This window comes from Leptosomus discolor, chromosome 3, assembly GCF_034619465.1.
Source record: "Leptosomus discolor isolate bLepDis1 chromosome 3, bLepDis1.hap2, whole genome shotgun sequence".
NCBI lineage: Eukaryota > Metazoa > Chordata > Aves > Leptosomiformes > Leptosomidae > Leptosomus > Leptosomus discolor.
The window spans coordinates 47,940,100-48,084,278 of record NC_141393.1 but is presented as its reverse complement, the minus strand read 5'-3'; positions in this window follow the sequence as shown (position 1 = coordinate 48,084,278).

The following is a 144,179-nucleotide window of genomic DNA, read 5'->3' as shown; positions in this document are numbered from 1 at the left end:
CTGACCTTGGTGTCTGCAGAATGTTGCTCTCACATATGCTCACTCCTCTCACTCGCTGCAATTACTGCTGCTCAACAACTTTTTCCCTTTCTTAAATATGTTATCACAGAGGTGAAAAAACACTGTCTCTGATTGGCTTGGCCTTGGCCAGCGGCGGGTCTGTCTTAAAGCCAGCTGTCATTGGCTATATCTGACATAGGGAAACTTCTAGCAGCTTCGTACAGAAGCCACCCCTGTAACCCCTCGGTTCCAAAATCTTGCCACAAAAACCTGTTACAATTGTGAGAGTCTGAAGAGAGGCTGTAAAAAGCAGAAATATATTATCATTACTTTCAAACAAGAGAGGTAGTACAAACCAATCTGTTCACAATTTCAAAACTAAGAACAGGTTTATCCTTTGAATACCAATACAAAAAGAAACACTAAAATTTAGAAATAAACTAAGTTTATGAGGTTTAAGTGTACAAATAGACTTTACCTTGGCTCTAGAATGCATCTATCATATTTTGTATTTAGAAAATCAGGCCCTTTCAGCAGGTAATTTTTTCACTACTTACTTCTCTCACAAGGTAAACTCTCACTCTTTTTGATAGGCACTCTAACTTGTTCAGAAATAATTTGGTAATAGATATTCCACTGTCTTACAGTCCAATATTTCAGTGTCTTTATTAGAAACTGATTCCTAATATTAAACATAGAAAAATTTGCTACAGTGTAAACCCACTACATATCCTGCCATATACAACTTTTCATGCTGAAAACTTTTATTTTTTCCTCATTTCCATCCCTCATTCTTCTCTTCTTTTCAATGACAGTTGTTTCAGTTCTTTCTGAAGTGCCAGTTTTCTAGACCTTCTTTCTCCTCATTGCCATCACATGCAATAGCTCATTTTTGAAGTTGAATTTAAAATTTCATTTTAAAAAATCTCAGAAAACCTGAATAAAATATAACATTGTATTTGAGATCAAACAAAATGTGCCTTTTGGTCTGAAATTACTTTTTCAAGTTTGGATTTAGTAGCAAGAAAAGAGAGAAGAATTTATTTTCATTTGACCACAGTATACTTTTCCTTTTTGATTTAGCGGTTAAAGGGATGAGTAGGAAGATCAATTATTTTGGTATCTCTGTATAAAAAAGGTGTGCATTCATGTTCGGTGTCTTTCAAAAAGAGGAATTTTTGCACAAACTCAAAAGTGAAAATGTCAACCCTTTCAATAACCCCCATATCCTAATTATTAATAGATACATAATCTCCGCTTATAACTTACTCATAAAATTTTAGTTTGCCAAGATTGCCACGTACACATTAAAAATCTACTTCTGAAAACATCAATCAGTTTATAAATGCTTTATCCACATCCTTGAGTACTTCAGGATTTTTTTCTACATCATATTCTGCAGTGCTTTGTCAGATGCAGTGTTAAGTAACTGACAAGTCATTCTAGCAACACAGCTATTATTTTATTATTCAGATGGTACTGTCTGTGCTTATCATCATGATTTCCCATCTAAACTGTTATGTGTTTGGTTTCCATTCCTTTTTCTCATTTGAAGCAACTGTATTAAACATGGTACTGGGTCTTACAAGGACAAAAGACCACATAATACCCCTTTAATCATACTTGCTTAAATTCATATCCTTGCTCATATTAATCTTCTGATCAATGCATTCCGGACACCCAGATCTCTTAATATTTGTAATTTGGATCAATAATTCAGCAAAGAGAGAAATAAAGATAATATATATTATAGCAAAAAGTGAAGATGGGAGGGAAAAATGTCATGATATATGACTCAGACTGATGATTTTCAACTCTTCATGCTATGTTTGAAAATTGACAACTTTGATGCATGACAAAGTACAAATAACCATTCCTTGCAACGATGCCTTTGTCATTCCCATGAAAATGCCTGTGTGGGTTTTATTAGGAGAAAAAAAACCCCAACAACCTGCTTGAAAATGTCTTTAAGTACACTGCTGGGTTTAATAAAAGCGTTTGTGCTGAATATCATCCTATTGTGCAAGCTTTTTCAGCACTTACAATACATGAATCTTTCAATCCTAAAGAGAATGAAGAGCACATATGCTCTAAACCTTTAGTTTCAATAACTAAAATAGCTGTGGAGAGAAAGTGGAAAATACAAATGGCCTTAACCTATTGTTACCCAACATATCGCATCATCATTGATCATGAAATAAGTAGAAATCATGAGCATATAGTGTAGGTCATACTATCTGAACGGACATACATAGAAAACTGATATATCACATTCAGTTGGCATCACATTTGCATTACGATGGTATCAGTTGAGGAAGATGCATCTCTACCTGTACAGGACTGAAGCCTAAACTGTTTCCCATTTTGCAGATTTCTTTTAAAAAATGAAGTAATGAAAAACCAAATATGTCTTTGTAAACTCAGCCATTCCAGGCTGCTCTGGGCAGTTAGGAAAAGCTTCTGATAATGGCACTTGCTGACTGCTTGACGTAAAAAGGAAGGAAGGAAGGACTATTTCCCAAAATAGCACAGAATAAAGAATTCTGAGTATCTTCTGTGCTATGTGATTCTCAAAAGCACTAATATTTAAACCTTTACTTTTAGTGCCTATAGTCCTAAACAATAAATTCACTGCAAAAACATTAAGTTCATCCCAATGACTGTTTTTGAGTAATATTTTCAAACCAGAAGTTAAAACTTTGTAAAAGCCAGCTTACAAATCAAAGGCAAATCAGGGTATTGAGAGCTGTGGTATTCAAAAAACATAACTTAGCACCCTAGGCTGGCATTTGGAAATCCTTCAGTTCCCTACTAAATCCCAGATTTGTGGAACTACTTGAATGAATCACTTTGCCTTGTCAGGGTTCAGTCCCATCTCCTGTCAATGGGAGACTTTCATCTTCAAGAGCGGTTTTGCAAATAGATGCTTTAAAGGTTTCTGTTTGTTCGGTTAATGTGCTAATGTTAACATGACAGAGGCTTTTCAACTAAGAAGGAGAAAAGCTTTTCTTCTGCTATTAGAAAAGTTATTCTAAGTTTTACATTTTCTTGGGTTTTATATACAATTAAACTAATTCACTGCAGAGTATTAATGCTCTGTGAGTCATAGCTAATTGTAAATGTACATTCACTTCTGGAAGATCTAGTCTAAATAGAACCCTTACAATGAGACACTCATTTATGTTCATAGCAGCTCTGTTTCATATTCAAAAAGATTTCTATGGAGAATATTCACATTAGATGCACTTCCCTACCAAAAAAAAAATAAATCTAAGCAGGAGAATTAATAGTCCCAGTGAAAAACACTGAGATTCTGAAGTACTAAAAACATTTGTATGAGAATTTCTAATCATCTAGCTTTAGGATCCTCTGCTTTTTCTTTATTTTGAACACCAAAGCAACAAAGACAACTGTGTGCTGTACAGTATGTATTCATAAAGTTGTTAAACTCAATCTGAACATGGGCTCCCATTATCTAAGTTCCTAATTTATCCCTTCAGTGTAATACACAATGGTGTAGAAACCCAACAGAAGGCCTAGCAACCCTTTACAAACCACTTAAGTTCTGCCTGAGGACTTAAATAGGCTGTAGTTCTTGCATGAATCTTTAGTACAAAGGACAATTTCAGCTGCTGAGATAAAGACGACTTCCCACTGATAAGTTAATAACAGGCTACATGTTGAATAACTCCTATATCCAAATGTGCATTCAAACTAATTATATTCTAATAATTAGTGACCACACCTAGAACATCTGATTAAGCAGATTTCACAATCGTCTTCCTAATGCTCCACATCAGTTTTATATTTTCAGGTTTCTGCACAACTAAAGTCAGAAAAAGTGTTATTTCAACTTTTTTCTTCCAGTCCACGTATGCATGTTTAGCAAGACTAGGTAAATGCCTCAGCAGCTAACTTGCAGGCCATTTTTCTGACTTTGCATGTACCTTGCTCCTTGTCAGAAGTCTTGTGCTTCACTGAAGCTTAGTGTGGCAAGAATAACCAGCAATAAACTGCAACTAAGTCTTGCTATGGAACCATAATCTCCACATAGCATGCAACACTTCAACAACCGAGTCAGAAAACGAAATTTACCATCTTTGGATGTAATAATTTCACCCTTCAACCCCTTGAAAACCACCCCTAAGTACATAAAATATGAACAGAAAAAGTTTTGGGGCAGAAAGATCAAATAAGATTTTACCCATAAAAATTTATTATTGTTAATTTAACCTATTAATTGTGTAACTTGAGGCATTTTCATCTTTTTCTCTAGTCATAATTAAGAAACATTATGTTCCATACCATGCAGGCATTAATATTTAAACCAGTATTACTTATGAAAATAATAGGAGAATTGAGGCTGATAATACTGCATTATTTTAAGAAGAGTTTGAGGGAATTTCACTATGAAATTGCTGAGATTCCAGAGGATCTAAATCCAGTTGCCTACATGGACAGCTGAAACATCTTATGCTCACTCAGATTTTCTTTAGTGAAATATGTTGACATGCTTTCTATTTTACTAACTAGCTAATAGATGGTAGGAAAACCTGCAAATAGCAACAAACAAGATTCAAGAAATTTCTCCATTTACAAAGGAACAAAAGCCATCAAACTCTGGCAAAAGCTGTAATCAAATGTAGCATCAAGACAAACTGAAAGTGAATGGTTTTCTTCTATTCAATATTCAAAGACAAAATGAATCAGCATTAAAATTCAATTCTTGTTTCTGCATCTGCATTCATAAGAGTGTACATTAGTCACTCATCATTAAAAGTATAGATGGACAGACCATCATTAAGTAGATGTGTTAAACTTTGCAAAATGTACCTCAGCAACCATTAATAACAGCTAGAGGAAATATTTACTTGAGATCAGTGGGTCACAAAGGGCTGGATAAATATGGTGACACATTCTTGGCATGACTGAGAAATTAGTTTTGGCCTGGTTGAGGTCTCCCATACGTGTCCTGCAAGTCCAGCTAATGAGGCAGGACAAACACTAAACTCGGCTGAATTAATGACAGGAATAGGAGAATCCGCAGATCAGTGACAGAGATGAAAGTAGGTCACATTCTCACAATTTAAATAGAAACAGTCTAGACAGCATTAACATGAGCCTTGTAAGTCTTGTTCTAAGGCCCACAACACAAATATGTAACATCCTTTATGACTGATAACAAATGCAAGAATAGAAAAATCAACATAAAAAGATCATAGATATACGAAAAATGAGAAAAAAAGAAAAATTGCTTTAGCTTTAGCTGCCATTCAGTGAATTAAAAATGTTTACAGCATACTCAGCAAATAATATGATTTTAATACGATTAAAAATAATTGATTTAACAATCGTGAAGAGGCCATATCTTTCAGTTCAAATCATGTAACAAAAAGTATACCTCTCTCTGTTAGCATATACAAAATAGTAAAAAATATTGTATCACAGTGAAAACAGTATGACAATATTTTTTACACGAGCATTCAAAAGGCTGATTTTCTCTGAAGCTTTTGGTAGAACACATAACTTAAAAAAAAAAGCCACCAACAACCCACCAAAAAGCTGTTGGTGTAAAGGAGTAAGAGGTCCTCGTCCCTCCTTTGCCCTCACCTTCACTTTTCTCTCTGCTCTTTTGAAAAAGATACTAAGGTAATATTGAATGGACATGGGAAGCAGCAGTGATAGGATGAAGACAAACTACTGAAATATGAAATGCTTAATATGAAAAATATTTGTGTTTTAGAAGAAGCCCATTTTCTAATACAGAACTGTTCTGATGTTAAATAAATGGAAAAATAATGTTTGTACAAAATAAGCAGCTCTATGTTGTGATTATTATTCAATGCCTATATACTATGTGGTCTGACCAGTTCTCAGGTGAAGTTTCTCTTCGAAATACTTTGGTACCAGAGGAACCATTTTTTCCTATGTGTCATTGTCCCCTCACCCCAAAATGGAACGATGTGACAACCAAATAATTTTCAAAGTCATGAAAATTATGCAGTGTGTTTCAATGAGAAAACATTACTGCAGCACCTAGCAGGTTGCCTTTTTAGTGCTTGTTTGATCTGTGTCCCAATAGTAGGAACGCTTACTACGAAAAGGTAGCTTCTGAAACTGCAGTACCTTTTACAAGAAAAGGTGTTAAGGATCATTATAAGGTTACATCACCATTTTGGGCAGTCATATTCCACCAAAAACCTGTACTAGTTAAAGAAAGGCTGTTTCGTCTATCTTAGCCCCCCCCCCCCCCTTCTTTATAGAACAAATCAGATTGAATGCAATGGTGAATATTTACATTCATTAGAACTTGGCTTTGTTTATTACAACTCGAAGAGACATAAGTCAGAGCTCTCCATGTACCTTATGTGCAATAGATGGGTGGAGAATTACCACAGGACCCAAATCTTTAGCATACAAGCAACAGAACGCGCTGGGACCATATCATGTTGTCTAATTTAATCTAAAGCCACACTTACTTCAAATGTCCCACTGTTTTGGTTTGCTTTATTGTTGCACCCATTGGTATTTACTCTCTACTGATAGTGTGTACAGAAGCAATGCCAAGCAATGGTTAAAAATACGTTAAGGACAGACATGGTGGTCTTGAGATCAAGGTTCACAGATGTTACAAAATTCATTGTAGGACTCCAGATTTAATTATGTTCCTGAACTTCTCTTTCCTTGTTTGGATCATACAACTACTAACGTCTAAATCATTTGTTTATTCAATAGGCATTTCTTCATTTTTGCAGGGAAGAAGTTTCCTCTATAAGGGGAAAAACAGAATTTCAAGTTTAAAAAAAAATTGATTTTTTTTTTTTTTAGAAAATGAAAATCAAATTTATGAAATAAATGTTTTAGAGAAAATTTTCCTTTACTTCAGGGAAAGGAAAACAAGGTAGAGAACAACTAAGAGGTACACATTTAAAAGGTACGTAGTTTCAGAAATGGAGATCAATGTATTTAAAAAAATTCATTTATTGACTTCAAAAAATAAATGTGAAATTAAAAACCTTAAATTAAATCAGATAATTAAAATTCAAACTTTTTAAAGTAAAACCACTTTTTTAATATAAAAAGTATTAATTTCCTCCCCAATTAAGTTCTATAGGTTTTTAAATCATAGAATAGATTAGTTTTCCTGGCTTTCCCAAACAGATAGTTATACTATTTTCAGTGAGGCAGAAGCCCCTTTGCAACACAGTTACGAAAACAATTAAGATTCTTCTAAAAACAAAATAAAATTTTAGAATCTAGAGGCAAGGTGAACGTTTCAGCTTAGATTTTTTTTTTTAAGAACCACCATTAGAAAGGTAACAATAATATTAGATATTGACTAATTTTTTCCTATGTTCATATAATTTATCAACAACTGATATTACTGATTTGTCCACTGGATTTAGCCAAATACATACATATATACTAGCTTTTTACAGTTGGTTTTAACTGTACATTCAAGGCACATGTAGAGACCAAATGGTCTCCACAACCACAAGTGTTGAAGCAGCAAGACTCTCAAATGTGAAGGAACTGATGCCATAATCTTGTGTCTTGAAGATCTCAAGATGAAACCATAGAAATCAGTAAGATCTTAAAACTCTCCTTGACGTCAAAATGACAACTAAATATTTTATATATTTAAATCACAAGCTTGTTTCCAGATAAGTTTCAGTGGGGAAAAAAAAATTAAAAATAAATCATTTACTTGGAGACTTCTGAGACGTCGACTGACTGCATTATACATCCCAATATCAAAAGCTATACAAGTTGAAAGGCATTTGTCTTGGACATATTTTTATATGATTGTTAATCATGGATTTAAATCAAGATTCTCTCAGGGAGATGAAACAGCTTAACAGCCAGATGCTGCAGAGCAGTATCTGGCATATGTAGAGTTGAAGAAGTTACCAACTTTGAAGTGAACAGGAGAGACTGCAAATGTTCCCAATCATTACAATCAAAACAGCAGAATGTATAGGTAAAAAATTTTAGTTGGGTAGTGTGTGGCTTAAAGCAAAAGTAAATACCAACTGGTACATGGACATTTAGACCCTTTTAGGAGGGGCTATTCTGATATCCAGCTATTCGACTTCCAAATATTTAAAATTATACCAGTGTAGTCAGGAAAATAGACTTCTGCAGTCCACTTAGGAAGATTTCTTATCTCTTCTTGTTCTGAAAATCTTCAGAGCTCTCTAGATGGGACAATAACAAAGCTTTCCAATTTTACCGAAAAGTATTATAAGTATAGGAAGTTGATTCTTCTATTCTCATAGCCTGGCTTGATTCAAACAGCATCAAAAAGATGGTCCAAATTGTTACTGGTGTTAATAAATTTGTCAAAATTATAACATTTAATGGAAAACATTCAATTTTTATGAATCCTAATGAGATCTGACTGATACAATGCCTGAGAGAGAAAGATCCCCCCAGATTTTAAGGGTCAGTGGCTGCAGGACACCAACAGGCAAATTACTTTTCAGACATGGTTACATTAATTTTCCAGATAACATGAAAATATTTTGGTTTCCATTGCAAAGTAGCTTTTAGGATGCATCTTTCATACAGATGACACGAACAATGTCCTGATCTCCTTCATCAAAATACCTCATTAGTGCAGCCTGTAAAAATATATCTTTCCACATTTTCAGGAGCAGGAAATGTCAGCAGAACAATGCCAGTTATATTTTCCCAATTTCCAAAGTCTGCTTTTGAAAAACCTCAACTGTAGTATCTGGTAAATACTGCTGACTATTTTGTTCAGCTGTGCTGAATTTAATTAAAAACAAATCCACAAAAAATATCCCTGCGAGAACATTCCCAATCCCTTTAACAAAATTTCAGGCAACTGAAAACTACCTGCAGGCAAAGAACTATACATTATTCTATTATTTTCTTATGAGCCACCTGTAGCAATTGAGACAGCACTCATTCTTCCCCTTACAATTACAACAACACTAGTGCTTTTCTCCCAGGCAATTCACAATATGGACTGGCAGGCCAGCAATTATGTTTTAAAAGCTGGGGGTACCTTATATTCATTGCTGCAGTGGTAACAGTATGGAAACCCCTTTACTAGCAATCTAGTGAGCTATCTCAGCAAGAAGACAGCATTCTTTATCATCTATATGAAAGAGATTAGCATGTTTAGCTTACCTCTCATGGGAAAGATGCCAGTGTCACAGGCAACATCAAGTTTGGAGCACTGACTAGCACTTTTTGCAGTGAGACAGGGACTGTGACGCCCAGAGAGAAAAAAGGTTACGGTTCAACTCCTAGAAGCAATCTCTCTGGAGACTTCTTACAGGGTTTACTGAATGTCAGAAGATTTTGCTGTTTCTGTCTGCTAGACCTGTGCTGCAGATAGACAGCAGGATTTCAGCATACAGTTTGCCTCTTCTATCAGCTCCTAAATTCAATTAAAAGTGCCTATGGCACTTCACTGCTAGGAAACATTTAGCACTGCCACTGCCACTCATTCCGAGAAGAAGTCATTTCAAGGCACCAGAGTGCTTTTTAAAACCTTTGCTGTGTATGCATGAATGTCAGAGTCCATAAGTACCTGCACATAGTCACTATCAGAAAAAAGTTACTAATGGCCTCCATACACTGACCTCCAGATGACAACAGAAATGAAACAATGTCCATGGCTGCTTTTCGTTAAGATTCTGTTAGCTTGACAGAGCACCTCTGGCTGTGTTCACATTTTACACAAGACACATTTTTCCTTCTAAGTTTTCTATAGTATATACTATATAGTTATACTACAGTAGCTCAAAAGAGAACAATGCAGCCATATATTCCACTCTGGCCAGCGAGATCTCCCATGAACACACAACTAAAACCTGTCTGATACGCCATTTCAGTTTCAAAGATCCACCTTGTCACTTCATCTACTGACATACAAGCAAATCCATGGTCAGACCAACCTATATTTTTTGCAATACAGTAAAAACCTCCAATCACTGGAGTGTAACAGGGCTGTTCTCCTTTCTCACATATCCGCTATGCCCCATTTACCCAGAAGAAAAACAGCATTTTAGGTCATCTACAGATTCCCCATACAAGTTAATCACAACTGCCTTCTGAGTTAGAGCAAGGCAATGAGAACAATGGTTTGAAACATAGTTGAAGCTCAGATCTTTACACTGAGCAAATAATTAGTATATTTTTCAAACACAAACAAGAAGATTCCAAGGAAGTGCAAACTTTCTTTTGCTGAATATTGTTGTCACTGCCCTGTACTATTCTTATGAGAAAACAGCGACTTCAATTCCTCTCCTAAGCCGAATACAAACAATATCTTTCCAGTAGGTTCAGTTTTTGTCAGAGCTCCATGTTGAGATGATAGTAGTCAAACTGCAAGTCTGATGTATAAACAGAAGCTGCACAAGATTTATCCAAATTCTACCTTCATTTGCACTCAGAGAACTTCATCGGAACTAAATTGTTTTCATCCTGAAATTATTAATTGCCAACAGAAGCTATCATTCAGTCTTTAAGTAAAAACAAAGAAATAGCAAAAACTACCATAAAAACTGCATCCCTCAAAACCTAATCAAGAAGAAAAGCCAGAGTGGGACTAGACAGTAGATGTGAAAAATATAAACATTCATCTAAGTTAACCCATTCGAAGGTGCTTTTCCAGTTACATTTATAACCATCAGGAAATTATGGAGGATAAAATACTATCTGCTGGGGGCTGTTTAGTAGCTTACATGAAAACAGGTGGTGATCTCAACGTCACAATTTCCAAACATTTTTGAGAGGTATCTGCTATTTAGCTGATTCAAGAAAGGAGGCAGTGACAGGTTGGGTCACAACTCACCCACTGAAAGTGATTCCTTCTGACTCAGTTATTTCAGTAGAGAAGGAAGCTTTCTTCTAGTTTGCTAGTCCAACAGGTTTTAAAATATCTCCTATGACTCATATAAAGAAAGAGGATAGAGAGAAGAACAACAACAAAAGATGCAGAATAGCTTGAAAACACTGAGACTAATGAAAGGGGAAATAGTATTATATACACACACCCCCCCCTTTTTTTTCATCCGTCTTTCAAGAAAAATGCATTTATGGTCAAAGTGGAATTTAACAAGGTTCTAATAGAAAATTCTGACAAACTGCCATATTCACATAGCATAATGAAAAATCTTACAGAATTTCCCTGACGATCACAAACATCTTCTACTTTTCTGTAACGGCTAACTGTACAATTCATATTTAAAAGCATATTTAAGAGGATTAAGAAGACAAATGCAATTTCAGCCTATTAGAGCATCCTAGTCAATAAATTAATTTTGCTTAGAAGACAAATTTTTCCCCAGGTGAAAAGTATTTACCTCCTGCAGTAGTTTTAAGTCAATTCCATTATATCTCGGGGAAAAAACACACTGGTAACAAAGTACGGTCATTAAGCAGAGCTGAGTCTTAAAAGATAACTGACTTTTGGCAGTCTTTCTAATTAGTTTATCCTTCTTCTTTAGAATTGTAGAAGTAGGATGTTCAAGTAAACAAAAGCTACTGTATTTACAACACCTTCAAGAGGAATCCCAGCAGTCCTTCATCATTTCATATGTAATCACGACTTGTGGAAGCAACTATTGAAGGCTATGGCTGGGCTCCTAACTGCACCCAGATGAAACACAACACAGATAAGAATTACTGAAAGTGAAACCACTACTATGTTCTTCCCCAGTGTTACTCCATTTTCTGTTATAAATCAACGCTAAAAAGCTTTTCTGTCTTTTCAGTGGCTGCCAAAAGAAACAATTAGCCACTCCTATCAAGGTGGATGGCTGAGATGTAATAGGATGCTACCAAGAATACTCTTTTTCCTAGATATATGCTGGCATCAAGAGGAGAAGAAAGAAAGAACTACTTTCTGCTCTTAACATGCATTCTAATGTAAATGTAAGACTTCATTTAAAAGAAGGGTGGGGGCAAACTTTTATACCCGGAGCCCAAGACCTCCAGGTCTTTCTGTCCCACTGCAATTACGCAGCAAGCTCACATTAGAGCTCCAGTTGTTTGCAGTGACAGCACAAGACACTGGGTCATGCATCTGGGGAACATGGGCCTAAAGAAAAGAGGAACCAGTTAACTCATTTCTATCAATCCCTTTATGCTACTCACTCATCTTCTGAACACCACCCTCTGTAGAGCTGAGAGGCAGGCTGCTGCTCAGGCTTCCACAACTGCCTGACCTTTCCTCTAAGCATATTAGCCTACAGCAGATCCAGCCTCAGCAGCCTTTTGGGGCCATGGACTTTGTTGAGCTTTATCTGACCATCAGTATTCTGAGCCCCAGGCAAATCCTTCAGTGCTGCTCCTCTTATCACAAAGTAATTACCTGGCCTTTCTTCAGGCCAGTTTGAATTCACGGGTGGAACTCATCAAAAAGGTTAAGGAGTCAAAAAAATCAAATTAGAGCTTGTTTTCAGTCAGTTTTCCTGACTTCATACCAGATGGAGTCAACAACTTGAGAAGTCTGACTGGCAACTAGATTGAGTCTATCAGATGGTCAACTGATTACTTTCATGTTTGCCAAAAAGTTTAGGGATAAAAAACCAGAAGTATATTCTATTGACATTAAAATACATAGACTAGAGACAGATTTCTGAAATGACACAGTAAAACACTCTCAAGTGGGAGGATTTTAGAGACGCTCCTCTCTAAGCAGAGTGACTGGTGACTACAAACGATAAATGGTTTCGTGGGGAGTTTTAGTCAGGGGAAGCATTTTGTAAACGAGAAGACATTTCTCTGAAGAGCTGATTTATAGTCTCTCCAAGAGACAGTATTTGACTAATTAGCTAGAGAAGTATGGACTAAGAAGTCCTGGAATATCTGTAGGCTATGCTCTGTCTTGTTCCAAGCACACTTTTGTTCAGATCGAGTTAGATAAACACTGAAATCTGTGACATATGCAGGTCAAGTCGATTAATTTCAAATAGGTTCAAATTGCTGAGCTACCTGAATTTATTCGTCTGAGATGCTGTCATACTCCATGCAGATCCAATAGGATCCTTCAGCAGCCTTTCATTGAGGGCTGCCTTGCCCCCACCTTTCTCCTTACTAGACAAGAGACTTAGAAAGAAGATATACAAAGCCAAATATTGCCAATAATCTTTCTGTTAAATACACTGCAAGTCTCAACCTTTCCAGATAACACCATAAGAAGCTATGTAGTAAAGAACAAGTATGATGAATACGACATTTGGTACTTTGGTATTTATCCCATTTCACATGAAATTGATTTAAACTCAAAAATCAATGGCAATCCCCCCCTGCCCATCTGTCGATATCTCAAATTCTGAGATGTAGAAGATGACCAAAATCTCATGTTTATGTTCTTAGAGAAAAAAAACCTGTTCAGATTGTTTGTGTAGAACCTTCTCTGAGAATATTATTTTGGTTAAATTTATAGTAATTCCTGTTATCTGATGAAGACAACGTGCAAATAATTGCAGAAATACGTAGCTAGCTATTTCAAATCCACCCATATGGGTTCTGTATCAAGAATTAGCCAAGACTATTACTTATAAGTATTTTTATTTCTATTTTTCATAATGGGCTCTATTCCAGCTTGATATTCTGACTAAGATTTAAAATTGGATAACAATATCCAAGTTATATTCAGGACTGAGGGAAGCAGATTCACTTCTGAAAGCAACAGCCCTCCAGAACAAAACATCCAAACACGTATAGTTGCCTTTTTTAATTCCTCCATTATTATGTATAGCCCATATGTTGTCATTCAGACACAGACTCTGTGTATGTATGTGTTTATATATTCACTATATATATTGTGATGCATATAGAGTTACCAGCATAACACATTAGTCACATTTATGCAAATTTCAGATACAAATACTGATGTTAGTACACTAATATTAAAGAGTTTACTATTCTCAGATTTTCCCTCTTAAGCAGATTTTTTTTAAAAATAAGCCATTTCAATGTCCTGTTTTTATAAATGAAACCATAGTTCTCTTCCCCCTTCTCTGTAGTATGTACTTTATAGGACTAATTCGTGTAGATTTAATAGCGTGTCTGTGCTATGTAAGTAAATAATTTTAATTTGGCCATCTGCCCTAGAAAATACTTCAGTATGTAATACATCTCCAAGGCCATACTCAGGCTTGCACTCCAAGACATCAGAGAAGTTATCTAATGGAAGTTTATGAGGGCAGCAGATGTTCCTTCATGCTGTTTGATGTTGGTAACATCTGAAACTTTACCAGCAAGAAATGCAAGAATAGAAGTTGTCACAAGAGCAGCATGCAAACTTCCTGCAAACGCACTACTAATCAGATCATTATTAAAAGAAGTGGGTAGGAATTTGTGTGCGGCAATTCTACGAGCTTCTTTAGTTGTGTATTTTCCTCCTCTTTGGTACATTCCCTTCTCTTCTAAACAGAATGCAGAACTGACCTACTGGTCAGGCTCATTTTAGGAAAACTAAACAGCTGGTGCTGTGCAGGGCTTTCAGGGCTGGGAGGTCTCTACACTGTCAGAGGGTTCTTGTGATGAAGTACCTTCAGCTGGAGCACAGGTATTTAATTACTCACCTGTTTACTCCTGTTGGACCTAAAATTTGCTGAGTAGAATGGTTGTCGCTTTTATTCATGTAAAGGGTTTTTTTAAAAAATATTTACAAATACATCTTTATCTCAGATTCAACAGCTGATACCAGAAAATTTTATGCCTGTTTTGTGGCAAAAACATAGCATAATAATATTCAAATACTTAAATGATTTATAAGCCTAAATTCTGTTTTCCAAAGTGACAGTGGCACTTACAGAACTAAAATTAATTGATTGGCAATGGGGCTCTGGTTTCTACTTATGTAATTAATTTATGACTATGACACTCAGGCTCCTAAGTCACATAAGAACTGTTAGCAAGTTTCTATTAAAGATTCATGAATAATTAAATTCACAAAGATTAAATGAACAATTCTGTGACAAATACAATAAAGAATGAAAAGTTATTAGCAAGGATTGCTTATAGTTGTCTGCTGATGCACCTCCATTCTGGTTCCTGGACCATCACTTCCCTACGAAACATTTCCAAGTATTAACCTTTCTAGGAATAAATATGATTTTATTATGTCAATACAATTTAAGACTATCTACTATTGATCTTATTGACAGGGCTTTTTTCGGAGAGGAGAAAGAGGAGAGAGCGATGGCAGTTATCATGATGATTTCAATGAAGTGAAAGGAAGTTCCAGGTTTTGATGAAGGAAACTAGGGATTTAACATCTGCTAAGATCAAAATATACAGCGAGAACGGCTAGTAATAGGTGAAATCTTTCAGTCACTAGATTTATACCGCATACATTAAAAAAATCTCACTAGCCTCCATTAATCAAGTGACTGGATACATAACCTGGGAGGGAAGACAAAAGGGTAATAAAGACTCCTGCAACTTTCCAGCTTTCTTTTTTTTTTGCTAACAGCCATTACTAAATTAAACTCTGCAGTGGTAGATCCTTTCACCTGACTTCACCGGGCTTTAGATTAAGTTTTCTGCATCAAATGGGTAAGAGAAAGAATACCATGCATTATGTTAAGAATTCAGGCTCCTGCAACAATTACTTGGTGTGAAAATATATTCACACAGTATTTGCAAAACTTCCTTCTTCATACTTCACTTCATAGTACATGTACCTATATACATTTTAAAGGGTTACATTAACTGGAAAAACAGAGACTGGGCAGAAAGAAAAATTTCTTGACTACACTGTTCTAAGGGAACACTGAACCCCCTCCGCAGTCCACAGCATTCCATCAGAATATTGTTCTATGCAAAGAGCAAATGAAAGGCACAGTAGAAGCAAATTATTCATGACTTTACTAGAGGTGACAATAATAATTACAGAAGTCAAAATTCTTTTCCTTTTATGTATTCCCCCCTTCTCACATTTACACCTCATTTTCAAGATAATTTGTTTTCTAGCCAAATACTTCTGTTTTGGCATTTGCAAGTTTTCATTTTTGTTGTTGTTGTTATGACTTACTGTGGGCAATGCAGCAGTAAAACAAAATGAACAACCAACCTCCAGACAAATATGTGCAAAATCAACCTCATTTCCATTGAGTCATTTCTTTTCGCCTTAGAAATTTTCCACCTTATTTGAGCTCTTATGCTTAGCATTTTGTACAGCGTGACTGAATGGGCAAATCACCGCAGCACAGAAATGTTCTTTCATGTAAAGCAGTTCCTATCTAGCCCCCTTAACCTGTATATTTTTTTTCACTATGAAATATGTGTGTAAAACCAGAATCTCTCCAGAACATTGTTCTGTCTGTTGTAGTTGTTGTCAGCTCCCTTAACCTTCATTCATCAGTAATGCATTTTTTGAAAACTGTTTTTCTGTATTCTGTAACATAATGGGGCCAAAGACACTGTTAACCAGTCACGTCTCCTCGTTTTTCTTGAGGAATTATATTCTGAATCCCTGCCCTGACTTTATTAGACTCCAAATGCACACAAATATCCTTAATGGCATAATAAAGTATTATTTGCTGTATAAATGCAACACTGATAGCGAACAACCTAACCAGGCCCAAGAAACCCATTCTTTTAATTCACACATTTGAGCCCTAGTCTTTTAATCTCCCAGGTAAACCCTCACAGCTGGTTGGTACGATCTCCAAATCAACAGTTTTGAAATTTTATCTGAAAAATGCCATAATGTAACACAACTGCCTTTTGGCTAAACTGCTACTAAACTACAGCATAAGAGGAACCTACCTGAAAATACCATTTTCCAAGATACATTGTGTGTCTGTGCACTGGCAGTTAGTGACTAAGAATGTAAGTCAAATGGATTAGATAAAACAATATTAAGGATAAATTAAGTATTGATAAATTCGATAAATTATGATATTACTTCGGTGTGCCACAACACAGAATGGCATATGGCAGAACCAAATGTCATTTAGAATGCTGTAATGTGCTACAGACTTGAATCAGCTTAGTGATATGACAGGAATCCTAAATACTAAAATAAAAATTGCTTCTCAGCCTTTTGGCTAAGATCAAGTGTAGTACCATTCTGTGAAGAGTGGTCTCTAGTAGCGAAAACTTTCAACTTTTAGTTCTAGTTTAGCCAAATACAAGACTACAGAAAAAAAAAAACCCAAACAAACCCAAAACCAAACCCCCAACCCCGTAAATGCTATTACTACCTTTCTTCTTTATCCCTATCTCAATAAAACATACCTTTTAATTTATATAATTGAACTCTTGCTAGGAATGGGGCTCAGGGCACATTTCAAAGGAATGCTAGTAACTGACATTCAAATTGCTAATTTCTGCAATTAAGATCAATGTCATTGACGAAGGTGGGAAGAGCAGTCATCATGCAATCTCATGTACGAACATACATATAAACAATAAGAGAAGTTTTCTACTTTGGATATTATATAGTAATAAGAAGTGAGATTTTAAAATCCTGTACCCATAAGTACTGTCTTAGTCCCTTTACAAACCCTGTTTTCTAAAACACTGGATGATTGTCTATGAACGATTATAAGAATAGTCCTCCAGTCTTTTCAAGAGATTTTCTTCTATAAACAAGTCATAAACTTTTATTAAATATTTTTTTACCTCAAATGAGATATTTAGTCAATACTGACTTCATACTTTTGAGTTATGTGTATAATTTCTCTGCTTCCAGCAGAAAAATAAGTATCGGCACAAACATGGTAGAAGCAGATATGATGTAATGGTTAACTTAATAGAGTAACACAATCATTTAATAAATCATATGCTGTAGCTGTCATACACATTTTCACTTTCATGAGATCAGGGCTATATCTGATTCTGTCCCAAAATCTACAATCTTCACAAGTTGTCAGGATTCGACAAGGGGCTCATCTAGGAAAGCATCAGAAAAGATCCTTGAATTATTTGTTCCATGTAAGCACTTGATATCTGGATCTCAACTGAAACATGAACCAGAGAAATTAAGGAATCTGCATTACAGAGATAATATCAGTTTCCATTTCACGTAGAGCAAAGAGTGAGCAGGAGAAAACGCATGTTTAAAAAGAAATAAAAATAAAATATTTCATAAGCTTTTCTTCTAAAGCAAAACAGTGGTGGTTAATGTATTTAATGGTATCTAAACTGGCGGCACTGGAGACTGATACAATTTTCTTTAGCTGGAATGGAAGCAGAGTATCTCACAAGCTTTATGACGAACTAAGCATGTGAGAACTATTTACAGAGATGATGGGACATTAGTGAATTCAAAAGGCCCTGAAAAGACTGTTAGAAAGAACACAGAATGTTTCATATATAAGCTGTAACAGATCTTTTACATTAATTCTCCTGTTTACACAGTTCTCCCAACAATCACTTGCAATCGCTTGCAAGCATTTCACTGCATGACCTCAGAAAGCGGTCCAGGCTCTATACTACAGAATGTGACACAAAACTAACCAACCAACCAACGAGGTTCTTACCACTCCAACAGTGGGTAAGAATTCCTTTGTAACCTTCATCACTTACTAGTGACTGCTATAGCTCTGATACAATTGATTTCAGATTTATATCAGAAGCACTACTTCTTCCATACATTTTAGTCCAGACTCAGCCATTTTTTTAGATTTCAAAGGAAGGAGAACACACCAACTGCTGTGTTCCTCCCACCCAAGGCATCAGGTTAAAAAGCATGTCTGCAGGGATATAATATACATAATTTACGCTTAGAACCATATAAATATCATGAAAACACTGTGAATAGACAATGATGAAGTCTTTTCAAGGACATCAGCAGGTCAAAATTTCTTCAACTTAGTATGTCATTACAATGCAGGAACAAATGAAAAGAGTACAATTGGAAAAAGGCCCAAACATGTTTGAAAAAGAGGTTCTGTGTGGTTTCACGTGACATATCTGTTGGCCAAGGGATCCTATGAAGTCTAGGAGGAGGTTTTAAGAATGGATTAGACAAACACATTTCAGGAATTAGTTATATTTCATCTTACTTTTGAAGACAGAGGTAGCCTAGTTGATCTCTTTAGGTCTGTTTCAATAGAGCTCCACTCATCCTGGATGATTGTTACACTGTATAACACAGCAAAAACCTATTTAGTGAATGTTGTTGTCTTTTAAAATATTAATTTAAGAAAAATAATGAAGAAGCTAATGGAAGATGTTATTCTAAATCAATGAAATAAAAATCTTGAATAATCACCACTGAGTTCCAGATTCTAGACAAGATTCACATTATATTCAGTCAGTATTTGGCTGCTACGCACGAAACGTAACAGAAGGATTGGCCACTTCCTCGCATACCACTTGTAGTGCTGCACAGTGATGCCACAGCGGAACATAAAAAGGTTCACAGCGTATTTAGCTAACAAAATAATATGCAGCCCCACGCCATAGCCTCAATGTTAATTTACACTATTGGTTTTAAGGTAAATTGAATAAAGTTCTGGGCAACAGGAGTATAATTTCTTCTTCATTTTTTCTGTGGCAGTCAACCAAAGCTTGAGATCCAATTGCCATATGTTAATGTGAATATTAAATTAGCATTGATATAGTCACAAAATACCTAATCCTCTTAAAAATATTTCCACAAATCATTGATATTGTATTAAAAATAATTGACCTAGACAAGAAGCAGCGGGAGAGCATTATTATTTCTAGCTGAACAACAGACAAAGCTAATGACAAGCAAATGTAGACAACCTACTCTCTTATTTAAAATGGCAGTGCAAAAGAATAGATCGGTTCAAAATAGGTATTGGGCAACTAGAATACAGAAAAACATGGAGACCTGCTACCAGTCAGCTGGAATCAGTTTCTTCTTACTTGCCTGAGTAACGTGTTTTTAGGGATTCAAGCTGCAAACACACTGAAGTAACCTGAAGATCATTTAACAATTTGACATATACAAAGAGCTGAGACAAGAGTGATGTATGTGGCTCCCAGGAGGATAATCCACCTGAGTTATATCATTTTCAAATGTGCTGCATAGTGTAAGTATTAAAAGGACACAGGTGCTTTTGCTGTTGCATAGAAACAAGTGCACTGAGGCGAACCGAGTTATTTTTAATAAAGTAATTTCCATTTTAGACAACATAAGGTGGAGATTCTAGAAACAGCTTCCAAATTCTGAAGTGCCTAATACTGCCCACTAAAACACATAAATCTCCATGCTTTGTAAAAATACACTACCATCTTGGATTAAACATTAAAACTGGAGATAGGAGAAAAAGTTGGTGCCAAAAATTAATCCAAGAAACACTACTATTCAAACATATCTACCAGGCTACAGGTCTAGAATTATGCCACTGAAACCATAACTGGCATACAGATTAACCAATTTAAATCAATGTCATAAACTGGGAGAGTAAAAAAATCATTAGATATGTTGTAATAGTAGCTTTAGTTTGCACTATGACTTCAAATCTAATTTTGCAAAAAAAAATATGCTATCTTAACTGCAGACTGTTGCCATCACATTGCAATGCTAAAACAATGCTAGAGGAGGCTTGGCTGTGTTGGGACAGAAACTTCACAAAAAACACTGGGTATGTCTGAATGCAGTGTCAGCAACACACTAGCCAGGTTGGAATCTCTTTTCAAAGAAACAGTCTAAGTCAGCATCTAAGTTTAGCACTTAAGACCTCTAATGTACACAACCCTTTCATCTCAGGTTCATCACTAGCCACACATAGTCACTGAAATGGCATGCCCTTTGAGAAAATATGACTATTAGCTCTAGCGCCTTCAGAACACTATAGTCTGAGGAAACTAACTGCATTTTCAGCAGGGTCTTTTCTATCTCCTCACTTAAACTATTTTGAAATATTTTTTCAGTGTTAAGAAACAGCTGTAGTATTCCAACACAGAAATAGTTCATTTAACTGCTAAGTAAATGATAAATAGCTACAATTCGTTGCAGCCTGAGGGAGCAACATTTTATGCTGATTACAGATTTGGTACCTTAAATTCAAAAGTATTGGCCCTAATAGCATTTTAGCTGCAGAACAACTAATTTCTTCTACTAGATTTGATCCATGAAATCCAGTTCTTGGGATATGCTTCCATATTTCTCTATGATTCAGAGGGATCCCCATTTTAACTCCAGTATATCTCCAGTCCATATGCGTGCAAAGCTTTGTAAGAGCCTCTGAAGGCTCCATCAAAAATCATATCCACAGTCTATCAAACAGTAGACCTAAAGGTAAAGGAGAAATGGAGATGACAATGAGGATACAGATGGGTTATTAAAATTGTAATTTTCCATCTGTTATTACAAATTAAGACCTGCATTAACCCTGACTGGGGTAGGGGGGTGGGGAGGCGAGCAGGAATATAACAATGCTGAAAAGCACAGGAACCTTCCAGTAATAGCAAAATACCAGATGCAACCTATGAAGTGTTTAAATACCAACTATGGCTAGAACCAGTTAAGAGATAAAGGACTTAGAGAATGGCAAATTTCAGAGTCTTTTCTCCATGACTGAAAAAGATATCTGTATTTGTGAATAAACAATTCAGCTAACAAAGTTCTTCTTAGTTAATAGAGTACTTATTAAAAGAATTTGAAGAGGTAGCTTGAGGTATCTTCAAGACAGCTACAATGACCAAATCCTCAAGTAAGGAACCCTGATAATTGTATGAGACCACACTTCATTTTTGCATGTATCAATAGCTCATTATGATTTCCGAAAACATTATGCAGATGCTCCTTACTTCAGATAGTACATCTTTCTTACAATGAATGGACAATTTTATATTAAACAAACTGGGAGACTCATTTAACTTTCTAAGTCTGCTGTAGACTTCCTGTGTAATTTTGAATTTAATTTCACCGTACTTCACCTCCCCATCTGTTTTGATAATGCTAAGTTACTACAAAAATGAAGACCACATAAGAAACTAGGCATGTGTATTGCAACCCTTCTTAGCCACAGAAAACTCAAGGCTTTTTTTCTCCTTAGGAAGGTTGATAATAATGGATGTGCAATCTTAACATCCTGAGAAGAAATGTTTTTATCAGGTACTTACAGTGTATCTTGATCAACTGCATATCTATAGTACAAAAAATAAATGTCAGGGCCATTAGGTGAGAATTTGTAGCTTTTTTTACTTCAAAACTCATACTCCAAAATTGTTAGAGTATTATATACAAAAAAAATTATTCAAATATGTGTTTGTATAGAGAGAGTCTACACGAATAATTCTCATACATGGAAAAGACTTTTGTAAGAAAGACTCTCAAGTTACACCCATCACACTCTTGTGTGCCATCTTCAACTAGCAACTTGTTTTGAAGATGTACGTCCTGATGGGATGAATAATTTGTTGATATTCTTTAAAAATACTCTTTAATGTAAAATGTTTTAACAAAGGTCAATTTATGTAACTTCTTAATACAGTCAGGTTTTATATTCTTTGTCCATCACTAGTCTTTTTTTAAATTTTATTCTACGCTTATGAGCAAGACAATGCAGTAAAAGCACTGGAAACTGCCCAGAAAAGAGGATTGAAGAACAGTGGAGGAGAATGAAGTGAAGGGACCAAGCTATAAAAGCAAATATGATTGCTTCTATCACTGGTGTAAGTTCTGCAAGCTCTGATAATGCAATGTGCTCATCATCATGTATTGGTTTAGGTACTGTACAGATGAATGTAATTTATGCCTACAATAATACCTAAGGTATTCCAACAGGTGATACTTACTCCACACACAGCAATAGATATGTGGAGTATGGTCCATAATGCTGGCTGCTTATTTTGCAAAAAGAGAATTGCTCCCCTTTTGAGAACTTTCAATAATTGGCAACATTTAGAGAAGCAGCCAACATTTTACATTAGAAGTTCCAGTGGGTACATTATGTGCTGATTGCTTTCTCTGTCAATTCATTTTGTTTGCACAGTAATAGTATAGAAATGAAACTACCACAAATATTCAGCTCACAAAATCAGAAGGAAGATGCACAGCCCATTCCAACCACGGGACTGATGGTATTCAGCCACAATGGATCCAGTTCAAAGCCTCCCAACGTGACAAAATAAAGACTGGTACTTTCATAACCATCCTGCTTTTCAGAAATATAATTATTAACACCACCAAAAATCCTAGGATGTGTTAATTGTTGATGGGTATGGTTGCATTTTTGCAACAACCATTGGTACAAAATTAGCAGTAGAGAGAAAGCTGTTCATCCTCCCCATGTAGTACAAGTTCCCCTAAGTAATCATAGAATCGTAGATTGGCTTGGGTTGGAAGCGACACCAAAGATCATCTAGTTCCAACCCCCCTGCCATGGGCAGGGACACCTCCCACTAGACCAGGTTGCTCCAAGCCCCATCCAGCCTGGCCTTGAACACTGCCAGGGAGGGGACAGCCACAGCTTCTCTGGGCAACCTGTGCCAGTGTCTCACCACTCTCACAGTGAAGAACTTCTTCCTAATATCTCATCCAAATCTACCCTCCTTTCAGTTTGAAACTGTTACCCTTCATCCTATCACTACTCTCCCTGATAAAGAGTCCCTCCCCACCTTTCCTGTAGCCCCCTTTAAGGACTGGAAGGACACTAGAAGGTCTCCCAAGAGACTTCTCCAGACAGAACAACCCCAACTTTCTGAGCCTGTCCTCATAGGAGAGGTGCTCCAGCCCCCCGAGCATCTTCGTGGCCCTTCTCTGTACTTGCTTGAGCAGCTCCATGTCTTTCTTACACTGGGGGCCCTAGAGATGTAGCACTGCAGGTGGGGTCCCACCAGAGCGGAGCATAGGGATAGAATCACCTCCCTCGACCTGCTGGCCACACTTCTGATGCAGCCCAGTATGCAATTGGCTTTCTGGGCTGCGAGCGGACGTTGCTGGCTCATAGTCAGTTTTTCATCCACCAGCAGCCCTAAGTCCTTCTCTGCAGGGCTGCTCTCCATCCACTCATCGCCCAGCCTGTAACTGTGCTTGGGATTGCCCCGACTCAGGTGCAGGACCTTGCACTTGGCCTTGTTGAGCTCCATGAGGTTTGCACGGGCCCACCTCTCCAGCCTGTCCAGGTCCCTCTGGATGGCCTCCCATCCCTCCAGCGTGTCGACCGCACCACACAACTTGGTGTTGTCAGCAAACCTGCTGAGGGTGCACTTGATCCCGCTCTCCATGTTGCTAACAAAGGTGTTAAACAGCTCCGGTCCCAGTACTGACTCCTGAGGAACACCACTCATCATTGGTCTCCACTTGGACATTGAGCCATTGACCGTGACTCTTTGAGTGTGACCCTCCAGCCAATTCGTCTTCCACCGAGTGATCCACCCGTCAAATCTATGTGTCTCCAATTTAGAGGCAGGGATGTCATGTGGAACAGTGTCAAATGCTTTGCACAAGTCCAGGTAGATGATGTTGGTTGCTCTTCCCTTATCCACCAACACTGTTACCCTGTTGTAGAAGGCCACCAAATTTGTCAGGCATGATTTGCCCTTAGTGAAGCCATGTTGGCTGTCACCAGTCACCTCCTTATTCTCCATGTGCCCTAGCATAGTTTCCAGGAGGATCTGCTCCATCATCTTGCTGGGCACAGAGCTGAGACCAACTAGCCTGTAATTCCCCGGGTCTTATTTTTTACCATTTTCAAATATGGGGGTTATGTTTCTTCTTTTCCAGTTGTCAGAAACTTCGCTGGACTGCCATGACTTCTCAAATACAATGGATAGTGGCTTAGCCACCTCATCCATCAGTTCCCTCAGGACCCACAAATTCATCTCATCAGGTCCCGTGGACTCGTGCACCTTCAGATTCTGTAGATGGTCTCAAACCTGATCTTCTCCTATGGTGAGTGGTTCTTCATTCTCCCAGTCCCTGCCTTTGCCTTCTGCAACTCCGGCACTGTGGCTGGAGGACCTGCCAGTGAAGACTGAGGCAAAAGAGTCATTGAGTACCTCAGCCTTCTCTAAATCCCGAGTAACCAGGTCTCCTATTTCCTTCCAGAAAGGGCCCACATTATCTCTAGTTTTCCTTTTGTCACTGACATACCTATGTTCCTATAGAAGTTTTTCTTGTTGCCCTTGATGTCCCTGGCCAGATTCAGTTCTATCAGGGCCTTGGCTTTCCTAACGAGATCCCTGGCTAGCCAGGCACTTTCTCTGTATTCCTCCCAGGCTACCTGTCCTTGTTTCTACCCTCTGTGGGCTTCCTTTTTGTGTTTGAGTTTGTTTAGGAGCCCCTTGTTTATCCAAGTTCATAAACAAAGCATTCCTTTTATGAAGACCAATGAGGTTCTAGTTCAGGGATGGAAAGAAAGATTATGCTACCTTAAACTGAAATTCATTTGGAAAACACAGCGACACCAGAATAATGGCACTGATCACATTAGAATAATTCTGGACAAAAGTGAAAAAATAAAAAAATCAGTATACTGAAACTGCAAAGCAAATGTAAATGGGCAGAATATAATTACCAGAGTTGGAATTTGGACAGTACACTGAGGTTCAGGTTTATGCTTGATGTGAAAGATGGCACAAGAAGCATGGCATCCTCTCTACTACAAAGGCCTTGGTTTCATAATGACTTGGAGAGCTGAGCATTGTCTATTGAAATATAAATGCCAGTTGCTACACCTTCCTAATTACTTTTATCTCTGGGAGAAAACCATGGCCCTGCTCCTTGATTTTAGTTATTGAAGGCAACAGTAACAATTGCAGATTTTGACATTTCCTTTGTAAACCGCTACACAGCCACAGATCTTGCAATAATTACTAGCTGACGGATACAAGTCAAAAGATGTACAGCCCTGACAAAAATAAAAATTAATTTCAACTCTGAAACATCAGTTGGAACTCCCTATCTCTAAAACTATTTCCCCAAAATGCCTTTAAACAATTATTTTATTTCCTGTAAATGCATTCTACATGAAGAAAGTTATTTATACGCTGTCATGGGAAGAAATACAAAATTAAATTAACAGTATCATAAGACATAACTGACCACACATCGGAAAGTCTGAACCGAGCCAAAAGACAACTTAAATACTACCAGAGTTACTTACTTTTCCTTCCACTTCAGGAAGTTGCAACAGTCAGCTGCTTTACTCCCCTTTCTAATAAATTGAATAATAGGCTCTATAAAAGCAGGACAATCAATTAATCCAATTATCTGTACAAAATATTGTCCATCCAACAAAAAGACCAAGATGAACATGCCTTCTCAGTGTTTTGTGTATTTTTTCCACTCGCTTAATTCAGTCTGAACTGAATGAAATCTTTCAGCATGTTGCTCCAATGGATGTTACTTAAAGCGCTAAGAGTGCCTACATCCTCAGAGATCTTGGTCTTAGAAAAAGCAGTTTTAAAGCAGGGCAAAGGCCATTCATCTTGGTCATTATCATTCTCAGATGCAAGCCTGTGGCTCAGTAGGATAGTATCCAAGGAAACTATGCTCAGCAAAGCCAGCGCTTTGACAGATGACTCCCTCCCTTCAAGAAGGGCAGGCTCTTTGAGAAACACTTTTCTCCTTATTTCTTCTGCATAAGACAGGAACAGATGAAGGTAGCTCTCCATGATCTAACACAAGGGAGGACTTGAACTTCGGTCTTTGAAGTAGTTTTATCTACTGTATAGGAGAGTGTGAACATTTTTTTTTTGCACAGTGAGCAAGATAAACTGTGTAGATTCATACTGTGCTTTAGTACAGATGAAGGTGTTCCAGGGGAAAATATTATATCTGTGTATTTACTTGGCAGACATTACAGCATGTTAGTAATGTTAGTAAAATATTAATGCCTTAGGAACTATCAGTGTTCACCCCCAAATTTATTTTTTTTTTTTTTTCCACCTCTAGGCTCACTTCCGTTTTGCCTCTCTGGAAATAGTTCGGCAAATTGGTTCACAAGGAGAGATCTTTCTCAAAAATAACTGGTAGATTGTAAATATTTGCCCTAGGAAATTTTCAATTCATCCTATGTACTTATTCAGAGCAGAAGTCAAAGTCAAAGACTAAGGTAGGAGCAGATCATCTCTCCACTCTTAATCAGAAACAACCAACCTCTTTTCTTTTTTTAAAATTCAAAAACTCACAGTAAATTGCTGCTTATTGAACTATAGAAGAATTATTACTGTAATTTAAACATCAAATAATTGCAAAGAACCAACATACTGAAGACAATAGCAATCTGATTTCAGACCACAAGTGAAAACGTGTTGAAAACAAACTATTATTTACCCACTCAGTGTAACCACATTCTGTCTGTCTATTGTTAAGTGTGCAGAGAAAAATCACTGAGGCAAAACATATATAAGTTCATTATGAAGAGGTTTAATGCTGGGGCTTGAGAAAAAATTATCAATGTTTATTTCAGCAGATTACTCTGAGTCTTGCAATAATGAACTAATTTGGAGGAGTTATACAGTAATACATAACCGGAATAATTCTTAACCTTCGCAAATGTAAAAGTCAACCATTTTCTTCCAAAAATTTGGTAAATATTTAAGATGAAACTCAGTCCAGTTTTATACAGTACTAAAAGAAATCATATTTTTTTAACTAGATGAATCCTGCTAATTTTTTTAACTTTTATTTTCCTATGTGGGTCTAGAATCTTGTCACTAACTACATCTTAAAGAGAACAAAAATACATAGAAGGAAGATTTTTTTCAAGTCTTATGTGTCAAATGTATTGAGGAAAATTTAAATGAAGTCAATGTATATTCCTTGGGATTAACAGTAATGGCATTTAAACTGATTTTCATTTTACTCTGCTATAACACCAGTCCCAATCTGGAAAGGCATTTAAGCAGATGTGCCGTATTTTTACATGCAAAAACACTGCTCGTATTCTTAAAGTTAGGCAAGGGCCCAAACGATTTGTTGGATTGAAGCCAACATCATAAATATCCTGATTAATACTTGAGACTAGAGCTGCTGAAGGACTGAAACTTAAGGGGTTTTATGAGTCACATGTATGAGGTATAACCTGGAATACACAACCAGTTCATATAATCCCACTTAAAGTATTCAGTAACTATAAAAATATTAATCTGTATTATTGTTACAGACAAATTAAGCAGACTAATAAATTATTATTTTTTTAAAATCTTGACTAAAGAAAAATAGGGGAAAAGAAGCCTTTTACTGTAGAAGTTACGCAGTCTACTTTGTAAATACACAGGAACTACTCCTGTTCTTGGAGTACATGCTCTTGTGGGAACTGCGTATGCACAGTGAATGTAGAATGATGCAAGTTTTCTGTCATCAGCATCCCTAGAGTTCAGACATTTGGGAAAAACATCTCTACTTTTCCAGTGATAACAGGAAAGGAAATTATGAGACACAGTCTTCAAACAGATGTCTTAAAGCAGCTTCCTATAACACCTATAATACTGAAAAACACTGAGACATAAAATATTGCAAATGACAAATTTTAGACTCCTGTACCTAGATAGGTGAAGGGATCAATATTATTTGTTTCTTCTTTACTCCTGGCAAAGTGCACACGTGGAAGAGGAGTCACACTGAGTCGCTGCTTGTTTGCAGAGTTATTTATCCCACCAGCCATCTGAGTTAGTATATGACTTAATGATTTGTGCATGATACAGCTACTTTCAAACAAACACATCTACTATAGATAACAGAATTTGTCACAGATTTATCTGAGGTTATGAAGAAGCCAAGACCAACCACACACTTCAATCAAGAGCAAACAACAACAAAAACAAACCATAGTCACCTCATAATCCACACAACCAGATAATTAGAGTGATTGCTAAAGACATTGCAACCCAAAATAAACTTGGGGATTTTAATGGAAGCAAACCCCAAGTCTGTCATATTGATTTTCCTGTTTGTCAGCATTTGGAAACAGCCTATCTATTTTCATTTCATATTGCCCTTGAGGTATTTAAATTCCTTTGACTGACTGATGTGTGCAGCATTCATTTCTGGATTTCTTACAGCTAAATTCATTCTTCAGGACTGAACCATTTCAATGTGCTGGATCAAAGCAAGCCTCTACAACTCATCAAGTTAAGGAAAACTGGTCACTCATTTTTATTAGATTTCTTCTCTTTCTACCAAAATAAGTATCAGCAGTAGAGATTCACTGCAAAAGGTATTTCTGCAGACTTGCACTAGTCTGAAGGCAGAAAGGAGAAGAAAATGGGTGGAGAGCTAGGAGTGGCAGAAATTAATTCAATCTCTTGTTACCAGCTACAAGTACATGCATTATTTACGTTAAGAATACAATTAAAACAGAGCTATTAGCAAGCACTACTTTTATAATTAGACTTAAGAAAAAAATTCCAATGTGCAAACTCAACTAATATAGAGAATCCAGTAATAAAACAGATCAGTTAATTAACCAGACAAAATAAGAATGATAGTTGTGCTATGGTTCAACAGGGTATTAAAAGATAGGACTGTTCAATTAATGTTTAAAGTAGACATGCTGAAGTTAACCAGCCCTCATAATTAATAAACTAAAATTTTTTTTAAAAAGTACTTTAAGCAAAGGTTGCAATAGATTCATTGTGTACAGTGTTCTTCATGGAAAAAAAATTATATTGCAAAACATGACATAAGTTTCTAATCATTATTCAGTTAGGGAATTCAAAGTCCAAACAATCACAAAATACTTGAAGATGAAGGGGACCTCTGGAGATCATCTCATCTAATTTCCCTGCTCAAAGCAGGGTCAACCAGAGCAGGTTGCCCAGGATAGACACTCCACAACCTCTCTAGGCAACCTATTCCACTGTTTGACCACTGTAACAGTACTTTTTTTTTTTTTTTAAATTATAATTAAATGGCATTTTGCAGAGCTAGAAAGATACTGTAGGGCAGAAAGAGGAAAAGTGGCCTTGATGGCTTCAAAATTCTTCAGAAAATGTGCAGAAGGAAGCTTAATAGTTGAGCTCAAATAGCAATCAAACTCAAGACTGAAAACTGACATTTTGGGGGGGCGACATCCAGAAGAATCATGTTCAAATAGTCTTATGGCAGGTATGGGAAAAGTCTGAACCTGAAAGTTGACATAAAGCTTCTACACAAAAAGTCTGGAGTATTGAATCCAGATTTGGGCCTTAACTTATGTCCATAGTTCCAAAGGATTCAATAAATCACTTCATCACTGTCATGCTCCAGTGTCAGGCTTTTGGGCAGTGCTACTTACCTATGAGCTTCACTGTTAAATGGTTTTGGTATTTGGGCCTGATTGTGCCTGCCTCATAATACAGAATAGCAGCGTAGTTGTCTGTATTCAAGTTAGCCAGTGTGAAAGGTCTGACATAAAGCAAAAATTTATTTGCTATTTTCCATATCACCTTTTGATGCCAAGATGAACAGACCTTGTATGCCTGTATTTGCTAAAAGACAGTAACTTTTCTTTCTGTGCCCTCAGCTCTGAAAATTATTCTCCTCACTGTCCACATCGAGTTTGTGATTAACTAGTAAATTTCAGGTATTGCATTTCATACCCTTTAGACATATTAAGATGGTTCTATGCCTCTCCCTTTGATCGTTTTTCCCCAACTCAATTCATTCCGCTAAGCTACACATTGTATATTTAGCTCATTTAATCTTTACTTGTAAATTAATCCTGTGGCCACTAATCATTCTTATTGCTCTTATCCACATCTTAAAATTTTTTATTGTCTGCTCCTACCACCTCTGAGATCTTAAGGTCAGACACTGACCAAGTTCAACATACGAGGAAGTATGTCACCAGTGTGAAGCAGGACACTAAAATCACTTGCATAAATGTAGGCAGAGATTTTCCCTCACCACTATTGCCATCTGCTTTGAAAATGACACCTAATAATAAAAACACAGAAAACGTAACAGAACAATAAGAAGGCAGAAAAGAAAATGAACAAATTAACCATTATGAAGTCTTTAATTTGCTGTAGAAAATGCGGATTGTCATTTGATTTTTATGGTTGCTATGGAAAGGCCACCTGACACATATATTAAAAAAATGAGATTCCTTTCCTCTGTGATCTGGCTCCTACTTGTATGCCATTTGCAATCTAGCTTGTGTTTGTATCTCCTACTGAGTAGAAGCTGCAGAATATCATGAGGACTGACTTAATAACAATACACGACCTTTTGTGACGCTTTAAAAACCTTAGCAAATTAACATCTATTAGATCGTGAACTTCTCACAAGAAGTGATATATTTAAATACTGATCTAGTACAATTATTCTTAGTAATTGAAATAATGTTCACACTAGAAGCAAAAAATTATGATTAGCATCCCTTGTCATCAGTTACTTTTTAAAAATAGATAAGCTGAGTCACAAAGAGCCAAGTGTATTTTTACATGACCAAAATGAGACAGATCTGTTTCAATGTACCACGCTGGTTCTTTACACCCAAATCCTACACAAGTGAGACTTATCACATAGATGAACACGGTGCATGAAGATATGAGAGTCCCTATAAAAACTGTCCTCAGTGTCAGCTGCCTGTGTGCAGGCTGGGACTTCTTGTAAAGTCAAGCAACATGTAAAGACAAAATAACTAATTTTTTAAAATATGTGAGCTATTAAGAAGGAACTTAAGCTTACCTAATGACATCTTTGAAGTAGGCCAAATTCCAGTAAATAGGCCATGCCACGTAGTTATCACAAACATGGTTAATTTAGCATAATACAGACAGAAAGTGAATATTTCAAGGAAATTCATCATTTCCTGGAATAGCTCCTCCCTTCAAAATATGCTGGAAGTCATTTAAAAGACTTTGTTAGCTCTTTTAAGAAAGGTTAATCATTATAAAAGACTTTGCAGGAATTTGAAATACTACCTGCTCTAGAAAATGAGAGTCTCTAGCCACAAGAAAGAATAGATAAATTTGTTCACTTTGACCTGACATTCCCTGGACAATTTCTGAATAAAGTAAACTCAGCTTGAAGCAAAGATATTGAAAAACCCGCTCAGCTGCCAGTCATAACACTAGCTGAAAATTGTTTTCCCTGCCCATGAAAAATATTCAGTATGAAGATGCTGGGTTGCAAGGGACAGTCACACAAAGGAACAGAACAATTCCAAAAACAGACAAACTGTTAAGGACATAAAGAAACTCTTAACAAATCAAGGATGAGAATAACATGGACTCGATTGTCTATCACTCTTATTTGTACAAAACTTAACATAAATGAGCACGCTTTTATTTGGTAGTAGTTATTTCCCTGTAACAGATATGATGAACAAGGTAATTTTGATGTGGCTTCCAGAAAATGAGAACCTTGAATTCTTATTGTATTTGAACAAACAAATTCAAAGGAAGAGGATGCTTCATGATACAGCATTTTGATAGTATATTTTAATTATATTTGAGTAATTTTACTTTTGTATCTTTTCCAACATTCTTGCTGAAATCTTAAATTGCTATTTAAGGTACGTGACTTTTACAAAATAAATTTATACATTTCAATAAATTCTTAAGAAAGAAGCTACAGAATATTTCATGGTTAATTTCAAACAGGAAAAAAACCCCAGTTTTTATAATTAAAAATTCTGTTAAAATAACTTTTAATCTATTTGCTGCTCTAATTTCAGGATAACATTCCTTTAAATGCATAAAATACTTATCCATCATCTGTACTTTCTCCATCAAACACAGTCCTTCCTCATAAAAGAATGTAATATTAGAAACTCTTTATTCCAATTGGTTAACTTTTATTTGTTCAGTCTTATATATATCTACCCGTCCCAATGAAAGGGTTGAAACCCAGCAAAGGCAGTGAATCTATTTTCATAGTGTGCAGAGATAATAATAAATCATCTTAAAGTCCAAGTTTATTAGAAATGACTGAAATACATTACAGGGCAACAATAACTTCAATGGTTGGTTTGCCAACCAGTGGGGTAGAATTAAAAATGCATTAAAATTTATAGAAAGGAAAGTAAATAGCAGAGAGTTTAGATTGGTTTTGACATAGTTAAATGAAGCATTATTTCTCTTTGTGTGGCTAATAAAATAAAACTCTACAGAATGGGAGAAACATTCTCTTTTGGAAGCTGAAAGGTGAAAAAAAAAATCCATTATTAATTAAATTTACTGCTTAATCTTTCCACTGCATGTCAGTGATGCATTTCAGAAGAAAAGTGCAATGGGAGGTTCTTTGCTCTGCTTTCCCAGAGCACGAACTACTCCTTTAGATTTTAACAAATGGGTTCTGTTCAACCTTTGCAGATACCAGTGTAAAAAAAATGCACACATTTGCACAGGAAGATGAGCTGACCTACTGTAACAATAACGACATCTCACAATTATATAGCTACCTGACTCCCACAAGTTTCCCAAAGCTTGTCAGACCACTGGCCAAATTCTTCTTCATAGCCGCAGGTGCATGAAACAATAAAAATGGAGATGTGGGAAGTACCTGCTTGAGACACACTTTCAGTATAAGAAGAAATTTCAGGCAGCTCTGGGGATGGTAGTGCTCAGTTGTCCCAGTGAGGCAGGGGCTGGAAGTGAGGCTGCACAGCCTTGTGGCTGTGGATTTGAGCACAGGATTATTAGAGCTCATAGAACCACGCATCGTTCAGTTCCTACTGAAAAAGGTGAAAATGCAGCTGGAAAGATGCTTTCTCCCCTGCTAATGCTTTAGGAAGGCACAAAACTTTCTTTCTATACAGTAAGGTGTGGCCTATGTCCTAGACATGGCACGAGACAACACACCATGTGCCTCATTTGTGGTAATGGGCATTGATGTGGACAAGCTATCAAGAAGTAACCTTTTTCCAACTAAGGCTCTAGATATGGGAGAGGCACACAAATCCCTTTAATTTTCAGGACTGCTTCAGCTATTTCTAGCTACCGCAGTACGTCATTAGCTTCTAAACTATGTAGACGCTTCTACCAGAGTAAAATGAGGGAAAAACTCTCCTGCTTTTATCTGGGAGTCTTTTACACTCACTTTGCACTGACCAAGAAGACTGCATAAGGAAGAAAGAGGCCACTCATTGTAACTGATGGAAAGAGCAAAATAAAATTACAGAGGCAAAATATAATTAACCAAGTTGTATTTGATCATGACATAAAGATTACCAGGTTATCTACAGTGTCAGAGTCTTATTTTAGAGATTTAACTTTGAGCATGGTCAAGACCTTCTCTAACAGTATCTCTAGAAGCACAAAATAAAACTTCCTAGAAATATTCCAGAAATAACCTTAGAGATATTCCTAGAAATATCCTTACTACTTCCAGAAGTCTGGGTTCCAACCCACCCACCCCCACCCCCCATATCTATTTCAACTACTGTACAGGTTTTCCCTGCTCAGCTTCACATTCTCATTAGGCCCGTCTGGCTGGCAGAGAAACTATTGCAGGTGACATAATAAAAGTTTTATCAAAGATTACCAGTTTTTCTATTTTATATCCCAAGTTATGTAGGCTTATGTCATCTTTTGTTTGCCCAACATAAAACTGAGATTCTAGGCAACATCTCCAATTTCAAGCAAGAGAACTCCCGAGCTCCCAATGAGAACATTTGTCCAGATCATACCAAATGGTAACTCATTAATTTCCATACCCATTTCCAGTGTTTTCTTTTGGCAAATAAGTAATTCAGAAAACTCCCACATGTAACAAGTTCCTAACTCTACTCCCACTGAAATAAAGGAGATAACATTTGCGGGTACAATCAGTATTTGAATACTGGACTGAAAGACCAGTGCTGTCACACAAATAAAAGAAAATGAAAGCTTGTCCTCAATTAAACATTCATGTATCTATGTACAGACACCAGACAAATCAGCATTAATATATAATGAGAACTGGCTCTATGTATCATTAGAATAAATCCATATTCAATTTATGAAAATATAAACAAAGTATGAAATTATTCACCATAACAGCACCAGAATGCTAAGCATCTGTTTAAGATTTGATGTTGCAAGTTTGATTAATTTTCCTTCCTAACTTGTACTACAGATACTACAAGAAAGGAGAAAATACTTAAATGTGCAGCATGTAGTCAACCTATAGAATACAGCTACTGATTTTCAAAGCAGGGATGCTGTAGCCATGCAAGTTACAGTGGTGCTCTCTCGTGCTTCAGAATTACACACTGTTAATCTGTGCTGGTCATAAAGAAGCCTCTTGAGAGCAGCAGTAGGGACTAGAAGCACACAGCTCACAGTGAGTTACTTAGATGCTGGAATATTTGAATCTTCATCTGAAAAGTACCCCAAAAAACCCAAACCAAACCCCCCCTGCCAAAAAAAAAAAAAAAAAAAAAAAAAAGCCAAAATGCTCTGAGAATCTGAAACGTTAAGTTTTTAAGATGTGACGTTGGTCATTTGATTGGCCAGAAATCTAATGATGGAATATTGCAGGTTTAATAGTTACACCATCAATTTCCATTCAGGAAAATTTCACAATCTTCTCTTATTTTGTCTTTATTTTTGCTACAGTATTTTATAGGGTTAAAAGAATTATGGATATGCATCCGTAACACAACGCTACGGATAATCACCATAAACAAAGCAGGATTTATCCATCCTTTGCTTTTTAAAAGGCAAGGTAAAATGCAAGACATGCTTACTTCCTGTAATAGTATTAGAATACCTCGAAGAAAGATCCCATTCCTACCTATCTTTGCATTCTCTCAATTTCTTCAAGGTTTCCAATAAAAATGAACATTTACCCTTTGACATTAACTGTAAGGTCAGACAAAATAAGTGATTGCAAACGGCCATTAATTTCCTGTCATCAGCCCAATTAAGGTTTCCAGTTGTCGGTATCTAACTTTGCTGCACCACTAAAAATAAAGGGACATTCAGATGCTTTGATCTGTAGCAAAAGTGCTTTATCAGGGAGAAAAAGGACAGAAATGATAATTGTGTTAAAGTGTCAAACTACTAGATGACAATGTTAGAAGGAAGAAAGGGAGAGAGTATGCCTGCAGAATGGCCGAGATGTCAGTTGATGTAAATGAGCTAATTGTTGCTGCACCTACCATTACCCTTCACCTTTGACCAGGCACCCTGCCTTTGATCTGAAAGGTAAGATTTTCCAGAATATCCAAAGAGCTTATATGGTCCACCAAACCTATGGACTATAGGGACATTTCGAAGCTATCTAGCAGGGGTATATATATTTTTCCAGACAACTATGTTTTCATTTTATTTGATACTTTTAAAAAAGCATGACAGGTGTAAATTGAGGAATAAAAATGTGTAAAAATACTGGAAGCATGGAGCACATCACAGAATCAAGCACTGGCATATAATGACTTGATGAACTTTTTATTTTCTTTTATTTTCGAAGTTTTTCAATCAATTGTAACACTTTTTTTTAAAAAAAAAAATCACATCTGGAAAATCTTTTGTTTAGCAAGTAGTAATATAAACAGTCTTAAATAAAAACGTAGTTACCACTTTACTATCAACATATTCTTGTCCTTTCTCCTTTATCAGTTTTGCTATGCTTTTTAATTTTGTTTCTTTTTTTTTTTGAGCCTTCTAGAATTTTTTTTTTACAATTTAACAAAGGGAATAAATTAATTTTTTCTACATTAAGAAAATGTTCAACAAAAAATCCAATTCAAAAAATTAATAAATTTAGTTTGAAATGTAGTAACCACTATTAAAAAATTAAACAATACCTTCTTGCACCTGAAAAATAAGTATAAAAAGATAGAATAATGAACAATGTTCCAGGATCATATATCAGACACTCCTGTAACAGCTAAAACAATATACATTACATATTCCGTATATTTTCAGCTGTCCAATATAGTCTTTGTAATCGGAATGTAACAATAATAAAAGCTGCTTGTTTCATTAAGGCAAATCATTTCCTTAAGCTCATTCTAGTTCAAGTTCATGTCAGGAGATCAGTAAAAAATTCAGATCTTCAGCACGTAAAGATCATACTATCAAATGTATTTTGTCAGCCGAAACCAGACAGGAAGCCAGTGACGGTTAGAAAAGATCCAAAACAACTAACACCTCCAAGGCCTTGATGAAATCAACAGGATTAGTCGTTCACTAATTTTGTTTTTCTGGATGCCTAAGTATATCTGCCCTGATGCTTTTGAAAATTGGAAATCTTTGAAAACTGAAATATTAGTTAATTCGTGACCTCCAAAGCAGCAGCTACGCAAGAGTGAGACTGCTTGCGTTTACATAGTGAAGATACTTCGTTCAAGTTCCGAATAGAGGGATAATGCCTGCATTAACTCATGCAAAGTTACAGAACAGCGGCCCTTTTCACCTTCTCTGGGTTTCTCAACTACTAGATCAGATATTCAGCCTGATGACAAATAGTGAATATTTGACTTTCTTCTTAAACGACAGATACAAAGGAGAGAGGTATCTGCTTTTATACCGTCACTGAAAGTTTACATTAGGCTTCTTTTAAGGTCAGATAAGAGCAGTTGGGATAAAATCACTTTTAGATAACAGTTTAGATGGTTTAAAATCAAGTTGATGGTGTGTATATACATATATTTATAGAATTCTTTTATTGAGATACTTCAAGCAATACTGAATTCACTGTGATAAACCGTACCTCCTGCGTTAGCAGATTTCTTTCATCGTGGCTGTTTTTTAAAGTGAACATAGTGCTTTCAAAAATACAAGGCAGATGATTTTGAGTTAAAAAAAAAAAAAAAACAACACGTTGTAAGTAGAACATACTTTTTATAATTTCATTTATGCACCTAGACTAATGCTGAACAATTCACATCTTCTTGCCAGATCATTAAAACCTTTCTGATGCAACTGTAACTCGTTATTAGTGATAGTTCAGTAAAACCTATGAAGACACTAAAATACTACCAATCAAACTAAGAGTTGTAAAATATTAAAGGAACCTACAGAGCTAACATAAAATTAAATTAAGTTTTCCTTAGTCTCAGCTTTACTTTAGATGCATGCCACCTAAAGAATAAATGACCTCTTAGATACCTAAACTTCACTTTCTGGTTTCTGTTTTTGTGACACAATGTGATAACATCCCTTTTGGTATGGGGGGCAGCCCTGCTAAAAGGAATATGAAAATAAGACTGATATTAGTTCATGTCCTGCACTGGATACTTGAATCCAGTCAACATCTATTATACAGAATGATAGTTTAAATCAGTTTTTTTTACAAGAGACACACACAAAACTAGTCAATATTTCACTTTGCAGAAGGTTTCTGAAATACAACTGTCAATCATTAGTTTTTAAGAATTTCACGATGCCAGACAGACCTTGTTCTTGAAGTTCTGACAAACTTCTGAGATCTCTAGTTGAGTTCAGATAACCTAGATTTCTCTTCCATTTTCAACTGGAGAACATATTCATTTTTTTACATCCCAGTCCTCGTTGCCCAGTAAAATATGATGGCTGTTTAACTGTGTAGTAAGGATGACCACCAACCTTCATCTGAATACAGCTTGGCAAAACCAGATTACACCTGAACCAAATTATCCAGATAGAGTGATCACACCTAATCAGGTACAGCCAGGGTTTTCCAGTAGCTAGGAAGTCCCCAATACCACAGGCAGCAGGCATTTCAGAGGCTGCAATACCTGGATGGCTTCCCTATGATATCCACAGCTCAGAAAAACCCCCTTGCACGTCTCCATCTCTTACGGTCTGGTCTCTTCTCCCAAGTAACAAGCGATATGACAAGAGGAAATGGCCTCAGGTTGCACCAGGGAAGGTTTAGTTTGGACAGCAGGAAAAGTTTCTTCACCAAAAGAGTTGTCAAGCACTGGAACAGGCTGCCCAGAGAAGTGGTTGAGATGTGGGGATGTGGTGCTTAGGGACATGGTTTAGTGGTAGACTTGACAGTGTTGGGTATACAGTTAGACTTGATGATCTTAGAAGTCTTTTCCAACCTAAATTATTCTATTATTCTGCTATTGTGACAATATATTCTAGCCTCTGATTGTATTTTGGGTATCCATTTGAAGTAGACAAAATGGCTGCCTGCCTGCCATACACACCACCACCACCCCACCACCACCACCCCCCGTCCCCGAAAAGATCCAAATAAGCCAAAATTACCTGTCTCAAACAAAGAGAACTTGTTGCAGAGACAGGAACTGAACTCAAGCCATCGAAGCCTCACACAGCTGCTGGTTCTTACTTCCACACTGTCCTATGGTTCTCGACTTCAGCCAGCATCCTTGGCCACAGGATGGACATTCACACTGATCACCTTAGATCAATGGTGCTGTGTGAATGTAAATTACCATGCACATACAGCAATAGTAAGCACTCTGCTGTGTAATGAGTAAAGCTGGTAGTGTTGCTGTTTATCTTCTGTACTATATCCACTCAGAAACAAACTTGGCTCATTTTTCTCTGGCCTCACCTATTGCCCAACAGACTCTACTTTCCATTTCAGTTCTTTTGTTTTCCAAGGTGCTACAGAAACAACAGGCAACTGTATTGAAATAAACTGTATCATTTTTTTCCCTTTTATTAAAGACAAATTTATATTTAAAACAGCTTAAATGACACTGGCTTTCTCAGCAGTAGTCTCTCCCCACAAATTCACTCTGAAATAAATGCAAAGAATCAATTGCACAAGGCAGACATCACGCTTTTAACCAACATACTGAGTATAACAAAAGCTTTGTCATTACCAAATGGAGGTGTATTGTCCTGTAGGTAACAGGAGTAGTGATACCTTTTCATTGGAGGGCAAAATTACTCTCATTTAAACTGTGAGCAAGTTTTTCCTCATTTAAACACAGCTTTAAAGAAGGCAACAAAAGGATGTTTCTAAGGTTATCTTCATAGCTCATTTCAAAATAGTAATTTGGTGGCATAACAACATTTCAATTTGATATACCTTGCACCAAGTACAAAATACATGCTGTCTTTACTATCTGCAGCGAAATCTGTGGATACTCAGCAATTCTGAAAATAAAGCCAGAATTAGTTCAGTACAGACACATACAGCCTGTAAATACTTCTGAAACTTTAAACTTTGGTCTCCCTTGGAAGAAATCCACTCCTATTTGAGAGTGCGCAGAGAACTACTACCCACTTAAATCCTGACTGATTTCTTGGTGCACTGACTTCGTACTAACGCTTGGTTAAAGAAAGATTGTCCATTTTTGTACCTCATTTTATCCACAAAGTAGGTATAATAATTGCTCTCAGGACTACTGCGAGATGTACTTCGTTAAATCGGAATGACTGAGATTCCTAAAGGGAAGTAACTGTCTAAATGCCAAGTATAATCTTTTAAAATGAAGGCTTAGCTATGGGTATCCTACAAGCCCTGACTCTGGGTACGCTGTTCCACCGGGAAAGGATATGTGATCTGGGGTCACAAAAAATACTCTTCGCTTTCCTCCTGGATTGGGAGCAAACTTCACTCCACCTGAGCAGCAGAGCCTACATTTCCGAAGCCCTGTCCTAAAACATGTATCTGTGTGCTGAGGTAGCAAGGGGTGTCCATAATGACCAATGATGACCATGCTCGCAATTACATGGTTACTGACGGTGTCAGTGGGCAAAGCAGAGGAACAGAGTAGGTATATGTAGGGGGATGGCTGGGTGGAGAACACAGTAAGCAGAGTTGAGCCACAAACTGTTGCTGATTTCTTCATTGGTTTATTATTTTCAGCGAACACCCTCCTTCTATCATTGTGCAGTAATTGCATGTTTTCTGTTTTGCAAAAGAAATCCCTACATGCTGAAAATAACCACTTTGAATCCCTTAAGCTTTGAAGGTAGAAGGAGAGTCCATTCTTTTCATGACAGGCTGCCACGAGGTTATTATTTCACATTGTCATTGCTCAAGTAAGTGTCACGGAATTTTAACATCACTGTGGCCTTCTACAGCCTTTTAAAAAATTACAGTGAGATGAGCCTGAGAGCTCAGTATAGCATTATCAGAGTCTGATTCTGTTTCTCTTATAAAAGGCAAAGGTAGACACTTGAAGCAGGAAACCCTGGTTGTTGTCATGATGAGAGAAGTTGACTAACGTAGTTGCTTATTTATCATGGCTAAGATTTTCTATCAGCCCTTTCTTTTTCCCCCTGCGTCTCTCCCTGCCTCTCCCAGCATGGGCACAAGTACTAAACCATAGAGCTCTGTAGAATTTTGGACACATTAAGATTTCAGAAGCAGAATAAAAGGCTGCTCTGATATAGTCCCCACAACCAGTAAGATAAGAAGCAGACAGATCACCCAGGCAAAAAAAGAGCTAAAGTAATGGAATCTAGCTTCTAGCTACGCCTTATAGATACTAGTTTGAAACTGCAGCATCCATAAAAATAATCCGTATTCTATTAAAAGGGTTAAGCATTGCTGGCCAGGCAAAATTTTGTCCCTATCAGAGACTGAATCACCAGCCTTCCAAATGATCACTAATTTAAAAGAAATGACTATTAAGAGTTTCTAATCAACATAAACTCTAGGCAGCAGGACCAACTTTAGTTACAGCCAAGACATGAATTTCTACCCACTCAGATAACTAACGGGTTTTGTCACAGCTGACTGCATACTTGACCCTTATGCTCCTCCTGTCCCACATTTTTCCTGCTTATTGTGCACTGGCCCACCATGATTTGTATGGTTCTGTAGGCTGGTGAAGAAGAGCAGCTGAAAACCCATTTGCACTGTCACAGCCACAACCTGTCAAGGTGCATATAGTGTCCTCCTTTCTCTGGGACCCCCACAATTTAAATCTGTGCTCAGAACTAACTAGAAAACAGAGCACTCCAAAATGAGACAGTGCTGTCATTCAACAATTTTTCATGACAAAATGAAACTTAAATGAATCAAAGTATATATAAAATACTAAAAAATTCTATTATATTACTATAGATGACCGAGATTTTTTTAAAAAATAATGTTTTCATTTCAACTTGTTGCGAAGGACTTCACAAAGTGCAGAGCAAGACATCAAAATCTGTTGGACTGACCCTGAACTGAAGACAAAAGTTTAGTAAAGTACTCACAGTAATATTGCAGAACTATTACAAGTTAAAAAATAAGAAAAATCTCTCACATTCGGAAAAATGTAGGGAGAAGCACTTAGGAAATAAGAATACAGTTAATAGCCAAATTGGATTTTGCACAGAATTCATACCATAATTTACAAGAACCAAAACACTACAAAAATTGTGTGGAAGCATTAATGAACATAAGTGACTCCTACTCCTTACAAAGCCCTGGCTTTAAATCTCATTTAGAATTCGTATTATATTTCCTATTACTTTTAAAAACAATTTCCAAAAACCACCAGATAGGCATTTTCTTAGTCATATGGTATCTCAGATATGAATTTGGTTTAACCCTGAGGAAAGTTAAGAATCTTTCACAGCTTCTCCTATGGTAACAGCGTAAGGGTCGGTCCGAAAACAGCATTGTCTCAACCTTGTCATCAGGGATATGGACAGTAAAGTACCCTGAAAGTTAAGCTAACATCTTGACATAAGTCTGCAGCGGCCTGCCTGAGAAGTAGTTGCTGGTCCTGGGAATGGAATGCCAGGCTTGTAAGGTCATTATGCCCTGGACAGAGCAAGGACAAGAGCTGAGCAACTTGTTCATCTGGCAGGAAACAGCAAAAGGATAGAGATGCTGCTATCTGCTTCTCCTTTCTAGAAACCTTGTGAGGGGAGATAACAGCCGAAGGAGGGAGCCTTGCGGAGGCAAGACGGCTCTGTTTTGGCTAGAGTGCTGTGCCATTCTCCAATGCCAGGGATGAGCCTGAGAACCGTTATCAAGAAAAACTGATTAGCATCGATGGAGTCAAGAAGAGGCAGAGATACAAAGGAGGAGCAAGGTGTGCTACTTGGCATAAAAAAGGGCTCCTCAGCACCTGAACTTTGGAAGCTTTCCCCATCAAGAATCACAACGATCATTAGGACCGGCAGGATGCTGTCTGGACCTGGGACCATAGGGACGCCTTGGACCCACGGTGGTAGCTATCAATCTCTTTCCTCTTTTCACTTTTACTTTCCCTTTTCCTTTCACCCTCTTTACCTACTGCACACCGCTTTACAGGCAAACAATAAAGTTTCACTTTTGATTGTAGCAAACCCCTTTGGCGTGGTCAACTTAATTTTAACTTCGAGATCACAGCAAATGAACCATCACAAGACCACTGAGTGGACTGTGACAAACAGGATGAATTGAATCAAAATTAGATTAATTTTCTCAACTGTCCAAAAAAAAAAAATCATTAAAACACTTGGAAATCCATAGCCATACGCTGTACAAAAAAGTCCAGCCCCATCAATCACCATGGAGCTTTATGCATGGCTTTAACGGGCAAATTCACTGTAACTGTGTGGCAGATTAGCAGCATATGCTACCCAACTGCTACCACCTTCATGACACTATAGAAAGCAGCATGCATATAGGCATGCAAGCTGTGTCTGATCTAATGATCAATGAGGGCATCAAGTGATCCTCTGATTAAAGCCACAGGTTATCCCTAAAGAACCAGTTCATCACTTTTCCAGACACTGAACCTAAACATTTGTTGCTACCTTTCTTCATCTTTTACAGGGAAGAGGAGGAGAAAGGGCTGAAAATCATCATTATTAATTTACTCTCTAACCCTCAGTATATAAAGGAGTGTGTAAGATGCATTGCCTTTATGAAAAGAAAGTTCTCTTCCTTAAATAGATTCAATCTTGTGATAAGACAAAACATAGTACTTGGATACTTGGCTTTACAGTCCACTTACACCGTTATTAACTAACCTCTAATTTTCTGACCACTGTTATTTCTACAGAAGTGTATTTTCCTGGCCAAATAACTCAGTTTCTGCTACTTTGTCACTGTGAAAACATCTGATTCAAGGACAACACAGAATCAATAACAAGCTCAGCAGTAGCTTTGTCTTACACGTCACCAGATTAAAATGGAAAGACATTATGGGAAGTTTGCATTTTCAGATTTTGAGGTCTAGATTTTTCAGTGGAGATGTAAGCAAACAGAAACCTCCTGGCTAATCACCCATGCAAAAGGAACAAAACAGCAAGAGTGCCATACTTGCAGACCAGCTGCTTCATGGTATCTCTCCACATCCACCCCACATCCATTACAGTGGATTAATCCAATTTTCACTTGACAGAATGTCTCCAGATATGGAACAAGGATATCCAGTTGGGAATTTGATGCCAAATAGGCAGTTCAATTTTGCACCCACATGCTAGTTGTACCAGGTGCATTTCCCTATGCTCCTCCAGCAAGAAATGCCTTCAAAGGTCATTATTTTCTTGAAAATGGCAGTACTGGCAGAATGAGCTGTTGACATACTGTGTCCCTCAAGCAGGGGGCCAGCTAAGTTAAAACTGAAGCACTGTCTACAAAAACAATATCCCACAAACTAAATTCCAATTCTAAAAACAATCAATTTAAATTAATTTTGGATATAATCCATTCTCAGGTGTAGGAATGGAACAGGAAGGGCAAGAGTGGAGTACCTTCTTAAAGAGCCACAGAATCTGGAGGCTCTAGGTTTGGGCTCACTAGACTTCAGAAAAGCCAAAGTTGATAGGTGTCTTCCTGTGAGCATCTCACCTCTTAGAGGGTATTCACAGTCTGATGATGACTCCAAAGATTTACGAAATAGCTGGGGAGCTTTAGGAGTAGTTGATAAGCAGGATAGAACAATGGTCCTCCTGCTCTGTTACAAAATGTCGTTGGGCTGAAAATGTATTGGGATAACAAGATGACGAGGTAATGTTAATCATCAGCACCCTCTAGCTGTTTTGTTGGGGGTTTTTCCCTGTAGCTGAAATTGCTCAAAAGTTGCATCTCAATCATGAACCTCATAAGTTGATTATCCTCGTGTAATAAGTGTCTTCAGTCTTAAAAAGTTTCACAGGAAATCTTTTGGTCCTAGTCTGATGTCACTAGTAAATGAGAAAGTGAACTGCTGTCTAATCACTATTTCCCCACCCTTCGCTCCTCAAGCAGTAAATGCTGTGTTTAAAAATTAATCAAAAAATTTCCATTAGTTACATGTTGAACTTGCTTTCTTCTCTATGTGATGCCAGTGCTTTTTTCAGATGTGTAATTGAAATATGAAGTGCACAACTGTACTTGGGGGTGGTGGTTTTGGTCTCTGCTGGCCAATTCATTTGATCTGCAAATTTAAAGTAATGTGGTGATGAATATTAATAGCACTGTAACTGTGTAAAGACAGCACTGATATTGATGGATGGCTAAAAGCAGGGAATAAAAAGGAGGGATATTCCCTCTCTTCAGTTAATGTCATTTTCCCACTCCCTCATCCTCTTCCCCCACACAGCCTTTCATAATATGTGACTATTTTCATAAATTTCACAAGAGGTAGGTACTTACTAAGTCTTTATAGATTTTTCCAGTAGTAGATCAGACATTTATGCCCATATTCTGTCTTCTTTCACACTGCATGTAGAACTTCAGGAGGAAAACGAGCAATTAGGATCATGTGTTGTTTTCTGTAGCAGATTTCATACATTTCGTGAGAGTCTTTTATGAAGTAATGATTGCAGATACATTACACACTATTATTTAATGAACTTCCTAACAGGACAGGTGAGATGCATTTTGGTAAGAAGCATTTTTATTTTAAAAGAAGCCACGATCTATATCTATCCTGATGACTGTGGTTTTATATAATCAAAACTCCTAGGAGCAATAAATTGAAATAAAAATGCATGATCACTTACTATCCCCCATCTATTTGTTTTGCATTTGTATTTGTTTTGTAGTATGGTGCATCACAAGTTTTTCCTTCAGAAGCAGAGAAAAAGATAAACACATCAAGTTCTTATGGTTCCAGACATTCCAGGATCTTCTTTAACCCCTATAACCCCTGAGGATATGCTCTGGAGTAATTTCAAGCAGATGCAGCTGATATCTTCATATTTCAATGTCTCCAAAGAATCACTAACTGAATCTGGTTTGTTATTAATCATAGGGTAAATGATCAAAATGAATGTGAGAAATGAACAGCAAGCACAGATGGACATCATCCTACACTGTCATAGGTATTACAGCTCTTTCAGCTGCCATGTAACCTCTCTCCTGGGAAATGTGCAAATGGATCTAAAATCCAACAGGCACAGACACTAGTGTCTCTTATCTGAGTTGAGTATCTCAGCTACCCCTCTGTACTTTAAAAGGTAATGGCTACATTACCTTCTTCCATGGCTGCATGTTGAAATGAAGGCAGCTATAGTTGATTGACTGTGCATCCCCATCCTATAGATTCATATAGTCAGAAAGTTTGATTAACCTGGCTTTAGCTTGACCATACTAGTTACAAAGCTTCTTTTTACTGCAGGCAAAGTAAAAGTGTGACTCTTCTGCAATATATGGAATAGATATAAAAGGACCCAAAGACAGCAGTGAACTTTTACGGCCATCAATGTCCACCCTCTACAACTGGAGATCAAATCCATACCAATCTTGAAAGATGCTTATAACTTCTAATAACCAAGTCTTCCAATGCACACACAACAGAGAATGCGAAATTTCAGTTCTCATGTGTCCAAGTAAGTTCAAAGTGATATCCAGGATCTGAATACTAGAAACACTTAGTATGTTAAGCCAGAAATGGCTACTCTATATTTATCTGTAAAAGAAAAAAAATAATTTGGCCAAATTAATTAGCCTGCAATTTAACATATATTTTTATTGCAAGCTAATCTTCATGCAAAAATGAGGTCTTTCTCAGACTAAAGAACGGGTTATGTCCCTTGATTTTAAATATATGTTGTTTCCATTGACATACATTTGCAGCATAATCACCTTCATTTACACAACTCCCCACTGTCATTTCTTAGGGATCTGCCAGTCTTGTTCAATTTCCCATACTCTGTCAGCATGTGTCAGAAAGAAAGCATTATGCCTTATTAAATGACATTACAAATAGAATCTTCATCCCAAACTGAAACGGAAAATAATTTTAAAATAACACTGCCTAATAACCTCCTGCGGCTTTTCAAAATCCTTTCTATTTTACAGAATCTAAAGTTAATTTTTTTACAGCCACTCAAGGAAAGAGTAACTACATTTCTTAATTCTCAGGCACAGGAGAATGGTCTAAAAGGCTGTTGGTGTAAAAGTGACTCCATGTAGGATGACATCTCTGCTTATGTGTATCCTAATTAAATTAGCCTGTTTCCTGCCAGATACAACGGTGGATTGAGTGTTTGTTTTGTAGTTGAGCCTTAAGTCAGCAAATATTTCAAGCAATAGCATACTGAGACAGAAATTCATCCAAATATCTCAGAAAGCATGTCTAGATTCCCATTACAAAACACACTATAATAATTGTCTCCCTGACAGCAATGACCTTGCTAGAAAATTCTGACACATTAATATGACAACTAAAGGAAAACATCCAAGTTTTGATACCCAGTTTTCTTGACAGCTCCATAGGACAATTGGCTGCAGATACAGTTAACCACTCCACTCGCACATCGACTCTTCATAAGTCTGCCCTTCCCCACATGCACAATATTTATGAAACGAATTATATCATTTGCCTGCTTACAATTGCAGGTGCTGGATTTTATGACCCATGCACTCCAATGGGGAGTTGTGCTTTTAAGTGCATAATTTAAGTGCAAAAACTTTTGAGCAAGCTTTAAATAGCTGGCAAAATAGGATTTACTAGTAAATCCTATGGACCCTCCCTGCCTTAGGTCTCGAAAGTATATAGACACTACTTACTGTTGTGCCAATCAAGTGAGCAAAATCTCAGCTAGGAAGGTAAATTTAGATGCAGAAACATGCCCACGCAGCTACACATACTTAGGTTCTCAAACTCAGTCAGCATTAACTCAGGTGTTTCTGGGGCATTTTCACACTCATTGAAGCTATGTCCTAAGGTACCAATAAGTTTTAGCAAAAGGAACTTCCCTTCCATTTTGTTCTTGTCCATTTTGTATATATTGCCCTATACATTCAAAAGCAAAGAAACAAATCATATTAATATCCTTTCAGAAGTATAGGGACATCACAAGTTGAAAGCAATAAATACAGCATTACTTTTCTCTACCAGATTGTCATCTGACCCTTGTCTTCAAAAGGTAAGTTTCTGGATTTATGCTTGCAGAGTTGGTTGCTGGTTTTTGGCTTTTTGTTAAGCATAGTAACATTTTAAACTGATTTCAGAAAACAAATCTTACAGACAAGACAAGATTTGCAATATAATTGGAGAAGCTGGAAAAATTCTTTAATATATGATTATTTTGAAAAAGAAGAAGTTGATTTGCCCCTTCTCCAAGCTTTTTAATTTCTCCTCTTAGGCAAGGACTGTGGGTTGTTTTCTTTTAATTGCATCACAGAGACAAATCCCTCGAGTATGGGAAATTGTTACTGCATTTACATTTTTGCTAAAAGTGCTTTGGCCAACACTTCCCTGGTAATGGGTGCTTTTTGTGTGACAGTTCAGAAAACAAACCGTAGACCTGAAACCATACTAAAAGTTTTTCTAAACCAAAGTTTGGAGTACTCTTCATGCTTATTCTCCAGTTAGGTAGAACATAATTTTAGAACTATTTTTATGTCTGAAGACGCAGACAGGCTTCTAATGGAATTTTGGAAGTCACCTACCTTTGATGCCATATGACAGGGTTACTTTATTTCTGCGTAGGGCTTTTGTTGTTCTCCTCCCACTAACTTTCTTTGTATCTATCTCACTCGCATTATGGCACTTTCAAGTCACAGCCCTGAAGGTGTCATGTTTAATTGACCTGATGAATAGATGATAATTTACATCTGTCCTGTTGCTTGATGATGCATAAATGTTCATCTAGATTGATCTTCTTCAATTTGCTTTCAAGGAAAAGAAAGCCTAAATTTGCAAATGTTGAGGTAAATGACAGCACTTTGAAGAGCAAAGGCTGACCAAAGGATGGAGACATGACTTCTGCTTTGTGACCTAACTCTTTAGTTTACGTTAATAAATAGTTTCATAATAACAAAATATTCTCTCTTGTAACTACTAAATAATTTGTATCATTTTAATATTTTTGAAGGGGGGGTTGTTTGTAGTATTTCACAAGACAATGAGGAAAAAAAGTAACACATTTAACACAAGATTGTTTTTTCTTAATTTTTTTTGTGCATGGCATCTTTCAATTTCTGAATTTCTGAAAATAGTAACTATCTTAAATTTCTGCACTTGGTGATAAGGCATATCCAGCATGATCTGTCTTAGTTACAGTCATAAACGTAATAATTTCGATTAACCATAGATAGTTATTCCAGGTAAGGTCAAAAAAGTGCAGACATTTAGCTAAAGAGCTTGAGTCAAGTCGTATGAACCTGAAGTTGCACAAAAATTCTTACCCACAGAAACGTTAAGGTACTTCTTGTGCACATTCCAAAAACCCGATGAAAACACCCTATCCTGATGATTTCTCGCTTCAAGTCTCCTCCTCCAGTAATGAAAAACCACAGAACAGTATAATAAAAAATACTGAAGAGAAACACGTGAGACCTTTCAGAGTAAGTTTGAAAAAAAAAATTTCTGTAGAAACAGGCAAATTTCTTATCAAAAACCCAAATCTTCACAATAAGTGCATGTGCCTCCATTTAGGACCGTGCTTGTTTTCTCCTGTTTCTCTGCCTACTCCTTAAGCTGTTTGCTTTTGCTGCTGTTTTCTCTTCATTCCTTTGCCTTACCCTCAAATATTATACATATTATTACAACTTCTGTCAGTTCATGTGCTCTCTGCACGATTCTGAGTAAGCAAATGGACTGGAGCTCACTCAGGAGCTCAAAGTGTGAAAATAAATTATTTCTGATTCTAAAGTGTTTGGGGTTGTTTGGGTTGGGTTTTGTGTGTGTGTTTGATTTTTAAAAGGGAAATCCTACCTTCAGCTACACTGATAACCTTCATATTTGGAACAAGCCTTTCTGTCTCCTTGGTGCTAAATATCATCTCCCTCACTCTCTACCTTTAACTAAGGACTAAAAGTAAGATTTTCAGAATCTCTCATAAAAGGTGTATTCCAGCAACAAAGTCAGTAGACTTTTTCTGAAGTATTCTTCCTAAAGCAGAAAGCCACTACAAGACAAGGCATCATGTAGAGGACCACAAAATTCACCTCACTAGCAAAAATTATTTCACAGAGGTGGTGTGCCACACCGTATTTTATTTAGCTGCATTTCATCATATAGTCCCTTCTTTGCGTCTCACCTCTTGCATTCATCTTGGTCGCTTAAATGGCATTAGCAGACCACGGCAAAAATAACTACATAACTAATACTAATACTGTGGCTTGATCTGGGAAGAAGTCAGGATAAAGAGTGTACAGCTGAAGGGTTTTCTGGCATCTCATTGCAGACAGCTCCAGCTCTCTGAGCAGCTGGAAGAAATACCGCAGCTGTTACAGCCCTGACAATCAGTATGCTCTGCTGAGGACGGCTGCTGCGCAAACGGTCCTTTGTGGCATACACAAGATACTTCATTGGCCATAAGTGGCAAACAAGCGGCAGTTCAGGAATTCCTGATGCAAAGAGTCATCCTGCTAATACTGGAGAAAGCTGGTTACAATCCCAGTTTTACAAGCCATGCTTCCTAATTAAAAGTCAGCATAAAGTGCTGTGGGGGAGATTTTAATTTTTTATCTGTACTTGTTTACTAGTCTCCAAATGTATTGTAAATGACAAAGAACTGCATAAGGTACAATTTTCTTTACAAAGTTCTCTGATATCATTACTCAGAGGAAAGTAAATCATCAGTATTACTCCATCAACATACTGAAAAGCCAATACCTTTTCAAATGCATATCCCCAAAAACATAGGTCAGGGATCAAAAAGGAAGTGTGTTCCCAACCGTAGGGGCAGGTCCCACGATAAACAGTCATGCTAGACACCCAGCAATCAGGAATATGATGCAAAATGTTCCTCATGGGTCAGGATATTTTCTCTTTCCAAAGTGATGGACCATAACTAACAGATTCCTCAAGTGGGAAAAACAGAAACCAAGGATCAACAAATGAAGAACAGAAGGAAAGATTTGAATGTTTTTGGTAGGTTAAGGTAGTGAAGGCCTAAACCTATATTTAGACAGTTCTCACCTTGAAGAATCAAAGAGCTTCATCATAAAGGTCCCTCAGTTATGTGTGTAGAAAAATCTTTTTATGGTAAGCCAAGGTCTAACTCTCTCAAAGATGGAACAATGCAGGGCTTGATGTCTTGAGGGGTTGGTTGGGGTTGGTTTTTTTCCTTTTGGGGCAGGAGAGGAGGAGAAGGGAGTTTTGTAGGTTTTTTTACCATTTCAGTACAACAGAAACGTGCCAGACAAATTTAAGAATGTAGAATACAATCACCAGTATTCAGAAGGAGGCTGAAGTCTGAGCTTGACACTAGATTTCTTGAAAAATCTGCTGGTCAAATTCAATCTAAAATGACCATAAACAGTCATTACTTTGCTAGCTGGCAAATCCTCAGAAAGACAAGCAACAGCTATTGAGTCTCAGCTTCTAGCAGTATCTGAAATCCAAGTTCCTCTTGAAATATCTTCAATTATAAAAGAACTGTCCCTCTCATATGACAACACATATTATAACATTGTTCTTACAACAGGTGGGGTATTTTTTAAATTTTATTTATTTTTTTAACAAAATTACTAAGACCTGAACTTCAAAAATATTTTATTCAAGTGAGCTCTTTTCTGCTTCTGGTTGACATTATCACATTTCTAAGATGAAAAGTAAAACGTTATGTTTCTTAAGTGTTAGATTATAATGAAAGCAATTTATCTCCAACAGCTCCTTACTATTTCTCATTGAAACAGCATCCAAGTTCAGTATTGGGTATATTGTGGGAGCACAGGGGGCATTGTTCAAACCTCCTATTCAGAAAATGCATTCAAGTAACGAGCTTTTGTAGAATGTCAGTAATCTAAGAACACCCACATAAATTCCCCAAGATGGTATATTATTATATAGAATATAGGCAGAATTATCACACTTAATAAAACATCATGGCTACAAAGAGCTTTGTTTATACTTCACAATAGCCTTTGAGTTTTGAAGCTCATCTTCAAACTAGCTATTTACATCAATAAATAAATAAGGTCTGATTCTTCACCATCATAGCAATTTTATGCCTTTTTTTTTTTTTAAATTTTTATAATCGCCAGAGTCAAAATGAATGAAATACATATGCAAGCCCAGTTACAAACGCAAGGTAGTAAAGAATTTGATTTTGGCAGCATTATATACTCAATTTACACTCATTTTGCTTGGTATGCATTACAACGTAAGATTCAGTGGAAAGAAGAGCTGGATTAAGTGTAAAATAAAATTTACTGCTGAGTGAGAAATCCAGAGTCCACCTCCCAAAGATATCAGAACTTCTGGGTCACAAGATCAGAAAGTTTTCTTGTAGGCAAGAATGAAACGAGTAGTAATATCTACTTTGCTTGAATAGTACAAGGTTTCAGTAGTCATTTCGAAATAGATTAAAAATAGCATGTGTATAAATTATTGCTGTTCTTATCATATCACATAACTGGCACCTTAGAGTTCTCTGTATGACTTGTGATTTGCTGCTTGCTAGTTTCACCCTTGAGCTTGACACTGCAGCGATACAATTCTTTTAATTCAACACAATTGGCACAGACTCAAACACATAAAGGGAAGAAGTTTGGTGTTTTAGCCACATGTGTATCTGTTACAGGTGACACTTACACGACATTCACAGAGAAGGTGTTGTCATTCCCTGCCTACCTTGGTTTACTCCTGTAACTGGTTTTTGATAAGGTGACCAATAGTCAAGACTACCTATAGATACCTCACTGCATAGATCCTTTTTGTTACTTATTAATTTCAAAGAGCTATAGCTTCTCCGCAAATCATTTCTGCAAGACTCTTCCTGTTAGATCTTAATTTCTTGAGAGCTTTCTACTAATAAGAACCACAGGCATTTTGTAAACATGTGTTTCTAGGACAGCTATACGTTGATATTTATATAATCTTACTAGATACACCAGATGGTTTAATTATAAAAACAAAAGTTGCCAGATAAACATTACTACTTGTTTTATACATGCATTTTTTTGTCAATAACTTGTCTTTCCAAGCTAATACTTTTGTGTAATAGCTAATTTTATTTTGTAAAAAACAAGTAATCCTTTAACCCTGCAGCATTTGGGCCATCATTATTGATCAGCCACATATGCTAAAGCTGACACTACCAAATATCCTTTTGGACAGCCAAAAGAGAAAAACATACTTTTTTGCTACAGAATAGTGCTCATACCACACACATTATTTGTAATTTATGAAAACCTTCCATTTTTAAGTCACACACTGAAGCAACCAAAACCAGTAAATGGTATGTGCTATGCAATGCAGGCTATCAATTAACCCTACCAATATGCATTCAGACAAAAGCAGCAGTTAATTTCTTATTAATCTAGTTATCTCCCACAGTGCGTGGCTGTAGAATTTCTCTGTTCTGGTTTTGAATAGCCTTTTATTTCTTGTTATTTTTCTCTAAGTATAACTTTAAAAGTTAACCTGCAATGGATACGCAGCACAAGATAAATGGGAAAAATACTATTCAGAAGTACTTGAGCAAGGCTTTTCACTTTGAAAAAGGGCCCTACCCTGAAATGTTTACTGTACATAAAGCACAGACATATTGGTCACACACAAAATGTAATGTCTCATGTGTATCACCTGAAGGATTAAAAGCTGCCTCTGACCTGGCTGGGATTTCAGCCTATGGATATATTTGCATTGAGTATTCATTGATATGTCTCTTTACACACATCTGACCTCTGACATTCCCACATTAAGTGGAAATTAGTTACCAGACCTACAGGAATGAAACGTAACAATTACTTTTTTTTTTTTTTTTTTCAAATTCCCCAAAATCTCTGATACATGGAGCTTAAGCAAAACACAAATACAGCACCGCAGAAGACACAAGCTTTCACCTGTGATTTTATGTACATGCACTGCTATGCCTAATGGTTCGGTGAAGTGGTTCTGTATGTTTCTTGTGTGCACTGGAAGCAAACATATTGTGTGAATGGCATCAGCATTGCAGAAAGGTTGATGAAATATTACCAAAGATATATTTCTTCAAACCTCCCAAAGATTCAGATAGACTTCCAATTAACTATTCATATCTTTGACAAATTTGCACATTGGCAAAACATTCAGCCTACCCTAGATAACTCCTGCCATTTCAGCTGGAAATAGGATTCTCCTGTCTTTTTTTCTGTAAGCTTTGTAGTAACTTTCCACTAAATAAGCCTCAACTTCTGTCCCAGCCTCATCTGCTCTTCGACATTTTTGCACAGCTTTGCTTAAAACAGCAAGACTATTTCACCTGCATGTTTCTTAGGCAGTCGGTTTTCTTCTAAATGACCTCCTTCCAAACACATAAAATTTTGCAGAACAAGGTACTATGGAAACCAGAACAAAGAAACAAAGAAAAAACCCTCTAGAGCACGAATTAAGAATCCTCCTCAATCCAGAAAATTAGTTCACTAATCAATTTAGCCATCAACTGGGGGGGGGAGTTAAAGTCTTCCTTCAGATCTTGTGAGCCCTTCACTGACAAAATCTACTGACAAAGATTAAGCAAGCAGATGTGAAAGCGATGGCCACGTGAGCAAGGATTTTATAAGCAGGAGATACTCTTATTATGTACCATGGTTTCTTAGACAACATATCTTGACATACCTCACCCAGTGTTTTTGCGCTATAGTTCTATATCAAACACCTTAATTTAAAGAAGTGATTGAAAATCCGCACATCTGTAGGTACCTCCCAGTGTTGTTTACCAATGCAGAGAAAAAAATTGTCCCACTTCTAGCTGGAATTCAGACTTCAACCAAATGTTCTGGTACCTACATGTATGTAGTCTGATTTCCAGAGCTGTTAAGCCTTACTATTTATGAAACAATGACAGTTCAGTATGGAGAACTGTTCTCACCATAAAATGTGATGTAAATGTAAGTGACTGGAAGCTTGCAAAGAAGTAATGGAATCTTAGATCATTCTGTTTAGTGACTCAGCTGGAGGCCAACATGGTGGTAGGTAAGCATCTCAGACTATATAAAACATACTAGAAGAGTCAGGCGGATTCTCATTTTCCAGGGTGTTACAGTCAAAAAACATTGCCAAGTCTTACAATCACCATTTTAGGAAGAACTGCAACTGAAGACAAAGGTTATACCATCAGATATGAATGAATCACAGACATAGCTGTGAGCTAAAAAGGTTTTTTTCCCTATCTATCCAGAACATGAATTGGATCAGTGGGCAGCATTGGATCATAATTCCTCCATCTTAAAAAAAAAAAAAAAAAACAACCCTAAAAAGCCCAAAATAAGAAAAACACACAGACACCCCAAAATAAAATAAAATAAAATAAAATAAAAATTACTGTTCTGGGTATGATCATGCAAGCACACTAAATGGCAAGACATTCCTTCTTTGTTCCCAAGGGAACTCTGGAGTAGGTTCAATCAGGTGCTGCTGTCTGACTTGGATTATTGTGCCTTCAAGATCTTCTATGAGATATCAGACCCAAGAGCATAACATTGTGTTCACACTTCTGTCTTTCACTTCAACCCCCTTCCTCCCACTTACAGCCCTGTTCTAGGCATTGTTTTTCACACATGAATGTCAGCAGCATTATAAAACTCTTTCTAGAAACACCAACGATTAAAAAAAAGTGTCTCATTCTTCCCACACAGGAGCAATGAAAATGCAATTAATGTGATACTCTAAGACAGTAAGCCTTCCTGAGAGTCAAGGTACATTACGTCAGTTTGGGCTCAACATCACACCATGTTCATGTGGTTTCCAATTAACACAATTGTCTGCCCACAACATGCCACATATACGTATAGGATTTTAAGTGTTGCAATGGATTCAGAAATCAGTTTGTTGCCACTACTTTCTGTCAACATTTCCAAAGTAGTTTAGATTATTTTAGATTAGATTCAAAGCAGCAATAATAGTCACATTTTCATTCTCAGTACTAATTCAATACTTCATGTCAGAGGGTCCAATTCTGATGACACTAACACCGACATTCCCCTGGTATAGATCCATCAATTACAATTTCCAAGTAGAGAGAGATGGAGAAACACAACCAAAACAAAAACACTACTTCAAAACAAACCCTGGGTTTCACTAATTTATTTATTATTGAGATCATTATGGCTTCATTCATGTTATATTAGCTCACTGCAAACTATTTTCACAATCCTTGATTATCAAACCATTGATTATGCAATTCTGAAATGTTTTCTTGGAGGGAAGTGGGGTTTTTTTGTTTGTTTACTTCTAGTATTGAGATACTCAGTTTCATTTAAGAGATCACAAGAAAGTTTTGATTTCTGTCACCTACTGGGAAATATGAAGTGTCAAAAAACAACTGTTGGCTAGAATATATACAGATTTGTTTAATGCAAAATCTTAAATGCCATTTTAATAATTTTTATCATGCTTTCACTTTTCACTTATTCTCTTTTCTAACATGGACTTTGAAACATTTAATATAGAATACAAAAATAGTGTTATGAATCAAATAATACTATAAACAAAGCTTTTACTGTTTACCTGTCTCCAGTTCAAACACAGTCAGAAGTGTGAAAGATTTTCACGTGGAAAATATTTTTATTTAAGCTCCTGCAGGACTTTACATTGTAATAAAATATTGATGGTTATTAAGTGCTCCACAAAAGATATCGGAGACTATTTAAAATATTTTTCCTCTCAATAACATAACTCTTGAATCAAGATAAAAATGTTCAATTTTTTTTTTAATATAGTTATATTTACTAGATGGTGAGAGAGTTAATAATTTACTTACTCAGTACAGTATTTTTGCTTTTTAAGAAACTTGCTAATGCATCATATATTATGAAACTGTTACCATAGATGGAAAATAAGAAAGTAAAATCAAGATCACATACTGCTTTCAGAATACAAAAAGCTAATCAAATGTAAATAATTTACATTGCTGTGGAAACTCCTAGTTTATTGGTTCCTCAAACTCAAAGAACAGAATCACTTCTCCAGAATACAATGTGTTTGCTAACTTTTAATTTAGAGATTAGCTTAAGAAATTAAGTATGAAAACTACCTAGTTTTTAAGTGTATCTTCACATAAAATTACTTGGTCTCATGCAAGTCAGATAAGGTATTTTGCCTTCTGACATTACTTAAATGCTTTAAATCAACCTCTGGTTGCATTTAACTGATTCTACAGACTACAGGAGGACCTAAATTTTGTTGCTTTGAGTCACATTGGAGTCTATTAATTAGATGTCTGAGTAACCTAAAATTGATGGCAAAGATAGCCCCCTGAACTTCAATTTCTCTCAATACTGAAGAAATGAAAATACTAATTTTTTAAATCTTCTGAATGAAAGAAAAAAAGTTAAAACTTGAGAGTCTCAAAAATTACTATCCCACAGGTAAGGGCAATTAGCAGTGTCTTACATAGGCATTAAGCAAAAATGCATATTCATAAAACAAGGACATTACATTAATGAAAGGAAGAAGCAACATATTTAGCCAAGCTTAAAAATAACTCTCTGGACTAAAAATTTTAGTAATTCTGTAAAGTATTGCAGCATTTAGTGATGCAAAACATGCTTACCTAGCTCACATTTTTCCCCACTGAAATCAATAGTACTGCTCTTATACCATAGCAAGGCCAAAAAAATAGAAAAATCTCTCAAATTCCATTTCAGCAAAGTATTCTGATATTCAGTACAAGTTCAATATCAGACAAAACCTCCTATAAGTAAATATAAATCTTAATGAAATTCACACTTAATTCATCTGCTATTGGTGGAATAGCACTAGGATGTGATTAGTGTAAAAAAGATGAGAATAAGTGTTAGGTAGATTGAATTAGAATGCTGACTACTCTGTCAAGTTTATTATATGGATCCAACAGAATTATACAAGGAAAAGCATGGTAGGGTAATATGGAGAAAGTCTGCCCTAAGGGAGACGGATTTAGTCTTCAAACAAGAGATTCTGTCAATTTTTTCCTGGGATTACTTTTCTTTTTTCTATAGGCAATGTTCTTTACACACAGGGGGGAAATTACACATGTACTTTCTCCCCGGCTGCATGCATGCCTCTCCTTGAATAAATTACTCGGGCAAGGTGGGATGAGAGGGAAATGGCATTTTGAATGCTATCCTCTTCATTTACTCCAACTAATTCTGTGAATTTTTCTCTTTTTATTCTGAAAGAAGAAAAGTGCTGAGAGATTCTGTTAGACAGACAGAAAGAAGTCACAAATGGATTGAGGGGAAGGAAACTAAAAATCCTGATGGCTCTTCAGCTCCTCTACAGCAGCCTGTCCAAGAGTGGGGGTGAGCATGGACACTGAAAACCTGGCCCAGGCAGTCAGGTCCCTAAGGAGCACTGGTACAGTCTCATTCAGTGAAAAAGCTTCCAAACAAGAGGCTGTTAGACCACAAGCACAAAGTAATACAGAATACAATTTATCTCGAAATCCCACAGAAATTTTTGCGTGTTGTATTTTTTGATTTCTTGATCACACTACTTTAAAATAAAGGACAAGTCATATCTGGGAATGAATTTTTGTTTTGTATACAGGTGTCTCATTCCAGATATTCCATCTATGCTAAAAATTTAATAAAAACAAGTGAGTTTTCATTAACAACTTAATCACAATGAATTTACAAAAGCGTATAGTAATACTTGGCCTCAGCAGGTTAAAATTATTAAACATTAAACTTAATATCCACCACCACCAAATACAATTCCTTACAGACTATTTTCAGAAGTGTTTTGTTCAGTTGTAAACGTACATATTTCTGTTATAATAACATATATGCAAAGAGAGAGAAACAACATTAGAGAGTCACGTAGAAAAGCACAGCTTAACAACACAAAGTTGTAGATCTATTTTTCTCTATTCCTTTCAGCAGTGTTTGGCCAAGCTGCCATTGATCTTGCAGTTATTATTAGATAAAACATTCATCTGCCTTTTCACCACTCTTACAGCCACAGGCATCACCTTAAATAAGCTGCAATTGAACATGACATTTAATGTCAAGCTCAGCCCTGCTAATGCAATTGCGATTGTCTCTAGAACAACCTGCAGCATGACCCGCTTTCTGATGAATTTGAGCTGCGTATCTGTCTTTCCATCCTATTCAATATATCTGGCCCAGGCATTCTACATGGCTAACAGTGAGTATCTTTGTTTCCTCTATCTCATCTCCAAAGCAAGCTGTTAGTGCCATTTCCTAAACACTACTTTCTCTTCCTCTAGTGCTTGACAGAAACAGGCATCTGTAGTCTCATAGGAGACTGCAAAAGTCAGTCAATTTTTCCTGTGGTCAATGAGTAGTTTGGTTGGTTGTTTTTTTTAAATTTATGACAAGAAATAAAGAAAATTTATACCCTTCCCCATGAATGCGTCAAAAATTATGAACACATTTTTGTCTGGCAATAGCAGAGAGGGTCCAGACACTAGATGACTTTCATCAATGCAGGGAAAAGGAAGTAGATGACTTCACTGAATTGCAACAGGTCTATCATTTCTGTTTCACAAGGACACACAAATAAACCTTTATGAAAATGCATTTTGTGACAGAGTAAGATATATTTGAATCAAATTGTCATTTTATAATATCCTGCACTGCAGATGATAACAAGGGAAAAGCGCAAAGCACACTGCTGAAAGCCTGTCACAGGAAAGCTGCATTTTGGGTTACTCACAGTTCAATATCCTTGAATATCAGTGTCCTGGAAGAATTTTTTAGTATTTATAGATCTGCAGTAATGATGGAGTTCAAAGAAACCCATCAGAGTTCGTTAAAAATGAGACTGATTCTAAGGACAAAGAGTAGGATCCCACTGTTCCCATTTCCAAGAAAGAACTGCAACACAGAAAACAGGAAAGACAACTTGAATTTTTTACAAACTGTCCACAGAATGATGAGGTAGAGTCCAGGCAGGCAAGACACTTGTCAGTAATGCTGTTGTTCCATAGTTCAATAAGAGGTGAAAATCTCTCCAGGCATACCAGGCTGTCCTTGTGGTAAGGACAGTGTCCATCTTATTTGTACCTGTAACAGGGACATGATAGTAGTTGGGGTGTCTGGTTGCCATTTCTTCATGTAAGGAACACGTCAGATGGTTCTGTTGAAATGAGTATAAAAACCTCAAGAAATGTAGGTAGTTCATTGTAAATAGTCCTTTGTATAGTTTCCTGTTAATCTAGGGATAAATATCTTGGTAAACATAGTACACAGACAAGAGATACAGAAAATGAATTGCTAAAAATATCCACGTGCTTTGGTCAATAGCAACATAAGCTCAGAAACCTAATGAAACAATTCTTACTTACAGATGGCAGGAAACAAGTAGCCAGCACTGTCTATAATAACTTAGATCTTTAGAGGGGGATGATTTTAACCCTATTTAAATACCATTTGGGGACTAATCTCTGATTTAGCACTGTATTTGCCTTTGGAATTAAACAGATCTCACCCTATTCTCTCAGTTTCTGATGTACAATTAAACAACATAAAGAAATTTGGTCAATCAGTGTAGTGCATATATTCCACCAAGGACAAAACCTTCTCTTCTGCAACTACTTTGGTGTTTTATATTGTCACCAATCACCACTAAGGGCTTTAAACAGAAAAATCAATAGCTATGGCAAAATCCCAGCATGGCTATGATGTTGTTTATCCTGTTGTAGGCTAAAACTCAGCTTGAAGGGATAATGCAATGAGGTTGAGACAGAAATGGTGGGGTTATTTACCCCTTTTAATTTTCAGCAATGCTGGATGGATAACTTGGAATAGAAAGGAAGAGAAACAGTTTTTCCTAATTATAATGGCATACTGAATTTGCCTGGACTCCACTGGAAGCCCAATCTCTGACTGAAAATGTCCCTTGCATAGTGATTCACAGGGGCACCACAGAGAAATCTACAGGGACGAGTTAGGTCTTTGATGCAATAAAATTAATTACTTTTAGAAATAATGCATATGATGGATATGGCTTACTGGAGCTTGGATCTTACCCTGGAGGAAAGGTCAAAATTTGTTAAAAGTCTGAAATAAAGCATAGGAGTTATCATAATCAATGGTGCACCAAAGCTTACATCAAAGCTTACCAAGGAATAAAGTGGGAAGCTTGAAATCCAATAGCTTTGATTAATGGGTACTCCGATTTCTGTCAAAGCTAGGGACAACAACTTGTCCTTTTTATTTGTGTTTTCTGTTTTTACCAGCATCTTCCTTGTTTCCTCAAATTAACCCAACTGTTAGTCTTCAAGAAGCTCACTTCTTGTAAATGTTCTGTTTTGCCCTCGGTCACGACAACTTGTTGAATATAATCATTGGATAATTTGGTCCAGTTTGGTGAACTAGAGCATATTCCTGAAGGCCACTGGTTTGAACTCTCTTCCCACTTTTCCCAATTCTTTGTTTATTCTGTCTCACAATCTTTTTTCCAGTCAGTCTGTTTTTAAAAGAACTTCCTCTTTTCTTAAATCCCTTATCTACAACCCTAACATCATTGCTAAACACACTACCAATAACTGCATGAATCTTGGCGTTTTTTTACAGTGGCCTCAAAGCGCTTTATAATATTATTTTCTTGACAAGTTTAATAATAATCTGTGTGTGTACATACACACACAAAACAATAAAAGCTTTCTGTATTAAAATATGATAGAACAAGCAGACAATTACTACATAATTACAGTAATGTATGTAGTAGTCATTGAATAACATGTGACACACAACTTCAAAGTCACAGCATGTTTTTGGTAAGCTACTTAGAAACTATGCTGAGCAACCAAATCAAATGATCTGATGAAGAAAAGAATGTTAAAATCCAGGTATCCATTTAACTGTAGCAAGGGGAGATTATTTTCAACAGGCAAAGGTGTTTTTTAGTACAACACATCTGTTGTACTTAATCTGTTTTTTTTTTAAATAAAGCTAAAAGAGTGAAACGAACTATTAAAAAATTCTGAGTTAAGATACTGTATATCAGATTCTTGAAAATATAAACCTTGAAAATGGCAGAGTGAAGGAGATTCTAATGAGAACTGGGAAAGACTACCAACGATGGTAACTCAAGTAGGAGACTCTACAGTCAAGACTTTCCCCTCAGTCAATTATAACGAGCACTGTGTTCAGTCAAAAAGCCAAAGAGAAAAGTTAGGCTGCAAAATGATCACTTAGGAAGTTATTTTAAGCAGGCTCAACACTCAAACACCACCACTTCCCCTCCATCCCCTGAGAGATGGAGAAAATAAGATGCCAGCAATCAACAGAGCCAATAGAGACTTGATGCAGCATCTGACAGCATTTATGTTAATATCACTTTCTTGTCCTACTGTCCAAAGAAATATGCCGTCAAAGCTCCTCATGCAACTGGGACATCTCACTATCACTGTCTCATCTTCAGGTAAGAATCTTCTAACAAAAATTTGTACGGCAGAAAAAGTAGAGTTAAGCTTTCTTGTTTACCAACGAATTAAATTCTTGAGGAATCCACGATCAAAACTTAAGCCAGAGCGAAGATTAATTTGCTGCAGCTTCTTTGAGCCAACTGGACATAAAGTGTTCTATTAAAATTTCAGAACAGCTGATCATAAGGCATTTAAGGAGATTTAAGGAAATTCTGTTCCACTGAGCATTAAACATTTATTTCTAGCCTCCTAAAAAAAGTTCTACCCAGGTAAGTTTGTATTTCATGAAAGATATATTAAGCCAACATCAAAAGATGATCAGACAAGAAAAATATTTCCACTTACTTCAAAGCCTTTCACTTAAATGCCACAATTAGATGTCCAACTTATTGGAGAATTATTTCTGCTGGAATGATATGTTTTTAGCCAGGAAGTAGAAGTATATTGCTATGGTGTCAATCAACACACAAACGTCTCCATTATATTAAATACAGGAAGTGAACACTGACTCTCTCAGAAAATTAAGATACCCCTATTAGATAGCAAGTGGCTTAGTAAGATGTTACCAGCTTAATGAATAAACTACCTTTTTTTTTTTTTGCATGGTGAGTTATGTTAATTCCTCTCTGATAGGTGACAAAATACCACAGCACAGCCACATTAAGAGAAGGAGAGCAGATGCACATGCGAAGAGCTGGCTCATATTTTTAGTTGGACACTTTTTACAAGGACCTGCAGTGACAGGACGAGGGGTAATGGTTGGAAGCTGGGAGAGGGCAGGTTTAGACTAGATATAAGAAAGAAGTTCCTCATCCTCAGGGTGGTGAGATACTGGAACAGGTTGCCTAAGGAAGTTGTGGATGCTCCATCCCTGGCAGAGTTCAAGGCCAGGCTGGATGGAGCCTTAAGTAACCTGGTCTAGTGGGAAGTGTCCCTGCCATGGCAGGGGGTTGGAACTAGATGATCTTTGATGTCCCTTCCAACCCAAACCAGTCTATAATTCATATATAATATATTCATCTGGGAAGAGAGAAGAGGTGAATTCATATGGAAGTCTACTGTTAATTTTATTTGGAAAAAAAATACATTTTGATGCCACAGGTATTTTTCACATTCAGATTATAAATGGTTCTTATTTTGAAATTTATTTTCTGTAGAAATTTGCCTAGTTTTAAGTTCTGAAAAGATAAGAAACTTCCAGAAAGCAAAGTGAAAAAGGTCGGCCAAGGCTGGATTTATTTATATTTTCAGTTTGTCAGGAGCACTAGAAGCAGGACTATTGAGTAGCTCTGATCAGCAATTTTACTTATTTTTAATTTTTTTTTTAAAAACTGTAGAAACAAACCAATTCTTCCTACTATTCTAATGAGAAATCTTGTTTTTTTCTTTCTCCACTAAGCAGAAATGTTGGGTAGAGGAATTCTGTACTCACATTAGCCTTTTTTTTTTTTTTATTGTGAATATTTGGAATATTTGCTTGCCTTTTGTCTATTAAAAATGTACTAGAAAAACAATTCTGATAATATAGTATGGTTGTATGCTTCCTAAAGGGCCACATGGCTAGACAGCGCAGACATTTCTAGTGTCAGAATCCCCATTGTGTGGTGCACTTGGAATACCAAACCAGAGTATTTTACACTTAGCACTTGAAAGTTTTCTTAAATGTGTAGTTCAGGATATCACTAAGCTTAAATTGTTTCATGCAATTGTAGTATAATCAATAGTTAAATGAATGCATTAATGTTTGCCAACACTGTAGTAGGCAACTGCTTCACTTATGAGATCCAAGGGGTCATTTCCTTCCTGTGGATTTCAGTCTCTCTCCTTCAATGGTACTGAAACATCTTGTTACAGAGGAACTGCAAGAACTGGATGAGAATTTTTTTCCTGCCCTACTAATATATTAGTTTTCTTCCTTCAAAAAATATCTTAACCACACAGTCAAGAACTTCTCAAGAGGCTCAGTTGGGGACAGCTAATATATTTCATTTTGCATTCTTGAACTTATTTTTTGTTTTTCTTAAGCTAAATTTGCCAGTATTTCAAACTAAAAGCTGCTATTTAAAAAAATATATTTTGAAATAGGACATTTCAAGACTTTTGGAAATCCTCTTCTTTCCATTATACATATCATTTCAAGTTGACTGATTCATCAAAACCATCTCTGGTGTAAGCAATTTCCTTTCAGCAAATAAACAGCTTCAGCAAAGATGCGAAATGAGAGTTATTTTCTGTTTTTAAGAACAAACTTTTCACCTCTGAGAAACGAAACCACAAAACCTACTTGCCCATATGAAAACAGCAAGATCAGGGATTGTTTCTTAGGACCTGGTACTACTTTAGAAATCTCCACACACTGTGTGAAGTACCAAGATTACCCTCCCACACTAGCCCATGTTGCAGATAGTCACAACCAAGAGCTGTTCTAAATTTTTAAGTGACTTTGAAACTTAAAAAGCACAGACATAGATTTTGAAGTTTTTAGCATTTGAGAGTAGAGACACCATGCTTAACCATAGAAGTAGTGCTGCACCTGCAAAATCACTCCATACCACCACCTACATTTTGAGAAGAACAGAACCTGGCTTTGGAAATTAAAACATACCTTAGTCTTTATGAACCACTAAATCATTTCTTTTACCCTGTTGTGACTTCCAGACGATGTGGCCACCTAGTACAACTAATGGACTGCATCCATGATGTCTATGTCTACTGAGTAAATGGACTGAGACAACCTGCTAGGAAATATTCTGTTAGTTATGCAACTAGAATGGAGTTGTGTCAGTGATTTAAAAAAAAAAAAAAAAAAAAACAAACCAAAATGCATATCCATATCCCTTTTGCAAATCCCCAGGACACCAATCCCTGTTTTGTGCTATCCTGAATGCTATCTCACAGTAGGATTCCACTTAAATAGAGTAGGATCCCCTACTAGATTAATCTTTTCACGAAGTATCAAACCAGTAGGAGCATGAAGGTTTTGTATATCAGTCTGCCTTTCATCTGAGTTTTGCCTTAAAACGTGAGAGGGGAGGAGGTAGGCCAAAGAATTTTCTTTCAGGTTTATGTAACTGAATTAGCCCATTTCACTCCATGTAGATTCCCAGTGATTGCTGAAACACTCGCTAAGGAATACAACTGTAAGTAATTCGAGCAACAAGTTTCTTGAGTCTAGACTGTCTGCTTCAGCAGTCAGTGGCAACATGGTCAATGGGAACATTAACTACTGTTTTACTCCTCCTTCCTAGGAGGAAAGGTCTTTCAAAAATGCCATGTCCTTTCATACAATAATGACTTCCTATTGCACACAGTTACAAACTCTGATAGGTTGTTATATAGCAACAGAGCTGTAGAGATCCTATGTGTTAGTAGGGTGGAATCTATTTCTTAGGTGGATAGTATATATGTAATACTATATACACTGATAAAATAAATTTACAAACCAATCATATCTGGTTGGACCAAGGAGTAAGAGATTGCAAAATTATGTACCTTTGTTTCTTTTACGTCTTTGCACCTTTGTTTTACTAGGGTTTGGAGGGAAAAAAAAAAAAAAGAGGCACAGAATGACTTCCTACACAAGAACACCCCAACCTTGGAAGTTATTTAAAAAATGAGAACGCTATTGATTTTTAAAAACATTAGTCCACAGAATGGAAAAGCTGTCTTTTACCAGAGCAGAGCAAAGTACAAAAATACTTAAAAAGTGACTTCATTCCCAGTAAGAAAGATTTGCTAGGGTCTGCAGGGTATGACATCAGTGAGCTCTGACAGGAAGACAAGCAGAGAAAGAGGAAAGTCTGGAAATGTGTTTATGGAACGTTAGTCTCAGGTCCATACACAAATGGTCAGACACCTATAGACAAATAAGGACTTGGAAAAGAGGTAATTGTTTAAGATATGTTCTTTTCAAAATACTTCAGCATTAAGCAAGCATAGCTTTGTCTTGATGAAATTATTTGATTATAGACTATCATGGTCATAATTCAAGGGGGAGGGGAACTGTAGAACCTGGACTCAAATCAGACCTGATCCAAGCTGAAGACACAAGTGTGTTCTGTAAACTGTTTCCACCACACACAGTGGATGTCATCAGGGTGCTAAACTTCAGACTAAGTTAACTCGAGGACACACAGCTGTAATTAATCCAGTAATGACAACAGTTACATGCAGTCCCAATACCTCACTGCACAGGCTGGACACCTTGTTGAATTTCTCCATGCCTTCAGAAAATAAACAAGACTTACCTTCCCCCTGACATGTCAGCATGACAAAATAGCAGTGTCTAATACATATTTTTATTCTCTAGCAAGGCAGGAAAAAAACCATAACCACTACAAGTAATGTCTAAAATGAACTTTCATAGTTCTACAAGCTAGTTAATAAATGTGACTATGACAATCTCTTCAGCATTAATACAATATCTCTTCTCACTTTAAAGAGATTCAACGTGCTTTTCACACTTTACGTATATTGGAATGATTTCTTCTACCACTAAATGAAAACATAGTGACAATGTAACAACATCATACAACAGAAAGTTGATAAATATCTCACCAACCAAGTAAAACTGAGAGGAAAAAAAGGTGTTATGACATGTACAACGCATAGTCTGAGCTTAAGTTTCAAATCCTCTCTGAAATGCAGAATCGTTTATACCCGATGAAGCCAAAATAGTGAAATGATAGAAAAGAGTTCATCACTCGCATCTTTCAAGCCTAACACATCTTAACCATAGCAGTATAGTAGTTCATACAAACAAGAAAAGTATCTTGCTGGGCAAGAAGCAGCTCTAAACTGGTTATTTCTGTGTAGAACCTTCCACTGTGTAAAAGCTGGTTCTCTTGCATAATTTTCACCCAATAATATCAAGATCCTCAACTGAAGCACTAAGTTCCTTTTATATATACCTTCACAGACTATGACCTGTGTTCCACTTCACAAATACAGAAAACTTGAACAAAGTCCTATCTGGACCATGACTATCAGCTTTACCTAAACTCCCTCTCTGAAACAGAGAAAAAAATTCAAACAGTTGTGGATTTGAAACTGGGTACGTATATCAGCTGAGCAGTGAGCCCAACAGGATTTCAGCACATAGAGTACACAGGTTCCTGACTTAAGAGACCTGCGGCTGTGTGTTCTTCATCACATTCTTCACCTCTTCAATTCAAAGCCTATCTGCATGTATCTAGGAGCAATTTTATTAGCTTAACATGGCAGTGTCACTGAAATAGAGATGACTAGACTGAATGACGTAAGAGTGACAGTGAATAACAGTGGCAAGAGAAAAGTGTACTTTCTGAATAACAGAGTATGGCAGATGTACCTTATTTTCAAAGACAGGGCTTCAAAAATCTAAACAGATTACCTATAGAAATTAATTTTCAGCCATTTTACCTCTGAACTATTTAACCTAACAGTACCTAGTATAATGACAATATCTATTCCAAGACTGCAGGCAGCTTATGAACTTAGCAACCCCAAGAACAACTAAGTGAAATAATTCTGCATGACGAATCAATTCACTATGTGGCTGCTGAAGCCATGAATGAAACGAAGGGGAAAAAAAACAAAGGCCTCAGAACTATAAATCAGCCCTTTACACACTTTTCTCAATTTTCTCTGTCACATCAACTGTTCTGTTTTTTCAGGATTGGCTTATTCTGTTGGCTTTGAGCGGCCAATAGGATAGCTCATTTAAGACAACTAAAGAAGGAACCAAACATATCTGTATTTGCCTGAGCTACACTGAAGCAGTTTATTTTCTGTTGGGTTTTTCCCCCCTCAACTCAGTATATTTATAAACCAACAGTAATCCTGCACAGAAATGGTCTCTGACACTTTACCCTGCTTTATTTGTGAAAGGATCAGATACAAAAGGCCATTGTCTCAGTAGAGCACTCAGATTTCACTAGTGAAAAGGACAGGCACGCACAAATAACTGTCCTTACACAAACTCAGTAAACTATTTGATATTATGGTTTACGCTGCGAGCAGTAACTTCTCAAATCCAGAGACTGGATTACAAAAATACCAGTTCTTCTGGGTCCATTTGGAGAGTTTTTACTGTTTACATTTCATTTTCTCTGAGCCAGAAGCACAACACAGACGCAGGGAAAAAACCAGCAGCTTTGCCATCCCCACATGTCTTTACAATCAGCCTTATCATTGACTTAGTCATAATTTCCTTGTAAACTTCTTTGGAAATCATTTATCCATTTTGGCAAACATGCCTTCAAGTGTAACATATACAACATGAATATATATTAATATTTCAATACAAAAACATAGCAAGAATTTCCTACTTACACGACTATTCATACAGGTCAGAAACACACAGACAAGCTGCTGCTGAACTGAGCCAACTTGCACAAAGCTTTCATGACAGCATGAACCACAAAAGTATTGTTTAGATAAGTTCAATGACACATCAGAACTGCACACTGACAGGCGGTTTATACTTTCTTTAGGTGATACATGCTTTCTTTGTAAACTACTGTAATCTGAGTGTCACACTGATGTTTGTGTTAGATTTAAGTGAATATTTGGAGAATAAAGCTGGTCAGTAAAGATCTTTTATCATTCTGATAAACTCCAAGTGCATCAGATCACAATATTTTTCCTCAGTAGTGATGAAATCACTAACAGTGCACAAGCTAAATCATTGTGATATAAGAGAAGATTCTGGGTGCATGAACCTTGTATGGAAAGGTACGGTCACACAGAACTAGCTATACTAATTTCAATGAAGTCAGAAAAATGAGAGAGAGGAAAATGAAAGTGCTTCAGAAAAACAATGTACAAGAAATATAAATACTAGTTTTCCTTTGGATGATAAAAAGAATTAACAGTTAGGAAACAAATTTCTTGCTAGGATATAAACAATATCCTGCAAAATCTCGTTTTCTTCTTGTAAATAAATAATACTTAAGCTAAAACAAAACCACTGACCACTACATTCAAATAAGTCTCCCAGTACTTCAAATGAATCTATTGATAATTTTTATGGAGTCCATCACACTTTTGAATATACTAAGTTAGTATATCATTCTTTTATATTTTCAAAACAAAGCTACTATTAATTTCCATGTGGTACTTTGTTTTTATCTGAGCTCTGCAGTGCACAAGACTGTCTTCAAAGATTGAATTAATATGACAGAACCAAGTTTTAGTTTGCTTGTTTCCCCCCCACTTAAAAAAAATAAACCACTAGTTTACATAAACATAGTGTAAGAACACTTATACGCAGATCTTTTAGGAATTTATTTGCAGGTAAAACTGTACTGGCATCACTTTCAGGGATCCTCAACCACTTAAACTGTGTATTCGGTGCCTCAAAGTAACTCGGTTTTGTAGAAACACCACGTCTCAGTGAGGTCCTATAGTGAGTGTACTATGAAGGAACTCAAAGCATTTTAATGGAGCTACTCTGATTTCTTTCTCCTCAAGCACCAGGACCTCATTCTCCTCTCACATGAAGTAAAGTAATACTTTGCATGTAGATGCAGCCTTTTTTCCATGGCGCAAATGCTGGATTCCATGTAATGAACTGAGTTTACAAAAGAAGCCAACAATTCCAGAATTATCTGAGTATTGCACCATCTTTTAAAGCACTACACTCCAATGTGTTATCCACCTTCAGTAAACGTTCTCTCATCTTCAAATTGTATCTGTCAAAGAATTGTTGAGAGTGGAAGAGACTCTGGAGACATCCAGTCAAACATCCCTGTGTTTGGCTATGTATGTGTTTGTATATATACACTCACACACATATAAAAAACCACACACACATACACGTACATACAAACATTTCCACAGTCCCTAGTTGGGTACCTCAGAGAAAATATCTCTCATTATCTGGTTGTAGAGAAAAAGTTTCAAACCTCTTTTTCTCTTAAGATGACATGGGGAAGGTAAAGACACAATCACACCACCTTTTTTTAAGGAAAGTCTCAGCAAATCTGTACAATTGTCTGTAGACTACTGAACAACTGAAATCCTTCCTCAGCCTCTCATCCTCTTTTAAAAAGTGTTGCACTAGAAATCCGTAACACTCTGCCTTAATGGGTTCATAACAGACTAATTGTTGTACAGTCAAGAAAGTTATTGTAGTTTCTGTACCCCTAAAGTGGAAATACGGATAACTACTCTGCAAGGGAGTTCTTCAGTTTAGTTAGTTGTGGAATGTTTGAAATAAACCATTAACCTTCATGAATAGTTCAATTATTTCTCTAACTGTAATTGCTTACTTAGCATCCCAGTTTCTTAATATGAGATCCTCTGTTGTGTTTTGTTTTTCTAAAGAAGGTATGGGAACAGCTCTAGGATAAGCAGGCATGGATACCTACAGATCTTGTAATGATCTCTCCTTTTACCTCTTAGTTTAGGTTTCTCAGCCATCTTGACAGATATTTTTTGTTATACATGCAGGTTTTCCCCAGGATTTTTAGAAAACACTATGCAAGAGAGGAATTCTAGGCATTAAAACAATCCAAAACCCATGTCAAACCCATGTCTTACCCATGTGTGTATACATATATATAAAATATCTTTATCGTAAGTAAAGTTAGTCCCATACTGTTTCAGCTCAACCTTATGAAAGCAGTAAAATGCTCCCCAGGCAATATGAATTTCAGCGCAAGTGCACTCACAAACACATATGGCTTCTTTTGCAGGCTTGGAGATGCCTGAACATCTCACACCCACAGTTTTGTCAGTATACTGTATCACATCATCCATCACAAATACATAAAGCTACTAAGACAATTAAGGAAAAAGGCATCAGGAGCATTGCTTGAGGCTGTGCATTTACTAGCTGAAGCTTTTTGTTTGTTCACTGAACTGGTACACCTTTCATAGTTCATTTGTTTGGGCAACTACCTATGGAAATTAAAAGAAAATGTAGAAGAAAAATTGTGCTTTGTAGGAGATGAATAGACAAAACACCTACTGTGTTGCCTACCAACAGAAATGTAAACAGAACCATAGTTGCAAGCAGTCATCTTGCACCTACCCCACAGTCACAGTCTACACATACAGCTTGCACACTTGCTTCAGCGAAGAGCTGTGCTAGGGCCTGGAGAAGAGTAATTGCCTACTCTTCAGCTGAGAGAAGGAGCCTGTCCCCACTCACCAGAGGAAATGAAAAACTGGAAATTATGGGGGATTTTTGTTTTGGGTTTTGTTTTTTTGGTATTTGGTTTGGGTGTTGGTTTTTTTGTTTTGTTTTGTTTTTTTCAGATGCTATTCTTTCAGTACCTGTTTTGTAACTATTTCCAAAAGCTCTCTAAAGGAAATAAGCTCTGTCTTTACTACGTTTCTTCTTTCACACTGATAATTGCTTTTTCATCTTTCAGCTGTTCTCTAGACTGTAGGGTGATCACCATTCCATCTTTTCTCTTCTGCCTGAATCTCACATATTTTACAGGCTCCAGCCACACAATCCACTGCAACAGCTTTAAAGTTTATCCTTTTCTTCCCATACCTGCATTTCAATTTACACAATTCCATTCTCAACAATACATCATTATGTATTAAGCAAACTCTCGATACACATATACATCTACACTACTCATCTTTTCAAAAAGCCTGTACACCATCCAAGGTGGTATTTCTCGGTATTTACAGAGCTGAATCTAATCTATGGCTATATTACTCTGTTTTCTATCTCTACAATACTTGCTTGACTATGGTATGATACAGTCTTTAAATGAGAGACTATTGCTTCTGCTAGATAAGGGAATTAAAATTTTGCCTTAATTGTAATGATTCTGATAGAGTGCTGAGTGTTCTTGGTTGAGGAGAAGCCAGACTGGTAAGGCCTCATTAAAAAAACATGGTACCTGTACAAAGTCTTCAGTAGTGTCAGTAACTCCATTATTCCTCTAGATGAGTTAGATTTAGATTTCCCCCAAAATTTCAAGGTGTTAAACTGCATATAAGCTTAAAATGCAACCCAAGTTCTGATTTGGAATGACTTGATGCCTTCACAGATGACAGATTAAAGTTAAAACAAAACAATTTTTTTCTTAAACATGGAGCAAGGGAACCACATAAATCAGATGATTTCTTCATGATGAAAACCATGTGGTTTTCATGATGAAAACTGTGGCAGCGAGATACCCATTACCTGGGTACTTGACTAGGGCACTAATCACTCTGTACACATCTTCTGCCAATAAAGGATGTAACCTATTCTTTCTGCTTATTGTACTTCATCTATTCATCAAAAATCTACAGACTGTAACATCCACTCCTTTGCTAATTACATTCAGACCCTGCTGAATGGAGCTGACATTACCTTATCCACCACCAATCCCTATGCTAGTGAATTAAGAAGTCCAGAGAAAGATATTTCTGAAATTTCTGCCCCTCAGCTCTAGATTCCATCTGGAAGTAGTGCCATCTGAGCTACATGGATTACTTTTCTAGTCAAGTCAAGTGCTGATGATCTTAACTTTTACACCTAACTGGAAAAAGAACATTTAGAACACACTACAGAAACCACACACACAGAGTGATCAGAAACACTCTTTTAATGGTGGATATCTTAAGTGATTTCACATGTATAGTTGTCAGTACCAACATCATTCTCTAAGGAAAAAATAGACATAATTTTCCCTGGCACAAGGCCATGGCTTGGGGTTTTTGTTCCCCTTCCTATTTCTTTTTATTTTAGATGTACAACACGTGCTTGTGGGAAAATCACTATTCTAACCTAATCATGCTCACTGTAATAAAATGCTAAGAGGCAACTCAGGGAGGAGAATGACAAAATGTATTTGCACAGTTTGCACTGCAGATTTTATTTAATTTAGGAAGAAAGGCCTGTGAGGCTTACAGTGTTGTCAAAAACTGTAAATATAAAGATCCCTTTGGTATTTCTTAAAGTGCTAAGGTCCTTTGGATTCAGAGTTAAAGTCAGAATAATGAAGTCAGTCTTCATTACCTTTTGAATTGATCTTTGGAGGGAAAGTGTGGTATGAGTAAACTGTACTACCTTGAAAAGAGTTTCCATTACTCTATTAGAAGAAACATCTCATTCAGTTCTGGATTTCCCAGATACATTCAACTGCAACCACACAAGACTTTTTTTGCAAATTTTAAAATATTGACACAAAATAATAGTAATTTTTGCCATTTGGTGGGAAGTCCCGAGCACTTACAAAAAGCACTAGATTACCTGTCCTAGGTTACAGTGTAAAATGTGCCCCCAAAAAAGTATTCTATTACCGTCTTCAGGAGCTGTTGAGACCAGGTGGGGCGGTGCTCCCTGCCTTCCCCCTCTGGACTATCTTCTCTTAATGGGCACAACAATGCCTTATCGCATGACCCATAGATAACTCCCTCCTGGACTATCTCCTGTTAATGGCCCATCAAGGAACTGCCTCACGACTCACCATCCCATTGTGCAATGCTCCGCCCGGGGGGAAGGAGCCAAGCAGTCCATGCCAAATAAAAACTGAGATCTCGAACACCCTAGCAGCCTTCTTCCACTGGATTCCCAGAGGAGTTTTTCCCCCCACTGGAGTTCCAAAGGACAAGAGCTACCTACCTACCACTGGACCTTCGCAGGAAGACCAGACCCTTTTACAAGATCGCTGCTTCAACAGAACTACATCCCTCACTTCAGGAGGACTGCAGCCACCATCTTATCGGACTGCTACTGCCACCCTAACAGGGTGTCAGGTTGTATTTCTGACTCTGTCAGTGTAAACCAGTGGGTTGTTTGGGTTTTTTTTTCCTGCCTTGTGTTATATCTATCTATCTATCTAGATATCAGTAAAGAACTGTTATTCCTATTCCCCATATCTTTGCCTGAAGGCCTCTTAATTTCAAAATTATAATAATTTGGAGGGAAGGGGGTTGAATTTTCCATTTCAAGGGAGGCTCCTGCCTTCCTCAGCAGACACCTGTCTTTCAAACCAAGACATTACCACAATGACCTCTTCCAGATTTATACACCTAACGTGCAAAACTATTATATCCATATGTGTGAAATCTTTCAATGTTTTCTCCTACCTTGTTTGATCCAAGTATCTCACTTCAATATATATTCACAGAGTTTTCTCAAATATGCTTGTGATTTAATCATCAAGTTATCTAAATGCTTTCTAGAACAAAGATATTAACATGGATACTATCCGAACCAGACCTGGGATTCTTAGACTCACTAAAAATAACTGTGCTGAAAGAGCTAAACTCTGACAGTCTCTAGCTTAGGCCTCACTGTGATCTCTTTAGTTTTACTTGCATCTTTGTTTTCCTGAGTTTTTCTTCCCCCACAAGGATGGTTTTAGCGGTTTGCCGAGCAAAGTTGGTAAATAGGTAACATCTTGCCTGACACCAAGGAGACAAAGCTATCGACAGGTGCCAGACGTTAAGGAAACACCCAGCAAACATCTACAGGGCTGCTTGTTACAAGAGGAGGTTGCATCAGAAAAGGGGCCCTGGCTTGTGCTCAAGAAGGAAGATTCAACTAGCATGACGATGACTATGAGCAACCACCGGAAGATTAAAAGACCCTAACCTTAAATTCACTGCGCATGCTTGGACGATGTAGATGAATTCCGGGAACTCATCACCATAAGACTGCCCTTCTCACGAAATCTAATGAATATGTATGATTTTTGTGTATATGAACCGGTGTGTTTTGCTAACCCGTTGGAGCACTCGTGGTGGAGCATCCTCAGTGCCGCCCAGCGCTGCAATAAAGAATGCCTGCTTAATAACACTCTATTGTTATTGAGTTCTCATCTCGGAATCCTTACCCAGCCGCACCTAGCCTCCCACCTCGGTGAGGAGTGTTAGAAAGCAAGGGGGTTTGGAAGCTCTGAATTTTGAATCAGTGCAACAAAGAAGAAACAGAGTAAAACAGCTCCAGAAGGAATCACTGAGAAAAACCTTTGCCAAAACAAAACCATTAAGGGTGTTTACCTCTGATGCAGAAGGCTGTATGGTGCTTGAGGTGCCAGGAATCATAGAATCATTCAGGTTGGAAAAGACCTTTGAGATCATCAAGTCCAACCATCAACCCTACTCTACCAAGTACACCCCTAAACTGTATCTCCAAGAACCACATCTAAATGACCTTTAAACACATTAAGGGATGGTGACTCAACCACCTCTCTGGGCAGCCTACTTCAATGACTGACAACCCTTTCATTAAAACAATTTTTCCTAATGTCAAGCCTATACCTACCCTGGTGCAGCTTGAGTCCGTTCCCTCTTCTTCTATCATAAATCACCTGTGAGAAGAGACCAGCACCTACCTCTCTACAATGTCCTCTCAGGTAGCTGTAGAGAGCAATAAGGTTTCCCCTCAGCCTCCTTTTCTTAAGACTAAACAGCCCCAGTTCCCTCAGCTCCGCTTCACAAGACTTACTCTCTAGGCCTTTCACCAGCTTTGTTGCCCTTCTCTGCAGCCCAGCCCCACGAGCCACAGGGTGCCCTGGCCCCTGCAGTGCCCATCCTGCAGAGTGGGGCAGGCCAGGAGAGGGGCTCAAGAGGTTTAAATCAGAGCCCAGATTGCCAGACAAGCCCATGGTGATGAGGCAGGTCCAGTGAGAGCAGCCAGGGTCAGCCACAGGCCAAAGATGTCCAGGCCAGGCAGCGGCCCTGCTGCAAGGCAGTGGGAACAGGAGCTCCGGTGGGGCCCAGCACTAGAGCGTCGGCCTAAAGCAGCCAGGGCTCAGCCCTGTCGCCCCTCAGCACTGCTGGGGAGCCTCACCCCAAGGCCACCAGCGGGAAGGGGGCAGCTCTGGGCTGCACTGGCCCTGGACCCTGATGCCAGACCCCCAGGAGAGGGAGGATGTGCTCAAGACCCTGGCATTGCTTCATCTGGACACCTTACACCCATACAAGTACCGCACCTATTAGGCTACTCAGAGACAGAGGTTTCCTTTCTCCACAAGCCCAGCTCACTCCCTGAATACATATTTTAAAAAACCCTGAAGAGAAAGAAAATTCAAACTTTCAAAAAGTGCTTTGGGATATTAAGCTAATTACCTACTTGGAGCAGGGTATATGTACAGATCAGGCAACAATGGGGTCATCTGCCCTGCTCACAGGGAGAAACTAGCGGTCAGAGATACTGGAAAATCTACCACTGAAGACCAGGATACCTCTAAGCCATCAGTAAAAGATTTTCAAACACACCCTATCTTTGCACCTGGTAACAGCACCCATGAATTAATACACAGGTGGGGATGCATAAGGCAACCTTAGGAGACAACATGCAATCCTTGAGTCTGATTTACAAATAATGTTTTATTCTTTTAAGAATATTTTAAATCCTTCAGATAGGGAAATTACTCCTACTAGGGAAATTCAGCCCCTGAAAATGAGTTTTACCTTCAGTTGATACAACGAATTAGTAAAAAAGGGTACAGATCCCCTATCAGTTCCATTTGAAAGTTCATCACTCATCCTTGTATGCATTCACACACGGAGTTTAGATATCCTCTCCTTTTCCTCTTTTGTTCCCACCCCCTCTTTTCTTCTTCTTCACTCTAAATTGCCAGAGATAAATTTTTTGGATTTATGCCTTGGTCTCAGAAACATGACAGCTTTAATTTGTCACACAGTCTTTTATATATGAAATCATCTTAGGAACATGCTACTTACCCTAGCCAAACACTATAGCTGAAAGGAAAGTTTTCCTCTTCAGTAGGTGTTCAATAACCATGTGAGTGCATGCCCACATATGCTGCAATTTTTGCACTGTAATCTAATCACTTGTGAAAATAAACTACCAAATGTATACAAAATTTAAAGGACAAGAACTAAAAAGATGGTTTTAATTATTTCTCCCAGCAATAGACTTACTAGATTTCAGCATACAGCTACAGCCCTGACAGTTCTTACTCTCAAAAGAGTAACTGAAGAACCCTTCTAGGAAATTAAGCAACATAAACTTGGAGGGTTCTCATGTCACTGAATATTTACCCACACACAGCCTGTTAGATACACCTTCTTCCTCTTCACAGTTTGACACTATCAACATGGATATAAACTAGACATTCATGGATCTATCAGCATTACAAAATGATTGCAATTACTGTCCAAATATAATTCTCTTCGCAAGGGTAATAGCTAGGGTTAGGTCAGGCTGGCAGTACGAGCCATCCAGAGTCATGCTGTGGTATATCTTTCCAGCAGTATTGTTCTCTGAGGTTTCAGTCCATAGCTCAGATCACAGCTCATCATCCTCAGGTCTTGTTTGCATTGCCCTGTTTGCAATAGCTTGCCACACTCAGACTGTTTGCCTTGGTCTCAGCTCTTGGCCGAAACACAGCTGCCATACATATCACTTCGCATATTAGATTTACAGCAATTAAATTTATAGTAATAATGAATGCAGTTTTTGATATTTTAATGTAAGCTGTTTTCTTTCACTTTGTCATATAACCTATTTGCATTTGTTTCCACTTTTTATCCCAACACATGAAAGGTGAGTTTTCATAAATTTTGTGCCAGCTAGCATTCATGCTAGCTGCAGTGTTTGATGCATTGAATGAACCCATTAGCACTTGCAGACTTGATCTATAACTCCTTGAAGGCTGCCTCCAGGGCAGGCAGAGCAACACAGTAACTACAACTCAGAACTACCTGCGCACTCAAGACAATTTCCAGACCACCAGAGGATACCTCATAGACATATTACTTTAAATAATGGAATTTGAAGTTATTATGGCCAAATAAGTTTAAATACTGAGTGGATCTTATGCTGTCAGAAATATGGAAGAAATTCTTCCAAATCCTCAGTGACAGGTAAGCCAAAACACTAAGCTGTATAGAAAATAAAAAGAAGGGAGATGATTTTCAGGTTAACAGATTGCTGTAGAAATATACGGGGCAGATCACAAAACAACAAGAAAACCACAAAACTAATTTTTTCAGATTTGGCCTCAGACACTGAGCTAGAGGCTCAAATTGACTGAATGTTACTCCGCGTACCCAATTCATGCAGAGTACTTCACACACTATAGCATGACGGTTTTCCTGAATGATGTCCAAACTTCTAAATTAGGCATTAATGTTTTGCACCAAGTAAGCACGCTAATGCTTAGCACATTTTGACATTGGTTTCATTTGGAAAATGCTAGATTGCATTAATATTCCAACTGTCTCCTTTTCTTGTACATAAGTTACGGGCCCTTTGGTGCAGCTGTGGGTCTAAATCCTGTGTTAAAATATCTAACCTATCTTTGGAGATAAGCACTTCAGGAGTAAGGATACTTCTTTACAAGTGGAAACTTCTCTTAGAAGCATTTCTGTATACAATATGCTTTTCAGCTAAGCAATGAATAAACTATTTCACAAGACTTTCTTCTGTTTCAAATAAACTTCAAAAGCTAGTCTAGATCTGTCCTTCATTCTGGCAACTCACTTTAAAAGAATTTTTATTGTTAGCAAAACATTTTAAGGGCCCTTTTCCTTCAATGCTCATTTGAAGTAGCTTTTTGTGCTAACTGAAAATCCATTACTGTTTTTTCACTTGAGACTTGTAGAGGTTTCAATTTTGATGTAAGATACCTTAAAAAGCTGATGTGTTTTTTTTCTTAAAAAAAAAAAATCTGTGAAAACCAGACATAGATGCCTTCTCTAATTCCTTTATTTGGCAAAGAAGGAAAAAATAAAAGTGTAATTCACGACATCCAAAATCATAGACTATAAGCCATGAAAGCAAGCAGCTCTGTAGATCAGAAAGTAGAGCTGCAAGTCCCACAGTGTGCTGCATCATTTAGAACTCACGTTCTAATCTTAACATTCTCATTTGTCTTCTGATGATATTGCCTAAGGGAACATTCCAGCTACTAAAAATAAATATAATAAACAGAATAATAAACTGAGAAAATTGCACCCTTAAGCTTTAGAATTTTACACCCTAGAACCATGTAGTCAACAATTTCAGCTAATATGTTGTGCAATATGCTCTGATCAGCTCACAGTACCCGCTCTCTCAAACATAACATAGGCATGATACCATCCTGATGAGCAAACCAGTTCTTGAGTGATGAACAAACAGCTGCTTTCAGAGGTGTAATTTATTTTAAATATTTAATTATCTAATGAAGATAGTATCTGCACTACTTAGCCTTTAATTTCCAACAAAATATTTTGGCAATTGTGTCATTGAGTATTTTAAGACTGTCTTACTTAGGTATTGGCTGTAACAGAGGAGCTTCAGAAGCATTTTAGGACAAGTTATTTGAAAGAAAAAAAGGAGGGACAAGGATCATTGTCCTCCTTTCTCTAAAACCATTTTAAAAACCCAAACGTACTTAACTGACATATCATGCAGTCTGAAGAACAGCATTACTGCCTCCTCTACAATGCTTTCAACTTCAGCAGACATCATACCCCAGCATTTAGTGATTGAAAACCTCCAAATCATCCTTCCCAAACTTAGTATTGAACACAACAGAAAGTACAACTATCTTCATTGTACCAATTTAGAAAGAATCCTCAATGATAATCTCACCAGTAAAAGACTTACCTCTTCTGTAAAGATAAGACTCCTCACAAAACTCAGAATATGAAAGCATTACAAACAGTTTTGAGATGTCTGCATCCAGAATGATCATCGGGGCACAGCAAGGGTTAGCTGCTCCCTCAGCGACGATGAGATGGGAGCAAAGTGCGATAAAAAGGTCAGCAGGGCAGGCACTCCTCAGAGAAGGAGCATATCTAGAGATCATGACAAGGTTCAACCACAAGTGCAGATCAGCAGGAAAACTCATAGCAGTAAGGCAAGTCCAAGATGAAGCCAGGAAAGCAATCTGCAGGTCAGGAGCAGTTAAGGGTAATCAGGGTGAGATATTGTCCAGAAATCAGGTTCAGAGGGACAAGACAGGGCAAGCCAGGAATTCAGTCCATGGGTTAGGGCCCAGATCAACAGGGTCCACATCTAAGCATAAACATAACTGAGCTAGCTAGTAACCCACACTCCTACACCATAGCTCAGACAGAGACTAAAGCCTCAGGGCTGAGCTTAAATGGAGGCCCTGGGCCTCTCTGATGCCCCAGGTGAGGTGGGTCAGGGCCATTAGAGCTATTAGTGCACTCAAGGCCCTGACATGGATGTTCTTGGCCACCTGCTCATGATTTCGGGATAATATAACGACCTGCAGCAATTACACAGATATTCTGCAAATGCAAAAGAGAAACTCCAGTCTAGGCAACCCTCACTGGGAAAGCTTCCCTGGAGTTTCTTGAAACAGTTGTGAAGACATGGATACAGTTTTACTTATCTTTACCACTCAAAAAAGAACACAACCACAGCAATATTCAATTAAATCCAAAAGTGGGGGTTTTTTAGAAAATCTTTTTTTAATTTAAAACATAAAGTACCTTTAATCTATAGTTCTAGCTGTGCTAAGATAGCACAGAAAACAGGAGCTTAATAGAATTCAGATAAGCACTAGACTTAATAGGCTTAATAAGAATATGTGAAATAGAATAATTTTTGAAAGATACAAGTTCTCAAGCTCCAAGGCATACTATCAACCAGGAAATGGAAAAAGCTAAAAAGTTCATTCCGTTATGATCTACTTTGCAGAATAGGCATGATCAGAAATGAGCACTTGATCACAGGTTTCATCCAATGTGAAATCTTGCCTTTATTTATTTACTTTCATTATGGCTTTACTTATATGCAAGCTACCAGACAAATTCTGACCTAAAAATGTATGTATAGCTCTCTTGATTTTCAACCTTAACTTGAAATTACTTCATCTTATGCACCTACATACTTCCCTGCATTTCTGTATATTAAAAGGAAATATTTTATAGAAAATAGAAGAATGCAGAAAAGTTTCTGCCAAAGTTTAGAAATCAAAACGTATAACAGGGCATGGACAATTTTGTGCATAGAAAAACATTAATGCAATTAAAGACAAGGTCTGAGCCTTGGAAATAGAAATAAGAATTCTTGGTTTCTTGTCAGATGAGACACTTGTAGTTCATAGCATGTAGAGGAAGATTCATTATAGAACCAGGATAGATATTCTCTACTGATCTTTATTGTTTATCCCAGGATTTCTCAACACATTTTGTGAACCTAATGAAGCCTCACAGCACTTCCTCTGAAACAAAACAGACATTCTTATGCTCACTTGATGGGTAAACTGAAGCACTGTGAAGGCACTTGCTTTTGAAAGACGATTGGCTGGAAAAGTTGTACAGTGGCAAGATTTTGCCCTGGATTTAGCATACCTGGATCCAAATTTCTCATCAATATAGTTACCTAAGTTAAAGAGTAAAAGGTCAGTCAATGTTCCCATCTTGTGTGTGCCAGGCACTGGACTTTTAACGAGTAAAACCCTGTGGACACCGCTGTTGTTTCTGAAAATACTAAGTGTAGCTTTTATTATGTCAGAACTGAGACCATTCACATTTCTTTCATGCCTGAACCTGAAATGCACAGATGAGGTATTTTCTTCAGTGTACCATTATGAGGACCAAAATAGTAAGCAAATGCTTACCTAAGAAATACCTACAGAATCAAGGTCAAAAGAAAATACAATTGTATTCACCTGTTTCGGGCTAAAGTTTGTCCAGAAGAGGAGCTTTGCCTCTTTATTAACCTTTACTTGGTACGTAAGAGGTTTGAGTTGGTGCCTCTTCTTCCTCTTGTCTTTTCAGAGAAACCAACACGCCCTCTTCAGTTTTTAAAAGGAACATCTTATAAATATAAACCTCTCATACTGGAGGGCTTTTATAGTTCCCCTCTCATACTTACTGTCATCATAACTATGGATACTCTCCAGATAGTGCATATATACAAGCAGTTTAGATGCCTAACTTGGTTGTTAGTCCAGGAGGCAGGAATTTCCCTTTCTAGACCTAGAGTTCAGCTTGCATGTTATTTCCTCATTTGTGCAATAGCCTTAATAACGCCTTTCTAGTTCACAGTATAATGCATACGTTAAAGATTGTGAGCAAGGAAGATACTAGAGAAATTAGGGCAGATGATAAATCAGGGTTGGGATAGGATTCAGCAAAGCACATGTAATCCCCCAATGATCAGCTTTCAACCATTATCTTATTCTCCCCTTTCCACTCACAAAACAGAAAAGCTTATAATAGCTTATAATTTTCAACAAGAGGGTTAAGATCAGCTAATCATGAAATGCTGCACTTGAGCAAGCTACCAGGTGCTTGGATTGGACTGCAAAATGCCATAACAAAGTGGCCTTGACCCTGTGCTGACTTCAGCAACAGCCTGTATGGTCGGACTTTTAATCAGCTCCTTTGACTCATTTCATGATCCAGACCCTTGCAGAAATACACTTCATACTCTCCTGGCACACCTCCCATGAACTGTTGAAATAGATAGTTTTGAAGAACTGGCATTAGGTTTTATTTATGTTTCCACACTTGCAGTTAAGCTTTCTCAGAGACAGCAACTCAACTGTAAGAAACAAGAAGTCTACATTTTTGCAATGCATTTCCACAAAGTGGCTCTTAATGGCCTGCCATCCTCCGCCCTAAACTGACAGTCTTATTTGCATAAGTAGAGAAGCAGGAAGTGCAAGAAGACAGATGGGTGAACATTAATTACTGTTTAAAAGGCTGGGGAAAAAAAGTAATTTGAAATTTCTAAACCCCACTCCCCAAACAACCTTGTCGTATTTACATTATCATGTAGCGCTAGCAGACAGAATGTACTAAACACGTAAGGAGCTACAAGCTTTACGTTAAGTATTTCTTGAAAGATAAGTACAAAGAGAGGCAAAGCTAAGACTATTCAAGTTCAGCTCCTTCAGACACCGGCAGAGGGCAAAAGTAATTTCTTACATGGTAGAAACCTGTTATAACCAGAAAACCATGTTATTTAATACTGCTATTAGGTGGAGATCCCAACCAAAACTCACCAAAAAACAGTACTGTAATGCTATTACTGAAAGTCAGATTTGATTCCTGATTAGATACCACAAACGTAGCTATGAATAGTAAAGGCTAAGATGTCAATGTAAAGTCTTATTGTCCATGGTTTCTAAAATGCAAACCACATATCACGTATTATCTTTATGGCAAATGGTTACTATTACTGTGAAGCTCTTTCTCACTGCCAGATTAAGCACAGGACAGCAGCTGTGATGCTGAATGTATTCCATACGTTATCTCAGAACACAGCTGCTTCAAGATCAGGTACAACCAAACATTACATCTACTTTAGTTCTGGAGTATGTCCCCCCTGAGCATGGCTAGCATGTTGTTGAATATACAGTGCTAGGAACGTGGCTGCATTTTCTCTCCCAAGTCAGGACCTGCGCTGAATGACTACGTTAAATATGTCCATATACAGCAGCATCTACTCTGCTAGTATACGCACTAGGTACTGGCACATTAATGTTTTGCTGTTATTACTGCCTTCTGGTACAATTTTTTTGTAAGCCTTCATTAAATAGCTACTTATTCTTACTTCAGTATGAGAAGGCCAGCTTTTGCATGATTTGAAGATGATGGCAGTATAACGTCAGATGAAAGAACAACCTTGAAATGAGAATATATTTTTCACTATTTTCAGGCTTCATTTCCTTTTTAGGTAGGAAGAATAGGACCTAAAATTGTATAACTGGACAAAAAAGTTATGTCACTGATATGCAATAGGATGCTATCTTGTTCACACCCAGTAGCAACTCAATGGACCTGTTCACATGTAGATGAGTAACGTCTAAAGTTCTATTAATTTTGCTGTGAATTCATTCACAGCATACTTGGTAATGACTCTGAAAAGTAGAGAAAAAGATATTAACAGCTGTAGAAACATTTGCAGATCATTTTTCAATTATAGTTTTTCAAATATGAACAAAAAGGCCTTCTGTTAATTAGCAGTTATGTAGCATCTTTCTCATAGAGAGATCCTAAAGTAGTATATACAAATCAGTTCATAAACAGAAGAAAGGCAGTCACAACTGACAAAACATGCACAATCATTAAGGGGCCATGTCAGTTCCACTGAGCATATCTGCCATTGCTTTTAATAAAGGTAGGATCAAGCCTTAAAAAAAAACCAACAAACCTCCCTAAAAAAGAACAGGGAATTGTTTTATCTTGCAAGAATGTATAGAGAAATAAAAATTATATTTGTATGTGTGCGTATGTGTGCATGTATTCATGCCTGGTATATGCACATAACCTTTAGGCTTATACTCAGATTCAACTAGTAAAAAACAAAACAGGAAAAAATAATTTAGACATTCATTCTACTGTGGATGCACAACAGATTTCCTGAAATCTCTGGCAAGACTTTACTGAAATGGAAAACTTTATGAAGCTTCATCCACCATTTTAGTCAAGGAGCAGATGAAGCAGAGCTCCTAGACATCTGCACTAAATCTCTCCCCCCATACACCTGGGAGAACATGGAGAACTGGCTACCCAGAACTGTGCACCCAGGAAACATGGTCCCTGAGAAAACTCACAAAAAGGTTCTGCTGTAATTTCTTGAAAGTTCATTGACCTGAAGGTGATTTCCAGAAACAGCTTCAATTTCAGCCTACAGAGGTTCCCAACCACAAAATGATGACAGAAGTCTAAATGATGAACAAACAAATGCCACTACTTTAAACACCCAGCTTTTCCTGAGTTCTTGGCCCACGGATGCTGGTTTACAGTATAAAATTTCAGATAGAAATGATAGTTTAAGGAAAGAGGAATAGATTTTGTAAACATTTTTTAACACTGAGCATCTTTAACCTATAAAACACATAGGACTGTTACTCACCCAGATAAAACGTACTATTTCTCACCTTAGATTCCCAACTGCCCTTTAGCTACCTACAGTATTGTGGCAACCATCCTTACTTCATTCACACATTCTCACACCAAGAAGTCTTCTCCAACCTTTGTAGTCTTCTTTTTTCAGTTGTATTTAATCCTCCTCTCAACACACCTCCTTCCCTCCCTTTCATTTCTTCAATCTTTTCTCTTGGCTAGCTCAGCAAAATTTCTCTGTTGGACTTTTAGATTCTTACATCAAAAACTCCATCCCTCCATTTTTTGGAAGACTTTACCCCCTAAAACAGTAATCCTCTGCACTTAGGCTCGATAAAAATAGTTGGCATACAGCCATGTCATGTTTCTGTTTAGGCAAGAGCTCTTTGGGTTTTGACAGTCTTCCAGTTTCCTGACTATGTAGCCTGTTTTCTGTCTTCTGAATACAAGACATAAGGGACAAGAATATGGCAAAATAATAATAGTGGATTGAACATAGTCTCAGAGAGAATTCACAGACTGTTCACAGATTGGTTCCCAAGCCTGTATCTCAATATAGAAAAAAGACGGTGCAGACAAAAACATTACTTTATTTTTTGTACTTTTGCTTTATACACAGGAAAAAAGCCAAGATGATTAATTTCAGACTTCAGAAAGCTGTTATACTTACTCTAAAGGTTACATGACACAGCTCATTTATGTTTTACTAAATTGCAAGCCCGTCAGAAGATAATAGCTGAGTTATATACTTGCCCCAGACGAGCTAGTTGGTGTTATAATGGTATCAAATATCACTCACTGCAGGAGCACTAGCAGAGCCAGGTTTTCATGTGAACCATTTCTTCTAATAATTGAGAGAACACAGAGTTTTTACATAGTGGGCAGAAAAACCAGAGAGAAGAGTGGAGGTGGTAAAGCAAAAGCATTAAGAGATAGGAGTCAATTCCAAATTGCCATACATTCACTGGAGTACAAATGTAGCTGACCTAGTATCAGGAAGAATATCAGGTGTTTATCCATCTCAAATGTTATAAATCACACCTAAAAGAAGGGTTTGCATATGTCTCAGAAAACACTGCAGCTGAGTTGATCCCCTAGCAGCTGTAGAACCTGTGAGCATAAACCACAGGATGTCCACTGAAGCTGGGATTTGAAACTGAGCTGGAACAGTTCAGAAAAGAACAGTCTAATCTGCTCTAAGCTGTATTAATCTGCATGAGTAGCATGGGGGAAGAGGAGGGAAGGGGAATAAAAAAGGATTAAGAATGACAATAAAACCAAGACAGAGTGTCACAGAGTTTAACCCCAAAATGCTGGTATTGGGGGTTGATCCAAACCACACAGAGAGGAGCTGCTTTTCCCTCTATATTCGCTGATAATAAACTTAGAAGAGGACTTTGTTTAATAGTAGTGTTATACTCTTTATAACAATTCAATCCAGGTACTCATTCTAAGCCTTCATTCAGGTTGCTCACTATTTGATTAACAGAGAAGCTGGAGAATGTGAGCTCATCGTTTGACGAGATAGCTGGAAACAAGAACTCCTGGATCATGTTTCACCATTTATCACAAGTGCCAGACAATCACATACGTAAATTTATAAAAGAGGACAGAACACATAATTTGAGAGTTCCCAGAATTATTCTACAGCCATGTACAGTTTAAGGATTATGTCTGATATCTTTCAGATACATTTAGACAAACACAAATAAGGTTAAAAAATAAGAGCGTACCTTGCAAACATACTGTTGAGGCCAATTTTATTAATAGATAGAAAATATTAGAAAGTCCTCAGCTGAAAGTTGCAACAAGAAAACAAATAGTTATTTTCTATCAAACTCCCCCAGAGATGCTGAGCCTGCAGATTCCAGCATTGGCATAACTTGGGGGTGGCTTTTAGAACACATTGCACCATTTGCTTTCTCATTACAGAGACAATCTAAAGAACCACTGTCATCTAGAAAGAGCAGGAAATTTTGAGCCTTTAAACATTCCACTTTGTTCCAGCCCAGAGATGAATGCATATTTGAAGCTAAAATAATAAATATTGTACACGCAGCCTTTAGGTACACTCAAGGAATAAAAGGTTCTATATGGAAGTGTGGGATTATTTTGCTTGTCAAATGAGCTAAGAAAGATAATGACTAGAAAATGAGATGTGAACAATCGAGAAAGGCTTTGGATCATATGAGTTCTAATGCAGAACTATTACATCCTTTTATGATTGAAGCACTACTGTTTGATGAAGCATTTTCTTCTAATTGACACTATTGAAGACATTAATGAAGCAGGAGACCCAGTGAGTTAAATTAACATTTTTACCTTTCAAAAGTTATCTTGATTAATATTAATTAGGATACAGAAAGGTTAATAGCTAAGACTAAAGAATCTAGAATAACACAATATTTAGTCGTTGTTTATTTTATTGACTGTGAGGCAAAGAAACATCTCTCTCTGTTTATTCCCAGGTAATTTGCATTATGGCAAATTTTAGTTAATCCTCCATTCCAAACATCAGCTGTCTCAGCCTGCGGAGCCTGATTGGGAGGGCTGGTCCAGAACAAGCTCTTATTTGTCTAAATTTGTTGTAACAAAAGGTTTTTAAATGCTTTGTTCACACAAAAAAATTTCTATTAAATTAAATTATAAAAATAAATGCATGGTTATTTTAAAATTCAAAATTGAAATAAACAGTTAAAACATGTTTAAAAAAATGTATTCTGAATTTAATGTGGATTTACAGGTTAGAATCAAATTAGGAAATTTTATTTTTATTCCAATTTAAAATAAGGAACTATATTGAAATTTTGAAAATTGTTCTAGAATGGAAGAAAAGCATTCTTTAACTGCATCTTGCGTGCCTGGCATTATGAGCACCTGATTAAATTCCTACACAGATATTCCTTATAATTAACTTTCATTCTCCTAATGGCCACTTGTTTATTTAATGCATTAAATGGAATTTTATCTCCTTTTTTACCAACACTTATTTTATATGCCTCCTGCGTTGCACCTCATCCAAAATACCTCTAAAGACTGAAGACACATATGAATTTGTTAGAGAGTTGATTGAAGGTAATGTCCTCACATTCTAAACCCAATCCAAACAACTGTCACTTCAAAACTGTGAACGAAACCATTTACCAATAATAAATAACCAAAATCAGTATTTATTTGTCCAACTACTGTAAGACCTAATCACCTCTAACAGCAGATGTTACAAAAATACAAACACCTAGGAAATCATAATGCCCGCTGCATAGCATTAGCAATTTAAGATCACAGTAAAACAGAATGGGAGGACACATTCATACACACACATTTGCATATATAATTTTTACACTTCTATGCATATGTACATACATACTATGTTTTAAATACATCGGGTAGATCTACTCCCATCACTATAAAACCTCCATATCCCAGGAAAATTCAAATAATCTGATATTCAAACTTAGAGATTATAGTAAGCCAACAAATCACTATTTTAATACACCTTATCGTTGTTATATTTCAAAATGTTCTCCCATCACATTTTGAAGATAAAAACTAAAAAGGAAATACATTATTTGATTTTTTCTAAATTTTGGGAAGGATGCAATGGAGAATTCAAACTAAAACCAAGAAATTATTTTACCTATAAAAATTTCTAGACATTTCTATATAATAAACATCAGTTATATGAAATCAGGAAATTCTAGAAAATATCAATATATTTGATTGTTGTGTGATTAGATTATTGTCTTTTTTATTTATCTGCTCTTTTCTGAACTTTGTGTTGCACTTGGCGTAAATCTGCATATTTTCACTCTACAGTCCTAATTACTAGGTGTTTTTAGCAGATGGGAGACTTACATTCACCGCCATGACTGTGACACTTAAGGAAAACCAATAAATACTCCAAGATTTTCAAGACTGAGAAATTTCACAGGATGCAGTATGACTCCCACAAAGCAAACCACTATCCTGACCAGACTAGATTTCATGCAGCCTTATATCCCTGCAGTAGTGAAAAGTAAGCAAAAGCACATACGAGGTCAAAACCCCTGTAACGCAGATGCCACCGCGCTATCACTGCCCCTCAACTCACCCCCTGGTAAGTGTCACCCCGCCCTGCCACTTACTGGCCCACCGTGGTCTGCATGCTTCAGTACCTACACACCTGCTGCTCCTGACATCCTTTACAGACCAACAGTAAACTCCTTCTTCATGTTAAATGGGATGGAGATAAACGCTCTCCACCTTTTAAATGAGCAATGAAATTAATAAGTCCAGAAGTGCTGCAGCCAAAATGATCACTGCCCATTCAGACTGAAGCCCGCCACTCCCACTAACACCTACTCAGCTTGACAAATTGCTTTCTCTGCTTAAGTAACCCCCAGATTTAATTTTGGTTGGAATATTCAGTTAACATTCAGATGCTTCACTCACATAGCCATCCCTTCAAGATTACAAGATACCATCTTTAGTTTCAAGACCAACTTCTCATTTGAAGCTTGTCCGAGCATACTACTTAAATGTTAGGTCCATAGTCCACTTGAGGCTACCGCAACTCTGTCAAAATCTATGACATCTTCCAGCTAGGGTACAGTGCGAGGGTCTAATACACAGCTTTTACCCCAGGCCATTCTCACTCCTTACATGACCCTACCAGAGCCTCTTGGAGACACTTCTAAGTCAAACCAACTGCTGGCTGCTGGATTACAGAACCCTGAGAAATCACAACCTAAGGTGGATCCAGACAGTGTACTTTGTATTTCTTTTGTGAAATAACAATCATCTGCTGTTATGTTATTACCAGCACTTCTGAGTTGCCAGGCATGGGCTTTATCAAAAACTTTATCATTTCCTACCTGCCTATTATATGGGTCTTTTACCTTTGGGCAGGAAGAATTCTCAGGAGAAAGGGAAACTCAGTTCTGACACATGAATAAGACTGAAAACTATGAACACGTAGACTGTTCAGTTACAGAAGCGCAAGACTTTGCACATGCAAGCAACTGTTACTGTCTGCATATGCAAATTCTAAAGAAGAGACCCACAAGCACAATTATTGCCTGCTTTGTCTACTGGGATGAGTGAGACCTGGCAACACACGTGAAGAGACACAGATGTTCTGAAAGTGCAATAGCCTCTCTGAACCTTTACAGTTTTTCATCTGTCATTGTTTACAGTGCTTGAAAGTGAATCTCTCATGTATCAAAGTTGTTCCTTTCAAATTAGCCCTTTATACTGGGCTCACACAATTACCATTTTAATTTGTACAAACAAAATAGAGAGAATGTATTGTGTCTTCATCCAATTACCTTTCTCCCAGTGAAGAATTAATACTGTAGAAACTTCCTTCGACAGGAACTCCTTTGTCATTTCCCTGTTGCCTTACACTGTCAGCAGATAGTAATTCTCTACCTGACCAATATGTTCAGATTCCCTCCTTCTCCCACCACCTCCTACTCATAAATCCCCAGGTTATACCAAAGTTCCTGGTAGAGGTCCCTTCATGCTCGACTTTACTAATGGATTTCAGTCTAGAGCAATTATTTGGACCAAGATAATCCCCTGGTTTTCACACTTTTGAATACAGCCTTGTCTAAGAAATCATTTCTCTTATTTAAAAAGATATTAAGTCATATTTTTGCCTGCAGCTCTGAATCAGAAAATAAATGTGCAGGTTTTATTTTATTACCATTATTTATCTGTCCTGTAATAACAAGTCATGACCTCATTCTTATTAGGACTACTTATGCGCCCATATATATATGTATTTACATATACTTATATACATTTTAAAAGGCCCACCACACCAACAAATACAATCCTTTCCACTTGAAGGTGGAACACGGTATCTGTTTAACACCTTCCTATGAAACTTAAACAGAGTGCCTCCAAATGATATTTTAAAATTGAAATTACTGGTGAGGAAAAGATGCTTTCTAGCATTAAAATGCATTACAAATTTAAACAATCAAAATAAAATGCATAAAACATTTTTCTAAACATTATAAAATATGGTTTTCGTGTTACTGTGTTTGCAAGCAATGTCTTTTTTGTCCTTTTAAGTATTTGGTGGATATTTAGAAAGTCATTAAAATATTCTGTATCATTTACAGAATATTAGATCAGCCATAAATTAGAAATGCCAATAAACATTGTCATAACATTTCCAATAAAAATTAATGCAAACAGTGTATCTATAGAAAACGCTGAAACAAAAATAAAATGCCAAAAGCAATAATTCCTTTCCAAAGTGTTATTGGGATTAATGACCTTTTCCAAAAAAAACCTTTCAAAAGCAATCAGCTCTACAAACTCTTTAACAGAAATACATTTAGAGTGACTGTGAACTAATCAATCAGTCTGAGTGCACAGAAAAATGACATGTTACATTATTTTGACACAGGTGACGTCGCTTCATGAACAAAGTAACCCAACGTGCTTAATGCAGCAGATGAGAATGGGGGACTGGCTGCTCTTCAGCCTGGCAAATGTCCAAACAAGGGCTATATTCCTATGACATTTATTGAAGAATCACTGTTAGGAAGTTCTTCATTCAGAAGTACACATGCATAAGAATCAAATTTCCACAACTGTTATACAGGCATGATCTGAAAAACTTATGGTTATTTTGGACCAGATTTCCAGCGTGCCTCGCATCCTCTCCTTACAAATCAGCTTCATAATGCATAATTTCTTATTACTCTCAAGAGTCTTACCAAATGTGGTATGAAGTTTGAATCAAAGTGGGGTGCTGAACACGTGCCAAGGAAGGCAGCAAAAGAACTACTTTATCATTTCAGCACTTCAGCCTTCTATTATGATTGCATTGGCACCTTTTCTAATGTATAAGTGAGTTTAATTTGCAGCAGTGCTATATGGGAGGTATGCTGTACGAACCTTGAATTTTAATGTAAAACTTTCTGGATAATTTTCCACACAGTATATCGAAATTAGTGAAGTTCACGCACTTGGCTGCCTCTAAATCTGAAACTGCCACAGATCTGCACGAATAGTTGAGCAATTCTGAAAATGAATGATCATCACACGCAGACATTAGACATTCCTAATGAGTTAGCGACTTCAGGTATAGAAGATGTTTGAACCTGCAGCAAACCTGCAGCTTTTCTTTTCAAAGTCACCTAACGCTCAATGCTTAAGAGAAGAAATGCAGCATAAATACAAATGTGAGATTCTTCCACCTTCCCTAATTTAATTCACTGTATTTCAACATATTAATCCCTGGAATATCAAGACTTGGGGCCAATGGTTTAACTCTCACTTGCCTCTACGAGTGTCTGTATGATCTGTTTTAGCTTTACGTTCTCTTATGGAGCCTAGGAGGGCCTGCAGGGGGAAGGGGAAAGTAGCACTTCAAAAGTTGTAATACAAATACATGGTTGTAATCACTCTCATGTTACAATCTCCACACTTTTCTTTCTATCCCTCTGCCCCACATCACATTCTTCTTTACTGCCTCATTCTTCTCTATCATAGTTTCGTTATCACCTATGTTACAAGATATCTGGCAGCACTACGAGGCAGAAAATAACATAACACTCAAAATGTGTACAGGACCAAATTTTCTATCCTACCACCCCAGCTCAGATCACCATAAAGTTAGTAAGAGTTATTGACAGCTGATTATTTGTGAAGCACTAGCAAGTTGTGTCATTCCTAATCTTGTAGGCTTCTGTAATTAAATGATTGCACCGTATCCCATATCAACAGCTTTCCTATTGTTTCAGTCTCCGGTTGCCCTGTCAACACGGCCCCTCTGTCTACACCAGATAGTTCTGCTATGCACATTCCTTTCAAGCTGGCATAACAGCAGTTTTGCAAAACAGTTTATCTCCACAGTTTTTAATGGGCTGCATTTAAGAAATCCATCCTGACAGTAGGCTATGTGGAAGGATCGCTGGTATCTCAGACTAGAGTTGTATCTCCAGAAGTGGAAGAGTAGTGGAGTAGCTTGTTCCATCACGCTTAGATCCCAAGGCAAGGCTTTTCACTAGCAACCCCCAAACCCACAACTACATGCACAGTAGAGGTACATCCTTCCTGTAATTCTTTTCATCCTAAACAAAACTCACTCCCGAAAGATGAATCAACTTGCACAGCAGGGTGTGATGCTTGAGCTGCCTTATGGCCTGCTAAGATCCAGCCTGATGGAACGGTCTTATCATTTCACAGTACATCTTTAAATATTTCATCAGGAAAAAAACATAATTTTGTTGTTGTTGGTTTTTTTTAAAAAAGAACCCCAAACATTTTAACAAAAGATGCCAGCAGGAAAAGGATGGTACTGAAAGATATGTGTATGTCTCTATTTAAAAGAAAGCAAATGATAGGTTATCAGCTTGGATATGCCACGCTTCATCTGGTCATTGCTAGAAGTGAGCAAATGAAAACAGAGTTAATGTTCCATAGTGAAAGCAGAAGTGACAGTAATGCCCAGGAATGGACTTTTACACAAAGAACTCACTGGAAAAGCACAAATGTCAAGTGTAACAGAAGTTTACATTACCTCAGGTTTTTGACTTTTGCCCTGTGCTTCATTTTTTCTGTCCATACCAACATACACAGTAACACAATTTACAATCTGGTTTTAGCATAGCACTTCACTTTTAGTGATAAGCTATACAGTGAATCACAGCAGGATCCCCAGTGTATGTGAAAACTCCTTGAAGTTGGAGAAAATAATTGTTCTTTCTGTCATCTCCATGAGCAGCATGTGCCTTAAGGATGGACAGACCATAGCACAGGCAAAATTCAATTGGACCTGACATTTGTTATTGCTACTTGCCTGAACTAGAGAGAGGGTAAGTTCCAAAATAGTTTTTTAGCCTTTGCCTACTCCCTACTGGAAGGGAACTGGTATTTAAAGCTTCAGTGGATCCCTGCAGCAAAGATCTTACTCAGTTTCCCCAAACGTTTCATACCCAGCCCTTCCCATCTGCCCTAATGCATCATGGTTTTGTACCAAACATATGTATCAACACATTTTAAAAAAAAGTGGAAATTGTAAACAGCATAGTGGGTCATAACACAGAAAATATATCTGAAAGCAAACATGTTTTCAGAATGAAACTAGACAGAAAAAAACCCAAACAACAGAATTATCCATAAGCTGAATTATACCTGTGTACCACACACAACTGTGTAACGGCGACTAGGTTGGTGGGTTTGCAGATTGTAAGATATAACAGAATTTAATCCTTTGTTTATAAATTCTTATGACCTAATGACAGGCCTGATTTCAGTGATACTGAGCCTGTCTCTTCCATTTACTCTACCTGGAGATGCGTGTGCTCTGTCAGCTCTCCTGGAAATCAAAACCCAGTAACTTTACATGATATTAATGGCCAGATTCTCAGCCGTCAAAGGAGCTACGCTGATTTAGATTGGCTGAGACTGTCTCTCTCATGCTGTACTACAGCCTCTGTGCTTACACTAAAACAGTTAGAAGTAAGATAAATAAGAAAGATGGCGATAAGAGATAAATTAGATAAATTAGACAATAAGAAAATTAGACAACAGAAATTAGACAATAAGAAAAAAAATACATTATTTCCAAGCTCTGTCTTGATGCAAGAATTTATAAAGTTGGTGAAAAATAAAGGAAACCCTATTCTATCTTATAATGTATCTTATTCTGGCAAGGACTTCTTTGCAAAGCTCAAACTGTAAATGTGCAGCATGTGTAAATCATTCTTCAATTTTATAGACAAGAACTAAAGTAAAAGGGCTGCCTTCTGACAGATTTCAGGACCTATGGCTATCTCATACACCTTCAAGTCTTTTGTTTACAGTGGAACATAACACATAAAATCACTTTTTCTGAAAGACAACTACGCTTATCATTGGTGAAAATAGAAAAAAAAAAAAAAAAAAAGAAATCACAATCTTTGATAAATAAATTATTTCTCTCTAAATTCTTTCACCTAGCAGAGCATCCTTGTGATACTACCTGGCACTAGTGGTGTGTTACTGACTTCAGTTTGGTATGAACATCTATCTGAGTGCCATCCAAGCACTTGAAACCTTGTTCCTATAAGTATGAACAGCCCTGAAGAGATCCTTTCCCTGCTCCCAGACACAGGGAGTGGATGGGACTGGAAGCACCTCCCTTTCCGTGGAAAGGGAAAAGAAAAAGCATTGGTTTTGCTTACAGCTTCCCCATTAACTCAGGTATAATAAACTGGCTGATGCTACCATCTGCACCACACAACTTCAGAGTTTGGAAGGGATCGTTTGGCAGACACCTAGGAGCACTTCTAGCAACATAATTTGCTACTATGTAGGTGACTGTGAAGAGAAGGGAGGTGCTGTTGACACTGACACTTTGACCTCACACGGGACTCAGTCTGCCCGTCTGCACGGGAACGAGAATGGGAGCCTCTGCCTTGTTCCGCTTTGATCCTTGCCACTGAGTACTCTGATGTGCATGGCACGCGTCCTGTGAAGTTCACGAGGGCTGACCACCATTGTAAAACAAACTGCTGGAAAGCTCAGTGCTGGTGTTTGCTGCTCTCTATTCACAGCACTGCTCCCATAGACTCCTTTCCATCCCCTCCTGAAGCTAGTGCTGCTGCCTTCTTCATTTGCCTTTGGCAGGCTGCCACTGCCAGATCCTGCCGACTTCTTGGTTTCCACATGCAGCCAACCTGATCTGAGACAAGCTGACTGCATGACATTCAAAACCTTTGCACTCAACTCCTCAGGTCCTTGATCTAGACATGCAAGCATGAAGATCGGCAATGAATGCAATCGGCTAAATCAGCTATACTATATCACATAATTTATTACTCAAGTTCATGATGCTGAAACACCAAATTCTCGAAGGTCACTGTTTATGTAAATCTTTGTAACATTCAGCCAGTTTACCTGAGAAGAACGTTTTCCTGTCTCACAAGGCTTGATTATACATAGCAATTTTTGCCTTTTGAGTTACACAGGTTATCGGTACTTAGTAGCTTTGATTTTTGGCCTATGAACATTTGCCTCAGAACAGTATAGCATGATGCAGAAACAATGAAGATTGTCCTTTGGATATCTACAGAGGTTTTCCAGAACCCTATAATGAGGTGACATGATTGAATTACTGCAAGAGACTATTAGGACACGCAATTTTGATGCAATGTATTTTGATCTCAAACTGATACTTTGGGAAAATCCCCACAGTATCACAAGGGACACTATTCTGTACACATGACCATCTATAAAAGTCATTCCTCCATTTATAAGAATTTTATAACCCCCCAAAAATAAGGCATTGAATTCTGGAAATATGAAGTTGCAGTTGTCTAGTTGGAATTCTTAATCCCAGTTCAGATTTATTGTTCTTGCTCCTGGAAATGAGACAGAGACACAAAGTCCTGTCAAAGCTATGCCAGGAAAAACTGTTTCTCCTGCACTTCAGAATGTGAGCGTACTTAAGAATACACAAATAAGATTTGTTTTCACTGGTCAGACATTCACCTTTTCCACTAGATTGGTTCTGACAGGCACAGAGGATCTGTGTGTGGCAAAGACACATGAAGCTCCTCTGTGCAAAGAATGCTTTCAGATTGTGTATCTATGTTTCACTGTACAAGAGACGATGCAGAGATTTACGTTTTCCCTCACTTTATATTCCTCATCAACAGAATAAATCTCACTTTGTCATGTCTGTAGAACTCTTTCTCACTAACTGCAAAGAAAGAGGATACAGAACTAGAAGAATTCCATGTCCAACTAACCAACTCCAAATCTTTTCTCTGCTAGACCTATTTCTCTCACTCATCCACAAAGAGTGAATGAGAGGCCTCAACTTTCACAGAGGTACCCGTATCCCCTTGCTGACAGACACATCCTAGATTGCCCAGCTCCTCTAGAAGGGGCTGCTCGTTGTTACAGATTTTAGTTTCTAGTGACCACTCTTCCCACTAGCTTCTAAAATTATCTTCAAATAGTATGAGTAAGCCATCAGCTAGACATCAGAATCCTTTCACTTTTTCACTATGCAGGTCCTATACCTGCTATCATCCACCACCACCATCCCCACATCAGTTATTTAACACCTAGCTTCTAGCCATGCCCAATCTCTCTTCATTTTCCCATTTAATTTGATTTCACTCCCCTACAGTGCATGCTTATATTCAGAAGCATTTAAACTGGCTGAATCAACTCGGCTAATTTCTATTGGGTACCACCTATCTCATTTAACTCACACAGCCATAAAATGAAATGACTCTGTACTTTAACTACATAAACAAAAACAAAGCAAAAAGAAATCCACAAGCATTAGAATATATTTTCAGTTCAGTTCCTTCAGTGTTCTATAAACAGAAAGGGTTCGTTTTTTTTCATATGCTCTACGAAATTATAAAACTACTTGTTAAAGGGTTTAACAATTTTGTTTCCATGTTAAAGACTTTAGAACTAAATTCATCTCAGAAATGACTTAACCCTTTTCAGGTCTGCAAAGCCAGCAATTTTAACAACTTGAATTGACGGATTTGAGAAGATATCTGTTCTCAGCACGGATATACATATAGCCATGTGAGTCTTACCAGTTGGTTTTAGTGCTGTTTCAGTTGATGATTCATTTATTCTGTAGGTAGAAACAAGTATAGCTAATGAGATCACAGAAACCTTCTGACAGCTTTGATGTGAATACATTCCCTATATTAAGAGCAGTGTGTGGAGGAGTAAAGGGGGGGATGTTCTCACTTGTTATTTGAAATAAGTTTGGTGGATCTCAGCACAGTGCATACAGCACACTGATGTTCAGGAAAATCACTGTCAACCATCAAACTAAAACTGCACCATTCTTGGCAACAGTAGCAAAAATTAATTATTAAATAGGCACACTAAGATCAGAACAGGCCTGCAATGCATTTGCTTAAGGGAAAGTGTCCTGGGAAACTTGATGTCAATCCCATCTGTACAGTGAAACCATGGTCAAGCCAACATTTTTAATTACAAACAATTTTAGTTTTTAAACTGTATGGAGTAAATTTTCAGATGGCTTAAATCTATGCTCCTCTATTGACTTCAGGAAATCTATACTAATTTTCAGAAGTTCTTCAAAACTTCACATGACATTCCTTAAAAAATATTTGTAGTTATCTACCACATTAACTTTCCATTTGTTCCTGTATGGCTATGCCAATCGTATGGTGTTTTTCCCTCAGAGCAGGCAATAGGAAGGATGCCATTGAGGCAATTGAGATGGAAGTGTGTACTGGATTTTGCTTGGGTCACCTGCAGTGGGATTCATTTCACCTGACTTCAGCTACCTAAAAGTCAGACAGCTGGTCTAAACTACATACCTAGGCAGCCTTTACACTTACTTGGCAAGCACAGGTACCTCTCCAGAGGGCTGTTAAATCTGTCAGAGTCACTATTTCTCTCCTGTCCACAGAGAGCACCCAGGCAGCAAAGCGATCATGGTGTGGGTGCTGCTGAGCAACACACCTCTCTGTGGGAGAAGCTGTGAAGTTAACAGCCCAGGGTTGCACAGCAGTCCAGTTGCATCTCCAGGCTGCACCTCCCATCACTTAACAGGGAACTGAGAAGACCTAAGCAGCTGTTATCATCTTCCACTGATGAATTATTCTGCTAAAGCTGGTTTTCTGAGCTATGCAGTATACAGCCTGCAGCTCTCAGCCATATGAAGACTTTGGCATTGTAGGTCACAGGATCAGAAAACTTGTGATCCCTGCTATAGAATTAGTGAGGTTTTCAAAACATGTGTTTTATGTAACCACTGCCTTACACCACAAAACAACAGAGCAGCACCACATGGAAGTTCCTCCTTATATCTAAAGGCAAAGGAGGGTAAAGGTAGAAAAAAGTATTACAAAGTTTTATTCTCCACAGTCTTCCAAAAAACCCAGTAACAACATGAAATTTTTAATGTGATGCAAACCTTTTGTAAATCAAGTAGCATTAAAGCAATTTTCCTTCTCAAAGCTGGTCACCCTTCCAATCTTTCTATAGAGCAGCATTGGAGAAAGGGGAGAAATCACTTTTTCTTGTGCCCAGAATCTAGGAGTTTCTAAAATCATCATTCATTTCTCTTTATCTGTACACAAGAACACTAAGTCACAAATATTTTACATCAGCAGCATGAAAGTGGGAGGAAGAAACCTTTCTAAGCTCTCTCTGGAACGACAGAAATCAGATTAGGACTGAAGACACCTTGGGCAAATGAAACAGACTGATCAGTGCCAGACAAGATGCTACTACACTTGTCTCCCCTTCCTTACATTTGGATCCACTTTGACAGCATGATATCTAAAAGCCATTACCACAGTCTGCAACATGACAAAATTTGCAGTTTTGTTCTCTTCCTCTCATATTTTGGCTTTTTCTTTAGAACACCCTGACTCCCTATTATCCTAAATCTATATTTAGCTATAAAGGTTCCTATGAACATTTCGCTGTCAATGAATTGCATAAAAATTCAGTGCAATTTGACTAAACTTGGCCTGAATAGGCGATCTTACCTGCATTTATGATTAAAGAAAAAAAAAAAGGCAAAGTCCATTGTTTTAGAGAAGTGTAATGGCCTTAAATCTTGCATTCATGTGACTTGCAAAGATGTAAAAGCATTTAGGAAGCACAGGTTGTTTATGAGGCTAAATGTACATAAGTTCCATAAATGTAAAAGTTCCATAAAGCCAATCCTTAATTTACATCTACACAATGTTTACATATCTAACGTATAGGAGCACGCTAATGCACAAGCTGACAGAAACCATTCCTTTCTTCTTCATAATCATACCTGCTCGTTACTCTGAAAGGAGTGCTAACATCAAAAAACAGCTTCACGTGCACGCTGCCCCCCCCCCCCCCCCCCGGTACCCACACTCAGTTTCACAGTCAGTCCTTATTTCCTTGTCTCACGGGAGGCTAGAGGATTGAAGACATTCTAATTCAATGAAAGGGCAGTTCCTCAAAGCACTAGAAAGTTAATAAATAAAGAAGAATACTGACTTGGCTCCACCTGGAGAATTGCCGTAAAATGCTTGCTTGTCTAATCTGCCTGAGTAATTCCTGCAGTGAAACTCTACTGGAGGGAAGTATGCTGCTAATTCAACAAAATCCCTTTCAACAATGAACTAACATGCCTCTGGTCAAATCTTATTCTTCATTTTTCCTACTTTTCCTAGTTAACTCAAGCTGACTGTGCTTTAACCAGTCTCAAAAAGCTCAAAGAATTCAGTGAGACAAGCTATGAGGAGTCAAAGAATTACCTCCCTGTCCTGCCTCAGCCTCAAGCATTTCCTGGATTAATGAGGCTAAACAGCAGAGGACAAAGAACACTGCAAGGGTTCCTTGCGTATCAGCAGATGTGGTTTGATTGGGCATAACCCCAAGACAGCTCTGCTAGTAAAAGTCTTCCCCTAAAAAAAACCAAACAAACAAAAAATACAAGTCTACTGATTCTTTGAGCTCTGCGAACAAATATATCATTTAGTGTTACATTTTGCATCAAATCACATTTTCAAAAATATCAGAGCATTTACTCTGAGCCTAACAATTGTTCTTCTCACAAACTGAAATCAAGTTTTAGCTATTAGAAGTCAGTAAACTCTAGGTAAAGACATTCCCACAAATTAATGTCTCCTAGTGTAAAAAATATAACATTTTAAAGAGCAGAACTAACAAATAAAACCCACCCCACCATGTTTTACAATGGTGGTCAGCCCTCGTGAACTTCACAGGTAAATAAGAAAATAGAGGAAATGTTTACAAGCTAGAGTTATTTCTTCTAAATACACATTTAGAGTCAATACCAAAAGGGGAAAGATTTTCTTCATGGAAAAGAGGGGTTTCACAACCTGCAGACTCCACCTGCCCTGGTGAAGTGCCTGCACATCAAGAGTTGAACTAAGTCCACACACTCTCTTCATAAATTGCATCCATCTGGTGTGAAGGACAGATGACAAGGAGAACAAGGAGCTGGATGCTGTATCATCAAACATGAGTGAATACAGTGCTGCATTTGACAAAACCACAGTTAAATTACTTTCCCTCATTCTTCTGTCCGCCTTGTTATTTTGCTTTTTTATTGTTTAGTTGCATAAACTATGCACTTTAGTAAATCTTTAACCTTGTATAATTGCTGGAATAATCTCACGAGTGATCTTCCTAGTCATATTGACAGTATTCCAGAAAAAGAACTATAGTAAACATTATGGGTTTAGCTTCCCTGTTTATTTTTACAAACCTGTCTACAAAGCTAAACTTCTCGTGGCACAAACCTGTAAGGCTACAAGCATCTGAGAACTTCCTATTAATGCAATTGCTAAAGAATCACAGATTCAGCTAATGCTATCAACTATCGCTAATAACAGAATCCTAACAATGCTGAGTTAGAAGTACCTCTTATTTGCCAAGGAATAGAAGGAAGCAGATTAATAGTGCTACTAAAGTATCAAACAGCACTGTATTTTGATAGCAGTAGGAAACAGAAAATTATATTCTTAGGGTTTCTCAAGCAATCTGGTGACAGATTGTTTAGACATAAAAAGCACAGTGGATTAAAATCTGGCATCTGGAATCAGGACAACTAGATTAGTGGAGAATATTTCTATAAAGTTAGAGTTCAGTATTTTTACAGACATACAGAACTCACTGAATTTAATTCAGTAATTTTTTATTCGATTTTTTCTTGTTATCTGTTTCTCTACTAAAACCCCCTGTAAATTTAATGTATGATGATTCCCATGATGCTAAAACTCATCATAAAGCCTAGTCTGAATGGATGTGTGAGTTATACTAGAATATCAACAAACTACATAGATAGATTTGATTTTGAAAGGAAAGTATTGATAAGCTTATCTATCACACTCTCATCAAATTTCCCAAGTTAAGGCAGTCTGCACAGTTTATATAAAAATCAGAAATACAAAAATCTCCTGCTACTAATTCTGATGACAGCCATGGTAACAAGTTGTTCCCACAGTGCAGGTGCAGATGAGAGCTGCGTCGTGCTGGCTTTTTACAAATCCAGATGAACTGGATGGTAAATGCAAGAACACGGCAATATGGCAGACAAAGAGCAAGAGGCTACTGATCTAAAGAAGTGCTGATCTCACTACACCAGCAGTTTGCACACGATAGAAAACTACTGCAGGTCCTATGAAAAGAAAAGCTGCATGGAGAGCTTTTAAAGAAGTCAGCTCTAAAGACATTTGTGAGGAACTCAGTGCAAGCAAAAAGGTTGTTCTGGGAGAAAAAATTCCCAGGAAGCAATCTCATGCCAACAAAAAGTGTATTTTCAAAAGTAGTGAATTATAAATGGGAAGGCAGGGGTAAATATTTTCAAGCACAGACAAGTTGATGGTTAACGGAGAGATGGAATACAGTAACTGAATTCCAAAGAAAGGTGAGGATGCCAAATCAAATAATTTGCCAGCATTATCATCACAGCATTCTTCAAAATAAATTTTATTTTCTGAAAATCTCTGCATACCACAAACACAAACAGGAGCATTCTCCTATTTCTCTCTATAAAAGCATGGGCTACACATCAATTAAAATGTCTACTTCCAAGATCAATTACAACAGAGAAGTAAATAAGTTAATAGGTCAATAAGTGTTAGATTGGCAAAGATGGTAATTGCAAATCTGTATTTCTCCATGTACAGAATAGTTAATGGCCGTGTTAACTTCTGCTATACTTTCTTCTGCTTACGTGTCTTAACACTTATCCAGTTGCATCGACAACATGACTTTATTTCCATTCCTACCTTCTGAACATACTCCTAAAAGCTAAGTGTATGCCAGTTGTACTTAGAGATAACTTGTTCATAAAAATAACTTTTGCCATATGAACATCCATCATTCAGAACCTGGAGTGATCACTACTACCATTTTTAAGAAACAGAGTTACTTTTTATAATTCTTTATATGAAATGAAAAGCATGATCTGGAAGGAAAAAAGTAAGCTTCTGGTTACTGGATAGTTCAATCAATCATTTGTTAACACAGAAGATTCTTAAACATATGATCATTTAAATTATACATTTCCAGAAATATATGTTATTTATCCATAGCACTATCCACATATGAAAACATAGGAACTGTACTCCTGAAATTCTTAGTGCCTTAGCTTCTATGGACTTTGAATTCGCAGGAAATCAACAGTGCTGGAAATCAGGCCAATGGCTCAAAAGCATAACCTCCCAAAAGTAATATAAACTCCTAGAAAAGCAATCACTGGCTCAAGCTAGGGAGAAGTTCTTTTGCTACTTCACTCACAAGCCCTTATATTCTTTGATCCCAACTGAATCATTTTTTTTTACAGTGAAAGAAATATACGAGCCTACTGAGGTTTTACTGACCCAATAGTCTCTAAAAAAATCCCTGATGATTTCTTGGCATTTACTATCACTTGTGACCTTTATTTTCTAAGAAGGATTATTATTACTTCCTTGCACTGTACATTTCCCTACAGGATATCACCAGCCTATGTCAGCCTTGCTCAGGGGGATTCTCATATACAGCTTGAATACTTCACATACTTCTAGTGTTCACTGAAAATGATGTACCGTTTACTTCTGTTGTAATTCCCAGGTTTTTTTCAATTAAATGCAGAGTTCTAACATGCAGTTAAGCACACAGTAGCTTATATAAAATACAGAGACTTGCTGGTATCAGTAATTTAAAAGTGCTTAATTTTCATTAAATCATATATTAAGCTAGCTGTGTATATCCAGACAGTAAAAAATAATTTTTTTTAAAGACCTTTCTAGCCTTGCAACTAATCATTTGATTGTACACCATCTTGTGGGATGTCCCTATATCGCACTTAACCTTTGATCTTCGCTTCTCCCCTGCACTCTGCTTATTAATTCATCTTCACAGTATATAGTACTCTCTGCAGAGCTTCATACTCTTCATTTTATTTCAGTAATCCTTAACCTCTGTCCCATGATGTGGGAAATATTCACTTCTCAACCTCAAAGTTCTGATATCCTATAATTTTGCAAAGTTAGAAATATTAAGCTTTATTAAAAAAAAAAGATAAAAAGACAAAAGAGAAAAAAGAAGTTCTGCATTTAAAGTGATTTATCAAGTATCTAAAATGCCAAAACATCTACATGCAGACAGATAAGAGAAACAATAGTCATAATATTATTTTGCTACTTGATATGTTACATTCCAAAATGGAGCTTAGTATTCAATCTCTGTCAAATCACAGGGCTAACTTTTTTGTTGGTTTTTTTTGAAAGTGTGGTAAGTTGTAAATTAAAGAAATGGGGTATTATTAAAAATTGTAAAAGTTCTTCACTTACATCAGTATATTCAGTAGCTTTAGCAGTACTGATCATTTTCCCAAGCAATGTTATTTGTTTCCTGGGAAATGCCAACTTGAAAGCTTTCTTCCATAATAACAGTGTCATATTCTTCCATGAGGAATTTAAGCTGTAGGAGATTTTCAGTGCAACATTTGATCAGCAAAATAATGATGTAGATTTATATGGAAACTACCTGTGGTGGCAGCAGGAAGGGTGAAAAAGAGCCATAGAGTTGTTTCCTTGGACAGCAAGGCAATATAATTCCCACCTTGAATCAGAAGTAGAGCTGTCCATAAACTTCCAATGCCTCAGGAATGACACAATACTCACAGATCTATGCCAAATTTTTCATAGAATAGAATCATTTTGGTTGGAAAAGACCTTTAAGATCATCAAGTCCAACCATTAACCCAACACTGCCAAGCCCACCACTAAACCATATCCCTAAGCACCACATCTATATGTCTTTTGAACACCTCCAGGGATGGTGACTCCACCACCTCCCTGGGCAGCCTGCTCCAATGCCTAACCACTCTTTTTTCCTAATATCCAATCTAAATCTCCCCTGGCGCAGCTTGAGGCCATTTCCTCTTGTCTTGTCGTTAGTCATTTGAGAGAAGAGACCAACACCAGCCTCACTGCAGCCTCCTTTCAGGTAGCTGTAGAGAGTGATAAGGTCTCCCCTCAGCCTTCTCTTCTCCAGGCTGAACAACCCCAGTTCCCTCAGCTGCTCCCCACAACACCTGTTTTCCAGACCCCTTCACCAGCTTCATTGCCCTTCTCTGGACCCGCTCCAGAACCTCAACGTCTTTCCTACACTGTGGCATCCAAAACTGCACACAGTATTCGAGGTGCGGCCTCACCAGTGCCAAGTACAGGGGCACGATCACCTCCCTACTCCTGCTGGCCACACCGTTGCTGATAGAGGCCAGGATGCTGTTGGCCTTCTTGGCCACCGGGGCACACTGCTGGCTCATGTTCAGCCAGCTGTCAGCCAGCAACCCCAGCTCCTTTTCTGCCAGGCAGCTTTCCAGCCACTCAGCCCCAAGCCTGAAGCGCTGTGTGGGGTTGTTGAGATGCAAGTGCAGGACCCAGCACTTGTCCTTGTTAAAAGATACTGTGGGAAATAAGACAAATGGTTCTCATCTATTTCAACTGGAACTGTGTTCAAATTTTCACTTGTGAAAATTTCCTCTTTGAGCATGCATTCAAAACAGAACCAGGGTTATGTAGAAAATAACATGGATGAAAAATACCGATGCTCAAAAAATTTCTGTCACTGTATTTTCTTCCAAAAGAACTAATTTTAGTATTTGTAAGACACCTTTTAATCCAATGTATGTTTACATATTGAGAGGTATTTCTGTCATCATTAAGACATAATTCTTATAGCCACATTCTTCATTTAAGAGTGATATGAAGTTCAAAATTCAAATTCCCTGGAACACTACCAGAATTCCTCTGCTTTCAGGTTTCATTACAATTCAAATAGAGGCCATGTTTCCTAGAGGTTTTCAAACCATATTGAGAAACATGTATTAAATGGCAAATGACATCTCTGAAAAGGAAGAAAACCCATGGGGAAAAGCTTAAACCATAAATATACGATGTCTTGTGGACCAGGGTAAAATATTACCATTCTGGCAATACTTTGTCTTGCTTGGATCAAGCACTTCAAGTGTTGCTAAGAAAGTGCAAGTTCAAGAGAACAACATCCTGCAAACACTTCAGTGAGGCGTGCGAGTAAAAGCAGCGAGCTAGCCCCCAAGTAGAAACAGCTCCGTCTTTCTGCGGCTGAACAGGACAAAGCCATTGTCATTAGCCACTCCCTGCAAGCCTTTATACTATCCGCCAAACCACCTTTGCCTGTTGACAGAAGGTCATTTCCTTGAGGACTAACTCTCAGCACATCCAGCCAGTTCTTCATCATTCTGGAATAACAGCTGTTACTCTTGAATGTCACGCAAGGTCACATAAAAACGCCTTAATCCAAAAGGCTTTTGAAGATTTTTAAATATATGTGCTCAAGCTTTTCACTTTTGACATTCAGACTTCTGTCTTTTTGGTCCTCCCCCACTAGTCTCACAGTAATTAGTCTCTTCCAGCTTCTAAACCTGAAAAGTTAGATTACCAATATTCTGATACTGAAGTTTTTAACATTTCTCACCTAAGACAGAAGCTGTACTCTTTTAAATTTCATTGGTCAGTTAGAAACCCTTTTGCAGGAAGCACAGCTTTCCAAGAAGGTCGGGATATCTGCATTTATGATTGCAAGGCCTCCATTTCAAACATCAGTCTTTAAAGCATAGTACATTCATGATCAGTCTGATCTTTCTGGCACATGTTAAAGCCTAAATATTCACAATATGTTTTCATTATTTTATTGCAGTGGATTTTGAGGACAATACTAATTGGATTACAATATCATTAAGTATTGAGCCACTATTTTCAATTGATGTTTTGTACTTAAAGCCTGCAGAAGCTGCAAGCATAGTACCTGCTTTTCTCACAGTGCATTGGTTCTCATCCTACTCCTTGGGAAAAGCTCCAAGGAAATTTTGCTGAAGCAGATGACAAAGTCCGAGAGGACACAGGTTCAGCAGGTCCAGTTCTTTACCCAAGCTGAGTATGAAATTTTGAAAAGAAATGCTGTTGACATATCACTTGTTGGTGGTTTAAGAAGCGTTATTTGGAATGCTTGCCTTCTCATCTCTCAGAAAAGGTCAGTTGTCCAGACTTTGAGATGCAATATGAAGTTTGACCTGTAAGAGCAAAATGCCTAAGGCACATCTATTTATCTTCTTAGATGATGGAGGAGAAGGCTATGGCTCAGCCTAAGGGCTTTCTAAGACATGTTTGAAAACATTTGCTGCATTAAAAACAAATTTTAGATGGGTCAGCTCTTTCAGAAAGGGGCTGCATTTTACGTTAACTCCCTTCCTGTTCAAAAGATATGAAAAATTTCAAGTTTTGAACCTTGTATTTCCTCAAGTTACACCAGCTGAAGAAGATAAAGTTATTTTTTGTTGTTAAGGCTTTTATGAAGGGATGTGGTTAAAATTACTTACTGCCAAAGTGCAGATGAAGCGCCTAAATATTTTTCGCATAAAAAAACCTGTCATAAACTACAATTTTTGCTTCCATTACACCAAAACTTGTCTAAACACTATGATATTATTTAAAGTGAAGGCACCCATGAAAAAAATGGCAACACCATAACAAGTGTCTTTATTGCACACTACTTTAAATGCTATAGTTTGGTCCAATTTAAGACTATATTAGATAACAAGGTTTTGTTGCTCCTGAAACAGGAGGTCCTATAAACCTACCACTTGAGCTAAAGGGAGGTTAAGTGCTATAATATATCCCTGCATCATCATGACAAGCTGTGATGGGTTGACTGTGGCTGGACACCAGGTGCCCACCAAAGCCACCCTATCACTCCCCTGCTCAGCTGGACAGGGGAGAGAAAGCATAACAAAAGGCTCATGGGTCGAAATAAGGGCAGGGAGATCACTCAGCAATTACCATCCCAGGCAAAACAGACCTGACTTGGGGAAAATTAATTTAATTTATTATCAACTAAACCAGAGTAGGGGTGATGAGAAATACAATGCAATCTTAAAACCCTGTGCCCCCTACCCCTCCCTTCTTCCTGAGCTCTACCTCACTCTCCATTTCTCTACGTCCTTTCTTGCAGCAGTGCAGGGGACGGGGAATGGCAGTTTTGGCAACATTCATCACAGGTTATCTCTGCTGCTCCTTCCTCCTCAGGGGGAGGACCCCTCACACTGTTCCCCTGCTCCAGCAAGGTGTCCCTCTCACAGGAGACAGTCCTACACAAACTTCTCTAACGTGAGTCTTCCCATGGGCTGCAGTTCTTCAAGAACTGCTCCAGCGTCGATCCCTCATGGGACCACAAGTCCTGCCAGCAAATCTGCTCCAGCATGGGCTACTCTCTCCACAGGTCCTGCCAGGAGCCTACTCCAGGGTGGGACCTCCACAGGATCACAGCCTCCTTCGGGCATCCACCTGCTCTGACACGGAGTCCTCCACAGGCTGCAGATGGATATCTGCTCCACCATGGACCTTCATGGGCTGCAGGAGGACAACCTGCCTCACCATGGTCTTCACCATGGGCTGCAGGGGAATTTCTGCTCTGGTGCCTGAAGCACCTCCTCCTCCTCCTTCTTCACTGACCTTGGTGTCTGCAGAGTTGTTTCTCTCACATATTCTCACTCCTCTCTCTGGCTGCTGTTCCGCAGCAGTTTTTTTCCATTGCTAAATACGTTATCCCAGAGGCATTACCACCATCGCTGATGGCCTCGGCCTCGGCCAGCGTCGGGTCCATCTTGGAGCCAGCTGGCATTGGCTCCATCAGACATGGGGGAAGCTTCTAGCAGCTTCTTACAGAAGCCACTCCTGTAGCCCCCCACCCAAAACCTTGCCACGCAAACCCAGTATACAAGCCTGGAAATTTCTTATTTTATCCAGAGGATAATAGTACGGGTGGTTAGATGATATAAACACCATATATGCCATTTGTTCTTCCTCAAGAAATGTAAAACCCATACATTTCAAGCAGACATTTATGGAAAGTTAATGTTAATTCATACACAAGAATTCTCATCTGCAGTATAAGAAAGCAATCCTAAATTGTATTTTTAAAAATATTTCTGTAAGTCTAAGACTGACAATGGCACACGATATACAATTTGTGGAATTTTATATATTAACCCAAAAATTTCATTATATGACCTGTCAGTAAATAGTATGCAAAAAAATCCTGAATCTTTAAGATATACATAAATAATTGAGCAGAATTCCACCTAGCAGGTAATACACAGATTGGAGACAGGAATCCTCAAAGACAAGTGGCAGTAATAGAATAAATACCTATAGTACAAAGTTAGTTTTAACACTTTTTTTCCTAAGGGGAAGAGAAAGAAAGACTAAATATCAAATCAGACAAGCCTACATCCATCATGTTTTCACATTTATTAGATTTAGAAATTAATTTAGAATTGCTATCTTTTTTCAATTTGCCTCTAAACTAATACTAACACATGCAAATTTATTCAAATTTAGCTTATCACCATCTTTGAAAGTTCTCCAATTGTATTGCATCAACATACCAAAAACTTTCATAGAACACCTCTCAGCAGTCTCTAAAACATTAAATTAATCATTGCCCATTAATTTCTAACAGCGTTATCACAGAATATAGTAATATTCTACTATAAGGCATACTAAAAACCGATCTTCAGCAAAATGATTTTCTATACATTTGAAAAGTACCAAAAAGAAAAATGTATTCTCGAGAAAAAAAAATAATGCTGCTTTTTGATTTACACAGATTGCTTTTCTTTGGGGCGGGGGGCGGGGGGCAGGGGGAAGATGATTGAAAAAAAAACCCCTAATGTTCTTATAATATCATTATTTCTTTTTGCCAGGTTTTTTTTTATCTGGAAAGCTTTTGTTAAGACCTGGATGGCTGTGGAACTCACAGCTCAAAAGTAATTCTCACTTAATTTCTCACTTTAAAAAAGCATACTCACATGTAGGAAAAATAATCAGAAAACTCCAGTACAAAGAAAACCATAATTAGAACAGATTCTTCACCACCAAAAGGTTTCAAAATCCATTTAATTATTTGACAAGTGAAACTGTAAAATGCCCATTCCAGTGCTGGCAGCCATAAGAATTCACTTTTCACAACCATGACTGTACAAAGATGCAAAGAAAAATCAGAGCCACAGTACTGAAAGATCTCCTGTACCCTAAATTTCTGTCATGATTCAGTATTCCTCTGCACAAATACAAATGAAACACATCAACATATGATGTTCTAATAAAAGGCTCCAGGCTTGCTGCCCCCCACATCCCTTGCAGACTTTTCTGAATATTAATGAATAATACTTATGCTTCCTAGATAATATGATCAACTTCAGAATACAATGTCGTCTATTGCTTTGACTAAGTTTAAGGTTAGTTGCTGTGATTCTGTTACTTTGAGTAGTTTAACTTTTGTAGAGTACCCTGTCTGCTACAGGGATGCCTGAGCTACTGTCCTGACATACTATATCTAGGAGTTTATTTCTGATATCAACACGATAAAAAGGAAGGAGGCTGTGCCTTTCTAAAATTCATTTTATGTTGCTAAATGTTTTCTCTCTTTAGCTTAGAGCCCAACAGCATCCATTCTTGGCTTCATTTAATTGCTTTATGAAGCTGCAAAAGTCAGAAGGAAGAGAGCATACAAGAGTTTTCCAAACACATTCTTCATTATTGATGCAACTGGCACCCAGATCCAGAATACGCTTTAAACAACAAACAAACATGACTACAAGAGTGATATAGAAGAGTCCCAAGAAAACCATTCCCTATAATTTACTTCTGCTACCAATGGAAAGCCTACAGCTACCAATTTAAAAGTCAGTTTGAGACCTGTCCTAAAAATTGATCACCAATCACCCCTTTAAACACTTTTTTTCTTATACAACCATATGTGATTATACAAAACCAGATGAACAGCCAAAAATAAAGTTTGGAAAGAAGATAACAGCAGACCTTAGTAGACAAACAATATTAATGAATGAAAGAATGGAAGGAAAGTGATTTTCAATTTACCTGTCTTCAGTAATTCATTGTGGAATTAATTATCCTTCATGCCAAAGTGTAGTGTCTTTATATTCTCAAATAGTATGCCATATCTTAGGATAGGTCCGTGTTAACTATGTCCATTGCACATTCCTTTTTTCTGGCAACCTGTGTGTGTTGGGGAGGAAAAAAGATAACATTTTATGGTGTCTCATGCTGACACATTTATGAACATATTTAGAAATCTCATAATTATGAAATAGAAACACCTCTGAAGTACAAATACCTAAAATTTCTTAGGCAGATCATCTAAAACATACATTATAAACGTAGAAAATAAAAGAGAATTAATCTGGTTTTGACTAGAGGTTATATTCTGTTCTGCTTATCTTGATGGACAATAATATTAATAATAATGTAGAACTTGTTCTTGAGACACCAGAGTAGGTAGTCTATACTACAGCCGGTATCCCATTTACCAGACAAAATATCCGCATACTGTAGTGCCAATTCACACCATGATGCAATGACACAGAAAAGCCATAATCCTTTTCTGAACAGTGAACATGGAAATGCAGCAAGTTCTTTTGCTGTGGGTTAGGGGTTTTTTTTGACGCTTATAGCATTTTCTAGAATTTGGCAGGAACCTTACATTCAACAATGCTAAATGCACACTGTGAGAGAGCACCCATGAACCTGGGTATTCTTTGAGTAGAAACGGGCTCTCACACAGCAAAGCTACTTCCTGACATGAATTAAAATCCAGGTATCCTCATGACATACATAAATCTTCCCTGCTAACTGCAGATCTGAACAATATATTTATTTTTATCCCCTAGGACAACCTTTTCATCAGTCTGCTTCCTTTGTGGGTTCATATATGTGTGACAGTTGCTAATGGCTATTGCACACCTTATTCATTTGAACCTACTTCATGTTATTCCACTGAACACCAAAATTCTAAGGCAGGGGCGTACTATGTTAACATACATTGACCGTGCACATGATGCAGCTGTTCACGAACCTGGAAATGTAATTTTCACTCTTTTGAAGTGAAAAAGATCTGGTAGTAAATATAAAGGTGATCCGTAATTAATCAAAAGGTCACAGACATCTGTGATGGTATCTAACAAGTCCAAGCCAAAACCCAAACACTTCCATAGCATATATGGTTGGGATAAGTCACGTGAATTCCAGAAGGCTCATTTCTTCTATGCTTGAAGGCAATGTGTGAAGGAAAACTCAGGGAGAAAATTTGGTAACATTCCTTTATAACTAATACTAAGCTTAATTTGAGATGTTGTAATAATTGCAGTTTCTCTTTGAATTTCAGAAATTACCACAGTGCACATCACTAGCCATTGTGTAGCATGTCTCACCAGTTATACCTAACACTTGTGAATAACTGAAAATTATATATCTAGTTAATATGCAAATGATGAAAATACAACAAATAATTTGATCAAATGTGTTGTTTTCTCCAAACAGTGATTTTCTATCCTGAACATACAGTATCACCTGCTTTTATTAACTTATTGTGATCCAGTTCATTTATTAATTAACTGTAATTAAATTATTCTATTGTCAGCTTCATGTCTCTGCTGACTGCTTTCTACGTATAGAAGAAAAAGTAGTTTCAGGACCTAGAAAAGCAATAAACCATTATTTAAAATCTAACTGGAGGGATCTAACAGTTTCTCACCAGCAGAAAGAATTTCCATTTTGTCACAGATATTAAAAATAAATATATTCATCATCAAATTTATAGAATATAAAAATATAAATAGAAACATATTTAATTTTATAGAAAAAATTGTTAATATATAGGGAATAGAATATAAAAGTAAAAATATGTTATTCCTTAAAGCAGGAAAAAACACTTTATACACACACCTACACCACTGATATATTATTCATCTTCCATAACAAATGAGAACAATCAGGGGACAAAAATAGACACAAGAGACAAAAATGCATCAGACACATTCACTGTCTCAGATTATATCCCAGTTCAACTTACTATTATATAAGGGAAAGCTACAGAGACTACTTCTGTTCTAAAACTTAATCGCCAAGATCATTCCAAGAACTTCCCTGTAGAGAATCATTTTACTCGTGTGCTGCACAAAGATCAGAATTTGGCCTCATGTTACCATTAAAACTCTGAGAGCCTCTCTGCCAAAGGAGAACAGGAGGTACAATTCATCTGACAATAATGTTTTACTAAATTTTAAATCAACCTCAGATATTTTGCCTGCCATCAGTATTTTACCCTTCACAAGGATGTTATGAACTGCCTCTGGCAGCAGCACAGGAATGGCTCAGCTGCCATTCAGGTCTCCAAACCAGCTCATGTACTTTCCCTCTTTGCACAAAGATAGTGAATAGTGTTCTATAAACACATAAATAACTGCCACTTGGTATTAACAGTGTTAAGATATTGCTTCAGTGAAAAACTTCCTTAATCTGTCCTGTCTTTTTTAATATATCACAGAATTAATTAGCACCTAATAATAATCCATCTTCACCAGTACAATAATTCCTCAAAGTCAGTTGAGGTATTTCAACACCACCACAGACCTCACACTCACATATGCACTGGATTTACTGGCAACTACTGTCATTGTTCAATTCCTGTGCTGCTTTTAAATGCAGTTCAGGGAAGGGTGGTACAGTGGTTACCAATGGGACGGGGACTCTGGCTGCTGAGGGTTACTTTCTCATTCAGCCATATGTTTAAATTGGGTCACCAAGGCTGATAATGGGCGTTAAGCAAAGAAAGGCATTGAGCATATGGATTTTCTCTCTCAGCCTATGTTTTCCATCTGTAAAATGGCAATAGTAATTCATCATATAATTTATTTTTTTTATTTCTAAACAATAGACAGAACTATTTGTACAATGCATATAACTGATAAAAAACTGCCACTGATGTTTTTGTAATGGCAGTAATAACAGCAATAATCTTTTTATAGTTAAACAAGTATTATAACTGCAGTTCAGGAGCTGCCTGGAGTATAAATACAATTACATATATGATTAAGTACTAAACAATTTCATTCTATATGTGGGAATCACTGACAGAATCTTTTAGGTCGGAAGGGACCTGAGAAGACCATCTAATCTGTTTGACCACTCAAACAGTCAAAGTTTTCTCCTTAGGTTTAAATGGTTCTGTATTTCAGTTTGTGCCCATTGCCTCTTGTCTTCCCTGAATAATATTATGAGGAAATACTATTCAAGTGAGCATTTAGTTTGTTTCTCATACTTCCTCTAACGTGATGGAATCCTGTTTCCTGATCATATTCCTACAATACAATAGCCACTGAAGAAAAGACTGGTCTTTCATCCACCACCGTATTTTCTTGTTAAAACACCTGCCGTATTCTATCATATTTCAACAATCTGTTGGTGCCTCAAAACTTTAAATCCATTTTTTGGCCCTTTAATTTCAAATTCTGATTGGGCTCTGCTTTCTGTTAGTTTGACAGGATGTATCACTGCATTCTATTTTCTGCTTTATGAATGTTATATCTCAATCTGATGAGCTCATCTTTGTACTGTTTCTACAGCAGAGACTGTATGATTGAGTAAGGACAAATGCCTTGTCCATCGCCACGTTGTAGTTAAATAAAATCTTATTTTCACAGTCCTGATCATCCATCACAGAAATAACAAGGTCAAATTACTTCACATTACAAATTTTTATGGACAAATTAGAAAAAATCTATGGTATTATAGTTTCCTGATGAGTGGTGGCTGAGACTGAATTATTTGGATTTTCCTTCCCCTTGCACAATGCTATGCACGTCTGTGTACTTGTGAAACAAATGTATTCTGTAAAGTCATGTAGTCATCCAGAATTCCCTAAATGACGTAAATTTTCAGCACCTTGTGCAGGGAAATTTCCTTGTTTTATGATGGTTCTATGCCAAAAAGAATTAGGATTCCTAAATACACTAGGTCGAAGTACCACACTGTAGGAGTCTGGGCTGGATTTATACTTGAGATTCTTGCAGAAATCACTCCATTGTTCCTGCTAAGCCAATAAATCATGCAACTTGTTGGCACAGTCACAGTTGCAGAACGTGGCATAAAATGTGCACATGTATTTCTCTTACTAATAGCCCTGGGAAAAAAAAAATATAAAATGTTTCCTATACTGTAATTCTGACATGGACTTCTAGTACACACATTGAAGTAAGTTCACTCAGCACTCAACTATAGGATTTTTTAAAAATGTTTTAAATTAAGATTATTTTTTTACCCTTCTTAAACAACAGTCATGTATTCACACCAAAAAAATGGCTTGCATGCATGAACCACTATATAGCTTTAAGAGATATAGTTTCCAGCCATGTAAAACTGATTGATTAAAGACGGGTTGATAAACCATTTCTGTCTGACGATGTAGAGTATGGGCAAAACTTTAGGGACTTTTTTCAAAGATGTTTTCTTATTCTGTCGTGCTTTAAACCATCCGACTCCTTTTGAGGGGGCGAGGGGGTAGTTCTCCATTCTCAATCATAATTTAATTTCCCTCCTGTATAATATCTTGGCTGCGACTCCATTCCAAACAAAATAAAAAGTTATATCAACACAATGGTAGTTAACTTCGCTGCTATGAACCACCCTTTTTCAATTCATTCTCTGGTGTCCAGCAGTTGGTGGGGCCATTAACAGCCTTGCAGAATGAATATCATACAAGTGAACACCGCAAGCAAATCAGAAGAGGAACATTTCATACCTGTCTTGCACAGGTATAAGATTAAATGTGCTGCAAGGCAGAGTGCAAGTGGCTGTATTTAATTATGGGAGTATCCAAATTTGCTTCCAAAGGCCAACAGCAGCAGGAGAGGGCCTCTCTCATCCTTGTAGGAGAAGCCACAGGGTCCAAACAAATCGGAAGGAGCCCCAGCAGCTGATTCCGAGTGTCCTCTCCCAGGCACAAAAGGCTTCCCCAGAGGAACTCCTCACATCATGTTCAAGTCTGAGCCTTCAGCTCTTAAATGGAACAGAAACAGCTTAAGATGCTATGGCTTTGAGATAGACTGGGGAACAGGACAGTGCAGCAAAGATTTTTACCAGTTGTAAAGCTTTTAAATGTTGTTTTACATACACAGTTTGGCTGAAATTGCAATGTAGACTACTGCCATTTTAAGCCTCTATGTGAACATTCCTAACTTTAACACTGCATTATATTGATTTAGGTCATTGATTTAAGTCATTTTTAGCTGGCTTAAACTAAATCAAAATATGACACTTATTCTGAAATATCAATGTCTACACTGGGGCTTACGCTGAAAGAACTGACGATATGACGCATTACTGGATTTCAGTACAGATTTATATCATGACTTAAGTCATCTTCATATACTCTGTGACAGATGCTATTCACTTAGAAAAGGCAATATAGATGAATTCCCTTACCACAAAGAGGGAAAGTCACTTCTGGACACAGTGAAAAGACATATTATAATTACTATTTATATATACAGAAACAGAAACTATTTTCCAGACTGCGACTGACAAATTCCAATTATTTTGTTTATCAAGACAGGACAATATGTAGCTTTAATCAGAATTCATTAAAATAAAAATGGCTAAACCAGAAATATTTTATATTTCTGTTACTCAGAAAATAAGCTTCATATTTATTCATTAGCAACTGAAAAATATAAGTCACAGAATTTATTTGTATACACTTAGAATTCAGAAACATCTAAAAATCTTAGTCCATGCCTAATTCATGTAAAAAAGAATTATCATAATTATCATAAATAGATGGATATGGATAAATGCTATTTGAATAAGTAACGTCCTACAGTCAGATTACCCTGAGTTTATAGGAATTGATATTATATTTTACAAATGTCTTGGAAACAGAATTTGAGGATGACATTATAAAAACTATTGTACTATCTCACTCTTACAGCAGCGTGTGCTGAGAATTAAAGTGAAGTTGAAACGCATTCTGCAATTTCTAAACAAGAGAGGTTCCTATCCCTGAGAAAGCAAAAAGAAAACATGCTATCATTATTACTTAGATATGTCTGAAATTAAAAACAAAAGCAGCAAGCAAGCAAGCAAACAAACAAAACCTGAAAACCTGTAACCTAAACTTTTTCAGAAATATATTTTCCTTATTGTCATTTGCAGGTTTACAGGTTTAAATCTCTGTATTTCCTAGTACAATCAATCCATGTGTACTAGAAATAGCATATACCAAGCAAATATCAGTCTGCATCTTAAGTTTTCTCAAAAGCTTTTCATCCCAAAAGTGATCTTTAACTTGATAGAGTCAGTATACCTTATCTTCTATATGAGCCTTCCATATGGAGCATCATACAGAAAGTTGCCATGTGGCTCTGCTTATGCTCAGTATGGTTTTATTGATTTCATAATATGCAGCTCAGAGTGCCATACCAAGGCACTTCTTTCAAATACTGTCTTAGGTTATTTCCCACCCTCCAAAGACTCATTTCAATTAAAAGACATTTCTCATATCATAAAATACTATCGAACACTTTTGGTGAAAGACCCAAGATATTTTTTTATCAGTATTTCTTTATTTCAGCAGCACAGCATCCCTGCAGGTTAAATGGAAGAGAAAAGCTTGGGGTTTTCTTCTGAGAACCTACTGGTTTTCTTTTCCTTCCATCACCTCTTCCAAGATTCATCTATGAACAGAAATCCCCCGAAGAGAGTCAAAACACAAATATGAACTCTTTAATAAATTTTTAAATAACCAAAAAATGAAGTTACAAGACAAATAAAAGTAAAGGAAATCAGTGTACAATCCATAACAACTACTACAGTAGTTTCCTATAGGAGAGATGAAAGATTTTATCACTCTCTCGTCCTTGAGTTTCCCCACAGGTGACTTATTATTTCAACTATTTGTCACCTCTTTAATCATGACGTTTTCACAATGCAGATGAACCCAGGATTACACATAACTGCCCTTGGAAAAATGAACCTGAGAAAAAGATCAGCATACAGCGCATCGATCCCTGAAGCAGTCAGCAGAAAATGAACACACATTGACCAATGAGCAGAATAATGGCTTTGTTGACAATCTCAGTGAAGTTCAGCCTCTGCAACTAAGTGGATAGACAGATAAGAAGATAGAGATTTGATGAAACTCATCTCCCTACCACCTCTGTTCCCTGCTTTGCACAATCATCCCACTTCAGTCACATACATGGCCAGACGGCCACAGACCAAGGATGGTACGTCGCTTGTGATCACAGCAGTCTCTTTGCCCTTCTGGCCACAGACGATATGAAAACACTTTGTTCATGAGAAAAAAGTTTCTGCCTTGTCAAATGGTACTACAGCTTATTGCAACACTTAATATTATTAAAACCTCTTCACCTCTTTAATTAAATTCAGATGAAGTCAGCAAATCCACAGTGGATTTATGGTCCCAGTTTATCAGTGTAAATATTGTAAGGTCCCATGAGTATTATATAACCGCCAATATGCCAGTTGCACATGACTTCTCTAAATACATACACTGCACAAGAAGAAAAACAAAACAAGAATAAATCACTGCCCAAGTTAGATGCAAAGCAACAAAGAGAGAAAGTATTACAAATACATCCAGAAACTAGATGGAATGAAAGACGAAGATTATTTTTTTTCTGTTTAATTAAACTTAATGTAGCCTTAAACTCAACCTTGGTAAGGCATTAGAAATTATATCAATTGTATTAAAATATAGCAAGTCTGAAGGAAAATAAAATCAGTTTATTTTTTTCAGTCATAATAATCAATACTGCAGTGACATGGTCTTTATATCACTGCACCAATGAAAAAACATGTGTGGAGAAGTGTTTACAACAGTGGAAAGCAGGACAGCCCTATAGAGGGACAAAAATTTTAACTATACATTGCTTCTTTGCATAGAGTCCATTAATCAGGAGCGTAGGTGTCAGGGCTATTCAATGGTGGGCTGGGCTGTGCAGTCTGGATATCCATACTGGGAGCATTACCCTTTAATGCCGAGAAAGGAGATCATTACATCATCAGAGAAAATTCAGAAGAAAAAAATAACTTAAGATGCAGATACATGGAAAATGTAACACAATGCAATGTAGTTTGACTGAAGGTCCATTATCCCTCTCTAACCTGACAGATATTTTTAATTACAAAACACTTGGGGTTTTTTCCATGGGTATGAAGTCTGTTTATTTTATCTGTCTTCACTCAAGCACCGGAAACGGAGAAAATAAATAGGATGACATTTAATGGTACACCCAAAGTCTTTCAATCATGGACTAAAAAGGATTTCAGTTATGTAGTCCGATCCCATAAACTGCATATGGAAGGACTAAGCTGAAAAGTTTAATGCTACTAGACACTGGATAACCAAGACAAAGTAGCCATAATGTATCAGGTAGTATTATTCCACTTTTAATGCAACTGTACAAAATCTCATGTGGACTTCAGCAGATGACCATCCATGTGCAAAGAATATTAATTCAAGCTGTAGAAGATTACAGCAGCATCATCAAAAGAACAGAATCCAATCTTACAAGAGGAATTGGAAAGTGCTTAGCTCATTTACCCTAAGCAGAATGAAGGTTAAGAGAAGATATGATTAGTCTATAAATATATCGGCTAGTTAAAAGTAGAAAGATACAGGGAACTTTTAATGTAAAGAATAGTGTCATAAAATCAAGTGTGCACACCCTGACACATTTAATCATAAAAAAACAGAAGACGACTTCTGGACATTAAAATGGTGAATATTCTGTAATAACCCTACACTCAGAGAAGTGGGGACAACCATCCTTTCTAATCTACAGACAACTAAATTCACAGAGTTTCTTTTCTTAAAAGAGGTTAAATTGTTTTCAAGAAAGGGAATATATGATTTAGCCAGTCTTCTAGAAGGGGGAACCAGTGTCAACAAAGAGTATTACAACAACAATAAACTCATAGTTTTACTTAGTTCTAATCTCTGGTCAGTTGTATTCTCACACAAGGTAGGACTTATCTTGACAGACCATGTTCAGATACTTAATGTCTATGAGTAATTTCCAGAAATACACACTTCTTCAGTTTGAGAATCAGTCAGTGACATAAGCCACTTTACAAAATTCTCTTCATGTTCCATTATGATACTTGCAGGTTTACCCTTAAAGTACAGTATTCACTTTGGAAATCAAGAACCTTTCTGATGCTCATTTCCCCTTCGAAGCAAAACAATGTTTAGAGATAGTGGTAGGCACATTAAAATATAAACACTCTCAAAACATCCTGAAATACATGCAAAAATGGAGTTCCCAATTATTCCTACTTGTATGTTTGTCTACTTCAGTAGCTCCTACCGCTACTCATTCCTCATCACCCCCGGCTTTACTGATGGAGTTGCTATGGATGGACACGACGATACGCGTGGACACTGAGGGGGTGTTGCAATACTCCAGGTATTTTCTTTTACTGATTACCTGACAAACAGTGGAAGTTGAACACAGAAGCATATTCTTATCAGATTTTATTCACTGAGGATTTGTTTTCTTTTTCTTTTCCTCTAAATGGTTCAAAATAGAGGTGCAGCTGAACTACAGTAGCAACTCCAACACACAATGAAAAGGACATGAATATTAACGTTCTCCACAACAACAAATTGGCTGAGGGGAAATCAGAACAAGGTTTGGAAACATATTCAGATGTTCATTCAAAATTTGGTGAACATTAAATACAGACATACCACAGCATCAACATTCGAAGTCAGCACTTAATGATCTATCCAGCTAAATATTTCTGCTCAGATACGATCATGAAGGCCATATTAGTAATTTCTCAGAAACAAAAGAGAGATAGAAACAAAGGTGCCGTTTCCTTTCCTCGCGACAGAAGTACTTCATGTTCCATCTCAGGGCGTCACTTTGTTGACTTTGCAAAAGTAAATACTCACCCCTGTCTGAATCCAGTACCCAAAGGACACCACTCTGTGGATTTATATAATTGCACAGCATTTTCAATATATTTCCTTATTCTTAGGTGTGCTAGCACTCTATTTGCTTTCATTTCCCTGCTGCACATCAAGCTTTTCCATCTTTCAATTATCTGTCTACTGCAATATCTAGGTGTCTTTCTCTTGACTGGTTCCAGTTAACTTGGAATCTGACAAGGCGTATCAGCATATTCTGTTCCCTTTCATGATCAATACAAGCGGTAAATTTAAATAATTTTAGTGTAATTATTATGTATATATATTATGTGTATATATTTTATATATATAATGTAATTATTATTAATATATGTATCACTTCATTTGCCATTCATTCCGACAACCACCTACCTAGCTGAAAATAAAGTTTAAAAAAGCTGCCTAGCTGGAATCTCGTCACAAAGAATCTGGAGAATTTAGACACAGTTGAACTCTCCTGATTGATAACCTGAAGACTTTAACCAGCACATTACCAAATGCTTACTAAATTATTTTCAGCTTATGTATTCTTATCAGTTCAGTTACCATATAGGATACATGGCAGGATGAATATGTAAGCAAGGCAGTGAAGGTCAGTCAGTTCTTCAAAGAAATAGAAACAGTAGGTCTGAAGGGTGTGTACTGGCCTTCCACCAGTTACCCCATCATTATCAGATACTAATAAGCATCAAATTCACTCATCTGCAGAAGACTTTTCCAAAAAACTTGTATTAGAGAATCATGTATGTGACAGAGACAAGAAATGCAAAATGTAACTTGAAAGGTTTTTTCCATTACTTTTTCTTTTTATATATATATATATATATATTAGTGACAGTTTTACTAGATATATAAAATAGTGACAGTTTTACTAGAGTTTCAAAAAGTTATCCAAGTTTTTTGGAAGTGTCTCTGGACTCTTGATGAGCAGTTAGCCAAGGGGATACTTAAGAGTAGGGGCCATGTCCATCCGTAACTACATTCTGCTATAAAAAAACCCAGTTTTTGAAGTACTGTGAAAATCTTACAGCTTATGGCATTGAGAAGATACTCCATTCTGGTGCTCTGGCTTACTCTCCTTGAGATAGGGAGAAAAGTTGGAATGTAGCTTTGGAGTCCTTCACTATTTCATGCTAAGGATATTAGATTGTCTTACTCCAGTGCTTTTTTACTAAGTAGATGGGGCTAGCTGTGGGAAGGAAATACAACAGCCTTGTTTGGTGAACAAATTCCCCAGGTCGAATGAAAACATGCCTATTTAATTAAATGAAAAATAACTAACTTTTAAGCATTAACGAGATTTAATACAAAAGTGCAGCAACACTGTCAAACCCCTCTGCTCCTCAGGCCTTGATCTCTTCACTGATATGGTACCTGTATCTTGTTAAAATAACACAATGGAAAGAGTTGTCTGAAGCAGATCCCCCCAAAATACTGTATATTCAGTTTCTGAATCTTTGTATTGAGTGCCATGGGCAAATGAAGAGAGGTAATAAAGTGTCTCAAGACACAAGTGTCTCTTCATGTCATGGAAGAAGTCAGGAAAATAAGAATGTGAACTAGAATGATAAGGTGGCAGAGTTAGCACTCCTCCAGGGAATAAGACAGGCTGAGGTGTCAAAAAGCCCTGCTATGTCAAGGCTAGCTAAATGACAGTTTTGCTACTGCCCCAACATATACAGGGACGATAGTCACTGGCAACAGTGGTATTATAAGGCCACCATTTCCAGTTATTTTACAACAAAAAGAAAAAAGCAACAGCAATAACAAAAAATATCTCTTTGAAAGCACAGAGATTAAAGGCAAAACTAACTAGGACCAGATGTGTTGTTTATATATGATAACCTTGTCTGGGTAAAACTAACACAAATTATAGACAAACTTTTACTTACTTTCTAAAGTAAGTATCATGACATGACATTAAAATCGGATCCCTTTCCTCAATAGGTAACTCTTAGTCCTCTTAACTAGCAGTAATATACTCGTTCTTTTGATGGGCTTATAGTGTATTAAACCTAAATCAGAAGTAAGTCTTCTCCTCTGGCTCTCAGAACAGCGTATGAAATAATCATGTACCTGCCTTTAAAAAGAGTTCTCCACAGTGTGAAGTGGAACCCAAACCAATTCCGTGTTCAAAACTTACTCTACCTACTGAGTCAGCTCAGACGTATGACAGTATCAGTTTGGAATATTAGTTTTGTCATATTGGTGCCTGCCACATACAGTGGCACATGGCATGCCAGGTCTACAGGGTTCCAACTTTACATTAATAAACAGTTGTCCTAGGCCCAGTGTGAAAGCTTCCCAAAAAGCTAGGGAGAAATGAAGAAAAATGTCACTTGGAAGAACTTTGGTTTTTTTCAATACAGTAAAGGAAGAGGAGTACTAATCTTATGAGAATGGTAAATGGATGTTAAAATTTTTATGCTAAAAATGCTTGATTTTTCTTCTCCTCGCATTTCATAGAAACAATTGTTAAGCTAAGTGATGTCGGCATGCAGTCATGTTCCTAAATTCAACTTAATGTCCTGAATTTGTAGAGGAATCCAAATCTAAAATCTAAATACCTCTGGTTGCTGTTTATATATGCTCAGATTTTAATTCTGTAGGTATCATACATTCCTGTATGCTGACATGCAATGGAGAAACAGCTTTGAAACTGTTACAAAGGACATGGAACACTTGTACATAACTTCAAGATTTGCACATGAAGAAGGTTTGAGAGGTACAATTTTCTGATGTCAAGACATACACACAAGGTGCTAAACAGTAAGAGAGATGCACTGAATATATTTTCTTCTCCCTTGTTGCTCTTTAACACATTCCACTGGGGGGGGGGGGGAAACAACAACCCCAAAACAACCAATAACAAACTTTTCCACATACTACTGAGTACACTTATCTGTGTTTAGCATTTTCAACTCTCACCATCAGTGCTGACGATATCACTGAGTCAAATATTATGGCTAGATATATAAATCCTGAATAACTGCATGACTAAATATACCTGTGTTCATTAAGGATAAATCAAGGATAATCAACATTCTTGTTTGTGCAGCAAACAAATTGCTACTAGAATTATGGAGAATTTTAGGTCTTCACAAGTTCTGTTTCCATACAGCATTACAGGTTATCAGTTCTGTTGCAGAGCTTTTTTTGAGGTATCAGATCAGATATGGCTAGTGGAACTGAATCAAGAGACTGACACATCAGTGTGTGTGTCTGAAATGACAACCACATACTCTTGCTATATTTTCTTTGTTTTTTTTTTTTTTTTTAATACAAAGATAATTAGCAGAATTTGAAGTGTTATTACCTAGCGCTTGAATCATTCCTTTCATATACCTAGAAATACCACCGCAAAATGACAGAGACAGAAAAGTATAACAAGTGCGTCTCCAGTAGCACAGTTACAACACTTTGGCTAGATCTTACCCATTATCTATTTATTGCACATATCCTTATGTATCACAGAATGACTCACAGAGCTAAAATAACAACTGTAAAAATATCTGAATTTCATGCTGGATTGACAGCCCTGGAGACTTAAGCTTTCTCTTCATCCACAGAGCAGAAACAGTGTAAGTAGCTGTACTACAAGCTCTTTCTCACCACCACCCACTTGGAGAGACTACTGTTAAAGGTAAAAGACTTCTCAATTTCACAGGCTGATACGTACAGCCTTGAGTCATCTACAGCCTCTTTTGCAGGGTTGATAAGCACCTGCATTTTAAACCAACTTTCAGAGAAATTAAGGGCAACTTGAACCTATGGAAAGAGGAGAGGCAGTCCTTGTTGTACTGAAGTGAGGCCCCTCAGATTCTACTAACCTAAATTACAAGCCGTCTTGTGAAAAAAAGAAATTCTTTGTTTCTCAACTGAGATCACAAAATTAAGTCAGTCAAGTAGTTCCCAGTAGCTACTTAATACTCCAGAAATGGGGGAAAACATATTGCAAGATGTAGGAAGGCATATTGCAAGAAAAATAAACTGTTTATATAAATTCTGTAACAAAGGGGAAGAAGACTTAATTACCAGCATACATATTTTATCAGTGTTAGTTCAACTAACCAATTATCTATATTGATTATTTAACATGTGAGCAATTTCTTACTCACCGTTAAGTGAATATGAGACTGTGGTTCAAAACTTTATTGAGGATTTCAGTGAGATCAAAAGGAGCATAAGAAAATAATAGCAGTGAATGCAAGTTCAATCCAACTTCACTTCAACTGACTAAAGTAACAAACTTACAGATTTTCTGTAATTTTAACAATACAGACTGAAGGTTCCTCTCTTTTGCAACTGCACTCTGTTTTAACTGTTAGAATTGTAGATATGACGATATTTAGAAGAAAATATCTTTTCATTATCTGAAAACTAGGAAGTACATCACTACTCAAATTTCCTTTAAGAAAATCCTGCCATATTTATCTATTTCATATCATATCATGTTTACTTAATCAAAGATTAAACTTTGATTAATATAAGTATTTCAAAAGCATACATTTATATAGACGCAAAGATATATGGCATCACCTTTCTGTAAAAAGGTCTACTTAAGATTAAACTTGCCCCTATGGTAAATGTGAAATGATTTAATTATAATCCAAATGATCTAAATTGAATAGCTTCTATTTCCAAGACTCACTTGCATGGTGATAAGAAGCTCATTAAATTCAATTAGCAATAATGTACGGCTGTCATGCTTCCTTTCTGAACCACAGTAGTATAATAAAGTTCTCAGATTATTTCCCTGTAGGGCATTATTAATATCACTTATCATCCAAAAGAAAAGCTTGGAATAATCTTAAAGATCCACTTACTCTTCCCCCTGTTTTTAGACACTCAGTCTCAAATAAAAGAAACATTAATGGAAAAACACTAATACATAACTAGATTCAAAAGTACCTTATGATAAAAAGTAGAAACATGCAATGATTACTAAATACAGAAGAATGTTCCTACACAACAAAAAGTGAATCTATAAAGGTCTGCTGGCAAGAGCTCACGTTTGTGATGAACACTGTATACAAACAGGATTCATTTAATGTTAAAGCATCTTAGCAACCTACATTCATGGTGCATTATTTAAATCAAACCAGACTCATGTACCTCACAGCAAAATCCTCTCAGACTTCCTGTAACAAAACATCCATATAAGCCTATAGTTATAAAGTTCAGGTGCCTACAGACAATATGGCTTTTCATGTAAGAGTTTGCATTACAAGCCTGTGATGATTTTTTCACTTCTAGATGCTAAAGAACAGAAGCAGCTCCTCTTTTCACAACGGCAGAGACTCTGAAGGAGAAGTGAAAAAGACATGACAGCAGAATATTACCAATTTGCCTAATTCTGCCATGTGTTTGCATTTAAAGTTACCCTTTGCTGCAGAAAAACTTGAGTCAATATTGTATGTTGATGTATAGCTTAGTAAGGTCAAAGGAGACCTGACAATGTTCAAGATACTTGTAGGTAGTTTACTCAATGGTCATTGTTTGGCATCTCCAAACTGTAACTTTGCAGTGCAACTTCATTCTTCATGGGACTGCAGGTGCCCAGCACAGCTGACTGGCTGCTCTGTGATTGCACTCAAAAGAACATCAACAGGCACGCGCAGATTCCCCACAGGTAATTCTGCGCTGTGGCTTGTCTTCTGACCCTGCTCTCTCTTCCCCAACTCCATGAAACAGCCCATAGCATCATACGTGTTAGACCAAGAAAGTTTGAGGTGTCTGAGAAAGGACTAAAGGAAAGAATATTAAATGGAATAGACCAGTATCTGGAATTAAAAGGAAATACATTAACAGTATAGAGCTGAGACTCCAGCAGTGTCCTGCCTTCCTGGGCTCTGGGTTCTGAAGAGTGTGCTGGAGGGGCTACTACTGGGAAAACATTGCAAGGAAGGTACAGCTGAAGAGTGACCACTTGAAAATACCCATGAGACTCTTTCACTGACATAATTTGTTATCCACAGCTGCCACAGTTGTGACAGTTTCTGGTTTTCCACACCCCCTCTTCTTTCTGTTTTTGTGTTGTTTTTTTTTTTGGCAGGGCAATGGTGTTTATTAACTGTTAGCAACAGAAGGGCTGATGCTCAGGTGAAAAAAATATAAGAAATATCACTAATTAAGATTAAGAAACCTGCTGGGCAAATGAGACAGAAACTTGTCAACATAGTTACTCGAGTCAGATGCTGAATACTGCTTTTGGCCACATGGCAAAGAGAATACTCAGGCTCCCGTCCATGCTGACACTTCAAGGGAAGAAGAAAGGGCAGGGAAAGAGCTGTGCACAGAGGGAAAAGTAAGGTTCGGCTTCATCTTAAACATGCTCTTAATCTTTTGCTGTTATTACTGGTGTGACATGGCCTACTGAACAACCTAACAACCACAGATGTCTAGGGTCTGAAGTTGTATGAGGCAGTTTTTCATCCCCGCCACAACGTTTGATTCATAAACAATAAGCAGAGGGAAGAACCCCACCTCCTCAACCACATAAGCCACTAACAGCAAAATTTTGGTTCTCTTTAAAGTATCATCATCCTGTGTCTAACCCTGGGAGTTTTTTGTACAAGCTACTAATGTTACAAGACAAGGCAACACACCATTTATTTCTTTCCAGTACACACATGAAAGTTGAACTTGTTCAGATTAATCAGCAATTAAGTCTACACTGCCCGAATTCTTCCTGCATTCAGTTAACCATTTTTTGCATGGATGAACATTCAGATACCATGGATGCTGGCATAATTTTTATTTTCTGTTTTAAAAACAGTTTTGATGGCTTTAAACTTCTTAGAAATATGTATCTGAGGCATAAGTCTTGGGGTTGGACTTGGTCCAGCCATGTGTTTATAACAGAGGGGTAAAGCTCAGAACTGGCAAACAGAGTTCTCAATATAGCAAAAGGAAAGACAAGTGAAACCGGAGATACCTACAGCGTACTCCCACAAATGTTCAGTTGAATGAGCAGTGGAAATGAAACACAAAATAAAGACATTTTTATGGTTTTTTCTCTCTTTCTTTTTTTTTTTTTTTTTTTGGCAGAAAGCACAGCAGTGTCCCTGAAGACCTTGTTTCTTCTCTGTATATCTTTGGATCAGCCCTCTGTGAAACTGTTGACCAAGCACATTATTAATGCAATGTTCATGAGGAGTACTCACTGCTGTACATTAAGGGAGTCATGGAGTCCTGGCAGCTGTTTGTTACAAGCTTAGGGGAAAATATCTCTGGATGGATTCCAAAAGCAGCATTTTTTTTCTCTTTTCTCCCCCCCCCCCCCCCCCCCCCCCCCCCCCCCCCCCCCCCCCCCCCCCCCCCCCCCGATACACTGGAGTCAGCACATTAGAAGAAATGGCGTTACACTGTGACAAGCAGGTCATGGCTGGATGAGGACTGAAAAAGTTTTGCATCCTCCTACAAACTCTGTTGTTAATCTCCCAACCCTCTGTCTTCTTCAACCTCTTCTTTCAGTTCCTGGCACCATTTCAAAGTCGAGAATGATAGGAAGGGTATTCTACGAAATTTTGAAGAAACACTCAATGGATGAGACATGTAGAGTTGAAAATTAAAGACAAGGAAAAGACTGATCCATTTGGCAACCTACCACTGCACCTGTTATAGTGCTCTGGAAATCAGAAGGGAAAGATGCAAAACAGAATCTTTATGTTTCATTACAGTCAAAAGCTACTGGAAGACTCTGTTTATGAATATATCAATCCATTTTTACTATAACCTAAGTTGATATCTATGCTACTTTCCTCTGATACGTCAAGAATCTAAAACATTTGTGGAATCCTGCAGCTATAAATTAGGTTAGTTCTTGGGACAAAAAGGTCACCTTTTTTCTTGGTCAAATGAGTAACAAAATGTACATACCTTTCGAAAAGATACGCATTACATCTTCTTTGAAGCAGCAGCATCACATATTAAATACATACAAAAATAAAATCACTATTATTAATTTAAAACACAGTTAAGGAGAATAATTGCTGAAAGGTCCTAGGAATGAGCATCTGGAGACTTAAGAGGAAATTTTAGACTGCCTTAGTTCAACAGTAACAGTAGTATTGACTTAATTGAACCAAGACTGCTCCAGGTTTGAGCTGTGGATCAGCCCCTAAATGCTTCAGCAAAAAAATCCTCATCTGTCTCTCTCCAGAGGGGTTTAGTTTTCTGTGACCCCACACAGGTGCATAACATTCGCTAGACTTTTTAGAAACCCGCTGTGTTACAGGAAAGAGCTGTCACAAAGTACATAGCCTAAAGCCATGCAAGACATGAAAGGTAAAACTGCAGACAGAGGTAAAATAGAGGAGAAAAGGATTGTCACCAGCTCAAGGATTCAAGAGAAAAAACAAGGATATGAAAAAAAGCATAAAAACTTGGGGAAAACCAGAGCTGGAACATGGCCATTGAGGAACATCACAGATAATCCTGTTCCAAAGAACTGCAGCAGCAGCTAACCCTTCCCCACCTGGCCAGCAAGGACTCACCAAGGGCTTCATCAAGGGTGAAGAAGCATATTAGTGGTTAGCCTAGTAGATCGTTAGTTCTAAGTACCTCCTTTGTGTCTCAGCCAATAAATTATGGCTTCCAATGGACATTTTCCTGTTTTCTCACCCAGATTCTACCAGTCTCCCCATGGCATGCCTCAAGTGGCAAACATTTTAATCAGTCATCACATCATAATTTGATTCCAACTTTTTACAGCAACCAGACCGTATCTGATGAAAATTTTAGCAGAATTTTTGCAGATTAATTAAAGTTGTTGTAGTATAAACATCTAAATAAAGCACGCATTTCACGATTTGAGCCAACACCAACATAATTGTGCAATACTAAATGTAGAAGAGAACAATGTAAAAACTAAGACATTTACCTACTATTCCTCTGTTTATTTTCTTCTGGGCTTGAATTATTAGAGAAACACTGTAGAGAGAGCAACAAAGATGGATAGTTGCACTTACTCTAAAACTTATAATTTAATAGCAATTTTTAAAAGTGTGAGTCTCCATATTTTGCATGCTGTTCTTCACTTTTACAGAAACTAACAAAAGACATCATGAAAAATCAAATATGAATCACTTATTTGGACAAAACACATAGCTTATTTAAACACTCAGTAATTCTCTTCCGCTGTCAGAAGACAATGGCTTACAATTTTCTTCTGTATGATACCTTTTAAATTGTGAGAATGTCACCATGCTCTCTAAAAGGCAGAAGAGAATGTGCTGAGGAGAAGCACATAATTCCAGTGCTATATCTTAGCACTGAAATGGATTGCTCGCAACTGTAAACATACTTAATTCATGTCTTGTTATAACAGAAGATGAAGGCCAGTTGTTAGATACATTATATGGTACCATACAAATGTTGGCGGTATTTTATAGTGCTGTCATATTCAGAAAAGCAATAACAGAAAATATGACATTTAATACAATTTTTCCCTTCCTATCTTCAGAGAACTATCTCAACCATTTTTAACAATAATTTTCTGCTCCTTTGAACTTTGCATAGCAAATATTGCCACAGGAGAGTAAAGTACGTTGTACCAAGCTTCCTCTCGTGAAATCATCCACATCATTGTGAGCTAAGTTGTGAAAGCAGTTCTGAAAGCAGAATCTTGGGACAGGGGCTGGCAGAGAGCAGTGAACATTAGGAAAGACATAACCTGATAACTCCTACTGAATGCAACTGGTGAAACAGTAGCACTTCTACAATATCTAGAACCGAATATAAGAACTAGACAACAATTTCTGAATTTTGAACACTCATTTAAAACTTCAGTCAAAATACATGAAATCATCCAATATATAGGAAACTTCACATGTGTTTGACCAATTCTACAAATGACAGAAATACACCCAATACATTTAAGTGGCTCTTGGTGACCAATCAAAACTGAGACACAGGAAAACAAACAAACAAACAAACAAACCAACCACAATCAAAAAACCCCAAACAACAACAAAAAAACCTAAAAAAAAAGCACTAATGAATTGCCATTGTCTGCTGCTAATGACTACAACTACAAGCACTCATACTTCTAAATTAATCTCCTGTTTAGGAATGCATGCTTTTTGTGCCGGAGGCTTCAGGTTTTATTAAATATACAAGAGAAAAATCATCAGCATCCCTGATTATATGATGGAATGTCACAGAAATCACAAGTGAAATAAATATTCTAAAACACTTAGTACTTTCACAGACCCACACACTGCAGGATGATCTGAAAATTCCCTAAAGCAATTTTTACTGAAACCAGTGATTCATTTTTTCGCCCTATATAAATCATCTGGCATTCCTAATTTGGAAATTGCAAATCTACTTCCAGTCTGTCAGGATCCAACTATTTCCTGTAATTCTGCTTGATGAACAATAATTATATTACCATATCTTTACATAAAGGGTGTCTCAAACTGTATTCTAATGGATATCCTCTCTTTAACATGGAAACTACAATAATTCTTCAGTCAAAGGAAGTCTCTTAGTCACGCATATTTACTTGTCCCTCTCATGCAACACTGGACAAAAATGCTCCATAAGGAAATTTCTGTACTTCATAGGGCTTTAATGTTTTTATATATTGAGTGATTTAGATGTACATAATATATGGAAAGGCCGTTTCACCACCAAAAAAAGTTTAATCTTGATACAAACTTAGACTAGCAAAATCTAATAAAATAGTTGGGACTTTTTGGCAGATCAGCACTTTTCAGGATCAGGATAAAATATCCTGCTAAAGAAGATTAGAAACTTATTCATGAATGTGGACAAAAGTGTTCTTTAAAGAGTGGCATGACCACATTTTTGTGAGCTAAAGCAACCTGATGCCTTTCCAATAACACAATCATTTCATTCAATCAGGATGAACTTCAACTTAATGTTTTTAACTTCAAATTTGCATTACTTTCTGTTGGCACATAAACAAATTCAGAAAGTGAGAACCTATACAGCTTTGTTGTCTACTCTCCAAGACAGAAGTTTGTCTTTTTCTTCACTTCTTGATGTGGGCCTCCAAAAAGGACTGTCATAGTAATCAGAAATTCAGAAGAGATAAATATATGTAAAATTGATTAATGAGAACATGGAATTTTACACTGAAGAAGCAGTCAAAGGAATAAACAAGCAGGAAAAATTATTTAATTTCTAGCTGTCATAATTAGCAGGACTGTAATAACATTAAGTGGAGAAGAGCATAGACAGCATATCACACAAGGGTGGGGTGGAGAGGCAGAGGTTTCCTAAATGGAAGGAAGGAATACACTGAAAGTTTTTACTTCTTTGCTGTTTTTCTAGGGATTTCCTTCCAAACAACAAAGAATTTAATTGCAATAAGCAAGACTGTACCACATGTTCAGCATTGTGTCATTTCTTTCATTAACTAATATTATCAAGGCTACTTCCTTCATTCTTTTGCAATGTGGAGATTCACTTCAATGCAAACTTGCATCTCACATGAAATTTCTCATTAAGCATATACAATTAATGATTTTGATTATCATTTTAATAATCACCAGCTCTGTATAAATTCATGTGTCAACGACAGGATAAACTAGCAGTTAGCTATACTAACAATTTTAGTCATGATTTTGAAATCTATTTCATCATCCTGCATGTGAGTCGTCCATTTATACCATCAGATGGTACTTCGCTAACATTAACAGATCATAGAATCATAGAAATGTTTGGGTTGGAAGGGACCTCAAAGATCATTTAGTTCCAACCGTAAAGATCTTACAAGCTTTAGTTTTTCAGTTGAACCTTTCCCTGTCCTTTCTATGAAATAACTTTGCATATATTGTATTCTTTCTTCCATTTATCTTTTCCTCTCTTTCTTCCCTTCATGTTTCCTGTAAGTCGCTTTTTCAATTTAAATGGAGTGACTTACTAGTCTCCTTTAGCAGAGCTCAAATCCAGTAACACCTGAGCACGAGCTCCATATCTCTCACAACCTGGGGAAGTTGGCAGTCTTAGTCTGTACAAAGGCTATTGCCTCTTATCAAAACTGCGTTTCTTGCTTAATAATGTCTCAACAAAAAACAAACCTGTGAAGAAATAATTGAATCAGTGTGCATCAAAAAAAAAAGCTTTAGCAATAGCGAAGTGACTTTTCCTTAATGGACAATGTGTAACTAAAATACATTGTTTCATTATTATTGAATGAAAGGGACTTTGTGACTCTCTCAATAGTTCTGTTTTATCACATTCAACTAACCACAAAATACTTTCAGAAACCTGCTAAGCTTGACAAGTTGTCTTTCATATTATTTGCTTTAAAATCAATCAAAGGCCTTGCTAACAAATCTTGTTCTGTTGAATGTGGGGGGGAAGCAAGTCACATACACGATACTTACAAGGCAGCAGTGAACAGGGTTCTTATTGTTGTAATCCAATTAAAAATACTTGCTTGGAAGCAAGTACTGATAAAGGACCGCATGAAGCCAACTATGGGAAACTATTCATACATAGTATCTGAAAAGAAACTCATCAGTTTGACAAAAGGATTGGCAAAGGAAGGAAAAAGAAAAAAAAAGAAGGAAAGAAAGAAAGAAAGAAGGAAAGAAAGGAGGAATTAAACAAACAAACAAGTAACTCCTTTTGAGGAAGGTTGAATATTTTAATATAATGACACACAATTATGATTAGTGAGGGATTTTAAACCTATACCAGAAAAGTCAATGGAGAATTTGTTTACTAAAGACTGTTTGCCATTCCGCAAAAAAAAGCAAAACCACAAATCCAATGTCTGACTTTAAAAATAATAATTACGTTTTTTCCAGCTAAGGTCTGAGTTTGCCAGTTCTGCTAAAGTGCAAAGAAATACTGACACTTAAGAGATTGAACCCTGGGTCCATTTCAATCAACAGCAAAACTTCTACTGAGAAGAAAACGTCAAGTTTCAAACATTCCAAAAGACCTTAATCAAACTTTCTTCTACCTCAGAGAATTCGCAAATCTGGTTTTTTTACACACATACTAAAAATTCTCCTCTAAAATCTCACTTGAAAAATAGGATATAACTACAGAGCATTAAAATGTTTCAATGTTTCTGGAAGTAGAAAGGAAGCCTGCTCAAAATCCAAATTTGTCAATTTTTAAATGTCTTATTTTGTGAATAGAAACTTTCACTTCCAGATTAAATATTCAGCATGACATGAGTGTGCCCTTTATCTCATTATGTACCTAAGTTCATGAAAACATTAGAGTTGCTGGGGATGAATCACTTCTGTTCAGTTGTGACACCAATTAAATTAGCCTGGTTGGGGCAACAACTTCTTTGCTTGAGGTTAAAATGGTTGAAAAACACCCACTCTGAATAAAATTGGCAACATTAATACAGAGACATTTGCATGAAAGTACTCCTTTTGTTTCAATACACAAAACTAATAAATGGAAAAGAAGAAACTGAAGTACTAATGAAAAACATATGTTATAATGTCTGTTTGTGACAGAAGCGATGCTTAATTGTATCTACATATATGCCTTTATCCTTTTACTCACTATTAGCAGTTCAACATCTGTGTAAAATGGTGCTGCTTTTGATGAAGAAGCATACTATTCTTCATCAAGTAACTAATAATTAATCTAGATTAGAAAAAGACACTTCATTCTCCAAATATCTCAGGATCAAATTTTCACCATCCAAATAATTTTCTAGTTACCTAAACTTACAGATATACTTATCTGAACATGCTGCTGTACCCAAGTATGAACCTAGACTTCATTTTAAATCAAAAGAGTTTGAACTGTGGCTTTGGCCAAACAACTGCAAAAAGCCTCTATAGCTGTCTATGTTTCTATTTTCCACCCTAACCCTACTCATTACAGATTTCTGCCTCACAACAGAAGTAATCTGCAGATAATATTCCCCATGTGCATCAATGCAAATTAGGCACGCTGCATGAATGGACTATAGTGTGCTTAAACACAAAAACCACACAAACTACGTTAATCACCTCCGGAGACTAACTGAATAATCCGCCCCATGTTCCAAGAGACGGGAGGACAGAGAGCACAGAATTCTTGTCTCTAAACCAGAGAGACATGGATTTGACAGACGGAAGACTCAGTGGATCAGGAATTGGCTGGATGGTCGCACTCAAAGAGACACGCTCAACAGCTCAATGTCAGAGTGGAGACCAGTGACGAGTGGTGTTCCTCACGAGTCAGTATTGGGATCGGCACTCTTTAGTATCTTTGTGGCAACACGGAGAGCAGGATTGAGTGCACCCTCAGCAAGTTTGCTGACAACACCAAGTTGTGTGGTGCAGTCGACACACTGGAAGGAAGGGAGGCCATCCAGAGAGACCTGGACAGGCTGGAGAGGTGAGTCTGAGCAAACCTCATGGAGTTCAACATGGCCAAGTGCAAGGTCCTGCACCTGAGTTGGGGCAATCCCAAGCACAGATACAGGCTGGGTGATGGAGGGATCGAGAGCAGCCCTGCGGAGAAGGACTTGGGAGTGCTGGTGGATGAAAAACTGACTATGAGCCAGCAGTGTGTGCTCACAGCCCAGAAAGCCAACCACATCCTAGGCTGCATCAGAAGTGTGGCCAGCAGGTCAAGGGAGGGGATTCTCTCCTCTGCTCCACTCTGGTGAGACCCCACCTGCAGTGCTGTGTTCAGCTCTGGGGCCCCCAGCACAAGGCAGACATGGACCTGCTCGAGAGGGTCCAGAGGAGGTCACAAAGATGCTCACGGGGCTGGAGAACTTTCCCTATGAGGACAGACTCAGAAAGTTGAGGTTGTTCATCCTGGAGAAAAGAAGGCTCTGGGGAGACCTTAGAGCGGCCTTCCAGTGCTTAAAGGGGGCTACAGGAAAGGTGGGGAGGGACTCTTGATCAGGGACTGTGGTGATAGGACGAGGGGCAATGGTTTCAAACTGAAAGAGGGGAGATTTAGATGAGATATTAGGAAGAAATTCTTCACTGTGAGGGCAGTGAGACACTGGCACAGATTGCCCAGAGAGGCTGTGGCTGCCCCCTCCCTGGGCAGTGTTCAAGGCCAGGCTGGATGGGGCTTGGAGCAATCTGGTCTAGTGGAAGGTGTCCCTGGCCCATGGCAGGGGGTTGGAACTAGATGATCTTTGAGGTCCCTTCCAACCCAAACCATTTTGTGATTCTATGATTCTTAAAATTACAGCTTAAAGCAGGAACTTCTTAAACATCTCTATCAGTTTCTGCAGCAATTAGTTCAGTATCATCCACTTGTCCTTATAATCTAGTAATAATTTCGGTTGACCATTACACACCATATGATAACCATATACAGAGCAAAACAATTAAAAATTTTAATAGGTTTTACAAACAAATGTATTATTTATATATTCACTTTCATTACATATATTATCTGAATTACAATATACATAGTCATTCAGTATATAATTTTACATTACATAATTTAAAATTGATATCATCATTAATTGTAATTAATAATTAATGGAATATTGGTATGTAATATTTGTAGAAACTGTATTTCTATATTCACATATATCAGTAAAGTCTCTGAAACATTACTAAAAGATCTATGTAAGTCTCCCCACCTTTCTCAAAACGTCAAGCAACTCTGAAAACAACAAAACAGTATTAGCAAAAAAATGTCCTATAAAACTTTTAGAGTAAATAGGAACAAACCACAAAAAAAAAAAAACAGATTTTGCAGATATTGCTTATTGAAACTTAACAATTTCCACGTGATGGAGATGTGAGTGTTGGCAGCCATTAAAGGTCTCTGATATGTAAGGCAAGAAAAGCAATCACTCGCTACCACATCCCCGACTGGTAACACTAGTTTATAGAGCTGTTTCCCTTCAAAACCCTTTTGGCATTATGCAACAAGGTTTCATTACAAGCTGAAGGATGCAGCCATGCAAGTAAATGCTATGCAACAAATGCTGGTAGCATTATTTCTCTACTTCAGGATACAATAATAGTAATATATTAGACATTGTGAGCAGCAAATAAGTTTCATTCTTCAAGGTGAAGCATTGTACTTGTCCTATGGTTTTATATGCAATAATGCAGTAACCAAAGCAGGTCCACATTATGATTTTCATACCGATACACTTCAATAAAGTGCAATAATGCCACACGACATTACACTTTGAGTCCCACTTAAAAACAAAGAAAATTATTTATTTATTAATTACAATACTTTTTAAGAACAGTCAAGAATAAAATAACTACAATCAATGAGGAAGAATTATTTCCAGCAGCTTTAAAAGATATCTATTATCTCATGAACACACAGTGCATATAGATCTAAAATTTAGCATGGATATATACCAATGTGACATGTATCTTCAGTATATAGAGAAAATTACAATGCACAAGAGAGGTAGCCAGGAGTGAGTTATAAGTCTCTTGATAAACGAAGATTAATCTCACCGAGCTAAGCTAACATGTATTATAATGATATAACAATAATAATGGTTCCTACTGCTATAGCGTCTTTTATCTGTGGAGCTCAGAGCACTTTACAACCACTGATCGAAACTCACAACATCCCTGCAAGGTGGGTGCATTTTATTATCTTGGTTTTACAAATTCAAAAATGAAGGCACAGAAAATTAAAACAGCTTGCTCCAGGTCAGAGAGCAAGCCACCAGTCAAACCAGAAATAAAACTTTCAACTTTGAGTTCCCAGTTGTAATTCTCCTCCTTTAATCCTATATGTACAACAATAATATTAATTAAAACTCCTAACAGAACACTGTACTTCTCTCATCGATATCAACGGCAATACCTCTCATCTCATTGGTGAAAGTTCAATTAAACCACCAAACAATTCCAAACCTATGCTAACATTTTAACATGTAAGATGGCCAGCACATGCATGTATGTGCACATGCATGGCCACATATGTGTGTATGTCTACTTCAAATTTGGATAAATTATGTCTCTGGGGACTCATCATCAGATCTTTGGTGATCTCTACATCAAGAGAACAATAAAAAATTACAGAATCACAGAATGGCCAAGCTTGGAAGACACCACTGGAGGCCATCTGGTCCAACCCCCCTGTGCAAGCTGGGTCACCTAGAGCACGTTGCACAGGACCACCTCCAGACGGCTTCTGAATATCTCCAAGGAGGGAGACTCCACCATCTCCCTGGGCACCGCTGAGTGACGCTCACCATGAAAAAGTGTTTCCTGACGTTCAAAAGGAACCTCTGGTGTTCCAATTTGTGCCATTGCTTCTGGTCCTGTCACTGGGCACCACTGACAGGAGCCTGGCTGTGGCTTCTTTACACCCTCCCTTCAGGTATTTACAGACATTAATAAGATCTGCCCCTGAGTCTACAAATGATGATTGTAGCATTTAAGAAATTGGGGGTGGGGGGCAAGGGCAGACTAAAGCACTTCTGCCTACAAGATTTTCTCCTATGGTATAATCCTATGCTATTTTACCTTGAATATTCCAATCAGTTCTGATTATTTCAACTTCTAAATGTCAAGCATCAGTGGCCCAGAGAATTATGGGAATAGCACACAGCTAAAAGCAAGAGACAGGACTTGGAAAACCACTGAGGTATTTCTTCGCTACAAGGAAAAATGTTTACTCTACTGAAAAACACAGAAGCGGCTGTAAACAGATACACCCATTAAATCATTAGTCAGCGAGGTCCCTTTTGAAAGAGTAACACGGAAAACATCTTCTCAGGTTTTACTTAACTTTCTATTCAAAGGGTGGATGCTGAGCCTCAGGGATCATCTGGTGACATAAAAATCTATCTTCCAAATCACTCGGGTGTTTTGCAGTAATGAGTTCCCACTTCCCTACCCCGAGAGGCACAGCAAATAGAGTCATAGATCAAAGCAGCACGCAACCGAGTCAGTACAGCGGTGGAAGCTAAAATGGCACGGCTGCTGCGTGATAATGAAAAGGGCCATCACTAAGGGTTTACTCTCGAATTCAAAACTGTCACTTTCAATTTGAAACAAGGGATCCATTAGCTTAGTGCACTTTTTATTGTTATTGATTTGCAATCTTTTACTTTCTTTTAATTTCAAACTGTCATTGAATGCATAACTGTTTTTTACTTCACAGAATAAGCCTTGATGATTTTTGCTTTCAAATAATTATTCTCAAACCGCATTTTCTTCCTGCATCAGCTTCTCAATGAGTTTCATTAATACAGCCTTCCATTTACCTTAATTATGGTTTTGGCAGATTTGCTTTTAGCCATGTCTCACCTTACCACAATAACATTTTGTCACATCCCCTGGTTAAGTCAGTGTGGCCCTGAACAATTACTTCTTTGCCTAAAGTAGTGGGGGTGGGGGGCTAAAGTGCATGGACACATCTATTCATACTTCATTAAAAAACCCTGCCGTTCTCTCATCTATCTTAAAATTAAGTTGCAAGGAAATCAGCTACTTTTCCCATGTCTGCTAATAGAGGAACTACTCAAAATGATACAACTAAAAGTCGCAGTGGAATTCCAGACCTGCAAGCCTGAAATATCAAAACTATGACATTAATCTGAGCCAAATATCAGATGGAATTACGTTTACACAGGGCCCTACCATACAGCAGCTGCTACACTGATATTTACTTCACACCTTTGAATGGATATTTATTGCCTCAGTGCACTCAGTTCAGCAAAGCAATGAGTATTTTTATCCCAATCCAGTGAAGCACATATACACTTAAATTTCAATATAAAACTAATATAAGGAGGTTATTTGTATAAATTAAACACATGCTTACACACCTCACTGGATCAGGATCATAGTTTTCTGCAAGACCGAAGCCAATGTCATTAAACCTTAATCTGAGAAATCAATTTAGCGATGCTGGAGATAAGGACTGCTTTGCAATGTTTCATTTCTGCTTCTGAATGGAAATTTTAGGTTTCCCAGATACAAGCCCTGACTATACCACAAGCACATTAATAGTCATATGTATATAAATCTGTATTTGTGTCTATGGACACCAAAAAAAGACCTCACATTTCTCAACTAGTATTGCTTTTGCACCCTTTCCCTCCTGTCCTCTCTGTCTTCTGCAGCTTCACTAACTTGAGTTACTCTTCTACTCTCTCATGGCATGGAGTAGAGAGCTAGCTGGTTACTTACTGACCCAACAGACATCATTTTAAAGTAAAATTGCATCTTTTTATGAGGCAGTGTGTGTTGCTTTTCACAGCTTGGTCAAAACAAATTTAAGTAATTACATTCTTCTTTTCTAACATTGCCTTGTCTGCTGCAAACAGATAATACTTCTTTTCAAAGTTCAATCTGACAAACACTTTCTATTGTACATAAGAACTGTGTTTGTGAATCAGTCTCACTGGTATTAAATACAGTAGAAGTTTATACTGAAGTTTATACCTTCACTGAGCTATGATCCATCATTTTAAACAGATGCCATAATTCTGTCTTAACGTTCTTGCATTTTTGCAATATATGAAATTATTCCACCTTTTAAAGCACTAGCAGGAGATACTACCATCTTAGAGAATGACCATTTGCTAATGTTAATAATAGAAGTGTATTATTAATATACTATTAAATTATGCTTACTTGACTTTTCAACGTATTTTAAAATACAGTGAAACATACATCTATTTCCTTTAAAGCTAAAGTAACAGACCAAAACCCAAAAGTATTTTGTGATATTTTAGCTCTTTCTGTGAAGTATCATCAGAGTATGCCTGCATCACCAGCTTTTAATTTGGCATTGCCAAACATCCACAGTTAACCAGAACAGTCTGGTTTTGCTTCCTAAGTTCTCTTCTACTGAGATGAGTTTCCCTAGCTGAAAGTACTTGGCTGAAGAAATTCCTGCAATAAAAGATGCAAAATACTTTATCAGCAGCTAACTCAGCTGATCTCCAAATTCTGAAGTCCATGATGTACTTCCAAGACATAACTCTTTATTAACATCGATTTCTGGATTCCTGGCCCTAGACAACATCTCAATAAACTTCCCCACCCCTGGAAGTGTGCAAGGCCAGGTTGGATGGGGCTTTGAGCAACCTGATCTAGTTGAAGATGTCCCTGCTCACTGCAGAGGAGTTGGACTAGATGACCTGTAAAGGTCTCTTCCAGCCCAAACCATTCTATGATTCTTTGAAAGTCACTATCAATATCACCTTCAGAGTTTAAATATTTCACTGTAGTCTTACTTTTGTCTTATTTAAGACACTTAACTGTGACATGAAAGTTCAGCTTCACATTATCATCAACAGGAGATACTTCATCAGAACACCTCAAAATGTGATTTTATAAAATTAATTCTCCCAAAGAAATATATCATTAAATGTTACTTTAAAAAAAGACAACTGTTATTCTTTTAAAGGCTACATGACTTTGTAAAAATTATAAAAGTATCACAGAAGTACCTGTTTTTTTTTTCAAATGAGTAAGATTTCTCTGCTGTAATATAACTCATGATTCTACAGTATACTTTTTATTTTCTAGTGGTAATCAGCTTTCAGTGATTTTTAGCACTTGGGATGACTACTTTAGTCCGTTTTCTTTAGCAGCCATGAAAAATAACTGTATAAACTCTAGCCAATCTTAGGTCTTCAGACCGTTTCAAACCATTACGTTTTCTTCCTCTATGCTATCTCTCATTTCATTGTAATCTGTATTATTATATGAGGAACTGCATTTGGGTATAGATATTTTAATGACAGCAGATCAGATACAGTCAACCACGTAAGCGTTCTATTTGTTCTATAGTAAACTAGAATAATTGAGGCAGACTATCTTTCAAGAAAATGTTCGAATTAGGAGTTAAATGAGGACTATTGAATTTTTCCACAGAGTTTTCTCATACGATTCATTTGCTAAATTATTTTTTCTGTCTTTCATTTTCAGCATTTCCTTTAAACCTATCTAAACACCAAACAAAAGGAATCCTATATTAAAAACAATCACTAGAAGTGCACATTTTATAAACAACAGAGCCAATGATATGAAATGCATTGTACAAATAACTATTTTACAAAAGTATGCATATTACCCTCTGATTTACTAAAAAGCATGTGAAGAATAAAATGAAAAATCCTGTCTCAAAGCATTTCCTTGTTTTCTTCAAAGTAGGAAATTGAATTCACCTACATCAAAAATGAAAAGCTAAAGGTACAATAAAGCAAGCAAGGTGTCTCAAATCCTCCTGAATTAATTTTTTTCTCTGTCAAGTACCGATTTAAAACCCCAGACACATGGAATGTTTTGGATCTCACTTTATCAGGAAACTGAAGACATATCAAATGACAAAACTGGTAAAAATCTCAGGCCTCGATACTTCAGATCTAATCCAATAGAATTTAAAAAATAAATAAATATTGACCTAGTAATTTATGCCTAGCCATATTAAGGGTGTTAAGGTAACTTTTTCTTTTGTATGGCAAAGATATTGTCACGCACGTTCCAGAGCATAAGACCTAGTTTTAAGAAGTTTCCTGTTTATGTGAACGGGTACAATTTGGCAATTTATTTGCATTAACTGCTTATCATAGATATCCCTGTTGATTCTCTGTAATGATTTCCAGTGCACACAGTTTCTTCTGAATCTCCTCACATTTTCTGCCCTCAATTTTGCAAACACGTTTCCCAGCATACATTCTTTGCCAGTTACTAAATGGTATTCAGCAAATCTATTGACTACCTTCCAACATACTCTAGTAAATTACATATATTCTTTCCTAAACCTCCAATACCCAGGTAGTCTTGGGCTTCAATAAGAGTAAATTCAGCATGGATTTGAGACAGAATTTTTGCACTGTTTTTGAAAATATCATTACTCTTTCTTCAGTACAAAACCAGTAACACCCCACATACATTTATCCTTCCCCCTGAAATAAGAGTCTCATGTATCTAAACTTTGGATCCTACAGCCAGGGAAAAAATACGAAACACCTTCAAAGACATAGGCCAGAAACCAAAATTCACAACATACCTACATCATAGACTCACTACAGAGATTAATGTTATGGCACATTATAGTTTCTGCCCCTTAGCTAACCACTTTATGTGTCCCATTCTTTTCTACTACACAGATAACAGCCACATTTCCCCAGCAGATGGCCTAAAATCGAATTAAACTTAGACCACTTATTTTCAACTTGTATTGAACTTGCTACTTGCTGTTAATGTCCAGGCTGCCACACACTTCACTTCATTTAGGCTTGATCCTGTGAAAAAGTTGACACCAGGTGCTCAAGAAGATATGTACAGAGCAGAGCTTTAAAAAGACATGTCAACAGTTGACATGCCTGATTTCCACAAAAATTTTACAGATTCCTAAATGCTGCCTTGGGTACCTAAAAAGCTTTTATAATATAGCTACAGTCAACTGCTCTATATTCCCGTTGGGTATATGATCTGTTCCGTGTGCATAAGGGTGCCTTTGTGGAGTGTATTTGATCACCACAAACCTAATTTCCGTAGCTGTAATTATTTGTCCTCCCAACTTAGATTAAAATTCATCCATGTAATCTTATTTGAATTCGCAGGTAAAGCACATTCCAAATTCTCAGAAAAGCTTGTTTGTGGAGGAAAAGAGTGTACAGATATACAAGCCACTACTTTTGCCAGTTGCTCATGTTCTCTTGATCCTTACTGAAATGAAGAATTCCAGCATCAGCAAAAAACCAAGCAGCTTAAGTTTCCTTTGCCTTCCCTTTCTGGTGATAATTCTAGCATGGAAAGGGAAATTTCTCTGTAACACTTGTGCTGCCGAGCACAGAAAAAGCAGCAATCACTGGCTTTAAGTCAAATTTACAGCTTGCGTGCCCACTTCACAAAAAAATACTACTTCAATCTGAACTTACCACTCTAGGAAAGACAGTGCATGCTAGGTGTAAGAGAGGTACTGGTTTAATATGTTCAGCTTATTTTCTCACATGTTTTTGATTACCTCAGTACTATACAAATCTGTTCCTTAGGTTCTGATCTGACAAAGAAAAGAGTTCTTTTAAGGAGCAGCGATGTCAATGAGAAGGATTCTTAGCAGCTATTAGGGCCTGCTTTTAAGTGGTTTGCACATAAAAGAAGCTGGAATGTATTAGGATCAGAAACCTCTTCTGTATATCTAATTACTGTTCTTTACTTTGCTCAGGTTGTCTTTAAAAATGTGTTTTCTATTACTACATCCAAAGCATTTTTAACTAAACCAAGGGATTAGGCTTTGTCTACTTTCTTTAGCATATATTCTGACCATCAATCTGTTTCAGATTCAGGCAGCTGTTTAGAAGTCTCCCTAATTTTTCTACTTTAAAATGTACA